Below are 136,035 nucleotides of genomic sequence, written 5' to 3'. Positions count from 1 at the left end.
ACTAAACTTAGTATGGTAATCATTTCACAATAAATGAAAGTTAAGTCATTCTGTTTGTACACCTTAATTTTATGCAGTTATAAGCCAATTATATAATAAAATTGGGGGAAATCTATCTTTACCACTTAACAAAAAAGATGTGAGGGAGAGAGAGTCAGAAAAAGAGAATGTGAGGGCCAGAAGTTTGAAGAGATGGAAGATGATAGTTATTGTAGAGCATGGGAAGGCTGTGTTACAAAAGAAACTAGCTAAGATTTGGGGGCATTTTGAATACCAATTTGTGGTCATGAATTTATGGAATATCACTTGTGAAACTTAATGTGCATATCATGTAGCCCAGAACTGGCACCGGTCTCATCATAGTTGTAATGGACCCAGCCCATTAGATCAGCATCTTTGATCAGAACTACTAATATACCAACCTCCACTTTGCTATGCCTTGGAGTTTAGTCTACTCTACCAAAGGCTCTTCACCTATTTATTTTGCTTAATATACACAGCTAATGCATGCTTATACATGATTGAGCAATATGACAAAAGGAACCAGGATCCTGGAGCTTTCATGTCAGCCCTGGACTATCTATGTGATATGGAAATAAACTCAGCCCTTCAGCCATCTGTCATTTCAGCCCTGTCCCCCACAGACAATTCTAACAACAACAAAATCTTTAATAATACACAACTAATAAAAATAACAGTTAACCAGAAAAATGCCCAGATTAAATCACAATCAAAATGATGATGAACATAGGTTTAAAACTGTTAAAATATATTGAAGTTAAAACAACTTAAGCATTTTAAATGAAATCAATGGGTTGGAAAAGGGTTTTACTAATTTTATATAAATCCATGTAATGATGATATTGGGGCTTCCCAGGTGGCTCAGTGGTAAAGAATCTGCCTGTAGTGCAGGAAATGCCAGAGATGCAGGTTCAATCCCTGGGTCGGGAAGATCCCCTGAAGGAGGAAACGGCAACCCACTCCAGTATTCTTGCATGGAGAATCCCATGGGCAGAGGAGCCTGGCAGGCTACAGTCCATAGAGTTGCAAAGAGTCGGACACGACTGAACACACATGCACTCAGTTCAGTTCAGTCGTTCAGTCGTGTCCAGGTCTTTGCGATCCCATGAATTGCAGCACACCAGGCCTCCCTGTCCATCACCAACTCCCAGAGTTTACCCAAACTCATGTCCATTGAGTCAGTGATGCCATCCAACCATCTCATCCTCTGTCGTCCCCTTCTCCTCCTGCCCTCAATCTTTCCCAGCATCATGGTCTTTTCAAATGAGTCAGCTCTTCCCATCAGGTGGCCAAAGTATTGGAGTTTCAACCTCAACATCAGTCCTTCCAATGAACACCCAGGACTGATCTCCTTTAGGATGGACTGGTTGGCTCTCCTTGAGAGTCCAAGGGACTCTCAAGAGTCTTCTCCAACACCACAGTTCAAAAGCATCAATTCTTCGGCATTCAGCTTTCTTCACAGTCCAACTCTCACATCTATACATGACTACTGGAAAAACCATAGCCTTGACTAGACAGACCTTTGCTGACAAAGTAATGTCTCTGCTTTTTAATATATGCTGACTAGTTAGACACTGTTTAGACATTAATGTTAATTATAAAACAAATTTATAAAATAATGATAAATGAAGAGTGCTATAACTGTGCAAATTACCTCAACATACCATTTATCCAACATTTACTGAATTTACTGTGCTAAGTAGTATACTAACCACTAGGAATATAATGAGTCTTTGACTTTCCTGGAGAAGCTCACAGACTAATGATAAAGACATAAACAAATGATATTTGATATACTTAGTTTCAATATTTTTTCTTAAATTAGTGAATAGATTTTATAGATTTAGCAGTGAACAAAATTTTTTTTTTTGTCTTCCAAGAAGAAATCCACTTTGGAGTGGGAAAAAGGCTAAATGTAATTTGGCTCACTGATCAGTAGAGGGTGATAGAATATCAGAATAACAGCCTAAAATGCTTTTATGGACCACGTTGTAGGCATTTTTCTAGAATTTATTCAATTAAACACTTTTCCCCAGACTCATTGACATACTTTGCTATGAATATACAAAGCATATAAAGTCATTCTGAATCAAATATATTATTATTTGGAAAAAATTTAGTGAAATAAATAACAATTTTCAGTTATGTTTTATTTCTCATTCTTTTTTATATTTTTTTCTTCCATGTCCTATAATATCATGAAAGCTCATCAACTGAAAAAATGTACTGCATCAGCTTTTTTTCCTCATAAGTGTTGAAAATAAATTCTGCCTTAGTATCTTTCCAAGAATGGTCAAGTTAATGAAACCCAATGCAATGGTCATATCAAGCCAGCTGTGGCTATTGACACAAGATAAATGATAAAGTCTTTGTATTATCTGTGAGTAACATCATTTTAAAGCATGAAATTTGATTCTTTTCGTGTAAGTCAGTTTCTTTGGCTATAATTCATATATGTAATATTAATGAGATCAAAACTTTTCAAAATACAACTATAGTAAAGCATTTTATACCAATGTGTTTTCTCTCCCAAAAGAAAAGTGTTCTTCATCAGAAAGTGTTTTGTTTAAAATTATTGTGGAAGTCCCTCTCTTGTTTAGATCTTTACAGAATTGCATTCTCCCTTTAGAAGGATATCAGTTGGCAGTTATTTATAGAGCACTCATTAGCTGCTCAATTTATGTACCATAACAAACTAACAAATTACCAAAAACTGGGTGGCTTAAACAACAGAAAATCACTCTCACATCCATACATGACTACTGGAAAAACCATAGCCTTGACTAGACGGAGCTTGGTTGACAAAGTAATGTCTCTGCTTTCTTGTCCATTGGGTCACAAAAGAGTCGGACATGACTAAGCGATTAAACAACATGACGTGTAAGAAAACCAATTCTTAGGAAATGTGCACCATACACTGAACTGAGAAAGCCCCAAATAATCACAAAGCAGTCATTTTCTGACCCACTCCTCAGAAGATACTACTGATGCCTAGTTGAGAACTGTAGCTGGGTGGAGGATGGGAACCAACTGTCAACTAAGTTCTGTCTGAACTTGCGTTATCTCAGAGACCGTCACATTTTTAAGATAGAATAGAAAATCAAGATCAGATAATGCTGAAACACAGATGATAAAAGGGAAGTATAGTCCCTTGCACCATTCTCATTATCAGAAGGGAGAAAATACACCAGGTTCTCTAGAGAACCCAAGTGTTTTGTAGCAGTGAGTTGTTTAAAAACATGTCTCACTGAGTAAATGGAGAAGATAATGTCCTTTGAAAGTTCCTAAAGTAATTGCAATAACAGGAAAACCTGCTTCTCATCACTCATTCTGTTACAGTGAGGGCCAGAACACTGACACAACTCAGCCAAGGCAGTTGTGGAAGGGCCACAATAACACAAGCACAGTGGTTGGTTGTTCCAGCTTATTCCAAGGAGAGACGTTAAACAGAAGAGAAACTGAAACAGCTATCTTTCAAACCTGCCTCCCCAAATACCACCCTCCCACCTGGCCATTAAGTAGATAGGGGATGGCAGTCTGTCAGCTTATGTTTCACTGATGAGAATACAGAAAACTAATATCCTGAGTTGCTAGATCTATACATGTTTTAAAAACAAGTGAGAAGATAGTAAGGTTAGATTTCTTAAGAAGATTAAAGACTTGACATAGAAACCAGGACAAATACTCCAATGGTTCCTGCAGGGAAACTCAGGATTTTCCTCAAGAAACAGGTCTCAGGGCTTCAGGTTCAGTACAGTAAATCCAGTGAAAACCTTTATCTTCTCTACCTCCCTACCTTTTGAGACTTAATGATAACACAGGAACAAACCTGGAGTGATACAGAGAACAGAAAAGTTGCTAGTGGATGAGGGGTTAAAACAAATATGTGGAAGATCGAAAAAGCCTAGAAGCCTGTGGTTAGATAAGAAAAAGTGGGTAGCACAGAATATGCAGGAAGGAAATGTCAGTGGAAGAGGGGTCACTCTCCATGGCAGAAACCCACAGACGCTTCAGGTGGAGTGGCAGGTACCTCGGGGACAGGAGGCAGGGGGGTGCTACACCAGAAGGACTGCTTGAAAATGTGTCTACTACATAGTACAAGACTGTGCCAGACACCTGCCTACACTCCCTCCCCTCTTCTACCATTCCTAAATGCATGGAATACCAACTAGCATTTGACTTCTGCCCCTAACCACCCAAAAAACATTTCTTATCTTGAAAAATTGAATAAAATGCGGCAAATTAGGAATGCTAAAGCTGATGCCAGGGCCACAAGTAAAGCTCTCCCCGTTCTTGCATTTTGGAGTGCCAAATCTCCCCCACAAAAGCTAAAAGACTCCAGCATTCTTAGCCTAAAATGAAGGCGACCAGTGGATAAGTCTATTTATAGAGGCAGCAGCTGGCTGCCTACCAAGAATTTGCGGTCCTCATTCCTTAGTGTGATACTTCCTCTGGGAAGACACTGCCCAGCCAGAGACTTCATTTTACAGACTCTTTTGGACTCAGGTGTAGTCCCCTAACTAGTGAATGTGGATAGGAGGGATGTGTGTCACTTCCAGGCCAGAGCTTTTCAGAAAGCAGGTGTACCTTTTCAGTTTCCTTTTCAGTTTAACCTTCTGCAACAGGAAGCAGAAGCCACCAGGACCCAAGGTGATGCTGGCAGCACCAATGGAAGAAGCCTGGGACTCTAAATCACCACAAGGAAGAAAGCCACCTTCCAATAAGAAAAACTTGCATTGGACTGTGTGACGATAAGAAACAAACATATATTGCACAAAGCAATAATGATTATTGGGTAATGCAATAATCAGTTAGCCCTTCTATATGCACAGAGCTATCCCATTGGAGTACACACCTATATACACAACAATGAGAAACTCCCCCAAGCTATCTAGAACAGTCCCATTTGTAAATATGATGGGCAACTTAAGACCACAAGATCACAAGAAAGAAAACAAACAACATTAAAGGAGAAAGACCAGGGGACTCCCCTGGCGTGCTACTGGTTGAGACTTTGCCTTCCAATGCAGGGGTTGTGGGTTTGATCCCTGGTTAGGAAGTTAAGATCCCACATGCCTTGCAGCCAAAAAACCAAAACATAAAAGCAATTATTATAACAAATTCAATAAAGGCTTAAAAATGGTCCACATCAAAAAATTTTACAAAAGAGAAAGACCAACATAAATAGTACTGCTCTCAACAGAAAAGCACAGACTATCTATGGAATAGACATAGAAACTTTAAAATTTTTAAATTAGCATCAGCAGAGAGATTTGAAAATTTACTGCTTCCAGAAAGTTAGAATTGAATGCTCCGACCTCTCATCCTGATCTCTCCCACACACCAGAATAAAAATCCAAAATGAGAAAGACTTCTTGGAAATTAAGCATATGATTGCTGAAGTTTTAAAAATCAGTAGAGACTTGAAAAACAAAGTTTAGGACCTCTCCTAGAACATAAAGCAAAAGACATAATGCAAGAAAACTTTAGAGAAAACATGAAACAAAATCCAGAAGGTCCAATATCCAGCAAATAGAAGTTCAAAAAAAAGGGAAGAATTAATATATATATTAATATGTATATTAGTATATATATTTGTCTAGAAGCAACAGATGATTAGTTCTCACCCAGTAAATGCAAGGAGGGCTTTCAGTCACTAAATGAACTTATTAGAATGTTTACTGAGCAATGTAAAGATGATACATACTAATATTCTCAGAAAAATTACAGATAGGCTGAGTAGCTTGGATTTGGATCAAAAATGGCAGTAGAAAAAAATATATTAATTAATTCTGCTAACTGTAATAGATGGTTTATTGGAACCCCTCATAGAGTTCTTCAAAAGGACTTAACAGATTTTATTTTAACAAGACATAGTAAAGAGGAAATGGTTCAAAAGATGTCATCAATCTTTTATTTAGCTAAGAACTGTGCTTCATTTACAGGAAATACAATTTCAAATTGGAACTTCCTTCTCAAGAAGTGGTATGAGGCTACAACATTGATTTAGCATACAAGCTTCAGTAAGGATAAAGTTTACACAATTCACCTGAAAATAAAATGCGTGTGGAATTTATCATATTAGTCAATGTAAGTCTCTATGGGTCACAATTGTAACTATAACAAACAACATAATGAAAAGTTGAATAAATCAGTCAAGTTCATAACCACTCTGATTTTTTAAAAATACAAATAAAATACAACTTTCCAAACAAATCCATTCAATAACCAAGGTTGCACTAGATTTCATTCTAATTTTTAAAAAACACTTAGATAATCACATAATATCAAATATTCACTACAGTGAATCCCACTTTGTTAAGAAAAAAATAATAGAAAACAAGTAGTCAAATTTTTAGCTCTTCACGGCATAGGCTGTATATAATTAAAGTTTTGCTTATATATATGTGTGTGTGTATAAGAAAAACTTTTATTTTTTAAGCAAAATTAAAGTTTTGAGCAAAATCAAAGTTTTGTTTATACATATATATGAATATGTTGACATATATATGCATATATGAAATTTTAATTATATATATATATATATCCGGCTTCCCAGGTGACACTAGCAGTAAAGAACCCGCCTGCTGATGCTGGAGACATAAGAGACTTGGGTTCAATCCCTCGGTCGGGAAGATCCCCTGGAGGAGGACAAGGCATCCCACTCCAGTATTCTTGCCTGAAGAATCCCATGGACAGACAGAGCCTGGCAGGTTATAGTCCGTAGGGTGCAAAGAGTCAGACACAACTGAGCACGCACATACATGTGTATATCCTCCAGTTAAAGAAAATCATAAGATCATAAGTATTCCTAGTAAAGGAGAGAAATGATTGCCAAGCAAAATGAATGAAAAAAGACCATCCAGACATAACATCATAAAACTTTAGAACAAGAAATATTGAGATTTTAAATTAATTAATTAATGGTTTTTATTTTGGTAAGAACACATAATACAAGATCTACCTTTTTAGCAAATTGTTAACTTACAGACACACTGTTGTAGAGCAGATCTCTAGAATTCATTCATCTTGCATAACTGAAACTTTATACCCATTGAACAGCAGCTCCCCATTTTCCCCTCCCTCTAGCCTCTGGTCACCACCATCCTACTCTCTGCTTCTATGAATTTAACTATTTTAGATACCTAATATAAGTGGAATCTTGCAGCATTTGTCATTTTGTGACTAGTTATTTCCCTTAGCATAATGTCCTCAAGATTCATTCATGTTGTTACATTTGGCAGAATTTCCTTCTTTTACTGCTGAATAATATTCCATTGTATTATTATATTTTTTAATCTATTAATGGACATTAAGGTCTTTCCACATCTTGCCTATCATGAATAAAGCTACAATGAACATGAGAAGAGAAGATTTTTAAAAGCCTTTAGAAAGGAAGAGGGCTTCCCTGGTGGCTCAGTGGTAAAGAATCCACCTGCAAAACAGGAGATGTGTGCGGGAGACACAGGTTCAATCTCTGTGTGGGGAAAATCCCTTGGAGAAGGAAATGGCAACCCACTCCAGTATTTTTGCCTGGAAAATCCCATGGACAGAGGAGCCTGGTGGGCTACAGTACATGAGGTCACAAAAGAGTCGGATATGACTTTGGGACTAAACAGCAACAAAAGAAAGGAAGAGGAAAAAAGTCACTAACCAAGGAACAATTATAAACTAACATCTAACTTCTTATCATTAAGTCCTGTGCTAGAAGATAGTGGAGCAATACCTTCATAGTTCTGGGGGTGGAGGGAAGTTTGAATACAAAAGTCCATGCTCTGCCAAACTATAAATCAATACAAAGGCATACTAAAGACATTTTCAGATTTACAAGTACTCAGAGATTTAATCTCCCATCTGTTTTTTATGATGCAGGTTTTTAGATATATATTCCAGAGAAATGAGGTGTAAACCAACAAATAGGAGGTGTAGAACATAAAAAAGAGTAGAATTAACCCAGGAGTCTAATGACAAGCAATTCCAGGGTGAGACTGTTTACAAAACAATCTAAATCATAGTAAGAAGTCAATGGGCCTCAAGCACAATGTCTTCAAGAAGAAAAGTGAAATATGGTCTTTGCAAAAGATAGAATGACCATGGAAATAGATGAAATCAGAAATATGGTAAAGAAAATATTTTTTTTAACAAGATAAAAGAAAAACTTTTGGGAATTCCAAGGGAGACAAAGAAAAATTGCATTTCTAAAAACTCATGATTCAAATATGGACTCAGATAAAATGTGGGAAAATTTTACACAATTTATGAAATTATAAAAGAATGATTGAATTTGGACACTAGAACATTCTTCTTCTAGGAGCCCAGATGTCATGATCTTGGACCTCTGAAAAAAAAAAAACAATTTGTGTACATTACTTGGTTCTGCAATGAACAATAATTAAGTAAGCATGATAATATAAACTGAAAAAAAGTTGAATTTTAACTTTCAGAATCAACCTATAAACAATACATTAGATCTTACTTGCAAAGCAGAATAGAGACATAGATGTAGAGAACAAACATATGGATACCAAGCAAGGAGGTGGGATGAATTGTGAGATGGGATTGACATATATACACTATTAATACTGTGTATAGAACAGATAACTAATGAGGATTTACTGTGTAGCACTGGGAACTTTACTCCTAAATGGGAAGGAAATCCAAAAAAGAGGGGATATATGTAAACATACAGCTGATTGACTTTAAAGTACAACAGAAACACATTATAAAATAACTATACCTATACTATATTAAAAATTAATAACAAAAATTTATTTTAAAATGCATGAAAGGTGGGTTAAATAAAAAATGAACTTAGCATTAACTTTATAAATGTAAAAACAGAAGTATAGTTGACAGAGTATGGCAGGTAGAAGAGCAGAAAGTTGAAAAAAAAGGAGTTACTAGTCTCGTCAAAGTAAATCCAGAATGTGACTGCTTCTCACCAATTCCATGAGCACTCCCTGCTCAGAACTCCCATCACCTCTGCCTGGGTTACTGCAATAGGTATTGTTGTTCAGTCACTCAGTCCTGTCCAACTCTTTGCAAACCCATAGACTACAGCATGCCAGGTTTCCCTATCCTACATCATCTCCCAGAGGTTTACTCAAACTCATGTCCATTGAATTGGTGATGCCATTCAACCATCTAATCCTCTGTCCCGCCTTTCTCCTCCTGCCCTCAATCTTTCCCAGCATCCAGGTCTTCTCCAATGAGTTGGCTCTTTCCATCAGGTGGCCAAATTATTGGAGCTTCAGCTTCAGCACCAGTCCTTCCAATGAACATTCAGGTCGATTTCCTGTAGGATGGACTGGTTTGATCTCCTTGCTGTCCAAGGGATTCTCAAGAGTCTTCTCCAACACCACAGTTCAAAAGGATCAATTCTTCAGCGCTCAGCCTTCTTTATGGCCCCACTGTTCATGACTACTAGAAAAAAACTATAGCTTTGACTAATATGGGCTTCCCTGATAGCTCAGTTGGTAAAGAATCCGCCTGCAATATAGGAGATGATTCCTAGGTTGGGAAAATCTGCTGGAGAAGGGATAGGCTACCCACTCCAATATTCTTGGGCTTCACTTGTGGCTCAGCTGGTAAATAATCAGCCTGCAATGCGGGAGACCTGGGTTTGATCCCTGGGTTGGAAAAATCCCCTGGAGAAGGGAAAGGCTACCCCCGCCAGTATTCTGGCCTAGAGAATGCCATGGCCTGTATAGTCCATGAGGTCACAAAGAGTCAGACACAACTGAGCGACTTTCATTTTCATTTTTCACTTTGACTATATGGACCTTTGTCAGCAAAGTGGTTTCTCTGCTTTTCAATATGCTATCTAGGTTTGTGACAGTTTTTCTTCCAAAGAGCAAGCATCTTTAAATTTCGTGGCTACAGTCAGCATCTGCAGTGATTTTCGAGCCTCCCCAACTAGTCTCCCTGCTTCCAACATCTTCCTATACTTATTCTCAACGTACAAGCTATACAAATTCTTCTAAATACAAGTCAGACCACGGTTACTTCTCTGCCCAAAGCCCTGCAATGGCTTCCCATTGCACCCAGAGTACAGTGAAGGTCCTTATATTGGTCCATATGGCCCTACATCATCTCATCCTCTGTCATCTCTCAGACCTCATTGTCTATCACCTTGTCCTTTACTCACTCCATTTCAGCTATGCTAGCCTCCATGCCAATCCTTGAATGTGCCAGGCACACTCCAGCTTTGGGGGGCTTTTGTTATTTCCTCTGCCCAGAATGCTCTTCCCTAAAATAATTCACTTGCAGAACTCCCTCCCTGCCTTTCAGTCTTTGCTCAAATGTCATGTGGTGCTGGTGGTAAAGAACTCACCTGCCAATGTAGACATAAGAAATACAGTTTGATCCCTGAGTTGGGAAGATTCCTTGGAGGAGGGCATGGTAACCCACTCTAGTATTCTTGCTTGGAGAACTCCACGGACAGAGGAGCCTGGAGACTATAGTCCATAGGGTTGTAAAGAGTCAGACATGAATGAAGTGACTTAGCACGTGCCCACACACACCTCTCAATGAGGCCAAATCTGAACACACTGTTTAAAATTGTTACTCCTACCTGTCTGACTACTGATCCCTTTTTACCTTCTTCTACTTATCTTTTTCATTGAACTTATTCCTCAGTTCTGTTCACTCGCTCAGTCGTGTCCAACCCTTTGCGACCCCTTGAATGCCAGGCCTGCCTGTCCATCACCAACTCCCAGAGTCCACCCAAACCCATGTCCATCGAGTCGGTGATGCCATCCAACCATCTCATCCTCTGTCATCTCCTTCTCCTCCTGCCCTCAATCTTTCCCAGCATCAGGGATTTTCAAATGAGTCAGCCCTCGCCATCAGGTGACCAAAGTATTGGAGTTTCAACCTCAACATCAGTCCTTCCAATGACACCAGGACTGACCTCCTTCAGAATGGACTGGTTGGATCTCCTTGGAGTCCAAGGGACTTTCAAGAGTCTTCTCCAACACCACAGTTCAAAAGCATCAATTCTTTGGCACTCAGCTTTCTTTCTAGTCCAACTCTCACATCCATACATGACTACTGGAAAAACCATAGCCTTGACTAGATGGACCTTTGTTGGCAAAGTAATGTCTCTGCTTTATAATATACTGTCTAGGTTGGTCATAACTTTCCTTCCAAGGAGTAAGCGTCTTTTAATTTCATGGCTGCAATCACCATCTGCAGTGATTTTGGAGCCCCCAAAAATAAAGTCAGCCACTGTTTCCACTGTTTCCCCATCTATTTCCCATGAAGTGATGGGACCAGATGCCATGATCTTCGTTTTCTGAATGTTGAGCTTTAAACCAATTTTTTCACTCTCCTCTTTCACTTTCATCAAGAGGCTCTTTAGTTCTTCTTCACTTTCTGTCATAAGGGTGGTGTCATCTGCATATCTGAGGTTCTTGATATTTCTCCTGGCAATCTGATTCCAACTTGTGCTTCTTCCAGCCCAGCGTTGCTCATGATGTACTCTGCATATAAGTTAAATAAACAGGGTGACAATATACAGCCTTGATGTACTCCTTTACCTATTTGGAACCAGTCTGTTGTTCCATGTCCAGTTCTACCTGTTGCTGCCTGACCTGCATACAGGTTTCTCAAGAGGCAGGTCAGGTGGCCTGGGATTCCCATCTCTTTCAGAGTTTTCCACAGTTTATTGTGATCCACACAGTCAAAGGCTCTGGCATAGTCAATAAAGCAGAGATAGATGGTTTTTTGGAATTCTCTTGCTTTTTCGATGATCCAATGGATGTTGGCAATTTGATCTCTGGTTCCTCTGTCTTTTCTAAAACCAGCTTGAACATCTGGAAGTTCATGAATCACATATTGCTGAAGCCTGGCTTGGAGAATTTTAAGCATTACTTTACTAGCGTGTGAAATGAGTGCAATGGTGTGGTAATATGAGCATTCTTTGGCATTGCCTTTATTTGGGATTGGAATGAAAACTGACCTTTTCCAGTCCCGTGGCCACTGCTGAGTTTTCCAAATTTGCTGGCATATTGAGTGCAGCACTTTCACAGCATCATCTTTCAGGATTTGAAATAGCTCAACTGGAATTCCATCACCTCTGCAAGCTTTGTTCATAGTGATGCTTCCGAAGGCCCACTTGACTTCACATTCCAGGATGTCTGGCTCTAGGTGAGTGATCACACCATCGTGATTATCTGGGTCGTGAAGATCTTTTTTGTACAGTTCTTCTGTGTATTCTTGCCACTTTTTCTTAATATCTTCTGCTTCTGTTAGGTCCATACCATTTCTGTCCTTTATTGAGCCCATCTTTGCATGAAATTTTCCCTTGGTATCTCTAATTTTCTTGAAGAGATCTCCAGTCTTTCCCATTCTTTTGTTTTCCTCTATTTCTTTGCATTGATCGCTGAAGAAGGCTTTCTTATCTCTTCTTGCTATTCTTTGGAACTCTGCATTCAAATGGGTATATCTTTCCTTTTCTGCTTTGCTTTTCGCTTCTCTTCTTTTCACAGCTATTTGTAAGGCCTCCCCAGACAGCCATTTTGCTTTTTTGCATTTCTTTTCTTGGGGATGGTCTTGATTCCTGTCTACTGTACAATGTCACATACATCCATCCATAGTTTAACAGGCACTCCGTCTATCAGATCTAGTCTGTTAAATCTATTTCTCACTTCCACTGTATAGTCATAAGGGATTTTATTTAGGTCATACCTGAATGGTCTAGTGGTTTTCTCCACTTTCTTCAATTTAAGTCTGAATTTGGCAATAAGGAGTTCATGATCTGAGTCACAGTCAGCTCCCGGTCTTGCTTTTGCTGACTGTATAGAGCTTCTCCATCTTTGGCTGCAAAGAATATAATCAATTTGATTTCGGTGTCGACCATCTGGTGATGTCCATGTGTAGAGTCTTCTCTTATGTTGTTGGAAGAGGGTGTTTGCTATGACCAGTGCCTTCTCTTGGCAAAACTCTATTAGCCTTTGCCCTGCTTCCTTCTGTACTCCAAGGCCAAATTTACATGTTACTTTAGGTGTTTCTTGACTTCCTACTTTTGCATCCATTCCCCTATAATGAAAAGGACATCTTTTTGGGGTGTTAGTTCTAGAAGGTCTTGTAGATCTTCACAGAACTCTTCAACTTCAGCTTCTTCAGCATTACTGGTCAGGCCATAGACTTGGATTACTGTGGTATTGAATGGTTTGCCTTGGAAACGAACAGAGATCATTCTGTTGTTTTTGAGATTGCATCCAAGTACTGAATTTCGGACTCTTTTGTTGACTATGATGGCTACTCCATTTCTTCTAAGGGATTCCTGCCCACAGTAGTAGATATAATGGTCATCTGAGTTAAATTCACCCATTCCAGTCTATCTTAGTTCAGTGATTCCTAGAATGTCGATGTTCACTCTTACCGTCTCCTGTTTGACCACTTCCAATTTGCCTTGATTCATGGACCTAACATTCCAGGTTCCTATGGAATATTGCTCTTTACACCATCGAACCCTGCTTCCATCACCAGTCCCATTCACAACTGGGTGTTGTTTTTGCTTTGGCTCCATCCCTTCATTCTTTCTGGAGTTATTTCTACACTGATCTCCAGTAGCATATTGGGCACCTTCCAACCTGGGGAGTTCATCTTTCAGTGTCCTATCTTTTTGTCTTTTCATACTGTTCATGGGGTTCTCAAGGCAAGAATACTGAAGTCATTTGCCATTCCCTTCTCCAGTGGACCGCATTCTGTCAGACCTCTCCACCACGACCTGGTCATCTTGGGTGGCCCCACACAGCATGGCTTAGTTTCATTGAGTTAGACAAGGCTGTGGTCCGTGTTTTCAGATTGACTAGTTTTCTGTGATTGTGGTTTCAGTCTGTCTGCCCTCTGATCCCCTCTCTCACTGCCTACCGTCTTACTTGGGTTTCTCTTACCTTGGACGTGGGGTATCTCTTCACGGCTGCTCCAGCAAAGCACAGCCGCTGCTCCTTACCTCTGATGTGGGTTAGCTCCTCTCGGACTTATCACTGGCTCCAGTATAATCTAAATGTCTCAACATCCAGCTCCTCAGTTGAATGTAAGTGCCAATGAGGCTGAGATCTTTGTTTGTTCACTGAGAACTTAGAATAGTGCCTGTCACCATAGTGGGTATCTAGTAAGTAATCGTGAAATGAGTAAATATAGCATAGGCATCATGAGATTATATGAGACTGATGGGACAAAAACCTAAAGCCTCAAGTGTATTATTCAGAAACATAAAAGCAACCAAAAATAAAGCTATAATAGTAACTATCAAAACCCAGAAGGGATAGATAAATTCTCATTTTTATTATGGATAGTGAATAGTCTTTTAAATGGAGAAACTAAGAAGTGGCAGCAACAGCATATAAATTGAAAGCCTGGAGACAATTACTAGAATACTAAAAAGAAAAGTTCCTAAGAAGTGGCTGCTACTTCTGTGTGTGTGTGTGTGTGTGTACAGTATAAACACAGAAACAAAGACTTGAAGGCTACATACCAGATAACTTGCCATTGTAACTTATCAGAAAGCAAAGGGATATATAATAAAATTAAAAGTAATAAAAGGGTAAAAATCAGTAATTATTTAAAATGATTTTAAACCTGTTACCAAATAAAGGAAAGTTATTTCCTCTGGAAAGTGAGATTGAGAAGTGGGGCAGACAGCTGTTGTTTTTCAGTATAAATTCTTCAATAATATTTTATTTTTATCATGTACATGTATTACTGTGATAAAACTGAAAGAGAAAATTAATTTTTTAAAAAAAGAAGGAAACAATAAACAGTTTTAGTTTCACACCAGCACATGGACAAATACCCAACAGATTCCCCAAACACCATCATGGCCAAGATGGGTGTTACCAATTGATCACCATGGTCAGAAAAAATAAAATGAGATGAAATAACACGAAACATTTGGTTTTAATCATTTTAAGTTTCTAATATATACATATATGGATTTCCAAATGTTCCTCTATTATCTCAAATAGTCTCTTCTTTGAAATAAAAGGCTTCCTCTCACATGCACCTGTCCATTACTAGAGAAATTACTCCAATACTTTAGCATTTGCCTTATTTTCTCCTTTCTGGATCATGTGGGTTGGCGTTGCCCCTTTGTGGGTTTGCCGAAAACAAAAGCAACAAGCCAAACCAAGTATCTGTTACTCAACAGCAGGAGATTTATTACTTTCACATAGAAGAATGTTAGAACAGAAATACTGTAACCATTAAACCAGGATGAGGCCCAGCGCAGTGGATGGTGTAACCTTAGACACCACGGCCTCAGGGAGCGACCTGCTTCTTCCCGCTCTCATAGAGCCCCAAAGACTTGCCCTGTTCCTCTACCTCACTCTCCCTATCCAATCTTCCTCTAGGAAGTCCTAGACTATAATTCTAAAATACATCATGAACCTTTTCCTACACATATTCCTATCTCTCAGTTGGGCTGCTATAATAATACTTTTAAAGTGAAAATAGTTACAAACACTTCATAATACTTACTGTGGGTCAGGCACTCCTCTGAGTACTTTACATATATTATATTAGCTCATTCGTTCCTCTCACATAAGGTTCCTCTCAACCTTACAACGCATTCCAGTACATTACCACTTTAGGATGAGGCAACATGCACAGAGAATAAGTGACTTGCCCAAAGTCACACATCTGCAAAGCAGAGAAGCCAGCAATCACTTCCTAACTCACACTCTGCATTCACACCTGTCATCCTCTGATCTCACGTCCACCGAGCAGCCTGTGTGATTGTCTGAAACACTTAACCCTTACCAGAATCAGAAACTCTCTTAAGTTGAGAACAGAGAAGAGTTTTATTCTTTTCTTCCCAAAAGCCTGATCAAACCAGCTTTGGAGGACAGATTCCTTCTTGGTACCTAGGAGAAATCCCTTGACTTTTTTTGGTGCTCTCAGTTAATACAAATTCTTCTTTTTAGTCACAAAATAGTCTCATTTCAATAATAAAAATACCCAGTCCAGTGTGTTCGTCAAAACCTGAATTTTATTACAGTCAGTGCTTCCTCCAACCATCCACCCAAACTGCTTAGTCTGGGGGCTTTGGTGGTGGTGAGGAATAGGGGGAGTCATCTCCTCTCTTCTTGCCCTTTTCCTTCTCATTCTCTCAGCAGGCCTTGGGCCAGCTAGGGGTGGAGGAGCCAGAAAAGAGACATAAGGAAATTTCTTATTTGACAGGTACAGATGCAACCTAGCGTTGGTATACTCTGGCTGCAACAGGTATTTAAAATTGACTCTTGCTCTCAGGGTTGTTTTTGTGAGCACCTTGGATATATCCCTGTGGGTTCTTCTGACCATAGCTTCCTTGAAGCAAGGCAAAGCCTCCATCTTAGCTGGATACTTCCAACCCCAGCCCAACCTCAGCCTCACCTTCTGCCTCTGAATCTGATGGCACAGTATAATTGTGTGTACTACTTTGTGGATATATGGCCAGAGACTGCTTACCTGTTTACCAAACATTTCCATTTTCCCCCTGGGCATACGATTGGACTGCATCTCCCGGCCTCCCCTGCAGTTAGATGCAACCAAGTGACTAAGTTCTAGCCAATAGAATGTTGGCAGAAAAAGACCTTCCAGGCCTGAAAGCCTTCCAAGTTTGAGTCAATTACAGTTGTGAACCTCACCTAGGAAACCTGGGTTGACAGGGGTTCTGCCACTTACTGACTGTGTAACCTTGAGAAAGTTGCTTAATCTCCCTGTGCCTCACTCTCTTCATCTGTAAAGTTTAAATAAGTGAATAAATGAAGGTGCTTAGGCTAGAACAATGACTAGTACATAGTAAGTGCTCAATAAATGCTGATATTATTGTAATAATGTAATTTTATTATTATAGAATAACTAAACAGCTCAGTTCAGTCACTCAGTTGTGTCTGACTCTTTGGGACCCCATGAATTGCAGCACGCCAGGCCTCCCTGTCCATCACCAATTCCCAGAGTTCACTCAAACTCACATCCATTGAGTCGGTGATGCCATCCAGCCATCTCATCCTCTGTCATCTCCTTTTCCTCCTGCCCCCAATCCCTCCCAGCATCAGGGTCTTTTCCAATGAGTCAACTCTTCGCTTGAGGTGGCCAAAGTACTGGAGTTTCAGCTTTAGCATCATTCCTGCCAAAGAACAACCAGGACTGATCTCCTTCAGAATGGACTGGTTGGATCTCCTTGCAGTCCAAGGGACTCTCAAGAGTCTTCTCCAACACCACAGTTCAAAAGCATCAATTCTTTGGTGCCCGGCTTTCTTCACAGTCCAACTCTCACATCCATACATGACTACTGGAAAAACCATAGCCTTGACTAGACAAACCTTTGTTGGCAAAGTAATGTCTCTGCTTTTGAATATCTAGGTTGGTCATAACTTTCCTTCCAAGAAGTAAGCGTCTTTTAATTTCATGGTTGCAATCACCATCTGCAGTGATTTTGGAGCCCCAAAAAAATAAAGTCTGACACTGTTTCCCCGTAATAACTAATAATATCCACAAATATATGGAATAAGAGACAGGTTCACCAGCCTTAAATTGATAGGGTAGAGAAAACAGACATTTTTCACATTATAAAGGAATTTTTAAAATCATAAGCAATAAACATGGATTTGACTATGTAAGAGGTAAGAAATAGCACAGAAATTTAGAATTAAAGCCTTAGAAAGCTCTGCCAATTAAAGATTAATCAGAAATGAAAGTAAAAGAACTCTGAACATATAACAAGGCCATTCAGATTTGATTGATATCCCAAAAATCAGTTTATATGCCACTTTTCAAGAGTACATCAGTGTGAAGTTAAAGCACATCTGTGTTTTTCAATACAAAAGCACCTCTAATCAGCAAAAACAGATGGGAGCCCTTCCCTCCTGCCCCTTTCCCTCTATACCACATAATCACAATATCCCCCTTCTACTGACAACTTCCATCTGGGAGTCAGCACCGTCATTCTTACTGTGCTGCTGCTGCTAAGTCGCTTCAGTCATATCTGACTCACTCTGTGCGACCCCATAGACGGAAGCCCACCAGGCTCCCCCGTCCCTGGGATTCTCAAGGCAAGAACACTGGAGTGGGTTGCCATTTCCTTCTCCTTTTACTGTAGCTGAGGCTTATCAAACTAGTGCACAGCTGATATATTTGACCCAAAACAGGGTTTCCACAACTGCAGGTGCTTGACTAGTTAAGATATATGTTAAGAAATCATCTGCTCTAAAGATAAAGCCAAAGTTTGAAGCAAATCACTGGATAATTTTGATAAAACTTGCTTTTAAATCAGTTGTTTGTGCATTCACCTCAGTTTCCTTTCTTTTGTGTTATTTTCTTTTATTTTTTATTGTCCACAGTATTATGTTGGGTTTGCTTGAGGGAGAGGTTGGTTTTGTTTTGTTTTATTTTGCTTGCTTCATAGTAAAACCATCTGGGTGAGATTTTAACACAATCTCCTTTGGCCAAACTGATTTGTCATGTATGCACCAGTCTTCTTGTTCCTACAATGCAACTTCCCATCTTCTCTTAGCTCGTATTTTGACTTGTGCCAAAGAAAGGAAATGATACTGCTTGTCTCAATGCATCTTAAAGCTTGTCTCCTCCCTCAAAAATAAAATAAGAGGGGCTTTTTGTAAAGATAGCTTTTAGGATTTAAAAGAGAATTTTAAAAGGGTAAAGATAAATATAACTTTAAAATATCAGACTAAATAGGCCCACTGCATATTCCTACCATAATTCTTTTCAGTTTGAAAGTGAAAAACCAGATAGGGAGTAAGGTTCTGCTTAGAACAATTTGTGCTATAAATAGATGCACTTTTCATGATGGATCTTCCTTATCCACATTCTTTGGAGGTACTCTGGAAAAACAATTGTTAAAGCCTTGAAAAGTATTTTTTTAATCTTAATGATATTGAAACCTGAATATTCCTTCTTAGATTGTACAAATAAAAGTTACACTTTCCAACTGGGAAATTATATTGGATCCCATTAGTCATGATAATGACAGTAGTTGTTTGGGGGCTATTCATTTGAAATATATTAACTACATGACATTTAATCTAGAAAGCCCCTGAGTTTAAGTGTTCAAAGAATATATAAGCTAAAATCTATGTCCAGTCCATCCACGGATGGGTGCTTCTTTTGTTGTTAAAGATAAAAATCTTCTGTGCTATTTTAAGAATCTCCTTGGTTAAAGATTTTGAACACAGTGAAAAATCTATACACCTCAGACACTTGGCTAACCAAGAAGGTCAGGTTAAGGTTGCAAGAGACATTTCTCCAACTCATCAGTCTGAGAACATAAATATACTTAAGTAATAAAGGAAACAACATTGAATATAAGTAACCTGCTGCTACTGCTGCTAAGTCACTTCAGTCATGTCCAACTCTGTGCGACCCCATAGATGGCAGCCCACCTGGCTCCCCTGTCCCTGGGATTCTCCAGGCAAGAACACTGGAGTGGGTTGCCATTTCCTTCTCCAATGCGTGAAAGTGAAAAGTGAAAGTGAAGTCACTCAGTCGTGTCCGACTCCAGCAACCCCATGGACTGCGGCCTACCAGGCTCCTCCATCCATGGGATTTTCCAGTCAAAAGTACTGGAGTGGGGTGCCATTGCCTTCTCCGACACTCATTATTACCATAATGCAAAATTCAAGGTGACCCATAGTGTACTTCACATTTTCATCACTAGCTTCAGTTAAAGTGAGTTGAATATATAAATTTCCAGAATATAGTATAAATATATTTATTTCCTACAAGAACATATGTTTTATATCAATCTTATTCCTTCCTTCCCTGCTGCTTAAAGTATCACCATCCTCTCTGTCAAGGAGGTTTATAACACCCTAGTCATTTTTTCACTTCTTTCCTTATTCCATCACCATACGCAACGAGTTGCCAGGTCCTACTGATTCTAGCTTTACAGTAACCTCTTGTGAGTCTTCTCTTCTCTAACGACTCTGCTAATATCCTAACTCAGAGCCTCATAAACTACTGTCTGCACTGCCGTAGTAACTAGCCTTCTATTGGCCCCTGCATTAGCCCCTCCCTACTCCAGTCTATCTTATATGTGCCTGTCAGCTTAATGTTCCTAATGAACAACTCTGATTTTTCATACCCTTGTTCAAATGCTTCACAATCTACAAAGTGAAGTGTAGACTACCCAGCCTAGCATTTAAAACCAGGTTCTGGCCACAGTCTGTGTTTTCAACCCGTTTTGTTTTGGTTTTTCCCGACTCCTTTTCAAAGCTACTTTTTTTTTTTTTTTTTTTTTTTTTTTTTTTTTTTTTTAATTTAATTTTATTTTTAAACTTTACATAACTGTATTAGATTTGCCAAATATCAAAATGAATCCGCCACAGGTATACATGTGTTCCCCTTCCTGAACCCTCCTCCCTCCTCCCTCCCCATTCCATCCCTCTGGGTCGTCCCAGTGCACCAGCCACAAGCATCCAGTATCGTGCATCGAACCTGGACTGGCAACTCATTTCATACATGATATTTACATGTTTCAATGCCATTCTCCCAAATCTTCCCACCCTCTCCCTCTCCCACAGAGTCCATAAGACTGTTCTATACATCAGTGTCTCTTTTGCTGTCTCGTACACAGGGTTATTGTTACCATCTTTGTGTTTCAGCTCAGACTTTTCTCCTCCCTAACTTTGTTCTTCCCTTCCTCTCTCCATTGGCTCCTCGGAAATGCCTTTCCTTCCTCCTCTGCATCTGCAGGTCCTACACTTCCTTCAAGGCTCAAGGTCTAGCTCATTGCCACATCCGCCACAAAGCCTTCCCTTAATGTCTCATCCGGAAGTAATTGCTTCCTCTGAGGTACACTGGTAGGTATGAAAATACCTCTTTCTCAACTTTGTTCTGTTTTAATTCCGCCTACTCTAAACTCCTTGAGAAGATCCAATTCTTATTTGCTTTTTTAATCCTTCATTTGAATGGTTGCACGTTGGTCAACTGAACAAATAAGAATTGAAGAAAAAATATATATATATACAATAAAAAGACATATTTAAGACAAGCACGAGTTTCACATAAAAGAAGACATGATCTAATGCATAGAAAAACACTAGACAATATTATAGCTAGATACCAATTTTAAAAAAAGAACATTGAAAAGGAATAAATATTTATATCTAGGGTTTCCCCAGTGATCCCCAATGGTTAAGAATCCACCTTGCACTGCAAGGGAATCAGTTCCATCCCTGATCTGAGAAGATCCCACATGCCATGGAGCAACTAAGCCCAGCACCACAACTACTGAGCCCAGGCACCACAACTAAAGAAGCATCCATAGAGCTTCCTAGAACTGGTGCTCTTCAACAAAAGAAGTCACTGCAAGGAGAAGCCTGCATACCACTACCAAGAGTAGTCCCTGCTCACCACAAGTAGAGAAAGCCTGAGCGCAGCAAGGAAGACCCACCACAGCCAAAAAACATAAAAATAAAAATTGTATCTAAGCAGTAATATACAGTAATCTTTGCTAAGAAATATCTCCTCAAAGTATTTATTCTACCTGATGCAAAATTTATGAAATGTTTTTAAAGGACAACCATGCCTAATTCTTCACTTCTATACTTTCTTTATTATTAATACCAACCAGCACTGCTGATTTGGCTGTAGGTATTTGGAATAACATTTGAAACATCATCAATTCATATTGAGACCAATAAGCACAAAATTGAATTGAACTGAATTGAAATACTATCAATCCGAATATAACCAAACCCAATGCCTGGTGATTTATTTCCTGAAAAATAGAATCAAAATCTGTTTTTGTTTTACTGTACACCTTTGAGATCACCTTTAAAACATCATCAAATTCCTTTTTTCCTCACATGCCCAGTAAAGAGCTTAGTACATAGAGAAACACTTGCTAAATATTGAATGAATGAATCTTCAAAATTAGAGTGCTAATATTATTTGTCAGCTACTAACTCTGAGTGATAATGCTATACTCAGAAGTCAAGTCAATAATAAGCTGGACAGAAAATAGCTGCTCTGTAAATATCTGCTGAGTTTAATTAAATTGGGAGTTTCCCTGGTAGCTCAGCTGGTAAAGAATCCGCCTGCAATGCAGGAGATCCTGATTCAATTCCTGGGTCAGGAAGATCCCCTGGAGAAGGAATATACTTCCCACTCCAGTATTTCTAGGCTTCCCTGGTGGCTCAGATGGTAAAGTATCCACCTGTAATGTGGGAGACCTGGGTTAGGAAGATCCCCTGGAGAAGGGAAAAGCTACCCATGCCAGTATTCCTGCCTGGAGAATTTCAAGGACAGAGCAGCCTGTCAGGTTACAGTCCATGGAGTTGCAAAGAGCTGGACACGACTGACTGACTTTCATGTAGTTACTCACTCACTTAATATAATTTTGGAGCTGGAGAGGGTCTAGAGATGATCTGCTTTCTGGTAATTGCTCTTTCCTCTATATGCCCCAGTGCTTTTTGCATAGTTTATTGAAGCACAGTATTAGCAAGTATTTATTTAGCTTTTCTCCATGTTAACTCCTTGAAGGCAAAGACCTTGGGATGACCCACCTTCTCCAGGTAGTCTGATGCTTGTCAGGTTGTAGGCACTCTGATACTTCCTGAGTGAATAAGAGTGAATCTAGACCTCTGACGCCCTACATGGCAGTGATTAGCCACAAGTGGCTATTTAAATTACCTATAATTAAATAACAGAGAAGGCAATGGCAACCCACTCCAGTACTCTTGCCTGGGAAATTCCATGGACAAAGGAGCCGGGTAGGCTGCAGTCCATGGGGTCGCTAAGAATTGGACACGACTGAAGCGACTTAGCAGCCGCAGCAGCATAATTAAATAAAATTTAAAATTCAGTTCCTTAATCTTCCCAGCCATATGTCAAGTGTTCAGTAACCACATGTGGTTAGTGACTACCATTACTGAATAGAACAGAGAAATTACCGTCATTGCAGAAAGTTCTATTGAACTATGCTGGTCCAGACTATTTCCCTCATTTTGCAGATCAAAATGAGCTCAGGGAAGTTAAACCATCAGAAGCAGAACTAGGATTAAAATCTGAAACTCCTAAATCACTGTTCATTGTTGTTAAGTCATAACTCTAATCGATTCTAATTTAGGGCCAGTGATACGGCAAGCATAGTCTTTAACTTATGATTGTCATAGAAGTTATTAGATTTTCCTATTGTAATTGATCAATTTGCAGGTTTTATAAGCAAAACTGTACCTTGAAGTTCTACATACCTCTGACATAAAGGAGAAAATAACACCAATTTTTAAAATGTTTTCTGCGTGCCTATCTAAAAAAAAAAAAACAATATTCTGGTCCTATGCCAATTTAATTAGAAAATGCATTGAATAGGTACTGGTTTAATGTTTGCTTTTTGGTTTCATTTCTTTTAAGCATTCCTCTTTGACTTACTAATTTATAAAAATTACTAGGATCTAAATCAAAAAATAAAGTTTGCTCAGATTTAAGATTCAAGGTTGATTTGGCTTGAATTTTTAGAAGACTTTCTCACCTGTTTTGAGAACATGAGTAATTTCTAAAATGTAGTAATTTCTAAAGAAAGAACCTTATTTTCTATAACTTCCATAATGTATTTGTTTGTGAAATTAGTATTTACTGTTCTCTGGAAAGAGAAAACTAGTTCTACCCAGTAGGAATAATTATAAACAGGTGAGGAAATAATCATTCATGTGGTTACCTTAACATTAGACTACAAAGGTGACAAGGAAAGGAAGGACAAAATGAAAATTTAAGGAGTCCCCAAATTCTATCATTTTAGGACACTTAAGCTTATCACACTCGCTCAGTTAAAGAACCCTTCTCAATCCATTCTAGTTATGTTCTGACTGGAAAAGAGCTATTGAACAAACATTGTAGTTTTTGGTAGAAAAGTGTATAATCTAGTGCTTGTTTTTAAAAGAACCACAAGGACAATTTGCTATCTTTCCATAGAAACTCAAAAAAAGGTAAAAAGAACTACTGATGAGATCAATTTTAGAATTAAAGGAGGCACTTCAGGAAGTAATATGGTTCTTTCATTGAAAGTTTTTATCCTTTCATCAGGCAGACTAGTAGTCAAGACAGTCAAATGTCAGTACTTAGGTATCAATAATGACCTTATTTCTCTCCTTTATCGAGCCCATCTTCGCATGAAATGTTCCCTTGGTATCTCTAATTTTCTTGAAGAGATCTCTAGTCTTTCCCATTCTGTTGTTTTCCTCTATTTCTTTGTATTGATCGCTGAGGAAGGCTTTCTTACCTCTTCTTGCTATTCTTTGGAACTCTGCATTCAGATGCTTATATTTTTCCTTTTCTCCTTTGCTTTTCACTTCTCTTCTTTTCACAGCTATTTGTAAGGCCTCCTCAGACAGCCATTTTGTTTTTTGCATTTCTTTTCAATGGGGATAGTCTTGATCCCTGTCTCCTGTACAATGTCACGAACCTGATTCCATAGTTCATCAGGCACTCTATCTATCAGATCTAGGCCCTGAAATCTATTTCTCACTTCCACTGTATAATCACAAGGTTTTGATTTAGGTCATACCTGAATGGTCTAATGGTTTTCCCTACTTTCTTCAATTTCAGTCTGAATTTGGCAATAAGGAGTTCATGATCTGAGCCACAGTTAGCTCCTGGTCTTGTTTTTGCTGATTGTATAGAGCTTCTCCATCTTTGGCTGCAAAGAATATAATCAATCTGATTTCAGTGTTGACCGTCTGGTGATGTCCATGTGTAGAGTCTTCTCTTGTGTTGTTGGAAGAGGGTGTTTGCTATGATCAGTGTGTTCTCTTGGCAAAATTCTATTAGCCTTTGCCCTGCTTCATTCTGTACTCCAAGGCCAAATTTGCCTGTCACTCCAGGTGTTTCCTGACTTCCTACTTTTGCATTCCAGTCCCCTATAATGAAAAGGACATCTTTTTTGGGTGTTAGTTCTAGAAGGTCTTGTAGGTTTTCATAGAACCATTCAACTTCAGCTTCTTCAGAGTTATTGGTTGGGGCATAGACTTGGATTACTGTGATATTGAATGGTTTGCCTTGGAAATGAACAGAGATCATTCTGTTGTTTTTGAGATTGCATCCAAGTGCTGCGTTTCAGACTCTTTTGTTGACCGTGATGGCTACTCCATTTCTTCTAAGGGATTCCTGCCCACAGTAGTAGATATAATGGTCATCTGAGCTAAATTCACCCATTCCAGTCCATTTTAGTTCACTGATTCCTAGAATGTCGACGTTCACTCTTGCCGTCTCCTGTTTGACCACTTCCAATTTGCCTTGATTCATGGACCTGACATTTCAGGTTCCTATGCAATATTGCTCTTTACAGCATCGGCCCTTGCTTCTATCACCAGTCCCATCCACAACTAGGTATTGTTTTTGCTTTGGCTCCGTCCCTTCATTCTTTCTGGAGTTATTTCTACACTGATCTCCAGTAGCATATTGGGCACCTACTGACCTGGGGAGTTCCTCTTTCAGTATCCTATCATTTTGCCTTTTCATACTGTTCATGGGGTTCTCAAGGCAAGAATACTGAAGTGGTTTGCCATTCCCTTCTCCAGTGGACCACATTCTGTCAGACCTTTCCAACATGACCCGCCCGTCTTGGGTGGTCCCACAGGGCATAGCTTAGTTTCATTGAGTTAGACAAGGCTGTGGTCCTACTGTGATTAGATTGACTAGTTTTCTGTGATTATGGTTTCAGTCTGTCAGCCCCCTGATGCCCTCTCACAACACCTACCATCTTACTTGGGTTTCTCTTTATATTTCATGCAAAGATGGGCTCGATAAAGGACAGAAATGGTATGGACCTAACAGAAGCAGAAGATATTAAGAAGAGGTGGCAAGAATACACAGAAGAACTGTACAAAAAAGATCTTCACGACCCAGATAATCACGATGGTGTGATCACTCACCTAGAGCCAGACATCCTGGAATGTGAAGTCAAGTGGGCCTTAGAAAGCATCACTACAAACAAAGCTAGTGGAGGTGATGGAATTCCAGGTGAGGTCTTTCAAATCCTGAAATGATGCTGTGAAAGTGCTGCACTCAATATGCCAGCAAATTTGGAAAACTCAGCAGTGGCCACAGGACTGGAAAAGGTCAGTTTTCATTCCAATCCCAAAGAAAGGCAATGACAAAGAATACTCAAACTACCACACAATTGCACTCATCTCACACGCTAGTAAAATAATGCTCAAAATTCTCCAAGCCAGGCTTCAGCAATATGTGAACTCTGAACTTCCAGATGTACAAGCTGGTTTTAGAAAAGGCAGAGGAACCAGAAATCAAGTTGCCAACATCTGCTGGATCATCAAAAAAGCAAGAGAGTTCCAGAAAAACATCTATTTCTGCTTGATTGACTATGACAAAGCCTTTGACTGTGTGGATCACAATAAACTGTGGAAAATTCTGAAAGAGATGGGAATACCAGACCACCTGACCTGCCTCTTGAGAAAACTATATGCAGGTAAGGAAGCAACAGTTAGAACTGGACATGGAACAAGAGACTGATTCCAAACAGGAAAAGGAGTCTGTCAAGGCTGTATATTGTCACCCTGCTTACTTAACTTCTATGCAGAGTACATCATGAGAAACGCTGGGCTGGAAGAAGCACAAGCTGGAATCAAGATTGCCGGGAGAAATATCAGTCACCTCAGATATGTAGATGACACCACCCTTATGGCAGAAAGTGAAGAGGAACTAAAAAACCTCTTGATGAAGGTGAAAAAGGAGAGTGAAAAAGTTGGCTTAAAACTCAACATTCAGAAAACGAAGATCATGGCATCTGGTCCCATCACTTCATGGGAAATAGATGGGGAAACAGTTGAAACAGTGGCTGACTTTATTTTTTTGGGCTCCAAAATCACTGCAGATGGTGACTGTAGCCATGAAATTAAAAGACGTTTACTCCTTGGAAGAAAAGTTACGACCAACCTAGACAGCATATTGAAAAGCAGAGACATTACTTTGCCAACAAAGGTCCATATAGTCAAGGCTATGGTTTTTCCAGTGGTCATGTATGGATGGGAGAGTTGAACTGTGAAGAAAGCTGAGCTCCGAAGAATTGATGCTTTTGAACTGTGATGTTGGAGAAAGCTCTTGAGAGTCCCTTGGACTGCAAGGAGATCCAACCAGTCCATTCTAAAGGAGATCAGCCCTGGGTGTTCTTTGGAAGGAATGATGCTAAAGCTGAAACTCCAGTACTTTGGCCACCTCACGTGAAGAGTTGACTCATTGGAAAAGACTCTGATGCTGGGAGGGATTGGGGTCAGGAGGAGAAGGGGACGACAGAGGATGAGATGGCTGGATGGCATTTCTGACTGATGGACGTGAGTTTGAGTGAACTACGGTAGATGGTGATGGACAGGGAGGCCTGACGTGCTGCGATTCATGGGGTTGCAAAGAGTTGGACACGACTGAGCGACTGAACTGAACTGAACTGAACTGAATGACCTTATTTAACCACAGAACCAAAAAAGGAGGATGTGTTTTTATTGCCATATTTTCTTTGAAGTTAAATTAAAACCATTTTGCTTGGCTGGGAATGTTATTATCCAAACTCCTGTGTCATACTCTCCTATAATCACTCCTCAATAATGCTAGCATAGTTTAGTTTTAGACAACAGAAAATTAAGGCAAGTATTTGATTTACCATATTTAGAATATATGCTTTTGCAAGCAACCCAGTATAGAAGTGCTTCCCCGAAATGGATAACATATAGAAAATAGATGTCATGAACTCTCAATGGTAATATAAATTCAGTCAGTTTAGTTCATTTCAGTTGCTCAGTCATGTCCGACTCTTTGCAACCCCATAAACCACAGCACGCCAGGCCTCCCTGTCCATCACCTACTCCCGGAGTCCACCCAAACCCATGTCCATTGAGTCAGTGATGCCATCCAACCATCTCATCCTCTGTTGTTCCCTTCTCCTCCTGCTCTCAATCTTTCCCAGCTTCAGGGTCTTTTCAAATGAGTCAGCTCTTTGCATGAGGTGGCCAAAGTATTGGAGTTGCAGCTTCAAAATCAGTCCTACCAATGAACACTCAGGACTGATCTCCTTTTGGATGGACTGGTTGGATCTCCTTGCAGGCCAAGGGACTTTCAAGAGTCTTCTCCAACACCACAGTTCAAAAGCATCAATTCTTCGGCACTCAGCTTTCTTTCTAGTCCAACTCTCACATCCATACATGACTACTGGAAAAACCATAGCCTTGACTAGACAGACCTTTGTGGACAAAGTAATGTCTCTGCTTTTTAATATGCTGTCTAGGTTGGTCATAACTTTCCTTCCAAGGAGTAAGGGTCTTTTAATTTCATGGCTGCAATACCATCTGCAGTGATTTTGGAGCCCAGAAAAATAAAGTCAGCCACTGTTTCCCCATCTATTACCCATGAAGTGATGGGACGGGATGCCACAATCTTAGTTTTCTGAATGTTGAGCTTTAATCAACTTTTTCACTCTCCTTTTTCACTTTCATCAAGAGGCTCTTTAGTTCTTCCCTTTCTGCCATAATGCAAAATTCAAGGTGAAGTTATTGATATTTCTCTTGGCAATCTTGATTCCAGCCTTATGCTTCTTCCAGCCCAGTGTTTCTCATGATGTACTCTGCATATAAGTTAGATAAGCAGGGTGACAATATACAGCCTTGACGTACTCCTTTTCCTATTTGGAACCAGTCTGTTGTTCCATGTCGTTCTGACTGTTGCTTCCTGACCTGCATACAGGTTTGTCAAGAGACAGGTCAGGTTGTTTGGTATTCTATAATTAAAAGATTTTATAAATGTATTTTAAACATAAAATTAGATCTTGTAACTTTATATAACTATAAAACAACATAATTTACAAATTAAGTGCATCATAATATGCTAAACTAATGTCTCAAATTAATGACAATAGTTGAATATTCATTCAGCAAACATTTATTTGAGGATCTACTCTGTTCCAGACACAGAGTATATAATACTAGCTAGTGCAACAAATGTATCCCAAATTTCAGTGGTTTTATAAATTAAATGTAGTGAAATAAGCCACTCACCCAAGGACAAATACGGTAAGAGCCCATTCACATGAGGTACCTAGAAGAGTCAAATTCATAGATACAGGAAGTAGAAAGGTGGTGGCCAGGGGCTGGGGGACAGGAACATGGGGAGATATTGTTTAATGGGTAAAGAGTTCCAGTTTGGGATGACAGGAAAGTTCTGTAGATGAATGGTGGTGATGGTTGTACAACAATGTGAACGTACTTCATATCACTGGACTGTACACTTTAAAATGATTAAGATGGTAAATGTTAGGTTATATGTATTTTACCACAATTTTTTAAAATAGTTTTTAAAAATCACACACACACACACAAATTAGATGTTAAATTCTCACACCTCACAAACCAATATCCTGGTCAGTGGGTTTGGGACAGTGAGTGAGGGACTCTGCTATAAGCTGCTAATAGAAATGCCCAGGCTGATAGAGGCTTTCTCATTTGCAACACTCGGCTTCCAAGGCTAGCTTAAATCAACATCCTGCTATCAGATGGGTTAAGAGTGAAAGAATCACATTCAAGAGATTTGTATGGACCAGGTCTGGAAGATGCACTCATTTCATTGGCTGGGAGTCAGTCTGCAGCAGTGTCTCATTGCAAAAGAGACTGGAAAATATTCAGGAAGAAGATAAAGCAAGTTTTGTGACGACCTAGCACTCTAGGCCATAGCCCCACCACTTGGTCATAAGATATCCATTTCATCCTTTTTCCCCAAATAGATAATCTCCAAGAGAGATAATTTCAAATCTCACCTGGTTACTTCATCAAATTCAAAGTACAGGATCTACAGGTAACCACACAGGCTTCTCCATCAGGTCTGGATGTAACTCCACATCATCTTGTGGCCTAGTGATTCTCACCCACAGGTGATTTTGCCCCCCAGGAAACATTAGGCAAGCTCTAAAGAAATTCTTGATTGTCACAACTGGGAAGGAGGAAGATGCTACTGGCATGTTGCGGGGAAAGGCCAGGGATGCTGCTAAAATTGTACAATACACAGCACCACTCCCACCCTACAACTGTCTGGTCCAACATGTCAATAGTGATGAGAAACTCACTGTGACCTATGGAATAATAAGATAATCTTCCCCAGTCACACCCTGAATATAATGATAGAACAAATGTATTGCAGTAAATACTTCCAGGTGGAAAAGGGCAGAAGGGGAGGCACTGGCCCATTGCAAAGATGAAATTCTGCATGGAGCCTTTGTGATGGCCCTGAACTGGCAGTGGGTAAAGCTCCTAGGTTAGACCATATTACTCTTTTCTACAAGGAGCCCACTTGCCCTTGTGCATTGTCCTCTGTGGTCACCGACTCTGGCCTCTGAAGTTTTTCTTCTAAGGCCACATGGGAAGCGGGTGTCCAGAATTATGACTGCCTTGTGGAAATTACAGCTTTTTTTTTTTTTTTAAACTTTACATAACTGTATTAGTTTTGCCAAATATAAAAATGAATCCGCCACATGTATACATGTGTTCCCCATCCTGAACCCTCCTCCCTCCTCCCTCCCCATTCCATCCCTCTGGGTCATCCCAGTGCACCAGCCCCAAGCATCCAGTATCGTGCTTCGAACCTGGACTGGCAACTCATTTCATACATGATATTTTACATGTTTCAATGCCATTCTCCCAAATCTTCCCACCCTCTCCCTCTCTCACAGAGTCCATAAGACTGTTCTATACATCAGTGTCTCTTTTACTGTCTTGTACACAGGGTTATTGTTACCATCTTTCTAAATTCCATATATATGCGTTAGTATACTGTATTGGTGTTTTTCTTTCTGGCTTACTTCACTCTGTATAATAGGCTCCAGTTTCATCCACCTCATTACAGCTTTTAATACAGGCTCATGATTTCTTTAGCAATACAATCCCTCAAAAATGGAAAGACTTTTCTGATCTGTTTTCATCCAGTCAGTTTCATAATGCCACTAACACTAAAGTTCTTTCCTAAAGATAATTTGTTATCCTAATTGATTTCCTTGCTTTTTCACCCCATGCTTCTCTTCCTCTCAACATGAGAGGCCATCAGACCTAAATGTGGAGGCCACACCCTAAGTCTAATCTTTGCTGCAGTGCTGAGTTTTAATGGGCCTTTGTTGCCCAAAAGCTTTTTTAGTCTCATTTCCTATTCTTTGAAGTACAGAGTAGTAGACTTTTCCAATCCCTTGGGTCTCCAAATGGCTGTACTCTCTATATTCCTTTTCAGTTATGCTTGCAAACCTGTTTATTATTGCATGAGCGTGTCTCGCTTTTCTAATATCTTGCTAAGTGCAGCCAGTAAACGTAACCTTTGCCCGTGTATGCTAAGTCGCTTCAGTTGTGTCCCACTCTTTGCGACCCCATGGACTATAAGCCTCCAGGCTTCTCTGTCCATGGGATTTTCCAGGCAAGAATACTGGAGAGGGTCGCCATTTCCTTCTCCAGGGGATCTTCCCAATCCAGAGATTGAATCCACATCTATGGCTCCTGCATAGCAGGCAGATTCTTTACGCTGAGCTCTGCCCAGCTGGTTCAAATATAACCTACAAACATTTCATTTTCCAACCTCTTCCAAAACTATGGACTTTGTAGTAACCTTATTTGCCTTCTGAATTATCACAGGCAACTCTTTCACCAAACGTTTTGCCATGGGTTTCCATTTTCCAGCTCCTAACCATAGTTTCCTTGTTGCCTACTGCCTATCTGACTAGTTTTAAACGACAGTGCTCTACTTCTGTAACAATATCTGAATTAAGGTAAAGCTAGCTGTTGTGGCAAACATACCTCAAAGGTCACAAAAGTTTGCTTCTTGGTCACATAACAGTTCAATGTTAGTGTTCCTCTTTAGGGGTGGAGGAGCAAGAGAAGAAATCTTTGCCATATAGTCACCTAGGGATGTAGGCTTATACAAGCTGTTATACAAGCCCTGTTATCTTCAACACATAACTTCAGAAGTTTCCTTTAACCTCAAATTCCAAATAGCAGATGCCAGAATAGAGGGAGAACCGTATGTGGGAGGCTTTATGGGCCAGACCTGGAATTGGTGCCATAACTTCTGATCACATTCCATTGGCTGATAGGATTAAGTAAAAGTAGAGTGTACATATTCCAGGAAGTGTTCTCAAGAGGGAGGGAGCATACCTTTATACCTTTCTTCCTTCTGAGCACACCTTTCTTCCTTCTATCTTCTTGCTGCCTGGAATTGAGAGGTGACTAGAGCTTGAGCAGCCATCTTAGACCATAGGGTGAAAACCACATGTTAAGGGCAATGGAGCAACAGAACTTGGGTTCCTGATGCTCATGGAGCTCTTCTACTTCTCATGGAGACACTTTTATCTCCTGTCTTTACTTAATTAAGAAAGAAATGTGCTTGTCACATTTAAGCATCTGTTGTTTTAAGTTTTCTTTTATTTGGAGCTGAACCTAACTTTAACTTACCTATTCTTTAACTGTTTGGTATGGTTACTTTTTCTCTTGCCCACTCCTTTTAGTTGGAGACTACTAATACTCCCTTCTCATAGTAGAGGATATTACAAGATCCGTCAAATCTCTGATACAAGTAGTCTTAGCACATGTCTAGCACCTTTATTGTTTTACCTGAGAAGTGAAGCACTTGAAAGTGTGAAAGTGTTAGCTGCTCAGCTGTGTCCAACTCTTTGTGGCCCCACAGACTGTAACCCAGCAGGCTCCTCTATCCATGGAATTCTCTAGGCAAGAATACTGGAGTGGGTAGACATTCCCTTCTCCAGGGGATCTTCCCCGACCCAGGGATCAAACATGGATCTCTTGCACTGCAGGCAGATTCTTTACCATCTGAGTCACCAGAAATGAAATTCATATCATTTCAAGAAACACTTATTGAACACCAACTAATGCCAGGTATCCAGCTAGACAGAAGAGATACAAAGATGATTAACAAACCATTCCTGCCTTTGAGAAAATTTATTATAGGCATTGGGGTAGATGCTTACCTCTGCTGCTTCATTGTTCATTCCATTATTCTATTTGAAGACGTTGAAAAGCTAAAAATTACATTCCTAAGACTCCTTTATCACTTGAATTCTAGGTGCAAATAACGTCTGCCAAATAGATGCACTTATGAAAAAAATAGGTGCAAGTGAATTGGAGGCTATCTTCCTGCTGCTGTGGCCACTTGCAAGCGAGGTATGATAACGTGTTCGCAGCATCCAGGCTCTTCACATGGGCTCCGCAGTGGTGGCAGCAATAGTGTGTCCTGCTGTCAGCTTCTCATTCCAGCTACACTGCAAATTAGTCAGAATTGGCTAGCCTAATGCTGTAGTAACAAGCAATTCCCCAAATCTCAGTGGCTAAATCCAATAAAAGTTTCTTTCTCACTGGCAAAAGCTAACTGCATGCAAAGCAAAGAAAACCATCAATAAAATGAGAAGGCAACCTATGGAATGGGAGAAACATTTGCAAATCACATATCTGATTTGGAGTCAATATCCAAAATATATGAAGAGCTCACACAACTCAATAGCAAATAACAAAATGAAACAAACAAACAAATAAATGGGCAGAGGAATCAAATAGATATTTTTCCAAAGAAGACATACAGATGGCCAACAGTTACACCGAAAGGTACTCAACATCACTAATCATCAGGGAAATGCAAATCAAAAGCACAATGAGATATCACCTCACACTTGGAATAGCTATTATAAGACAAGAGATAACAAGTGCTAACAAGGATGTGGAGAAAAGGGAACCTTTGTACACAGTTGATGGGAAGGTAAATTGATTCAGCTTTTATGGAAAACAATATGGAAGTTCCTCAAAAAAGTAAAAATAGATCTACCATATGATCCAGTGAACCCAGTTCTGGGTCTATATTTGAAGGAAAGAAAATCACCATCCTGAAGAGACATCTGCACCCACGTATTCATTGCAGCATTACGTATAATAGCCAACTCATGGAAACAAACTAAGTGTCCATCAATGGATGAAAACAGATAAAGAAAACAAAACAAAACAAAACAAAAAAACATGCTCAGTCCAACTCTTTGCAGTCCCATGGACTGTAGTCCACCAGGCTCTTCTGTCCATGGAATTTTCCAGGCAAGAATGCTGGAGTGGGGTTGCCATTTCCTACTCCTAGGGATCTTTCCAACCCAGGGATCGAACCCACATCTCTTGCATCTCCTGTATTGGCAGGCAGATTCTGCACCATTAGCACTGCCTGGGAAGCCATATGTCTTACACACACATACACACACACACATACATATATCTTTATGAATGTATATTCAGTCATATAAAAGAAAGACACTTTGCCTTTTGAAACAACATGGATGAACATCGAGGTGTGAATTCACTTATTCATCAAAAGTGAATAAGTCAAACAGCGAAAGACTTATATGTGGAACTTGAAAAAAAAACAAATCATAGATACAGAGAACAGATTGGTAGTTGACGGAAAAAAGGTTTGGAGGGCTGGGAAAAATGGATAAAGAGGGTCAGAGTGTACAAACTTCCACTTATAAATAAGTTCTGGGGATGTAGTGTGCAATATCATGACTATAGTTAATAATACTGTATTGTGTATTTGAAAGTTGCTAAGAAAGTAGATCTTATAAGTTCTCATTAAAAACACAAAAATTTATAACTATATGAGGTGATTGATGTTAATTAAATTTATGATGGTAATCATTTCACAATATATACCTCTATCAAATCATTATGTTGTACATCCTAAACTAATACAATGTTACATATTGCTTATATCGCAATAAAACTGAGGGACAAAAATTTATTGCAAATGCAGGCAGCTGTTCTCCAGGTGCTGACTTGGTGATTTGGGCTGCTTCAATACTGTGGCTGCTACATCTGAACACAAAGTTTCCTCCATGACAATTGTAGCAGGGCAGAGAAAGGCTAGCTGCTGCTGCTGCTGCTAAGTCACTTCAGTGGTGTCCGACTCTGTGCAACCCCATAGACGGCAGCCTACCAGGCTCCCCCATCCCTGGCATTCTCCAGGCAAGAACACTGGAGTGGGTTGCCATTTCCTTCTCCGATGCATGAAAGTGAAAAGTGAAAGTGAAGTCGCTCAGTCGTGTCTGACTCTTAGCAACCCCATGGACTGTAGCCTACCAGGCTCCTCTGTCCATGGGATTTCCCAGGCAAGAGTACTGGAGTGGGGTGCCATTGCCTTCTAGAGAATTGCTCAAAAGCTTGTCACTGTCTCATCCTGGAAATGATGTATTACTTCTCACATCTTATTGGCTAGAGCTAGTCACATGGCCCTACTGAACTGCAAGGAGATTGGGAAATGTAAACTCCCATATGCCCAAGAAGTAAAAAAGGACCAGGTAATAGTGGCATCTGATAATGTTTGCCACAAATGAATTCAATAGTCTGTCAACTTGTATTCCAGCAGCCCTTCCAAGGACTCTGAATTGCTTGACTGCTAGCTGTTTGTTTCAGGTTTCTACAGTGAACCCTGGCTGAACCAGGTGTGCACTGATATCTTTCTATCCCCTAAACTCCATCACTCTCCGCCCTTTGGTACCTTCCTCCATGCCTCAGGAGGCCATCTTCTACCAACTGCATCTTCCAGGTTTCTTTGCCCTCTCACTTCGGTTGGTTTTGGATCATGGGAAGTAAGCAGCAGGAGATCAGAACGCAGGAGATGAAAGACGTCAAGATATTTAACTTCCCTCCTTTCAACACTCCACCAGTCTGTGGTTTCCTTACTCTGCAGTTCTATAAAGAATCCCTTCATTAAAATTTCCTCATTTAAACACTTTAAGTATGATGTCTGTTTCTTGTCTGGACCTTGACTCACACACAGTGTTTAATAATCAAGTCTAAATAAGAATACTAGACTCCCTTCCTTCAGTTTTAGTGAAGCTGGAGATCTTTATATACTTCAAATTCTAGTATATCATTCCCATTTTTAAACTTCAGTGGCTCCCTATTATATCCCTGTCACCACACCCCACTCTAAGTTGCAGCCAGACTGAACTACTTTCAGTTCCTCCTGCAAAACAGTCTCTCTTCCTCTGAGCCTTTGCACATGCAGTACCTTCCTCCTGGAAACTGCTCTCCACCCCCACTCTCACCATTCTGACAGAAGCGCGAATGTCACTTACCCTAGAAAGTTTTCCACAACCCTACTATCCTAGTTAGATGTACTGTATTCCCACAGTCAGACACAACTTGACAACTGAACAACAACATTCCCACAGAAGACTTTATTCATACCTACTGTCATAGGAAGACAGATTCAATATTACATTGTACTGCAACAGCCTGCTTACTTACCTCCAAGAGACTCTAAGATTTGGAATAGAAACTGCATCTTAGATACCTAGGACTTAACAAATGTGCTTGGCACATACTAAGCACTTGACAAATGTTGGATAGTTCCAGAATGTCATTGAAAAAGTTTGAATCTTCCTCTCCTAGCTATTACTGTCTTCTCTCTTTTCATTCACTGGCAAAAATCAGGAAAAAAATTTGTCACTCATTCCTCATTGCTACCTACCATTCACTTCCCAGACTGCTACCCCAAAACTGGATTTGCTTCTTGGAGGTGTCAAGCCAAAAGACACAAAGAGAGGGAAGGATTTATTACTTGCAACAAGTAAGGAAAACGCTGGGGATCTTTCCTGAAGTGGTGTCTCCCTAATAGCAAATTTGAGGAAGTTTTAAGCTAAGGGTATATGCCTATTCATGAAGGAATAGACAGAGGAGAATTTAGTGTAGAACTGGGGCAAAGGTGATCAGAGTCCAAGCTTTAGTTGGTTGAAGTCAGAAAAAGTCTATTCATCATTCCTTAGGTTCTGATCAGTCTGGGGTCCCAGAATGTAGTTATTGCCCTCCACCTGGGTGTGGGGGGTGGGGGAGTGATGGGGGTGGCTTATATCCTGCCCAACTCAAAAATGTGTATTAGATTGTAACATATATCCCTTGAGGAGGAACCAGGACTCTCTTTTATTGCTGAACTATTGTTTCTTGACTGCTTTTCCTTTGTTCTTGCATTCCCTCACTTCCCTTAAGATCATTAATTACTGACATCTGTTCAAGGGCAAGTATAATCACCAGGCTTAGATCCCAAAATGACTTAGGCCAAAAAAGTCTTCTCTTATGTCCAGAAAACAATGCCTGGTTCTCTTTTTCCAGGGACTCCCTACCCTATCTGCTTATAAGACCATTTTAATCTTACTTTGCCATCACCTTTTATGGAGGCTTCACTTGCCTAGATTACCAATAACTTCCTAGAACTGCAGTTTAATAGCTTCTTTTCAGTCCAAATCCTCCAGGATTGCTCTGCAGCAATGCAGACTCCCCTCCTCCACTCCCCATAGATCATAGACCTACCTCCCTCTCCCTCTCTCTAATTAATCTGCTTGTACATCTGTATTATAAGCCGCTCTGTGCCTTGTTCATTTGTATCTCTAGTCCCCAGCACAGTGCCTGGCACACAGTAGGTCTTAATAAATATGAATATTTAAAACTTAAATAATTTAAAACTTAATATTTAAATTTAAATATTTAAAAGTTAAATAATTAAAACTCTTCTTTGGCTTCCAGGCCATTTATCTTCCTTGATCTCCTCTTTCTTTGTTCTCAGGTGCCTTCACAAGCTCCTCTTCCTCCATCTACCCATTAAATATTTTTCAGAGTAACTCATTTTTAATCCACTTTTGGGGTTTCAGCCATCAAGGCATACTCTAATTCCCAAATACATGATTTTGGCTTTAACCTTTCCGGTGATCTAAGGCTGCCCTTCTCTCCCTGATGTGTCACAGCTTAAAGACTCATTATCTCTTCCATTCCCAATCTGCCCTCTCCTGCTCCCATCTAGTTTTCCAAGTTACAAACTGCAAAATTCCCTTTAACTCTTCCCATTGCCTTTCCTTGTCCTGATGGCCAACCAGCTATATTCACCACCAACTCCCAACCCCAGACTCCTCAACTCTGCCCCTGGCTTTTTACCTTCATTTCCTCTGCCTGGAACACACCCTATTTCCACAGCCCACTTTGTCCCAAATTCTGTTCATTCTTTGAAATTCAGAACACTAGTTAATATCAATTACTTTAACTGCTTTCCCTTCCGATCTCGAGACAAACTGAGTCTTCATGCTAAACAAGCACACGTGGTAGGTTTTCTTTTTTAAGGACCGATTTATATATATATATATATATATATATATATATATATGTATACATATATATATATCTCAGTAAATCATAAAACAGTTGAGGTCAGGGTTTTTAATTGGTTTTTTGTTTTGTTGTTATTTTTTAAAATAAGTCATTGGGTCTTCATAGTGACCAACATTTTAGGTGATTAAAAATATTTTTATGTGAATGAATGCATGAATAAATGAGTGAACTGGAAACGAGGATCTTTTCAGTTGCAGCCGTTCAGAGAGATTACTGCGAAGGTTAATAATTTAGACTGAAAACAGGAATATTATGTAAGTAAGCAGGCAAGACACATGCAACAACATACACATGCCTATAGAGGGCAGGTAGTTGCTATGCATCTATGGACACTTTATTTTTAGGCTTTTCAATCTCGGTTTGGACAGACTACATTTTAGAAAGAAAGGTATTATTTTAATCTTTTCTGTACTCTTTTATCCTGGATGACAGGAATTACAGAATAAACAAGAGAAAACGTCTGTAGCAGTCTATGCCTGAGTGCTCAGCACATTTTAATCCTTTCTTTTCCTTCCTCATTTTATATGAGGAGGCTCGTGAATTTAGTTTTAGGATTTCAAATTGACGAAAAGAACGTCGTGGAGATTCTGATTCACTCTATTAATCCATGACTCTCAAACCCAAGGGGGAAAAAATATCGCTGAAGAGGGAGGGGGAGAAAGGAGGCGGAGCAAAATAAAGAAAGGCCGAGAGGAAGCTGTAGAAGGAAGTTCCTTTTTGGTAGGATTTGTTTTTTTTTTAACTCGAAAGAGGCGTGACACCCTAACTGCCGTCGCGGGTCAGTTTCCCTGCGAAGCGCCCGCCCGCCCCGAATTTCCTCGCCATCCCTCCCCACTTCCGCCCCGCGGTGCGCTGCCGGCCGCGGCCGCTGGGGGCGCCGCTGGGCCCGTGGCGCTGAGAAGGCGGCGGCAGCGGCGGTTCTCCCAGCTTCGCCTCTCCTCCCAGACGGGCGGCGGCGGCGGCGGCAAGCTGCACACGTAGAGGGCTCCCAGCGCTCAGCCGAGCTGCAGCACGACCACTCCCCGCGGGCGGGCGGGGTCCGCGCTGCGGCCTCCGCCGCGCTCGGACCCGAGTTGCCGCAAGAAGACGCGGCGGCAGCCGGACCTCGGCGCCCCCCGGCCGCGCCCCCGCGCGCAGCTCGCGGCCCGGGCCATGGGGCTGGGAGGGCCCGGGGCTCGACCGAGTTGAAGCGGCGGCGGCGGCCCGCGCGCCCCTTGGGGCCGCCCCCGCACCCCGCTCGCCGGCGTCTGGCTCTCATGATGATGAAGAAAAAGAAGTTTAAGTTTAAGGTGGACTTCGAGCTCGAGGAGCTCTCCTCGGTGCCCTTCGTCAACGGGGTCCTCTTCTGCAAGATGCGGCTGCTGGACGGCGGCAGCTTCACCGCCGAGTCCCCCAGGTAACGCGCCCGCTGCTCCGGAGCAGCTGGATGGGCAACATCTCTTGACGCAGCCCCTTAACTCCAGGAGGGCGGCTAGCCTCGTGAGCTTTTCTTTCTCTAGGGACCAGTCTGAGTGAATCGATCTGCATAAAGTGCTTCGCAAATGGGTTTTCGGCTGGGGTAGCCACCTGTGCTCATGATTCCAGATGGTTCCTGGTATCTGCTCTTCCCTCCTCAGTTCTCCAGGAATGGGAGCGATGGTCAGAAGGGAGAGGATGCTTCTGGTTTCTCTTCAGACCTTGCCATGTTTGTGAGATGCAGAGTGGAACTTGAGCTGTTGTTAGAACAAAAATAACCCAAACTGCTCGAGTTCCAGGAGCTCCGGCTCTAAGCAGAATCTGCCTGTACATTTATTTAGCTTTTCTCTTTATGCCTGTCGGTTGCTGAAGTGCTCGGGCGCCCAGGATGCCCAGGCCTGGTCAGACTTGAGTCAAGTGTTCCCTGGAGACAGGACAAGTCTGTGTCTCATCTCAGAGCTGCGTGTCCAGTTACGCCCTAACACTCACTGAATGACCTGTCTTGAAGTGGCCGCTAGTTGCTCTCAGTGTGGAGGACTTAGAACCAGAAGCACAGCCCAGACCTTGTTCTCATTTGGGGTTTTTCTGTTTTGGTTTGTTTTTTTTTGTTTTTTTTTTGTTTTTTTTTTTTTTTCCGTTTTATTGGTCTCATTTTGAAATGCGCCCCTGGGCCTCTCAGGGAGCGTTATTGGCAGATTACAGAATGAAGTCAGGAGTGGTAGTGTTCCTTGAGTCATGCCAGACTATTTGTAGATTGACAGATCTCCTGTAGGGTAAGTGTTCCTTAGGAAAAGAGAAAATTTGCGGAATTTAAAAAAGTGAACTTTTACGGAATAAGGCTTTTAGTTAATGCTTATTTTCTCATTAGTGCTGTACATGGACTTTATCCTAAAATATACTCTGTTTTCCTTTTGTCATCTGTATTAATTATGTAAAGGAAATAATGTTCATGGGTTGTGGAGTTGGGACGGCAATATTGAAGCCTGTGAAAGCCAGAAAATGTGATTGTTTTGTTGACTAAAGCAAGAGAGTTATGAAGCAATATTGATTCTCAGAATTTTTTTTTTTTAAAGATCAGCTGAGGAATTTTTTTAAGTGTGTGTATGTGTTAGTCACTCAGTTGTGCCCAACTCTGTGACCCCATGAACTGTAGCCCGCCAGGCTCTTCTGTCCTTGGAATTCTCCAGGCAAGAATACTGAAGTGAATTGCCATTTCCTTCTCCAGGGGATCTTCCAGACCCAGGGATCAAGCCCAGGTCTTCTGCATTGCAGGCAGATTCCTTGCTGTCTGAGCCATCAGGGAAGCCCCATTTTTTTTTAATTAAACTAATATGATGATACATCCGCTGCAGTCGTTTTTAACACACTGGTGAGAGAACAGTGTTCAGAGAAGGCAGTGGCACCCCACTCCAGTACTCTTGCCTGGAGAAGGAGGAGGAGGAGCCTGGTGGGCTGCAGTCCATGGGGTAGCGAAGAGTCAGACACAACTGAGCGACTTCACTTTCACTTTTCACCTTCATGCATTGGAGAAGGAAATGGCAACCCACTCCAGTGTTCTTGCCTGGAGAATTCCAGGGACAGGGGAGCCTGGTGAGCTGCCGTCTGTGTGGTCGCACAGAGTCGGATACGACTGAAGCGACTTAGCAGCAGTAGCAGCAGCAAGAGAACAGTGTTACTCAGAATGGTGGAATAAACATTGTACCAGCTCTTAAGGTTGAAAGCCAAAGCCAATTTTTGAACGTTTCTGTAGGTGCAAGTGACAGTCTTATTCTGTCCTGTGACACTCCCACCCCCGGCTCCTGGCAGTTAGACCAGCTCTCCTGGTCCAGTGGTGACACCTGGTGGTCAGGGTACTTCTCTACTCCCTGCTTTCTCCCTCATTGACTTGATTCATACCAATTATGAATCAGTTATCCGGGTATTGTAGGCAGTCGTTTATTTGGCAAATATGAATAGACTAAACCCTTTAAGTAGGCTTCCCAAGTGGCGTTAGTGGTAAAGAACCTGCCTGCCAATGCAGGAGACATAAGAGAAATAGGTTCTATACCTGTGTCAGGAAGATCCCCTGGAAGAGGGTGTGGCAGTCCACTCCAGAAGCCTTGCATGGGGAACCCCCATGGGCAGAGGAGCCTGGTGGGCTACAGTCCATAGGGTCACAAAGAGTCTGACACAACTGAAGCGATAGAGCAAGCACGCACGCAAACCTTTTAAATATATTATCTTCTCTCACTGCAAGCTTGTGAGGTAGGAATCCCCATTTTGTAGATGAATGAACTGAGATAACTTTCCCGAGGTCCCCACATCTGGGAAGTGAAATGCCAAAATTGGAATTCAGGTCTGTATAATTTCAAGCAGATTAATGTCAGATAAAGGACAAAGTTGTGTGCTGTGCTGAATAGGGAATTTCCCATTGTAGTTAATGAGCAAGGGGTGTGATTTGATTTGGAGTTAGCAAGATCGAAAAAGAAAAAGTAGAGTATCCTGTATGAAATTTATCCCTTTCTTTTCCAACTAAAATGTGACTATAATCAAAGTCAGTTAGATTAAAAATATGCTGTGTATAACCAACCAGGCAACACCCATGTAGTTTGAAAGGAAGCGATTTATAATAAGGAGCCTGTTCCTTATTAGGTAGAGGTAGTTGATATAAATCTAAGACCAAGAGTATGGAATGAGGCGGATCTGAACCTAAACCCTAGCTCCACCATGGCAGATCTATAAAATAGAAATCATCGCTGGCTTATGTGGGTGTTGTGAGAATTTAGTAAGATGATGCACCTAAAACAGCTACCACAATGCTCTGGCACCTAATTGACATTTAAAGAGAAGACAAGGAGCTTATCTAAGAGGGTTTGTTTCCATTACATGTTATACTTCTTTTCTCCTGGCGACTATGAAAATGTTGACTTGAAAAAGATTACCTCATTTTAGAAGAAAAAGAAAGAAAACCAGGAATACTTAAAGGATGTGAATTATTTAAAAATTGTGTAACTTTATTTGTGGATACCAGTCTAGGCAGTGTATCTTTAAATAAATGCTAGATTTTAATTGTTTAAAAAATTGCCTGTGCTTTGGCAAAAATCAAATATAGTTAACATCTAACATTTCTACAGTAGAAATATTCATTGAATTACGTAGAAAAGGGTTAACTTAGCAGACCCAAGACTGCTTTCCATAGAAAGGCCAGCTTACAGTGTTTTTGTTGGCTTCTGGGAACCTCAACAATCAATAGTTGCCTACACTGACATGAAACTTTAAAGTGGCTCATTGTGCCTGAACTACAGTGTGATTTGTGCTGAATACTTTCTGGGAGTCTGGGATTTTGGCCTGTGCTGGGCAGAGGGTGCCCAAATGACCAGCTCAGGGGAGGGGGGCAGGGGGGGACCCTTAGGTACTGCATCTCTAATGAGCTTCCTTGGTATACACATGTGTTGTCCCAGTTTGATACCTGAGAAGTTGGTTCTTGGTGACTCCACTGGGAGAGAGCTCTTGGAAGGTTGCACTTGGCTTCTCAGGGCTTTGTTCCATACACTTTTCTCCTTTACTGATTCTATTTGTATCTTTTTGCTATAGTTCATCTTAGACATGAGTATGACTATATGCTGAGTCCTGTGAATCCTCCTAATGGATCACTGAGCCTGGAGATGGTTGTGGGGACCTCCTGATGGATGCATGAACCTACATAAACTAATAATTCATTTTGTTAAAGAAAAGCTTTGGAGGTACACAGCAAATTATAAATATACTTGGTTTTCTGCAAACATTAAAGCTGTAGATCATTAATTGTTTACCAAATACTAATTTTGGTTTTAACAAGTTTCTAGCTGTCTGTCAGGGGCTATGAAAAGTACAACAGCTATAAAGGCCCATAAGGCAGTTACCTCTACTTAAGGAAATTAGATCATACACGTATAATTGCTTGACAGTAGGAGACAGTATCATTTAGTGCCTAATCAATGAGTCAGACAGTATGTGAATATTGTTGAAATTCTGAAGGTAAAGAGTTTATTTACAGCTGTAAAGGTTATGAAAACCACATCAGCTTTTCAATTGTGCATGCTGGGAGGATGAATTTGTGTTGAGGAAGTGTGGGGGGAGGACTGATTGAGCAAGTTGGCAATAGGAGTTGGTGATAGATCAGCCTGATTGCTCAGAGAGTTCACATTAAACTTCTAGCAGAATATAGAGACTTTGAGTGCCATTATAAAGAATTTACTTTCCACTGCTCATAGGATAAGAGTCGATCTAAGATTCTTACACTAAGTTGTAAAATGATTAAAGTGCTTTTAAGCTGGCTGTTGGGCTGATGTTCTTTGTATTCAAATAGGAATAGATTAGAAATGAGGAGACAAATTACAAGTCTATTAAAATAACCCAGGCAAAGTGATTAAGAAAATGAACGTGGAGGCTTTCATGTATTAATAAATCACTGATGAAACGATAATGCTATGGCAAATGACTTGATGACAAGACGTCAAAAAAGAAGTCAAGAAAAATTTTGTTTCATTTTGTTGAGGGGAATATATATATATATATATATATATATATATTATTAAGGAGGATTGAAGAGGTCAGTTTTATGTTTACCATACTACATTGAGTGACAGCCTGATAAGTAGTTGGAGATATTTTTAGTGTGGATTTCTTAGGTTCTGGTAAGCCTGCTTACTGAATTTTTCATCTAGAATTTCCTTACATGATTTTTCCCTTTTAAAGATTATTATTGTGCTCTGTGGAATAGAAGCAGGGAGGGAAGCTCAACGGGGAGGGAAATATATATATATATGTGTGTGTGTATGTATATATATATATATGTATATATAATTATAACTGATTCCTCGTTGTTACACAGCAGAAACCAACACAACATTGTAAAGCAATTATCCGCCAATAAAAAAAAAAGATTGTTATCGAAAATTATTCTTGAAAGGATCCAGCTTCTTAAAGAAGGTGTATCCAGTGAAGGGGCTTCCTAGGTGGCTCAGTGGTAAAGAACCCACTTGCCAATGCAGGAGACATAGGAGACCCAGGTTCAACCCCTGGATTGAGAATATCCCTGGAAGAAGGAAATGGCAACCTATCCAGTCCTCTTGCCTGGGAATTCCCATGGACAGAGGAGTCTGGTGGGCTACAGTCCACGGGGTCATAAAAAAGTTGGACACAACTTAGTGACTGAGCAACAACATCATCCAGTGAAGAGGTTAGGAAAAAATACAAAGGTTAAAAGATATTTATTTGTAATAAATGTTATTAAAATGATCAGCTATTTATATACTATAAAAATACATTGTATGATTATAGTGATCTAATAAACTGAAGCCAAATTATTGCCTAATAAAATATTTTTGGAGACCTTTCAAAAAGACAGAATATTACATTAAAATCTTTTCAGAACACTTAACTTTGTAAAAGCATTCAAATCACTTTTGAGGTTTACTGAGACTATCAGAACAGATTTAATTTCTGGTCTGCTTTAATAAAGAATATAATAAGAAAATTTTCCTGTATTTTTTAGGATTTCCAAGTTTGCTTTATTTTTTTCTTTTGTGTGTGTGTGTGCTCATAGCTAAATATTTTTCTAAGTTTCACATGAACTTGGGGCAGAAAACCACGTGAATCCAGGGAGTGTCTGGGAAGCTAATGAGCACATCTGTATCGGATCTTTTACTTTGTAAACAAACTGAAGGGGTTTTTTTCTGTTTGGCCAGAGTATATTTTCATGTTTTCAAGATTTTAGTTCTCTGCACATTATGTACTTCTTTTTAGTAAACTTTTCCCTTATTGCAAAAATAATACATACTCATGTGGAAAACTTAGAAAATAGAAGAGAAAAAGAACAAAAGTTGCATGTAAGTGAACCAACTAGAGATAATTACTATTATTAGTATTTTGATGTATAACCTAGGAGCCTTTATTGATCCACACACATACACATACACACACACACACATCCCCCACACACTTATCACATACTTTATTTTTAAAACCAAAGTGCAGTCATACCATTCTTACATTGTTCTCATTTAATGATTCTTCCCATATCATTAAATATTCAATTATTTATTTTTAATAGCTGTATACCATTCCATTGTATAAATGTGTGCAGTTTGCTGAACAAAGCCCTTTTTGAAAGTCTTTCTTCTTTGCTTTTTTTATATTAACATTTTTATAAACACACTAAATCAAGCATCTTTAAAGTCAAATTTTGCACACATCATTATTTTTTAAGGATTAGCACTTAGAAATGAAATTATTGAGTCAAAGAGCACTTTTAAGGCTTTTGATTTATATATCAATATATTACTAACTTGCCCTTTGGTACATTAAATTGAATTTAAGATGAAAGAATTACTAATAAGTAGCAAATGCAGAAAATAACCAGCGTTAGAAAATGCTCTTTGACCATATGGCACAAAATTATTTATACACTGACCAGAAATGAGATTATCTGTTCACTTTATAGCAGTAGCTAGAACTTTACTTATGTGTCAGGAACTTTTCTGGGCTTCTCTGGTGGCTCAGACGGTAAAAGAATCTGCCTGCAATGCAGGAGACCCAGGTTCAATCCCTGAGTTGGGAATATCCCCTGGAGAAGCGAATGGCAACGCACTCCAGTTGAGTCTAGGCACTCTTGCCTAGACTAGAATTCTGTGGACAGAGGAGCCTGGTGAGCTACAGTCCATGGGGTTGCAAAGAGTTGGACACAACTGAGTGACTAACACACACACACAAGAACTTTTCTAAGCCTTCACATCCTCAAAATAATCCTAGGAGGAAGGTACTATTATTATGTTATCACTATTACTACTGCTATTACTCTCGTTTTATTCCTAAGGAAACAGAAGCCAAAGAGGTGCTGAAAATGAACACAGCTAGTAAGTGGCCAAGCAAGGAGTCAGTCTGACTTCAGGGTATGCCGTTAGTCACAGAACTCTGCTGTCTCTCAATTTTTATGTTATGTGTTAAACATCTTATGTTTTAACAAACCAGTAATAATATATATAGTATGTTTTCTGAATGCTGCTGCTGCTGCTGAGTCACTTCAGTCGTGTCCGACTCTGTGCAGCCCAATGGACGGCAGCCCACCAGGCTCCCCCGTCCCTGGGATTCTCCAGGCAAGAACACTGGAGTGGGTTTCTGAATGCTAGTGTCAGAAAACTGGTTCCAGCGTGCCACACCTCTAAACAAGTCTTTAGACCTGGCCTGTTTAGATTTGCCCAAGGTTATTGTATGTGGAAGGTGAGAAACATAGTACTCAGGCACATACTGGGTTTTTTCCCAAGGTGTGACTTTTCACCCATAAGTCCTCAAAACTGTTTCATTAATGGATAGTTGTAAAATTGTTATTAATGCCATTTTACACTAGGAAGTTAATATTCACTATTGTATCACTGAGTCTTGCACACTAGGCAGTTTATAAATATTTATTGAAAGAATGCAGATATTTGAAGAAAAATCAATTGTAGCTTTGCTAAGAATGACAAATACACAGAAATTCCCAAATTATATATATATAGGGAAGTCATATGGGGAAATCACTGCAGATGGTGATTGCAGCCATGAAATTAAGACTTTTACTCCTTAGAAGGAAAGTTATGACCAACCTAGACAGCATATTAAAAAAGCAGAGACGTTACTTTGCCAACAAAGGTCCGTCTAGTCAAGGCTATGGTTTTTCCAGTGGTCATGTATGGATGTGAGAGTTGGACTAGAAAGAAAGTTGAGTGCCAAAGAATTGATGCTTTTGAACTGTGGTGTTGGAGAAGACTCTTGAGAGTCCCTTGGACTGCAAGGAGATCCAGCCAGTCCATCCTAAAGGAGATCAGTCCTGGGTGTTCATTGGAAGGAATGATGTTGAAGCTGAAACTCCAATATTTTGACCACCTGATGTGAAGAGTGGCCTCATTTGAAAGGCCTCATGTGAAGACTCCTTTGAAAAGACCTTGATGTTGGGGAAGATTGAAGGCAGGAGGAGAAGGGGACGACAGAGGATGAAATGGTTAGATGGTATCACCGACTCAATGGACATGAGTTTGGGTAAACTCCGGGAGTTGGTGATGGATAGGGAGGCCTGGCGTGCTGCGATTCATGGGGTCACAAAGAGTCAGACATGACTGAGCGACTAAACTGACTGAACTGATGGGGAAATAAATGCTGTTCTCTATATACAGCTTATAAGAATTAGTATTCACTTTGGGGTGTCAGCCTTTGAGGAATATTATCAGGTAGAGATCCAGGGAACTATATTAAGCAAGTTTCAGGAGAAAATGATGGTGTTCAAATACTAAGGAATGAGCGTGTATATTTATATATTTTACATTCCTACTTTTATTTATTACAAAATCCCTTTTATAGAGGTAAAATCCCTTTTGCCTCCTACTGGGTTAGGATATATATCAACTTCTGTAACACATATATTTGAAAGATAACAAGTGGCCTAAACAAGCTGATGTGGTGGCTCTGATCTGTCAAGTTACCAGGGGCCCTGACTCTTTATCTTGTTGCTCTTTCAGGTCCAGGGTATTGTTTTTTTTCCACAGGGACTAAGTTGGCTCACCCCACATCCGAATTCCAGCCACCAGGAAGGAGGAAAGGGGAAGGGGAGGTCTTTTTTGCTCATAGCCCATTGACCAGAACTTGAGCGGGAGAATACATCCAGCCCCAAGAAGGTTGAGAAATGTCATCTCTGCTGGGTGTCCATTTACCCAGCAGAAGATTCAGTTATGATAAAGAGAAGGGGAAGACAGTTATCAGGGGACAGTTAGCTTCTGCCATTCTTCTCTTTTAGAGAAGAAAAAAGTTGATCTGCAGGAAAGCAACCTAATTTGTTCAAGGTTACACATCAATTAAATGAAAAATATTTGAAAGACTGTCCCATAGAGAGAGAACAGACTTAACACTGGGTAGATGAGAGAAGAGAACCAAGGACCAGTGGGGAAATGTTAAAGATGGCATGTTTCTATTCAATATAATAACAGAAAAAATAATCTCCAACATTTAAAGGAATGCAGTAGTTAGTGAACAGGCTGCCTTGTCCATTTGTCAGGAATGTTATCCTTCATTAGAAGGATGGGTGACCCTAGGTGATTCTTACAGCTCTAACTCCAGGATTTCTATCATACAGGACCCCAAAAAGTTTGTTCAGGGTCCTGTATGATCTTATGGAAGAACCCAAAGGAACTTTTTGGCCAACCCAATATGGTGACTGCAGATGGTGACTGCAGCCATGAAATTAAAAGACGCTTACTCCTTGAAAGGAAAGTTATGACCAACCTAGATAGCATATTCAAAAGCAGAGACATTACTTTGCCAACAAAGGTCCGTCTAGTCAAGCCTATGGTTTTTCCAGTGGTCATGTATGGGTGTGAGAGTTGGACTGTGAAGAAAGCTGAGTGCCGAAGAATTGATGCTTTTGAACTGTGGTGTTGGAGAAGACTCTTGAGAGTCCCTTGGACTTCAAGGAGATCCAACCAGTCCATTCTGAAGGAGATTAGCCCTGGGATTTCTTTGGAAGGAATGATGCTAAAGCTGAAACTCCAGTACTTTGGCCATCTCATACGAAGAGTTGACTCATTGGAAAAAGAGTCTGATGCTGGGAGGGATTGGGGTCAGGAGGAGAAGGGGACGACAGAGGATGAGATGGCTGGATGGCATCACCAACTCGATGGACATGAGTTTGGGTGAACTCCGGGAGTTGATGATGGACAGGGAGGCCTGGTATGCTGCAATTCATGGGGTCGCAAAGAGTCGGACACGACTGAGTGACTGAACTGAACTGATGGGGCTTCCACACAAGTAGTGTGCTCACGAGACAGCCAGGGTTCAGTTAGGCAGTGGACTATTAAGTGAAGAGAATATAGGAGTTTGTTTAGCCCTGGAACTAGGGTTTCATGTGATGTGGTAGAATGAGTTGGGGAAGAGAGCATTCTGAAGATGTAGGGAGAAGAAAGTGACCAGGACTTGCACTATAGTCTTTCCCTGTGGGTTAGAGGAGTGAAAGGTATACACAGAACTCAATGGCCTTAAGATTTCCAGTATGGGTATAAAATAAATTAGGATTGTATCCAAGGACGAGGTAATACAGGACACATTCCCCATCTTCTCCTTCTAGGAGAGCAAGAATGAGGCCATGTTAGGTCATGCCTTTTACTACCTAGGAGTCCTTGCCTGCTTTTATTGTCTGTGTCTCTCTCTGACACCCTCCATATACAAATTTAGTCTTCATCCACACTAATCTTTTCACTCTCATTTCAGAGAACAAACTGTTCTTTCTTTTAGATGCCAAGTCATTTCCCTTTGATCCTATCTTCATCTAACTTCCTTTTTCCTCTCCCTCTCTGTACAATCCTGATCCAAATTTTATTGTTTTAATTTTAAATTTATTTTTAATTGGAGGATAATTGCTTTACAATGTGATGTTGGTATCTGCTATACAACAGTGTAAATCAGCCATAAGTATACATATATCCCTTTCCTCTTGAGTTGACCCATACTTTATGAAAGAATAACCTGCATTTGCCATCTCTTAAGTGTTCTTCTCCCCTCAACCCCACACTTTGAATTCTACTCCAGCTCTTAGCGGAAATCATCCTTGCTCATTTTATCAACCATGTCTAATATCTAGTCATTGTTTTCTCATTTGTGCCTTTGTGCTCTATTCTGAACTCTGTGATAATTAGCTATTTCTTAAAACTTGACTGTCTTGGTATCCAGGAACCTTTTTTTCTATTTTAACCTCCCATTTCTCTGATTCCTTCACTGAATTCTGTGAGGGCACTTCTACCCACCCTCCCTTTTTAAAAGCAAACTTTAAGAGCAGTGTTAGATTCACAGCAAAATTGAACGAAAGTACAGAGTTTCCTGGGTATCCCTTGCCTCCATGCATGCACACACATACACACATGCACACACATGCACACAGCCTTCCCTGCTGTAAACATCATACACCAGAGTGGTACATTTGCTACAATTGAAGAACCTGCATTGGCACATTATCATCACCCAAAGTCTATGGCTTGAATTAGGATTCACTCTTGGTGTATAGGGAGAAGGAAATGGCAATCCACTCCAGTATGCTTGCCTAGAGAATCCCGTGGACAGAGGATCCTGGTGGGCTGCTGTCCATGGGGTCACACAGAGTTGAACACAACTGAAGTGATTTAGTATGCATGCGTGCTTTGGAGAAGGAAATGGCAACCCACTCCAGTGTTCTCGCCTGGAGAGTCCCATGGACAAAGGAGCCTTGTGGGCTGCCATCTATGGGGTTGAACAGAGTCAGACACGACTGAAGTGACTTAGCAGAAGCAGCAGCAGCAGCTCGGTGTGTAGTTGGAGTCATATAGTAGGTAGCCATATTCAGATTCAGTAAGTAGACTTCTTTCATTTAGTAATACACATTCAAGATTCTTCCATGTCTTCATGACTTGATAGCTCATTTCTTTTTCCCAGTGAATAATATTCTGTTTTCTTGGCATACCATAATTTATCTATTCACCCACATGGTACCTAGAGTGGTCACATCTACAGAGACAAAGTAAAATGATGGTTGCTAGGGGCTGCGGGGAGGGATTTGGGAGTTTTTGTATAATGGATACGTATTTCAGTTTTACAAAATGAAAGGGGTTTTTAAATGTTTGGTGCACAACAGTATGAATGTGTTTGAAACTGTTGAACTTAAAAGTGGTTAAGAAAGTACATTTTGTTACATATTTTTCCACATTTTAAAAAATAAATATCTTACACCCTCGCCCCCCCATTTTTATTAGGCCAAGCTGATTAATTACATGTTGCTGCTGCTGCTGCTAAGTCCCTTCAGTTGTGTCCGACTCTGCGACCCCACAGATGACAGGCCATCAGGCTCCCCTGTGCCTGGGATTTTCCAGGCAAGAACACTGGAGTGGGTTGCCATTTCCTTCTCCAATGCATGAAAGTGAAAAGTGAAAGTGAAGTCGCTCAGTCGTGTCCAACTCCTAGCGACCCCATGGACTGCAGCCTACCAGACTCCTCTGTTCATGGGACTTTCCAGGCAAGAGTACTGGAGTGGGGTGCCATCACCTTCTCCGAATTACATGTTAGTACGTTCAAATAAGAGCTTTCCACAGTTGGTCATGTTCCACTCAGTCAAAGGCTTTAGCCTAGTAGTTTGACTGTGATTGACTGTGTGAAACATGACAAACTGTGGAAAGCTCTTAGAGAGATGAGAACACCAGACTCTCTTACCTGTCTCCTGAGAAACCTGTGTGTGGGTCAAGAAGCAACAGTTAGAACCCTGTATAGAACTGATCCGTTCAAGATCAAGAAAGGACTCTGCCAAGGGCTGTCTGCTATCACCCTGTTTGTTTAACCTATATGCTGAGAACATCATGAGAAATGCCAGGCTGGATGAATTACAAGCAGGAATCAAGATAGATGGGCGAAACATCAACAATCTCAGCTATGCAGATGACACCACTCTAATGGCAGAAATCGGAGAGGAACTGAAGAGCCTCTTGATGAGGGTGAAGGAGGAGAATGGAAGAGCCGGCTTAAGACTAAATATTGAAAAAAAACTAAGATCATGGTATCCAGCCCCATTACTGGCAAGGCAAATAGAAGAGGAAAAGTGGAAATAGTGACAGATTTCCTCTTCTCGGGCTACAAAGTCACTGCAGATGGTGACTGCAGCCTTGAAATCAGAAGACAATTGCTTCTTGGCAGGAAAGCGATAACAAACCTAGACAGTGTGTTGAAAAGCAGAGACATCACTCTGCTGGCAAAGGTCCATAGAGTCAAGGCTCTGGTCTTCCCAGTGGTCATGTACGGTTGTGAAAGCTGGACTGTAAAGAAGGCAGAACACCAAAGAATTGATGCCTTTGAACTGTGGTGCTGGAGAAGACTCCTGAAAGTCCCTAGACAGCAAGGAGATCAAACCAATCAATCTTAAGGGAGATCAACCCTGAATATTCACTGGAAGGATTGATGCTGAAGCTGAAGCTCCAGTATTTTGGTCATCTGATACGAACAGGCAACACATTGGAAAAGTCTCTGATGCTGGGAAAGATTGAGGGCATCAGAGGATGAGAAGGCTGGACAGCGTCACTGATGCAGTGAACATGAACTTGGGCAAACCTTGGGAGATGGTGAGGGACAGGAAGGCCTGGTGTGCTGCAGTCCATGGGGTCACAAAGAGCTAGACACAACTGGGCAACTGAACAACAAAAATATTCAAATAGTGGAGAAGGAAATGACAACCTACTCCAGTATTCTTGCCAGGATAATGCTATGGACAGAGGAGCCTGGCGGGCTCCAGTCCATGGGGTTGCAAGAGTTGGATGCAACTGAAACAACTGAGCACACATTCAAATTGAAAGTATTAAAAAGAAGGTTTTCTCTTTTAAAAAATTCGTAATTTAGGGAAACTGCACCCTGAATTTTCTGCAGTAGCATTGATGAGTATGTTCAGCCATTCTACAAACTAATATGATTTAACAAAATACAGACCTGGGCTTATGTAGTAATTTTTATCTAACAGTTTTAGGAAAGTCCCTCTTTTCCCCCCACTTGGATTTCTGCTTATTTAAGCCATTATTTTTGCTTGTAAGTCTTAAAGATATATCTTACTTGTTGCTCGTAGTATTTTACAAGAAAAAAATTTCTGTAAAATACTATGTATAATGCTTACTTTCATCTTTTGTGTTAGCACTTTTCATCATTTAAAATGATATATTCTTTATAATAATCATTACTGTAAACATAGGGGTAAAGTATAATTTTTACCATCCAGGAGTGTGAAGTTTAGTGGGAAATACTGATACATGCAATATAGAGCAAAATGACAAAGTCCAGAGTAGCAGTAAATAAAATTGTATGGCAGTTCAGAGGCAAAAGGGAGCTATTAATTCTTACTGAGAAGGTAGAGAAGACTGCTTAGAAGAGGTAGCATGTGAGCTGAGCTTTGAAAGATCAGTAGGATTTAACCAACAGGAGTGGGGGGAAAGGGATGAAAATGTCATTTTGACTCTTAATAATATTTTGACTTATGTTTATTATCAAAAACTGTTTTTAACAGTGATACATCAATACTGGGAGCTTCCCCAGTGGCTCCACAGTCAAGAATCCTCCTGCAGTGCAGGAGATACAGGAGACACAGGTTCAATCCCCGGGTTACGAAAATCCCCTGGAGAAAGGAATAGCTACCCATGCCAGTATTCTTGTCTGGAGAATCCCATGGACTGAGGAACCTGGTGGGCTACAGTCCACAGGGTTGCAAAGAGTTGGACACGACTGAAGGGACTCAGCACGCACGCGCATGCGTGCGCACACACACACACACACACAAAATACTGAATCTTCATCAAGAAAGCATTTTCTAGTGCAACTGCTTTAAAAAACACTGGTAATTCCTCAAATGTTAAACAGTTACCATATGATCTGACAGTTCCACTAATGTACCCCAAGAGAAATGAAAACATGTCAACACAAGTTTGTTCTGTAAAATACTATGTACAGTGAACCCTTGAACAACATGGGGCATGGAGGTTAGGAGTGCTTGCCCTGTGCACAATGAGGCCAAACTGAAACTCTGAGTTCAAAGCAGGAAAAGGTTTATTGCAGGGCCATGTAAGGGGGTGGGTGGCCTATGCCCCCAAACCACAAATTCCTCCAAAGGTTTCAGCAAAGCCTTTCTAAAGGTTCAGTAAGGGAAGGGCATGGTTAGTTGTTGCAAACTGGTATAGAAATCCTTTGTTCTTGAAGCTGTCCAGGTAGGTTGGGTTGCAATATTTTTGTAAACCTAGGACAAAACAAATTTTATTCTCTGTTCTGCAACTTTTTATCTCTGTGTGAATGGACTCTTAAAGATCAGTACCTGAGAATGGGCTATCCTGTATATTTTAGGTAACAGGCAACATTCTTTTTACAAAAGGTGCAGAGCCAGCATGACTAAGCACAGGCAACAAAGCACACGCGTTAAAGCAGAAGGAACAGATCTAATATGGAGTCAGATTTGGGTTTGTTTTTCCTGTTCCATGCAGAGTCTGCACAGCCAAAGACCAACCTATATTAGTCAGCTCTCCTTATCCTCTCTGTCCGCAGTTCTGCATTCTGAGATTCAGCCAGGCATAGATTGTGTCAGTCAGTTCAGTTCAGTCACTCAGTCGTGTCCGACTCTTTGCGACCCCATGAATTGCAGCACACCAGGCCTCCCTGTCCATCACCAACTCCTGGAATTCACCCAAACTCACGTCCATCGAGTCAGTGATGCCATCCAGCCATCTCATCCTCTGTCGTCCCCTTCTCCTGCCCCCAATCCCTCCCAGCATCAGTCTTTTCCAATGAGTCAACTCTTCGCATGAGGTGGCCAAAGTACTGGAGTTTCAGCTTTAGCATCATTCCTTCCAAAGAAATCCCAGGGCTGATCTCCTTCAGAATGGGCTGGTTGGATCTCCTTGCAGTCCAAGGGACTCTCAAGAGTCTTCTCCAACACCACACTTCAAAAGCATCAATTCTTTGGCGCTCAGCCTTCTTCACAGTCCAACTCTCACATCCCTACATGACCACAGGAAAAACCATAGAGTTACAGAAAACCTTTTTTTCTTGTGATGAGAACTTTTAAGACCTACTCTCGTAGTAGCTTTCCAGTATACAATACAGTATTATTAATTGTAGTCACTATGACCTCATGACTTATTTATTTTATAACTGAAAGTTTGTACATTTTGATCCCCTCACCAATTTTACCCACCCACATATCAGTGAGAGCATATACTATTTGAACATATGTCTCTGACTTATTTAACTTAGCATAATACCCTTGGGGTACATCCATGCTGTCAAAAGGCAATATTTCCATCTTATTTTTGGCTGACTAATATTCCATTGTGTGTGTGTGTGTGTTTCACATTTTTCTTTATCCATTAATTTATTGATGGACACAGGTTGTTTCTGTATTTTGTCCATTGTAAATAATCCAACAATGAACATGACAGGGGACTGTGTATGCAGATATCTTTTAGAATTAGTATTTCCTTTTTTCCCTCCTCCCTAGATAAATACCCTGAAATGGAATTGTTGGATCATATAGTAGTTCTGTTTTTTATTTTTTTAAGAACTCCTCACTGTTTTATATAGTGGTTGTACCAGTTTACACTCTCACCAGCAGTGCACAAGGGTTCTCTTTTCTCCACACGCTCATCAACACTTGTTATTTCTTGTCCTTTTTGATGATAGCTGCCGGGGTCCAGCCCCAGCAGGATCCAAGGGTACCCTCAGGATGAATGGCGTCACGAGAGAGATGGCACGGATCTTATAATGGACTGGAACCTGATGGTCCGGGGCTGAATGATAAGAAAATAAAGGAGAAAGAATAAAGAAGAAAGAAAAAGGCTGATATTCCTTGGTTTACACAGAAAGCCAATAAAGCCCCTGACACAGGACTTGCTCTGTTCACGGAGGCCTCAGGCACCCTCTCGATGGAACGAAGATGCAGAGCGCCTTCTCGATTGGGTCTTAGAACCCCGGACAAAAAAGTGAACTCAGAGAGCCTCTGCGCTCAAGGGAATCAGCCTGAAAAAAAAGATAAAGAAAGAAAGAAAGACACAGAGACCAGAGCTCTGGTGAAGTGGGATCCGCAGCTTTATTTTCAAAAGGGGCTTTTATACCCTGAGTTACACATTTCCAGAAGTAAAAGACGCAGAGTCATGCAGAGTCAGCTCATTACATCAGTTTTACCTTTATCGAAACCAGGACATTTTTTGTATAGCTTTTCATAAACAAGGGTCTTATGTTATGTACATTATCTTCTGGCTCTGTGGCCTATTAACATTTTGTGACTCCTTCCTGATAAAGGTTGGTCAACCAGAAAACTTGTTTTCCATTTATCTTTCCGATCTGCAGTCCCCTTCAGGAAACAAAGCTACATTCTTATGGAGCAAAGGTACAGTGGGTTACAACAAAGAAAGAACTTATTAACTCAAGGGTCTTATGTTGCTAATGCCAAGGCTACTGCTTGTTTTTCTTGCATACCAACTATATTAACTAATGCACTCCCAGGCACACATTGGGTAAGGGATAAGGAAACATGGTAGCAAACATTGGCTCAACAATGCAGTATTATTCTAATAAAGCTTTTTCATCACTCAAAGGTTATGGTTGGGATGTTGTGAACAATCATGTGTATTAGTTGCAAAAGTATGGATAAACCTGCCAAGCAAGCTGGAATGCCAACAGAGGGGTCTGAATTGAAATCTCCTTTCAAGCCCAGGAGACTTATTAACTAGAGCCCTAAGTTGATTTTCTTCAGAGAAAGGTGGTCGGGGGTAGCCCCCTGTTAATATCAGAAGAGTCAGTGAAAAGCATAAGATAGTAAACAGTAGACAGACAGATTTTGGTTTCGGGGTAGATGCTCGAGCAGGTCCAGGTAGTCCCTTGAGTCCTGATCCGCCTTGCCTGTCAGGTCTCCGCATGACCTTGTCATGGGTGGGATCTCCTGTGCTGGCTCCCGGCAGATAGGCATTCTAACATTGGTTTTGATTTGTAGTTCCCTTATGATTAGTGATGTTGAGCATTTTTTCATGAACCTAGATGTCTTCGGAAAAATGTCTGTTGAGATCCTCTGCCCACTTTTTAATTGGATTGTTTGGTTTTAATCAGATTGTGTGTGTGTGGTTTTTTTTTTTTTTTTTTTTTTTTTTTGGGGTACCAATTCATTACCAGATATGATTTGCAAATATTTTCTTTCTTCATTCAGGAGGTTGTCGTTTCATTTTGTTGATAGTTCCCTTTGCTGTGCAGAAGTTTTTTAGTTTGATGTAGTCCCATTTGCTTAGTTTTGCTTTCATTTCGTTTTGCTTTTGGTGTTAAATCAAAAAATCATGGGCAAGACCAATGACAAGGAGCTTACCATCTGTTTTCCTCAATAACGTTTAGGGTTTCATGTCTTACATTCAGTTTAATCCAATTAGAGTTAATTTTTGTGTATGGTGTAAGATAGTGGTCTGATTGCCTTCTTTTAAATGTGACTATCCAGTGCTTCCCTGGTAGCTCAGCTGGTAAAGAATCCAGCTGCAATGCAGGAGACCCCAGTTCAATTCCTGGGTCAGGAAGATCCCCTGGATAAGGGATAGGCTCCCCACTCCAATATTCTTGGGCTTCCCTGGTGGCTTGGACAGTAAAGCATCCTACTGCAATGCAGGAGACCTGGGTTCGATCCCTGAGTTGGGAAGATCCCCTGGAGGAGGGCATGGCAACCCCACTCCAGTATTCTTGCCTGGAGAATCCCATGGACAGAGGAGCCTGGCAGGCTACAGTCCACGGGTTCCAAAAAGTTGGACACGACTGAGCGACTAAGCACAGCAAATCCAGTGATAAACTTGGGAGACTAGTTTTATTGGAGTCATAGGAATAGATGCCAGGTTTTAAGGGATTCCCTGTGGCTTCCCTTGTGACTTCCCTTACATGGCTTCCATTGTGGCTCAGCTGGTAAAGAATCTGCCTGCAATGCGGGAGACCTGGGTTCGATCCCTAGGTTGGGAAGATCCCCTGGAGAAGAGAAAGGCTACCCACTCCAGTATTCTGGCCTGGAGAATTCCATGAATTGTAGTCTGTGGAGCGGCAAAGAGCAACTTTCACTTTCACTTTTGAGGGATTAGGGAGTGAGCAGGTGGTGAAGGCCTGGAAGCAGTGAGTGTAATTTTTTTTTTTTTGCGAAGTTTGTTAATGAAGAAAAGGAAAAAAGTGGAATTAGGTAAAGGAGGGGAAACAGGAACAAACAATTTTATGTTTTTATTTTTAGGATAGAGATTTGAAAATCACTATAGGTTGGGGCAAAAGAATAATGTAAAAGACAATAGGGGTACAAATATTAAAAACAAACCCAAGACTGAAAGTCTTTCTTTTGTCTTAAAGAAAAATATTTTTTTTCTGTCCTGAAACCTATTTACTGGTTTCGGAAGAAATTCTAGGGCTTTTAGTAATCAAATTCTATCTCCAAGCATTGTGGCTTAGAAACTAGCTTACATCCAAGATTTATTTTATCTTAATCAAGTGAGAAACTACCCATAGTTTTGATTTTGGACTTTACATGTTTGCTTCATTTCTTCATAGTGAGTCATCATTCACGTCGCTTTCGAGTGAACTTATTTAGTGACATTTCCTTTCTAGTTATAATTTTATATATTTCCTTGTTCATAGACTGCAGCCACATTTCTATAGCAGTTTCTGGGAATTCTCTGGTGCTTTAAGCATAAAGTTATTAACATTTTATCTTCTGTTATCTTTTGAGGCCAATTCAGAGTCCCTAAAGGTATTATTTTATTTTTACCTCTGGGTACCATCTGGTCATGAAGGTGGTCATGCCCCATTTTGGTCATTCCTTATGGTTGAGGAATGACTTCCAGTTCAAATAAATATCTTACTTGGTCTGTCCTGTGGATGTTATTGTTTACACTATGAACAAGGAAGAAGCAGTTTTAGAAATAACAGCCCCAGGAAGGTAGTTAGAAAAGATTGTTCATGGTCCTTTTCTAACAAAGGGATTGGTTCTAAAATTTTGCTTCTAGGCTAAATCAGTAAAGAATGTTTTATAAGCAATTATAAATTACCTTCATAATTTCTGTTAATGGAACAATAAGCAATCATTGTTAACAATGTAGATAATATGAATTTGTAATTATATGCAGTTGAGAATTGTAAACTCTCTCATTGTATAGTGTAAGGCTTCCTGAAGCAACCAGGAACTCAGTAATAACTACATTGTTAGTTAGCACTGGCTGCTTCCTAATTTGAGAAACTGTAAATTAGTACCAACTGATAGTAAGTCAAGAATCTGCTAAGGTAATCCTTAAAAACCAGCACACAAGACAATTGAGAGGCTGTGTAAAATATTTATGGCAGTTTCTCTAATTCAGCTACTCTGCCTCCACTGTGGTTTCCTTCTATGTGAGGAATGTTGTCAGACATGTCAAGTGACGCAATGTGATGCAGAAACATGAAGCTTACACTGGCTGTGATCAGAGTCATCAGGAAATGCAGCAGGTCTCTGCCACTCAAGAAATAGCCCACCATGTATTCTCAGTACAGTTCTTTCATATGCAACCTCCTTGTAATCTCATTTTTTCATTGCTGCACAGATCTCTCCCACTCTATCCCCCAGACCTCCCTTCAAGTAGAGTTAGCCAGAGTGTGTTGCTGTGCCTTTGATTTTAATTTACTTCATTTGAATGAGTTTTTCCTGATTATTGTATCAGTATATTAAGGATAACCAAGATAGCCAGAGTAGAGCCTTCAAAGTCCATTTTTAATATTATTTTGTACTATTTCATCACATAGGGGCTTTCCTGGTGACTCAGATGTTAAAGGATCTGCCTGCGATGCAGGAGACCCAGGTTCAATCCCTGGGTCGGGAAGATCCCTTCAAGAAGGGAATGGCTACCCACTCCCACTCCAGTATTTTTATCTGGAGAATTCAGTGGACAGAGGAGCCTGGTGGGCTACGGTTCTTGGGGTCACAAAGAGTCAGACGTGACTGAGTGACTTAACACTTTCACTTTTTTTTTCATTTTGTCACATACCAGCTGAGTCACTGGCCTATTTCCCTCTGGATCTCAAGAATGTAAACATTCTGCAGTTTTCTCCTCATCTATATCTCCAAATAGGTTTTGATGGCCAATGCATGTTCTTTGGAATTCGCTATTTAATATCACTGTACCAGAAAACCTCCTCTGATACTTTAGAGTTCCTTTCAATAAATACACTTATGAAAATATCAGCATACTTTTTTAACACACAGCAACACTTCGTTAAAGTCCTATTTCTCTTGCTCTCAGTATCTTTGATTTGCAAGGCAGCTCCAAACATGGATGTAATGTCCCAGGAGTTTATAGGAACAAGAGAATAATTTTTTCCAGGGCTCAGGAAATGCATCATAGAATAAGTTTTTGAGTGAAGTCTTGATTTGTTAACACTTTGTAGTTTACACAGATGTATATAAAGCGGTAAAGAATCTGCCTGCAGATTCAGAGCCAGTGATGCAGGAGACTCGTGTTCTATCGCTGAGTTGGGAATATCCCCTGGAGAAGGAAATAGTAACCCACTCCAGTATTCTTGCCTGGAAAATCCCATGTACAGAGGAACATGGTGGGCTATAATCCACCAAGAGTTAGACACGACTTAGTGACTACAGAACAACAACTATATGTGTGTGTGTGTGTGTAAATTACTATGTTTTTTGAGTCACTTAAACAATAGAAATCTATATTCTCACAGTTCTGGAGGCTGGATGTTCAAGATCAAGGTGTGGTCAAGTTTGGTCCTATTTTGCAGATCCCTGCCTTCTTGCGGTGTTCTCACATGGCTTCTCTCTATGTGCCTGCGTCCTTTGTGTTTATAAATTACCCCTTACTGTAAATTTTTATAGATTTTATAGATTCAGGCAACATGTTTGCCAATTTATATAATATATAAATATCTAGATAGGTATAATTTATACTAATATGTTTAGCTTAAATCAAAGCATTTCATAAAAGAGAAAACTTATGTAAAGGAAAGTAATTTGTGCAACATCATTCAGTGTTGAAATTAGACTTGAGCCTAGGTCCTCTGAGTCTAAAATTGGTTCCCTTTCCTATATTATGTGGATGAGGTTGGATCATAGGAAAAGGATAGAAAGCATTTAGGCAGGCATCCTAAAGGAATAGAACAGCATTAGGCAGGCATACATACACAGAGCTTGGATAGGGAGTAGTGTATAATTCAGTTAGGTGAAGTTAATGAAGGTGATCAGAGGGGGTCAAGTTTGAGAGGCACACTTGAGGAGGCAAGTTTGAGAGGTAGACCTTGGAGGGATGAATGCATAGTTGAAGATTTTGGCCTCTGGTCTTCAGACAAAAAGGAGCCATTCATTTCTTGATCTGGAAACTGGCTAATTGAATAAGTGACTGAAGAAACTGTATCTGTTATTTTCACATATGCCTTTAGACAATTCAGGAAGAGGAAAAAAAGTCCTCTTGTTCAAAGTAAAATGTTTTTTAGAGAACAGGTAACCTCTTAATTGGTTTCTGGCCTTTTTTTTATTTTGAAGATACAACTTTTAATTCTTTTCTTTCTTGTGCAATTCTTCATGTCTTAATCAGAAATGGTACCTGTGATAGTTTTTTGCTTTTTCTTTAGTTTAGTCCTTGAATGCCTGACAAAATATTTCTTTTTCCTTCATACACAGTACAGATTTTTGGCTCAATACAGAATCAGTAGTTCACATCGGCTTCTGAATTCTGTAGTTAGTCCCTTGTCCCTTTGTTTATAAGGGTTGTGGAGGACATATTTTCATTCTTATGTATATAACTTGATTTTAATTTTCGCTATCTCAAAGGACTTTTACCTGATGAAAATTGTGAAGTTTTGTGTTGTTTTCTTTTCTTTAAAATTTCCTAGACTATATGTATTCTTAAATTTTTAGTATAGGTCCTTCCTTAAATTAAGATTTTTTCCCCTATTATTTCATGTTTTTATTGTGCCATTTTCATCTGTACTGTCCTTTCTAGAAAGTAAAGAAATGCTGCTATGTAGTTACAGAAAAATAAACTATTTTTCATGTATGATAAGATATTTGTCAAAAATATTCATTTTCATTCTACATAGTACCTAGGTCACCACTTGTTTCTCAGTGAAAAAATTGAGGCCCCAGCAGGTTAAATGACTTGTTCAAAGTCAATATAGTTTATATTAGAAAAGGTCTTGCTACTTTATCTTTTTCTCTTTCCATTATGCCATCCAGCTTTCCTTTGGCTGGCTAATAAGCTGAAAAGTTATGAATAGAAAAGTATATGTTAGAGAATAGATCTGTAGTTGCTGGGGGTGGGAGGAGGGTGTGGATTAGGAAATTTGGATTAGCAGATGCAAATTATTATATTTAGAAATGGATAAACAAGTTCCTATTGTATAGCACAGTGAATTGTATTCAATAGCATGTAAAACCATAATGGAAAAGAATATGAAAAAGTAGATATATAACTGAATCACTTTGCTGTACACCAGAAACTAACACAACATTGAAAATCAACTATACTTCAGTTAAAAAAAGAAAGAAAACTATAGGTTAAACTGAGAGGTGACCTGGGTGCTAGTCATCTTTTTTTATGTTATTTTAATTGTATTCATTGTTTAAAAATATGATCCAAAAGTATGTAGAAAGAATGACCTGTGAGTTTATGTGAGGGAACTTAAAGAATACATGTCTCTGTAGATGAACATCAATTCATATTTTTGAGTTTAAACACTTTTTACTCATAAAAACAATTATTAGTCAATTATCATACTATAAAAATGGGACATAACTTTACATACTTTTTTAAAAATGAAATTTCTCATTAGGCCATCTGCCAGGTCACTGAATGGCAGTCTTTCTTGCATGAGCCTTCAGTTTTTTGTAATATGTAGAGCAGATTATTAACAAGCAAGTATTTGGCAAACATTTGACTACTATATATCAAATAGTACTGTTTCTTACATGAACTTTTTCTCTATAACAGTTCTGGCAGTGAACAGTGATCTGTTGACAAACTTGCCAGCATTAGAGCTTGGTCCTTTCTCTGCCCCTCCTCATGATGCAGGAGGAGCCTCATCTATTCAGGGCCACTCCCTCCAGCTATTGTTTGAATCCCATCCCCTCTGACTTTCTGGCACCATCTTTCATACCCTCTCAACTCTAACTTTTTCTCTTTACTGGTTCTGTCCTATAACACTAAGCATGTTAAAATGAAATCCTTGCTGCCACCCCAATTTTTTCCACTGTATTACTAAAATATTTGAAATCAATTGTCTGTGTTCCCTGTATCTACTTCCCATAGTCATCTGCCTTCACCTGCACCTTCACTGAACTGCACAGTATTATCAGTGACTTCATTGTTGCTTCTTTTTCATCTTCATCTTACCTGATCTCTCTGTCACATTTGATTTTGTTGAACTCTTCCTTCTTAAAAATCTTTTGGTAATAACATGATCTCCTTTGTTTCTCTCTGTTGACACTGGAGTTTTCTTTGCCTGTCCCCCCTTCTTCTCCTTGGAGAAGGCAATGGCACCCCACTCCAGTACTCTTGCCTGGAAAATCCCACAGACGGAGGAGCCTAGTAGGCTGCAGTCCATGGGTTCGCTAAGAGTCAGACACGACTGAGTGACTTCACTTTCCCTTTTCACTTTCCTGCATTGGAGAAGGAAATGGCAACCCACTCGAGTGTTCTTGCCTGGAGAATCCCAGGGATGGGGGAGCCTGGTGGGCTGCTGTCTATGGGGTCGCACAGAGTCAGACACGACTGAAGCTACTTAGCAGCAGCAGCAGCCTTCTTCTCTGTATCTTCTATATCAGTGTTCCACAGAGTTCCAGACTCGAGCATGGTGGCATATGGAAGTGTTCTGGTTCCCTGATGTAGAAGCTCTTTGAAAAAGGACCAGAAAACTATCCTTTTGAGTTTTTATGAAGCCTTCGTTGTTTAGTCCAGATTGTCTGAATCATTGGTCTATGGCTGTTGATTCAGCCTTAAAGCCTCTCTCCCCTCCACAGAAATCATGGGGTAGGACTGAAAGTTCCAATCCTCTATTCTCACGGTTGGTTCTCCTGGCTACCAGCCCCCACCTTAGGGCAAGATCTAAAAGTCACTTCATTCACATAGCAAAAGACACCTTTATTATCAACAATAAGGAAATTACAAGGGTTTGGGGAGCTGTAAGCCAGGAACAGTCGATGAAGACCAACTATATATGAGAAATATATTTTGGTTTTCTGAACAAATATATATTTCTGCTAAGTTATATGATCACAGGGACTCTCAGGCTCCTCAGTCTCAAGATATCCAAAACTGGATTGTCATTTCCCTCACTAACACTACTAGCAGAATGAATGAATGTATAATTGAGTGAATGAATGAAGAAAAAAATCTTGTGTTCAGTTTTTTCCACTGAATGATAGTACAGTACACCCAGCTCCTCAAGCCAAAAATACTTGTGGGGTAAGAGACATTCACTGATCCTTAGTGTTGTATGTTAAAGTCACAACTTTATAGACCTAATTTATCCTTGGAGTCTCAAAATGCTGTTTTTACCTCAGTTCATTTTTTCAGGAATCTGTATCTTTTACAAAATAGAAATCTCCATTACTGTGGAAGAAAATTCTCTATAAAATTTAACCATTATTTCTCTGTCTCTGGAAGGCAAATGTAAGTGGACTTGAACCACTTATATCCTTAATAGTAACAATTTCTAACATCTATTATTGAGGTCCAATATAAATCAGGCACTGTTCCAAATACCAAGTGTTCACTTGGTTTCCCAAAATTTCCATGAGGTATAAGTACTGTTAATCATCATAAAGGAGGAAATGGAAATGCAGAGTTTAAGGATTGTGTCAGGGTGATAACTGGCAAGAAGAACACATAGGATTTGAACCCAGTCAGACTGGCTCTGGAGGTAAGCCTTTAACGTCCATGCGGTAATGCTGTCTGGCAGAAGGCTTGCATTCTTCATGACCGTTTTTTACTACTGTTTTTAACAAGTTAAAAATGCTTTGCAATACCAAAGTATGGCAGAATTTTAGTATGTGCCTAGAGTACACATGTGCAAGTAATTCTTAGAATATTAAGTAATGCAGTTCTAAGTAGTCATAAAAAATGGATCCATAATGTTTATTTCATTTTATATTATTTGTATTTGTTTAAGACTTTTTAGATTTTCTTTGACTCTTTTGAAGCATAAACAATGGCCATAGCAACATTTATCTTATGTTAAGTAAGTCCCTTGTTTACATATTTCGCAATCAGCAGCTTTATCATTTTATCTTACAAATACTTGATTTTCCACAGTATCAACACAAATCATATTCTGTTGCTTTGTTTCTTGAAAATGGTTAAGCAACTATATAAGACTCATAGGAAGTTAATGAATCACATAGCGGAAAGCATTCACTAATGTGACTTTTGTCTCAGTTGTCAAGTAGTCTGAGTTTGTTTCCATGGTAACTCATCACTATAACAAACTGTCATTACTAACTTGGCTACTTTTTTTTGTTGTGTGGTCTGGACCATTTTCTGACAGCTGTGTGTGTGTTTATTAAAGATTATCACACAAAATAATTGAGTAATTGTTGAAGGCACACAAAAATTTTTTTGTTTGGAGAAATTGTTTGAAACTCCAAGGCTATTATTTTGACAGTATAGTATAAAATCTAAAAGATTATTTAAATTAATATATTCTATTTGAAATCCTATTAAGAAAGAGCATAGTCAGGGGTACCTTAGGCTTATAAATTTTAAAAATTCATTTACAATATTGACTCCTTTCAAATATATATTAATTATTGGAGAATCTGCCAGAAACAAAACAAGGATAAAGGAAATTAGGACCACATCCTGGGGGATGAAGACTGAATGGAATGATGGAGGAGGCCAACTCAGCCACTTTCTGCCCCCCTGGAGCATGGAGTGGCAGTGCTCCAGGAGAGAGAATGGTGGACGCTGAGGTATTCAGGGGACCAAGGCAGGCCAGGTCAGACAGGACACCAGGCTTTCACCTAGAGGCTGAGTTGGGGAAAGATTCCTGGAGGGGATAATGACTAGTCTAAGTGAGTTAGAATTAAACTGGGGAATGTGGTAGTTGAAAGGGAGAGTAGATGGTGGACTAGGTAAAGAAAACATCATGAACAAAGGCAAAGAAATGAGAAATAGTGTGAAGTAAGCGGGGAATGACAATCAGTATGAGATCAAAAGGGTCAAGCGGTAAGCCTAAGGGGTCTCATCATGGAGATTCCATGTTAAGGAGGTAGGGCTGAATCTGAAATGGTGAAACAGTGACAGAGTTTAAACAGAGGAAGGATGTCACCTTCTGTATTTTAGAAGGAGCTCTGTGGTAACATGCTGCTGCTGCTAAGTCGCTTCAGTCATGTCCGACTCTGTGCAACCCCGTAGATGGCAGCCCACCAGGCTCCCCTGTCCCTGGGATTCTCCAGGCAAGAACACTGGAGTGGGTTGCCATTTCCTTCTCCAATGCATGAAAGGGAAAAGGGAAAGTGAAGTCGCTCAGTCGTGTCCGACTCTTAGCGACCCCATGGGCTGCAGCCTACCAGGCTCCTCCGTCCATGGGATTTTCCAGGCAAGAGTACTGGAGTGGGGTGCCAGTGCATTCTCCTGTGGTAACATGAGGAAGGTAGATTTGAGTGGGGGCCATTTAGGAAAATGTTGCCATATTTCAGCAAAGAATTGTTGAGGGACAAAATTAGGGTAGTGGGACTAGACACAGGAAAGAGATTGATTTAGGAATAGTTGTGAAGTAATATAGACAGGAATTGGTAATTGAGACTGTTCGTTTGTGGCCCATGAATGACAATTATCTGTTTTGTCCACAAATGTTTATTGAGTGTTTACTGTGGTTGGCAGTATATTGTGCAGAGTATTATACGGTTCTTACTCTGCCTTCGTTTTTGGATTTCTCCTCCAATAAGGATTCTTTATTGTGCCTTGTTGTGAGTTAATTAATAGGTGAGTACACTTTCCATAGCCCATTTCATCCCAGCCTGGTCTCTTGGCTCATTATTAGACTTTCTTACTCTCACATGAGAACCTGACCCAGAGTCCTAGTTCATATGTCAGTCTGCCACTTGGGAGGTTATATTCATGCATCTGGGTAGTGTCTTAATCCTTAGAAAGTTAACATTCTTGCCTTGTACTTAACAGGAAACATTTCCTGTTTTTCCCCATTGATTATGCTATTAGCTATGGGCTTTTCATATATGGTCCTTACTGTATTCAGGTAAGTTTCTCGTCTAACTATTTTGTTAAAAGAGTCTTTATCATGAATGGATGTTGGATTTTGTGAAATACTTTTGTCTGCATCTATTGAGATGATCATTTTATTCCAATCCCAAAGAAAGGCAATGCCAAAGAATGTTCAAACTACTGCACATTACACTCATCTCATATGCTAGCAAAGTAATGCTCAAAATTCTCCAGGCCAGGCTTCAGCAATACATGAACTGTGAACTTCCAGATGTTCAAACTGGATTTAGAAAAGGCAGAGGAACCAGAGATCAAATTGCCAACATCTGTTGGATCATCAAAAAAGCAAGAGAGTTCCAGGAAAACATCTACTTCTGCTTTATTGACTATGCCAAAGCCTTTGACTGTGTGGATCACAACAAACTGGAAAATTCTTCAAGAGATGGGAATCCCAGACCACCTGACCTGCCTCCTGAGAAATCTGTATGCAGGTCAAGAAGCAACAGTTAGAACTGAACATGGAACAAGAGACTGGTTCCAAATCGGGAAAGGAGTACGTCAAGGCTGTATATTGTCGCCCTGCTTATTTAACTTATATGCAGAGTACATCATGAGAAATGCTGGGCTGGATGAAGCACAAGCTGGAATCAAGATTGCTGGGAGAAATATCAATAACCTCAGATATGCAGATGACACCACCCTTTGGCAGAAAGCGAAGAAGAACTAAAGAGCCTCTTGATGAAAGTGAAAGAGGAGAGTGAAAAAGTTGGCTTAAAACTCAACATTCAGAAAATTAAGATCATGGCATCCAGTCTCATCACTTCATGGCAAATATATGGGGAAACAGTGGAAACACTGACAGACTTTATTTTGAAGGGGGGCTCCAAAATCACTGCAGATGGTGACTGCAACCATGAAATTAAAAGATGCTTGCTCCTTGAAAGAAAAGCTATGACCAACCTTGACAGCTTAAAGCAGAGACATTACTTGGCCAACAAAGGTCCGTCTACTCAAAGCTATGGTTTTTCCAGTGGTCATGTATGGATGTGAGAGTTGGACTCTAAAGAAAGCTGAGCCCAGAAGAATTGATGCTTTTGAACTGTGGTGTTGGAGAAAACTCTTGAGAGTCCCTTGGACTGCAAGGAGATCCAACCAGTCCATCCTAAAGGAAATCAGTCCTGAATATTCATTGGAAGGACTGATGCTGATGCTGAAGCTCCAGTATTTTGGCCACCTAATGCGAAGAGCTGACTCATTTGAAAAGACACTGATGCTGGGAAAGATTGAAGGCAGGAGGAGAAGGGGATAACAGAGGATGAGATGGTTGGATGGCATCACTGACTCAATGGACATGAGTTTGAGTAAGCTCTGGGAGTTGGTGATGGACAGGGAAGCCTGGCATGCTGCAGACAATAGGGTTGCAAAGAGTCGGACACAACTGAGTGACTGAACTGAACTAAACTGAGATGATCATGTGGTTTTTATCTTTGATTCTGTTACTGTGGTATATATATCATGTTGATTTTGCATGTGTTGATCCTTTTAATATGTTGTTAAATTCAGTTTGCCAGTATTTTTATTGAGAATTTTTGTATCTATCTTTATCAGAGATATTGGTCCATAGTTTTATTTTCTTGTGGTGGTTTTATCTGGCTTTGGTATCAGGATGATGCTGCTTATAAAATGAGTTTCAAAGTGTTCCTTCTTTTCTGTTTTTTTGGGGAAAAGTTTAAGAAGGATTTGTATTATTCTTTGAGTGTTTAGTAGAATTTACCCCTGAAGCTAGCTGGTCCTGGGCTTTTTGGTTGTTGTTGGGAGGTTTTTGATTACTGACTCAATCTCATTTTGTATTGGTTTGTTCAGGTTTTCTTCTTGTTGTTTTGGTGATTTGTGTGTTTCTAGGAGTTTACAGATTTCCTCTGGGTGATCCTGTTACCATGTTAGTTTCCTGTATGTTCCTTTTTTAAAAACAGCATCCTATTCCTGTATGGTAGATGTACTTTCTTTCTCTCTGATATTCTTTTCTTCTTCCAGTGTAGACTTTGTTTTGTTCAAGTTGTTTTTTGTTTTGAGTTTTTTTTTCTTTGCTATTTATTGATCTCTGTCTTTCATATTAAGGGACTTGCCTTAAGTATCTGCTTATGTTTAACTTGGAGCACTAAAAGTTGAGTAAAAGCTTTGTGCATGTGGAGGGTGCTCATTGACTCTGCCTTTTGTCCTTCCTTCACTCTACTTCAAGATCAAGTTTAAATTCTTGCCCTTGGCTTTCCATGTTACCAGCTTAAGGTTCAGTGTACTTTGATTTGCTTAATCAGTGATTACTTGTCTGTCACTGCCATTTTTTTTTTTTCTTGTCTCCTGTCTGGTTTTCTTTGTCCTTGTATGATGGTGACTTAAAATTTTTTTGTTTTAATTTAGAAAGTTTTGGGGAGAGAGCTGAAGCTAATACAGGTACCCATACTGCCATCCTTGATTAAAAGTTTTTATTTAATTTTATCAGAAAAGTAAAGTAACAGGTGTTTTTTTAATATTATTTATGGTTCTTGATCATTCATCAGTGGTCTCAATGATAGGAACTACCAAGCCTTGAAGCTCAAAATATTCCTGAAGAGTCCAGGAGTACTGGGACTTGTTTATCTGTATACCTTAAGGGGGAAGCTCCAGAGACCATGGCTGATACCTTGATCAAGTCTTTAGGCTAAGAGATGTTTAGAGGAAAGCTTGTTATTCTCATTATTCACTGATTTTTCAAATTCACTTATTTTTGAGTATACAGGTTAGCTACTTCTCATCTTACTGGGGATGCCTCAGGTTGCCCGACAAATACCTTCAGACCTATCCTTTGCCAAGCAACTCTCATTCTGCCTGTGCTGTATGTAGATAAATTTATACAGATAAATTGCACACCTGCTGGATTTCTAGGGAAATTCCCCTAAGAACACATGCATTCTCTTCATAATTTCTTAAATCAGCTAAAGCTTCCTAATGGACAAACAAAAAAAAGCTAAAGTTACTACAGTTAAACCTATGATAAAATACACCCCCTCATCTCTGTTTATATATAACATGCACATACCACACACAAACACATAGTTGGCTTTTAAATTATATTTGTTTTTGCACTTCTTGTTTTTGGATGTCTGTGCATTGATAGAGAAATCTATAAAACCAAATTGATTGGTCCCAGTACAAATTCATTTTATTCACTAAGGCAGCTACAAGTTGACTCCCTGTCACATTCACCATCCTCAGCCTAACAAGTCACCCATCAGCTACTATCATCCTATAGAAGTCACCTCATTATTATTTTCCTAAGAAAATAAAAACCGTTTAACCTGAGCTCTCTTGCCTTTCCTTTCTGCTTTCTCCAGCTCTGTTTTTGCCCACTGCCTTTCTTTTCTTCTGAAGTTAGAGGATTAATTATCCTTCCTTTCTAAGAGAATGGTACAGGGAACAGCATGTACAGAGAGACCTGGAAACTTGAAAGGGCAGAGTTGTGAAAAAAATGGGCACATGGATTTTCGAATTAAATGAGCCTGGTTTGAATGCTAATGATGCTGCTTCCTACCTAAATGACCTAGAGTTAACATCTCTCCTTATGCACATTTCAGTTCAGTCACTCAGTCGTGTCCGACTCTTTGCAACCCCATGGACTGCAGCACTCCAGGCCTCCCTGTCATCACCAACTCCCAGAGCTTACCCAAACTCATATCTATTGAGTCAGTGATGCCATCCAACCATCTCATCCTCTGTTATCCCCTTCTCCTCCTGCCTTCAATCTTTCCCAGCATCAGTGTCTTTTCAAATGAGTCAGCTCTTCGCATCAGGTGGCCAAAGTACTGGAGCTTCAGCTTCAGCATCAGTCCTTCCAATGAATATTCAGGACTGATTTCCTTTAGGATGGACTGGTTGGATCTCCTTGCAGTCCAAGGGACTCTCAAGAGTCTTCTCCAACACCACAGTTCAAAAGCATCAGTTCTTCGGCGCTCAGCTTTCTTTATAATTCAACTCTCACATCCATGCATGACCACTGGAAAAACCATAGCTTTGACTAGACGGACCTTTGTTGGCCAATTAATGTCTTTGCTTTTTAATAAGCTGTCATAGCTTTTTAATAAGTTGGTCATAGCTTTTCTTTCAAGGAGCAAGCATCTTTTAATTTCATGGTTGCAGTCACCATCTGCAGTGATTTTGGTGCCCCCCCCAAAATAAAGTCTGTCAGTGTTTCCACTGTTTCCCCATCTATTTGCCATGAAGTGATGGGACCAAATGCCATGATCTTAATTTTCTGAATGTTGAGTTTTAAGCCAACTTTTTCACTCTCCTCTTTCACTTTCATCAAGAGGCTCTTTAGTTCTTCTTCACTTCCTTACCTATAAAGTGAGGATAGTGCCAGCTGCTGAGGTTGTTACTCCTGGGGTGGTTGTGAGATTAAATAACATGTGGTGAACTGTCCATAAATGGTATCTGCTGTTGCTCTTGTGACTGGAATAGAAGTAAAGCTGTGACAGTAGCTGTTTTAGAATAAGTATTTTTATATTTCTGTCTTTTACACTAACTAAACTCTAAGCCCAATCAGGTTAAAAAACAGTTATTCTGAGCTTCATATTTTAATCACCTAGCACATACTCATCACATCTAATATAAACAAATGTGTATTGTGTATTGAACGAATGGTGAAGCATCATTCTATATTGATTGAATTGATAAGTAAATTCACTATTTTTCAGTTGTCTGTGAATAATTAAAACTTTCTGAAGATTTTCAGATTACACAATTAGGAATTTGTTTTTTTCATATTTCACTGTTTCCAAATATTTACATTATGGACTTGCATGAAATAGTGTGTGTGTGTGTTTTAACATGTCATCCATACTGTCATAGTTAATTAACTGGTTCTTTTTTTTCCCCTCTCAGGGAGGTGGTGCAAGCAAACTGTGTTCACTGGAGAAAGAAGTTCTCATTTATGTGCAAAATGAGCGCCAGTGCCACCACGGGTGTCCTGGACCCTTGTATCTACAGAGTCTCTGTGAGGAAGGTATAAGAACAGCCTGTTCCTTCTCTCCTTTCAGAAACCGTGGTTGGTTCCATCGTCACTGACTCACTTTAGCTCTGCTTTACTGTTAGAACTGTTATATGTAATTTCACTTCATACCTGCAGCATAATTTACATTCTATGATAAATATGATGAGGAATCTGAAGAAATAAAATATTACCAAGATCTTTCATCTCATTATCATTATGCATATAATTAATAATCTTATTTCTGTTAGTTTAGGGGCCATAATAGGTCTTTGTCCTGCCATTCATTGTTTCTCTGCTTTATTAGGCACTGTTTTTTTAGGGACTTTACATATTTTGTGTCTAATAACAGCCCTGAAAATGTGTTATCTTTTCCGTTTTCAGGAAAACCAAGGCTCAAAGAGGTTGTTACTTGCACAAACTCACTTTGCTAATAAATGATAAATTAGGAACTCAAGCACAAATCTTTCTGATTTTAAACCCATGGTTTTTTTTAAATGTCATTTCTACTTACTAAGTTGAAGCATATTACCAATAATCTATAAAAATTGTAATCTCAGATTGTTTCAATGTAATACATTGTAAACTTAAAATAGAAGTGTATATCTCTCTCAGGTAATAGCCAAGGAATCCAGGGCTGGTAGAGCAGCTGTGCCATCCTCACTGTATGATGCCCATTTTTAGATCCAAGGAAGTTGCTCTAGTCTTGTTATCTCTCCACCAGTGAGAAAGAAGGAAAAGCAACGAGAGAACAAATGCATTCCTTTTTAGGGCATGACTCAAAAGTGCTCATACTGGTTAGAACTTAGTTACATGATCACACCGAACTAGAAGAAAAGCTGCGAATGTAGTCTCTACCCGAGTGACTGTCAGATTCCAACATTAAAGAAGGAAAGAACAGATACTGGTGAACCACTAGTATTCTCTTACCATGCTTGGTATATGGAAGTACTTACTGAACTTACTGTACCTTATCCTATCTAATTATTATGTAAAAGTGAGAACCCATAAAGAAAAATTAGTAAAGCCAACTGTATAAATACTATCTGAATTGCAAAACGTACTTTAATGTTTAACCAAATATCTGGGCACCCCATGACCCAGTCTAGTTGACGCATAAAATTAACTATACAGATTGTCACTCACTCAGTCGTGTCCAGCTCTTTGCGACCCCATAGACTGTAGCCCGCCAGGCTCCTCTGTCTGTGAAATTCTCTAGGCAAGAATACTGGAGTGGGTATCCATTCCCTTTTCCCGGGGATCTTCCCAATCCAGGGATCGAACCTGTACCCTCCCTCATTGCAGGCAGATTCTTTACTGTCTGAGCCACCAGGGAAGCCCTGAAAGTAAAAAACCGCTTTGTTAGTTTGCGAGGGCTGCTACAACAAAGTATCACAAACTGAGTGGATTAAAACAATTTATTTATTGTCTCACAGTTCTGGAGGCCAGAAGTCTAAAATCAAGATATCAGTAGGGCCATGCTCTCTCTGAAAGCAAGAAGGGAAGAAACTGTTCGATGCCTTCCTCTTAGTTTCTTAGTCTGAGGCTTTCCTTGACCTGGAGCTGTATCACTCCAGTTGCATGGCTGTCTTCTCCCTTTGAGTCTTTGTATCATCCACCTGCTGTGCGTGTCTGTGTTCAAATTTCCTGTTTTTTATTAGGACACCAGTCATATTGGATTAGGACTGCATTTTTAACTTGATTATCTGTGTAAAGCCTCCTCTATTTTCAAATAGGGTCATATTCTGAGGTTCTGCGCATTAAGATTTCAGTATTTCTTTGGGGAGAGCACAGTTAAATCCATAACAGACCCTAAAATTATAATAAACTTGGGCATTTATGCTTCTCAAATTAATGGACTAGCTTGTTACAGGCCACCCTTCCCTCTGAGAAGGGTGAACTTTTCCGAAAAACTATACAAAATATTAAAAATAGCTGCTTGAAGGCATTAGAAGCTGCCTTCAGCAAAGATTTAAGAGGTTTAGAATCAAAGACCAGGGAAGCATAAAGACATGAGCCTGACATTTGGCCTTGGTTTTACCCTCAGAGCAGTTGCTAATTTGTAAGCAGCAGCTAAGGAGCTGAGCCAAAAGCAGTGATGGAGAGGCTCAGAAGCTGAGCTAAGATTCTGGCAATTTTACAGGACTAAGGCAACAAAAATGGAGTCCAGAGCCCACTCACAGAAGGAGCCTTGGTAAATACCCTGAGTTTCTAGTTGGGACTCGGTAAGAGTTTCAGCCTAGAAAAATAATATAATGGCTGTAGATCAACCCTTACAAAAATTGACATTCAGCTTCCAATCAGCTTAGTCACTGCTTAAATGAAAGTGATAGGTTGACCTTTCTACTCGCCAGAAAAAAATGTGTATCTTCTCTAGAGGAGAATAACATTACTCTGAACCTAAAATTATTTCTTCAAGTTATCACACACAAAAAGTTACCAAGCATACAAAAAGACATGACTGCATGACCTAAATCAAAAGGAAAACAAGATGATAAAAACAAACCCATGGAAGATACAGATTTGGAGAAGATCTAATAACCTTTTTACAATAATTGTAATTAAGAGTATGGAAAATAAGAGAACTTGAAACTATTTTAAAACTTAAATTGAATTTTAGAACTGAAAAATACAGTAACTAAAATTTAAAACTAAGTAAATGAAACTAAATCTCAACAAATGTATTTAACAGCAGGTTTGTCACAACTGAAGAACACTTTGGAAAATAAGACAAAAGAAAATATCAGTAGGCAGTTTGGGATTGACTTGTACACACTGCTATATTTAAAATAAATAACCCAACAAGGACCTACTATTTTTAAAAAATGGAGAGACAACAAGAGATAGATAAGGAATTATATGGATAAGATGAAATTGGCCAAGTGTTGATAATTCTTAAAGCTAATTGATGGGTTCATGGGGATTTATTATACTACTTCTTCCACTTTTGTGTATGTTTGAAATTTTCCATAATAAAAGAGTTTTAAAAAATTATAAAGGGAGAAAGAAAATACAAGTGTGGGACACACAGAACAGGGTGTAAGACACAGAAAACAATATAAAGGTCTGACATATATATGACATATATGGAGCCCTGAAAAGAGAGGTGAGAGTTTGTGGAGATTGTGGCTGAGAATCTTCTAAAACTGATGAAAGATATTGAGCCACATGTTCAAAAGTCTTGTGAACCTCATGCAGGTTCACAAGAAACAAAAAACAAATCTAACATGTTTAAAGATAGACCACCAGCCTAGCTGGAACATGGAACACATGGAAGTGGAAGTTCTTGGTGATGAGATTGGAGGCACTGGATCAGGTAGGGCTTTATAGGAGTTTAGATTTTATTCCAATTGTATATTTGGAATAAATTTGTTTGTAATTTGAAATCAATTTGAGGATTTTAAAAAGGAGAGACATGATCTTCTAAGATGACTTTTGCTGCTGTGTGGAGGATGAATTGCAGAAGCCACTTAAGTGATTGGGATAGTTTGGATGAGGAATGCTTATGTTTTGGCATGGAGTTGTAACAGTGGAGGTGGTATGATTCAGGATGTATTTTGGAGGTAGCCCCCCTACTAATGGATTGGATATGGTGAATGTGGGAAACAAAATTGAGAATAACTCTTAGATCTTTTTCTTGAGCATATGGGTAGATGATTCTGCTGTTTATTGAAATAGCAAAGACATGCATTGGAGCAATTTGGGGGGCGCAGATAAATAGAGATCAGTAGACCTATTTTGACCACGTTAAACTTGAAGTGTCTATGAGACATCAGGGGCTTCCGCAGTGGCTTAGCAGGTAAAGAGCCTGCCTGCAATGTAGGAGCCCTGGGTTCAATCCCTGGGTCAGGAAGATCCCCTGGAGGAGGGCATAGCAACCCACTCCAGTGTTCTTGCTGGGAAAGTTCCATAGACAGAGGAGCCTGGCGGGCTATAGTTCATAATGGAGGGTCACAAAGAGTTGAAGGTGACTGAAGTGGCTGAGCACACATGAGACATCAAGTGGACATGTCATGTAGGCATTTAAAATACTAATATGGGACTCAGAGGAGAAGTTCAGACTAAAGATTTGAGTCGTCAGCATACAATTCTTATTTAAAGCCATAGACCTGAATGGGATAGGTCAGCGAGAAAGTGTAGATAGAGAAAACAAGAGGCCCTAGACCAAACACTTAGAAGTGGTATTAAATTACTTAGCAAGTACAAGAAAGGAACAAGAATTCATATATACCATTTCTCATATACTTTTGGCCAGATCTTAGTGACACTGCTATAGTACAAAAAGAAAGTGAAAAAATGTAGTCAGTTACTTTATTTTGGGTAGCCAAAGCCCAGCTAAAAATAGAGGATTCTATTATGATGGAGAGGGAAAGAATGTATATTTAGGATGCAGCTAGCATACTTTCTACAGAGGTTGAATAAAGGAGTTAGTAGGTCTTGCAAAAGACAGTGAGAAGTAGCCGGGGAGGTAGGAAGAAAAGTAGACAATTGTAGCACCTTGGAAATTTATAGAAAAAAAATCTTAGTAAGGAGGCAGAGAGCTATTTTGGAATTAAGTAAGATGAAGCCAAAGCCTTGGGCTTTAATAAAAATGGAATTCATTGGTAATCTTAAGAGCCACTGCAGAGGGACAAGGAGCAAAAACCCAATAGAGTTACTTTGAAGAGAGAGTGGGGTACAGCAAATTTTGGTAAGTCTTTTGGAAAATCTGGCTGTAGAAGGGAGCAAAGAAAAGAATTATCTAGTAGAGACTAAGATTATCTAGAAAAAGTTTGTTTTGCTCTGTTAAAGAAAGGCACTATTACAGATATGACAGTAACTTTATAATAAAGGAAAACTTGGTAATTCATAATGGAGTACACCTGGTGGCATGACTAAAGGGGCAGAGAAGGGGAGGGATAGCAAATATTCATGAGCAATAGAGTTTACCACAGATTAGCTCTCAACTTATTTAAATTCACCCCTTTAAAGATGGAAATGGTACATAATGCATTGTGCATCTTGGTTTATGAAAGAAAGATAAGAAGATAACTCCATTCAGCAAACACATGTACAGAGTATATACTGTGTAATAAGCAGTGTCTAAGCATTTTAAATCTTGTATCTGTGTGATGTCCCAAATTGAGAGATTTGGCAAATTAATGTAGTTTATATATTTTAAAGTAAAGTGTTAAGACATCTATATATATTTTTATTATTTTTCACTTTTGCCAGTTTTGTTCACATTAGATAAGAGTTAGACAAGGAAGTTTCTACTATATTACCATGGAACAATGTTATATGTTTTAGGTGGGAAAAAGTAAGGTATATGTATTATGTTAAGGTATATGTATTATGTATATGTATTATGTTATTATAATACATATACCTTATTTTATCTGAGTAAAGGGGGAATAAATATATATACACACACATATACATATACACATCTAAAAATTGCTAACAGTGGTTGTCTCTGGGGTGGGGATCTCCACTCTTGTTGAAATCTTTGTGCAATGTATTATTAATATGCTTAATTAAGTAAATAATTTAACCTTTCTTTGGTGATTCAGGTTATTGCAATGTGTCCAGAACACTTTTTGGGAGTTTCTTCTTCAGCAAATAGATTAAATGTTAGTTTGTCTTCTCACCATTTGTCTCCTTCAAATTTAAGTTAAATTCTAAATAAAAACTCTGGTTACTTGCCAGAGGAGGGTGGGGGGCCATCCAAATAATTGGATTTAAGATCATCAGAATTTTAGTTTATACTTGAAGTGAAAGTGTAGTTACTCAGTCATGTCCAGCTCTTTGTGACTCCAAGAACTGTAGCCCACTAGGCTTCTCTGTCCATGGAATTCTCTAGGCAAAAATACTGGAGTGGATTTGCCAACATATAAATAAATACCTACCTCAAAACTATTTGACATATATTTAATTTTAAATCATTAGTCGTATGATATCCTTATAGTGTTTTTTATCTTTGGCAGGAATTAAAAGGTGGAAAAGCTTATGCAAAGGTAAGTTGGTCTTCTTTAACTCTTTTGGAATTTGTAATATCCCTCATTGCTATTTATAAGCCTAAATATTAAATGGTTTGCTTTTCTAATTGCTGTTCAAGCATGGATGTTTTTAAATGAGCAATTTGGAGATTGAATAGTTGGATCCAACAATAAATTATAGGCATATTCTTTATAAATGCTGATTATGGGGTGTCATTAAGTTTAAACTTCCTTGCTAGAAGACAGTCTCTGGTTTGCATTAAACAATAGCAACTGTTAATTTGGTTTCCCCAGGAGGTAGTCTCATTCCCACCCAACCCCCAGTGGAATAGGACTCCCCACGCTGTGCGCGTTTAGCACTCTCTATACTGTCTTTTCCCTGGTGGCTCAGAGGATAAAGCGTCTGCCTGCAATGCAGGAGACCCGGGTTCGATCCCTGGGTGGGGAAGATCCCGTGGAGAAGGAAATGGCAACCCACTCCAATATTCCTGCCTGGAGAATCCCATGGACAGAGGAGCACGGCGGGCTACAGTCCATGGGGTCGCAAAGAGTCAGACACAACTGAGTGACTTCACTTCACTTCACTTCATACTGTCTTTTATACTTTTATATGGAATTACTAATGAATGTGCTCACTTTTTGCTAGATAGAAGGAATTAGTAATTAATAATACTACCAGAAACCCATATACTGTCTTTTATTTCTAAACCTTTTTATTTTCTAAACCACATACTCCTCTTTTTTTTTCTGGTCACACCATGATGCTTGTGGATTCTCAGTTCCCCCACCAAGGATTGAACCCAGGCCACAGCAGTGAAAGCCCAGAATCCTCACCATTAGGCGATCAGGGAACTCCCCACTCTCCTTTTGTATTTCCAGCCCCTGTGATGGTGTCTCCTTCAATCCAGTCATCTAAGCCAAGAACCAGGGCACTAGTTTCAACTGTCAAATTACCTAACTCCCTAAAACTGGTTGTTTGCAATGTCAATTCAGATGCTCTTTGCTACAAGTAACAGAAAAGTCCTCTCACATAGAGGCTTTTTTAATCTCACCAAACAGGCAGATAGGAGATAGAGCTTCCCCAGGATTCACTGACTAGAGAATATCAAGAACCCATGTTATTTTGTTTTATTTTTGTTTTTTTCTTACATTCTCTATGTGATGGCTTTGTCCTTGGCTCGTCCCTTCAAGATCAGGAGGTAGCTAGCTGCTCAGGTTTTAGTCAACATATTCACATGTAACAAAGCCCAGCTGCTTTCTCCATTTATGTCTTTTTTAAGTGAGAAAACTTCCTAGATGGCTGCCAGAGGATTTCCCCGTACCTATGATTGGCGACAGCTGGATCATATGCCCCTTCCTAAACTAGTCATGGGCAGTAGGAATGGATTGCCATGGTTAGCTTAGACTAATCACAATTGAACTATCATCTGGGGTTGGGTTGCTTTCCTTGTGCACATGGATGAGCTAAGAGTGGATACTTGAATAAAATCACAGCTTGCTAGCAAGGAATACCAAGGCATTAAATGGTGGGTAGGCCAAAAAAAAAAGAGTCCACTGTGATTGACAAATCTTCATTTCTCTCTTATAAAAAGCTTTTGAAACCATCTCTTCTCTCTAGTCCCAAGACCACTGCCTTAGATTATGCCTTCATTATTTCTTATTTAAAACACACATTGGCCTCCTATCTTTTGTTCTCTTCCTCTGTTGTCTCTCTCCAGTTCATTCTCTGTATTATTGCCAGGGGTATCCTTCTAAAATTCAACGATATCATATCCTTCCTCCACTTTTAGTCCTCCAGCAGCTCTCTATTGCCTGTAAGGACAACAAAATGAAAAGTCCTCGATCTAGCATATTAGACTTGTGTTGGTTTACAGATCTTCCATCTATACGTGCACCCACCCGCACACACTCACTCATCCTTATGCTTCAGACATACTGCCCTCAGAACGTTCCTGGGGCGTGCTGGGCTGTTTTAGCATTTGTGCCTTGTGACTTGGTGTTTTCCCTACCATGCACGTGCTTCTATCAACTCATGTATCATTAAACACTCAGTTTAGTCATCCCTCCCCACTGAGAAATGTTCTTTTTCACTCTCTTTCTTGTAATTGTGCCTTCCTTTATCCAGCACAAAATCTATCACAGTTATACCTAGAATGTATGTATCTATGCCATTTTAATGAGACAGTTATCTCAGTGAAACCAAAGAGAAAATCACAAGGAAATATGGACTCTCATATCTCATTAGAATGTAAGCTCTTTCAAGACAGTTGGGTTTTTTTTTAAGGCCGTGTTGTATGGCTTGTGGGGTTTTAGTTCCCCAACCAAGGATTGAACCTGTGCCTCCTGTAGTGGAAGCCCAGACCACTAGAGAAGTCCCAAGACAGTTCTTACCCGTGTTGTTCATGACTGGTTTTCAGTATCTAGAGTAAGGCCAGACACATAAAAAGTGTTCAGTAATCATTGACCTTGGTGTGCTTTTCTTCATGGAACTGACCAGATTCTTTTTTTTTAATTTGCTTTATGCTTAGTGACACCATAATACCAGCATTCTGGCAGTGGATGGTAAGCCTTAGGGCTGTTTTTTATTCAAAAATACATGTATAATTGCCTACCATGTGCTAAGCATTGTTCCTAGCACTACTCTTAAGTGTAAGAGATACAGCAGTAAACTAAAACAGATAAAAACCCCTGCCTTTGGGGAGCTTACATTCTGATGAGGGATTGAGTGAGGAGGACAGACTATACACTAATAGATACGAAATATGTACATACATGATGTGATGATAACTACTAAGAAGAATAACGCAGATGAAGTTAGAGGGTAGGGGAGGGAGGAGGCAGGCATGCTCTAGAATGGAAGAGTATGGAAGCCCCCTTTAGAGAGATGACATTTGAACATAGACCCTAATGGAGGGAGAAAGAGTGCTAAGAGAAGCTTTAAGAAAGAATGCATCAGGCAAAAGAACAGTGAGTACTAAAGACCTTGAGGTGGTCTTGACACTTTCAAGGAAAAGGATCTTGTGGCTGGAAGAGTAGATGAGGAGGTGAAGGGGAAATGACAAGGTGGCCGTGGACAGAGGAATCAAGACAGTCAATGCACATGTCTTTCAAGGAGTTTTGCTGTGAGGGGGAGCAGCAGAATAGTACAGTGGACTGGAGAGAGATGTGGGGTGAGGTTTTGTTTCCTTCTGTTCATTAAGATGGGAGAAAATCCAGCATGTTTGTGTGCTGATGGGAATGATCCAGTAGAGAGGGAAAAATCCCTGAAGCAATGAACTTGAGTAGGCAAGAGCAGAGTGCTTGACCTCAGATGGGAGCACAGCCAGCTCACTTAGGGTAAGTTATTACTTAAGTTATTACTTAAAGTAATAAACTGCTTTTATTTGTGAATGAAATAGGAGGCAAGACATCAGCAAAGAGTGTGGGTAGAAAAGATATTGGAGGTTCAAAGAGGAAGGATCATATGTGAAATGACAGAATGTGATAGGCATGATATGGCAGGGCATGTGGATGACGTGTGATCACACTGCCACAGGAGTCCTCACATGTTCATCTGGGTGTGGCTTCGCCCTGGACATCTCCTGGTTTTTCGCTGATCTCTTGGGCCAGAGTAATCACATGAAGATTAGGTAGAAGTTACTTGTGGCTTACCGTGTTTCTGACTCCTGCCTTTGGAGCTTGTGTCCTTCAACTGATCTCTTAAGTTCTTTCCTTCATTCTTTTTGTACCAATTAAAAACTGCTAAAATAGTGCTCCAGCCTACAAGTAAAATCTTCATCTTGAATGCCATTCATACATGCATTCATATGCACTTTAAAGTGTTAAAGCAGGCATTTTAAAATCACAGCAGGGGGCTTTGCTGGTGGCTTAGTGGTAAAGAATCTGCCTGCCAATGCAGGAGACATGGGTTCAGTCCTGGTCCAGGAAGATTCCACATGCCTTAGAGCAACTAAGCCCATGTGCTGTGCTCAGTCACTCAGCCGTGTTTGACTCTTTGCAACCCAATGGACTGTAGTCTGCCAGGCTCCTTTGTCTATGGGGATTCTCCAGGCAAGAATTCTGGAGTGGGTTGCCATGCCCTCCTCCAGGGGATCTTCACAACTTAGGGATTGAACCCAGGTCTCCTGCATTGCAGGCAAATTCTTTACCATCTGAGCCACCAGGGAAGCCCAACTAAGCCCATGCACCCCAACTATTGAGCCTTTGCTCTAGAGCCCAGGAGCCACAGCTGCTGAAGCCTGTGAACCTATAGCCTGGGCTCTACAATAAGAGAAGTCACCACAGTGAGAAGCCGCACACCACAACTAGAGAAAAGCCCATGCAGCAATGAAGACCCAGCACAGCCAAAAATAAAATTTATTTTTAAAAAAGAAAAAAGAATCCCAGGAACCTTTTAAAAAAACTCACAGCAGAATTTGAAATGTATAATACTTTTTATTATATATTCAGGGAGATGTGGTTAATTAATTATAAACTCAAAACACTTTTTGTTAATAAAAGACTATATACACTTAGTGATGTAGAATAGATTTAGTTTGTTCAAAAAATAATGATATAAGGGGGATAATTTTTTTTACCACTTGGGAATGAGAAATAAAGTTGAGCAACATCAGAGGAAAGACCAAACAGTAATCTTTGGTAGCTGCAGAAAATGGGGCCCAAACCTGAGTAGTAATAAGAGGAAGGAATGGGTTTGAGCCAAGCTTTTGGGTTAACAGCAGAGAAGGCTGGTGTGGGGAAGGAAAGAAGAAGGCTTCATTCATAAAGAGAGATTTAGCTCAAGGGAGACCAGTGAGGCAAATATTGTGTAAGGTGGTGAAGGAGTGGGAGCTTGTACGAAAGCAAGTGTGTGGTACACTTAGGTCATTTTGCTCTCAGGTGGAGAGTGAGAACGTAATAATCTGCAACTATCTGTAGTCACCAGTGGTTAACTGGGAATAGAGCCAAACCAGAACAGGGAGAGGCGAGTCTGATCAGTTTTCTCTGTGTGTGTGCAAGTGATCAAGGTTGGTCTGCTAGTATTTCCCATAATGCAGTGTGCTACTTGCAGTGATTTCCATTGTTTAATGTACATTTTTACATCAACAGTTATATGTTTTAATGGGTAGGGAAAAATATATGGAGTAAACAAATCTGTTATTTCAGAGATCATATTACTGAAGACAAGAGTTAAATAGGTAATGAAAGTGAAAGTCACTCAGTCCTGTCCAACTCTGTGACCCCCATGGATTGTACAGTCCGTGGAATTCTCCAGGCCAGAATACTGGCGTGGGTAGCCTTTCCCTTCTCCAGGGGATCTTCCCAAGCCAGGGATCAAACCCAGGTCTCCCGCATTGCAGGCGGATTCTTCACAAGCTCAGCCATACGTTTTTACAAAAAGTGAGCCAAGTTTTAAGACATATTAGGCAAAGAAAAACAGGTATTGTTAAGTTGGCAAAAACTGCAAATAACCGAAGTTTGAGACAACTTGGGTAGAACATGGGTTGATTGTCTTCTTTAAAGAGAATATGATAGAAGCCTACTAGACATTCTATTAATATAATTCTCTTTCTTTTCATAGCTGGGCTTTGCAGATCTAAACCTGGCAGAGTTTGCTGGATCAGGAAATACCACTCGTCGCTGTTTACTGGAAGGCTATGATACCAAAAATACAAGACAGGACAATTCCATTCTTAAAGTAAGCACATTTCCAGATTTACATGTTCAACAAATGAGATTCTCTGCCTTTAAATAATCATAGGTGTATATTGTCAGGCTTCTCAGGTGGCTCAGGGGTAAAGAACTCTCTGCGTTTGATTACCTGTGTTGGGAAGATCCCCAGGAGCAGGAAATGGCAACCCACTCCAGTATTTTTGCCTGGGAAATCCAATGGACAGAGGAACCAGGTGGGCTACAGCCCAGAGTCGCAAAGAGTTGGACATGACTTAGCGACTAAACAACAACAAACAATGTAAGGTCAAGATGGGAATCAGTACTAGGATCATAAGCTGGCCACACCACTAAAATACACAGCACCTAGGAGGAAAAAACAATCCAAATTACAGAAGCACTGAAAAGGAACAGATGTTCACCTTCATGATCCTAAGGTGTTTCTCTTTGGTGCTGAGAACGTTCAGGGAAGAATACATACAACCACTACAGCATGAGAGCTTACTGAGCAGAAGGAACATCATAAATGAATACCTTACAATGTTTCCAGCTCCCAAAAGGTGATTGCCAGCACAGCTGTGGTGGGCATATAGAAGTCACTGGGTTCTCTCACAAGTGAAGTGACAGGTGGAACTCACTTTGGACATCTGCCCTACTGTTTCCAAGTACCTTCAGAAGCTCTATACCCTGGGGATCCCAGAGGGAAGACACACTTCCGAGAGTTGGTGCCAGTATTAAATGAGACCAGTGGAGAAAATGTTTGGAAAGTACTTGGATCTAGTAAAACTCACTGGATAAAACTTTTGCTGTATTTTAGTTAGGTTTACCCTCTTATGGTAAGTTACCAAATGATAAGAAAGGAAAATAATCCTGAGTAAAACTAAATAGTCAGAAGTTAGCAGACAAAGAATTACCTATACCTGACAGTTTTCAAACTCACTTAGCCTGGCACATAATAGATTCTCAAATCATGACTGTTGTTAAGGTTATTGTTATTACCATTATCACTGGTATTTCCAGAAGAACATAATAAGATCCTATGGCTGATTTTTTTAATTAATTATTTATTTAAATTGGAGGCTAATTACTTGACCATTTTGTAGTGATTTTTGCCATACATTGACATGAATCAGCCATGAGTGTACATCTGTCCCCCATCCTGAACCCCACTCCCACCTCCCTCCCCATCCCATCCCTCAGGGTCATCCCAGTGCACAGCCCTGAGCTCCCTGTCTCATGCATCGAACCTGGACTGGTGATCTGTTTCACATATGGTAATATACATGTTTCAGTGCTATTCTCGCAAATCATCCCACCCTCTCCTTCTCCCACAGAGTCCAAAAGTCTGTTCTTTATATCTGTGTCTCTTTTGCTGTCTCGCATATAGGGTCATCATTACCATCTTTCTAAATTCCATATACATGCGTTAATATACTGTATTGGTATTTTTTTTTCTGACTTCACTCTGTATAATAGGCTCCAGTTTCATCCACCTCATTAGAACTGATTCAAATACATTCTTTTTAATAGCTGAGTAATATTCCATTGTGTATATGTACCACAACTTTCTTACCCATTCATCTGCCAATGGAAATCTAGCTGCAATGAACATTGGGGTACACGTGTCTCTTTCAATTCTGGTTTCCTCAGTGTGTATGCCCAGCAGTGGGATTGCTGAGTTGTATGGCAGTTCTATTTCCAATTTTTTAAGGAATCTCCACACTGTTCTCCATAGTGGCTGTACTAGTTTGCATTCCCATCAACAGTGTAAGAGGGTTCCCTTTTCTCCACACCCTCTCCAGCACTTATTGTTTGTAGACTTTTTGATAGCAGTATGGCTGCTTCTTAAAAGGCAGTCAGCAACTAGAGAATAGCATTTCAAAAAGCGTTAGCAAAACTTTAATTCTGGTCCAACAAAACAAAAAAATACCATTTCCAAATAATAGTACTCTAGGTATTCATTCCTTCATTCTTTTAGCTTTCAGCCAGAATTTGAGTAGCCAGAGGCTTAGGGAGCTTAAGGAACATAACTACAGCCATGTAGCAGGAGAGTGGATTGTGACATCAGGGCTCTTTGTTTGTTCTTAGATCTCTGGAGCCCTGTGTAAGCACTTCAGCTCTGCCCCACTGTTTCCTCCTCTGTAAAAGGGGAATTCCAGTAGTTGCCCCAGGGGCGCTCATCCTGAGGTCTGAAAGAGTTACTGTATGTGATTTTGCCAACACTCTTTAGTTGTATGAAATAGAAATCCCTTAGGTTAGCTCCTATAAAAGAGAGATTTAGGTCAAATGCAGGGACATTTCACAGAGCCCTAGGATGGGAAGTTACAACCAGACCTGAATTTCCAGGAACTGAAGGACCTTTCTAGGGACTATTCTTGGCTCTCTGCATTATAATTTCTGTCTGCAGACCAGCTTCCTGTGCTTACTCACAGCCTCCCTGCCCTCCTAAGAACGTCAGCTGCTAAGTGGCATTGGCTTGCTATGATGTCAGCAAAATGTGGGACGTGGAGGAGGCTGTTTTTAGAGAACTTGTCTGAAAGGTCTTGGCCTGGTACGTTTCCCAAAATGTGTTTGCAATAGTAGCCTCATGGTACGCTTCAGGACAGGGTGGATGTTCAACAAGATGCTAACTCCTCCTTTCCAGAAAGTGGCAAGAACATTAATTTAAGTCACTTAGTACCCTGAAAGAGAAGCTGATCCAGCTGGTAGTAGACAGGGACTTTGAATACTTTTAAATTTTCATAGCTTTATTGAGCTGTGATTCACTTGCCATACATTTCACCCAGTTAAAGTACACAATTGAATGGTTTTTAGTATATTCAAAGGTGTGTCCAACTATTGCCATAATCAGTTTTATAACATCTTCATTACCCCAAAAAAGAAACCTCGTATGTGCTCAACAGCAGTCATGTCCCACTTTACCCCAACTCTCTGCCCTTCCCCACAGCCCTCAGCAATCACTAACCTACTCTCTCTCTGGATTTGCCTATTCTGAACATTTCATATAAATGGGATTATAGAATAGGTAGTATTTTGTGTCTGGCTTCTTTGAACTTAACATCATGTTTTTCAAAGTTCATCCATGCTGTAGTATGTATCAGTACTGTGCTCCTTTTTATAGCTAAATAATACTCCACTGTACGGCTATACCATATTTTGTTTATCAGTTAATGGTCCTTCACTTTTTTAGCTGTTATGAACAGTGCTGCTATGGGCATTCATATACAAGTTTTAGTTTGGGCGTATGTTTTCTTTTCTCTTGGGCATACATTCAAGAGTATATATGCTTGGAGCAGAATTCTTGGGTCACATGGTAACTCTGCTTTTAACTTTTTGCAGAACTACCTGACTTTTTCAAGTGGCTGAAACATTTTACATTCCCATCAGCAGAGTATATGGGAGTCCAGATTTCTCCAAATATTGAGCCCTTTTATTCTTTAGCTTCTTAGAATGGGGAACTTCATAGATGACCCTGTGCATTTCATATTTCAGATGCTGCTAATAGGCATGTGGAGACTTGCATTAAGCATTTAGTCTTCAGGATAAACTTGTACAGAGATCCTCCAGAGGAAATGCCTTTACTCTTGGTGAAAAGCATTGAATAGCTTGGAGTGTCAGGAAGATCAGATATTTCTAAGCCTCACATAATGTACAAGCTTTACAAAATTACTGCTGCTGAATAAAATTTTTTAAAAAGTACATTAATGCATTCATTCTGGTGCAAAGCTAGAGCAAAGGCCAGAAGCATTCTTCTCTTAACAGGCTACCAACAGGCACCCCTAGAAGCATCATATGGCAAATGTGTTGGAGGAAAACATTCTAGACACTTAAACAACACAGGAATCTGGGAGGAAAGACATATAAAACAGACCAGAACAGCACAGAGGATAATTACTGGTGAAACCCTTGCCTTTTTTTTAAGAATTTTTTTTTACATGGATCATTTTTAAAATCTTTATTGAATTTGATACAGTATCATTTCTGTTTTATGTTTTGGTTTTTTGGCCGCAAAGTCTGTGGGATCCTAGCTCCCCAACTAGGGATTGAACCCTCATTCCTTGTATTGGAAGGTGAAGTCTTAGCCACTGGACCTCTAGGGAAGTTCGGTGAAGTCTATGCTTTTCATTTCTATCTTTTCCACTCTTATTTTTGCAGTTACAAAGTTTTGAATACTGAAAATTATTTTTAACCCATGTCTGTATAAAGCAGCAATTCAATATTGGATATAACCCAATTCAGTAATCATTTTATTTAATACTTTCTAAAACAGGAAATAGTGCATTAGGTACTGTGGAAGGTGCATAGATTAGCAGAATGTGGCTTTTCCTCTTGAGATTTTTATAATTATGGTATTTCTTTTTCTCATGTTTAGGTTTGGATTAGTATGCAACTGATGTCTGGTGACCCATGTTTCAAAACGTAAGTTGGTGCTCAGTAAATGAGTTATTTTCTGAAAGTATAACAGTCGTGTATTTATTTACATTTGCACATTCATATTTTGTAGTGTTCGTAGACTAATACCAGAGAAGGAATAGTTCCTCTTTTAGGAGACTGACCTGAGCCTCATAGAAGTTACTCTTACTTCTTACCAAACAAACTCTCCACTTTCTAAATTATAATTAAGCTATGAGTTTTTTGTCATCTTCAGGCTTTGGGTGAAATTATTACAAAGCAGAATTTTTAATCTGACCTCTGTGAACTTATCATTTCTTCAGTAAATACTTATTAGGTGCCATGTGCTAGGCCCTAATCTAGACACTAGACACACAGCAGTGAAAAAAAATAGATCAAGTCCCCAACATCTTAGAGCTTATAGTCTAAGAGGGAAAACAGACAATCAGTCAACAAGTAAATATATGATATAAAGATGGCAATGAGTATTTTGAAGAAATATAGAGCAGGGTAGGAGGGCCGTGGTGAGGAGAAGCGTTGCTGTTTTATATATTATCTACCTGATTAGGGTGATATTTGAGCAGAGCCCTGAGGGATGTGGGAAGCATGCCATGCACATATTTGGGGAAAGAGCATTTGAGACAGCAGTGACAAGGACAAAGGCCTTGAGACAGAAGTGTGTTTGGCAGGTTCAAGTAACTTCCAGGAGACCAGTATGTCTAGGACAGAGTGAATGAAGAATATGATGATAGGAGATGAGACCAGATGATAAAGGTCTTGTAAGCCATTATAAATAATCGTCTCATAGGCCACTTATAATCTGAGTGAGATAAAAGGCTACTGGAGTGTTTAAAACAGAGGAGTAAAATCATCAGACTTTTGGCTACTAGGTGGAGAATAGACAATTTGTGGGACCAGCAAAGGGGCCAAGGGTAGAAACAGGTACATGAGTTAGGAGGCTGTTTCAGAATTCAAGGCTTGGGGCCTGAGTAACTAGGAGAATGGTAGACACTTATTGAAATAAGAGTGCCTACAAGAGGAGCAAGTTGGGAGCTTGGATGTTGGACGTGTTAAGTGTGAGACCCCTATTTAACATCCAGCCAGGCTTTCTGAGTAGGCAGTTAGGTTTATCACTGCAGGGTCCAGTAGGGAGGCCCAGACTAGAGATATAATTCAGAAATCATCATATCATCAGTACATAAATACTAATTAAAGCCATGAGCTTCGATTAAATGACCTAGAGGAAATGAGTTTAGAGAAAGAAAAGGACCACAGACTTTAAGGTATGGGACTCTCCTGCCTGTTAGAGGCTGGGGAGGTAGGGAAGCACCAGCAAAGTAGCAGCCAGACAGACAGGAAGAAGGAGGCAATGGAGAGTACTGTCCTGAAACCAAGTGACGAGCATGTAGGAAAAAGGAGGGAATAATCGTCTGTGTCCCACACTACTGAAGTAGGTCAAGGAAGATGAGGGCTGAGAATTGATTACTGGTGACTCTGACAAGCACTGGTGGAGTGCGTTTAGACTACAACCACACTGGAGAGGTTAAAGAAAGTTTTGGAAGAGAAACACTGGAGATAGTATAAACAATTCTTATGAGGATTTTTGCTGCGAAAAAGGAAGAGAAAAATGGGGTCCTAAATAAAAGCACTGTGGAGTTAAGGGCAGGTTTCTGTTTGGTTTCTGTTTTAAAGATGGGAGATAGCGCAGCACACTTGTATCCTGACATGAATAGTCCAGTATCAAGGAGAACATGGTTCTGAAGAGAGAAGGGACAATTGCTAGAATAGTGTCCTTGGATTATCAAGAGGGATCAAAGCAGAGAATATGGCTACAGATGCAGATATATGAGAAGTGGAAATAGACAAAAGTAACTATCGAATTATTCCCAATTTCCTAATGATATAGGAAACAAGGTAATCATTGTTTACCTTGATGGGAAACAAGGATGGGAAAGATGGAGGTGGTGTTTGAGGAAAGAGGAAAATACATGTAAAAGTCTTTTCAGGGAGTAGGAGAGTGAACTCAATGGGAAAAGGCAGTAGGATGCCTGTTAGCAATCTTAAAAACACTTTATAATTAAAAATGAAAGCTAACCAGATAGCATTTAGATATCTGAGAAAAATATGTTTAGAAAAGTAAACAATTACTTCACTATGCATCAACTTCATGTTTTTAATATTAACATCCATATAGTTCTCTACTTATATCTAAAGATGAATAAAAATTATATATATATATATATATATAGGTTGGAAAGATCCCCTGGAGAAGAAAATGGCAACCGACTCCAGTATTTCTTGCCTGGAAATTTCCATGGACAGAGGAGCCTGGCAGGCTATAGTCCATGGGCTCGCAAAGAATCAGACACAGCTGAGCATACACACACCATGCTGTGCCATATATATTTTATAAAGATGAAAATATATACAGAGCGCATCAGGCAAAATGCCAGGCTGGATGAGTCACAAGGTGGAATCAAGATTGCTGTGAGAAATATCAATAATCTCAGATATGCAGGTGACACCACCCTTATGGCAGAAAGTGAAGAGGAACTCAAGAGCCCCTGATGAAGGTAAAAGAGGAAAGTGAAAAAGCTGGCTTAAAACTCAACATTCAAAAAGCTAAGATCATGGCATCCAGTCCCATCATTTCATGGTATATAGATGGGGAAACAATGGAACCAGTGACAGACTTTCTTTTCTTGGTCTCCAAAATCACTGCAGATGGTGACTGCAGCCATGAAATTAAAAGACACTTGCTTCTTAGAAGAAAAACTATGACGAACCTAGACAGCATATTTAAAAGCAGAGACATTACTTTACCAACTAAGGTCCGTATGGTCAATGCTTTTTCTAGTAGTCACGTATGGATGTGAGAGTTGGACCAGAAAGAATGCTGAGCACCAAAGAATTGATGCTTTTGAACTGTAGTGTTGGAGAAGACTCTTGAGAGTCCCTTGGACTGCAAGGAGATCAAAGCAGTCAATCCTAATGGAAATCAGTCCTGAATATTCATTGGAAGGACTGATGCTGAAGCTGAAGCTCCAATACTTTGGCCACCTGATGCAAAGAGCAGACTTGTTAGAAAGACTTGTTAGCAGACTCTGATGCTGGGAACGATTGAAGGCAGGAGGAGAAGGGACAACAGAGGATGAGATGGTTGGATGGCATCATCAATTCAATGGACATGAGTTTGAGCAAGCTCCAGGAGATGGTGAAGGACAGGGAAGTCTGGTGGGCTACAGTCCATGGGGTTGCAAAGAGTCAGACATGACTGAGCGACTGAACAGCAACAACAACACAAATCAGTTCTTGATTAAAATTATGAATTTTCCAATAATTTAACCTTCCTATGCTTTTTTTTCCCAAATGATAATTTCCTGGCTTCTTTCCTTATTTACTGCTCTTTGGGGACTAAACAATTTTTGGTTTCTTAGGTAACAATATGTTTTCCCAGTGTAATCAGTTTAGAGTGAAATGAGAAAAAGAGCAGCAAAATTTAGTAGAAGAAAATATATTCATTATTCTTTCTTAGAAGTTTTTAATGGCTGTTCCCTTTCTGGCCCTTTCTCTGCCATTCCACCTATTTGTGAAACTCAAGTACTGAAGAGGTCCAAAATAGATCATCTTATATTCTGTATTATCTCCACAAACGTAATTCTGGTAATCTAGAGTTTATAGAGAAAGACTTTCATGACTCACTAGAATAAACAAACTTTACCTAATCCTAAGATAGATAAAAGTATTTCTCAGAAGACTCAAACCCCTAATATATGTTTTCCCTTTGAGTATCTAAAATTGTGCACCTGTCTATGAAAAAGGAGCCACTGTAACACATCCATGTACTTCTTATATTGAATATGGATTGAATTGAAAAATGTTTGAACTCCTGATAAGAAAAGTGAATTATTTTTACCAGGTTGTATTTCAGTGTATATCAAATATGTAAAATGACAGTACTTCAGAGCTGAAACAAGTGTTGGAAATTGTCTGGTGACTTTTTTTCCCAGAATACCTATCCACAGAAATCCTTGGCACAAATATATTAGGAGTCCCCTATATACCATTTTCCTGTTGAGGGGAAAAAGATATAGTACCTTACTACCCCTGAAGTTGCTAAGAGAGCTTCATGAATCCACTTTTAAAAGTATGAGTATAATCCAAGTTCACTTTTTACCAACGAGGACCCTAAGGCACAGAGCAGTTGAGAAACTTGACTATTTGTCTGCAGGACAAAGATATAAGTAAGTTTGGGAGAGGATCATTGTGCTATTCTATCTGCTTTTGTCTGTCTTTGAATTTTTATAAGTTTTCAAAATCTACTAGAGAAATAAATGAATATACAGATCCTTAGCACTCTGAGTTAAATTCTAGTTTTTATATTTTATGAGCAGAAGATCTGTGACTTAGATCAAACAGTTTTTCAGAAACAAATTGTATACTAAAGCCAGTACGTGTGAAGAAGACAGCTGGTAAATCAACCTCTAACCACTTACTCTAAACTCCATTTTATAGTTCTCTGCTGCTGCTGCTAAGACACTTCTGTCATGTCCAACTCAGTGCGACCCCGTAGACGGCAGCCCACCAGGCTCCCCGTCCCTGGGATTCTCCAGGGAAGAACACTGGAGTGGGTTGCCATTTCCTTCTCCTATGCGTGAAAAGTGAAAGTGAAGTCGCTCAGTCGTATCCGACTCTTAGCGACCCCATGGACTGCAGCCTACCAGGCTCCTCCATCCATAGGATTTTCCAGGCAAGAGTACTGGAGTGGGGTGTCATTGCCTTCTCCTTTATAGTTCTCTGCTGCTTCTGCTAAGTCGCTTCAGTCGTGTCCGACTCTGTGCGACCCCATAGACGGCAGCCCACCAGGCTCCCCCATCCCTGGGATTCTCCAGGCAAGAACACTGGAGTGGGTTGCCATTTCCTTCTCCAATGCATGAAAGTGAAAAGTGAAAGTGAAGTCACTCAGTCGTGTCTGACTCTTAGCGACCCCATGGACTGTAGCCTTCCAGGCTCCTCCATCCATGGGATTTTCCAGGCAAAGAGTACTGGAGTGGGGTGCCATTGACAACTCATCAAATATCCACCAGCTTTCATAAAAGAATGAAACTGACTCTGAAAAGAAAGTCAACCACTAATGTTGATGAAAAAGATACTTGGAGAGAGAAGTTATGTACTGTATTGGCATTTAATGATTTGGTGGTAAAGCAGATCTAGGGACGATGTAACCCTCCTGAATAGCTTAGGGCTTTAGAGCGTTCATATTCTAGAAGGAAGGCAGTTTTCCATTTCTCAAAATGATTTAATGAATATTAGTCTCCCAATTTATTTCTTGAAAGAACTCTATGATGTGATATTATTAACTCTGTAATGTCAGGACATGTCAGAGATTAAGGAACTAAGTTGTCCATGGCCCCAGGATTCACTGATTCAGTACATGTGTATTGATTGCCTACCATGTGCTAACCTTTACCAAACTCAGTTAAGACTAACCCCTTGCTCTGAAGGATTCACTATTTATATGGGCGACAGCCACACAACATAGGATATTATTGAGGCATAGAGGATAGAGTCCTTAACTCTTCTTCTTTGAAAGCCAGGAAAGTCTTCACTGAGGGGATGACACTGAGCTAAGTTTTAAAGGATGAATAGGAAAACCATGAAGCAGGGGAGGGAGGTAGAGACATTTCAGGAAGAGAAAACAGCTTGCATAAGTTTATAGCATTGTTACAGGGCATGGAGAGAATATTTATGAAATACCAAGCAGGTAGTAGTGTCATTTTAGGAGATCATTTTTCACATACTTTTAACATTGTTGTTGTTGGTTGGTTGGTGAGTTGTGTCTGACTCTTCTGCAGTCCCTTGGACTATAGCCTACCAGGCTCCTCTGTCTATGGAATTTTCCAGGATCTTCCTGATCCAGGGATCAAACCTGCATCTCCCACATTGGCAGGTGGATTCTTTACCACTGAGCCACCAGGGAAGCCCAGTTACATTACTTGAAATTCAGACACAACTGAGCAACTAAGCACACAAAATAATCCCATTCCTTTCATTCTGAAATTGAACTACATTAAACAATTTTTGATAAGAGATACAAAAAACATTTTCAGAACAAAAGGGGTAATTTAGAATAAAAATGTGGCACATGATCAGCACTCAGTGATTATGGATTTAACACCACTGAGTTGTCTAGGGAGACTGAGATTTCAGATTCTAAATTTGCCTTAATGTCAGTCCCTATAGTTGATGAATTTTCACCATAATGCCTAGTTGCCCCAGTATTAAAGCAGTTGGTACAGATGGCTGAAATTATCAAGGGTTGGGGGTCTTCAGATTTTTTGAGACTGCAGAACAAGTGGTGCCAAGTTGAAGGAATAGCTCAAAATATTATGGTTGTGAAGTCCGGCTGGACAGGAAGGAGCAGAGCCAGAGGGAGACTGATGGAGAGGGAGAAGGGTGAGAGTGTTGAAGTGTTGGAAAGCAGGTCTAAGAGGTAGAGGGGTGGAGACACTGCAAGCTGGCCACCTATGAAAGGCAAAACAAAGGATCTGGCTTTAAAAAGATAAGAATTTAGATAGGCAGGCATGAGTCACCATCAATGATTAGTGACTGTGGCTATACACTCCATTCTTTGTATTTATTTTACATATTATATAGTTTTTCCCACAGATTATTATGATACTGAATATTATTCCCTTGCCATACAATAAATTCTTATTGCTCACCTATTTTGTGTGTATAATCATATGTATCTGTTAATCTCATACTCCTAATTTATCCCTCCCCTTCCCCTTTGATAACCATAAATTTGTTTTCTATGTCTCTGAGTCTGTTTTGTATATAGATTCATTTTGTTTTATTGTTTTAGATTCCACATAAAAGTGATATCATAATGTGTGTGTTTCTGTGTCTGTCTTCACTGAGTGTTTATATTCTCCAGGTTCATCCATGTTGCTACAAGTGGCAATATTTCATTTTTTTTGGTTGAGTGATATTCCATTGTATTTGTGTACCATATCTTCTTTAGCCAGTCATCTGTTGATGGGTACTTGTGTTGTTTCCATGTCTTGGCTAATGTAAATAAATAGTGCTGCTATGAACATTGGGGTGCTTATTATGTCAGAGAATGTTTTACCTATGTTCTCTTCTAGGAGTTTTATGACAGCATGTCTTACATTTAGGTCTTTAAAACATTTTGAGTTTATCTTTGTATGTGATGTGAGGGAGTGTTCTAATTTCATTGACTAACATATAGCTCCCCAGCATTCCCAAGACCACTTGTTGAAGGGTCTGTCTTTCCTCCATCATATATTCCTGCCCCCTTTGTCATAGGTGTAGGTGTATTGGTTTATTTCTGGGCTCTTTGTTCTTTCATTAACCTATATGTCTGTTTTTTTGCCAGTACCACACTGTTTTGATTAATGGAGCTTTGTAGTATGATCTAAAGTCTGGAAGTGTTACACTCCACCTTTGTTCTTTTTCCTTAGGATTGCTTTGGCAATTTTGACTCTTTGTGGTTCCATATAAATTTAAAGATTATTAATATTTGTTCTAGTTCTATGGAAAATATGATGGGTAATTTGATACAGATTGTTTTAAATCTGTAGATTGCTTTGGGTAGTATGGCCATTTTAACAATATTCTTCCAAACCAAGAGCATGGTATATCTTTCCATTTCTTTGAATCATCTTCAGTTTCCTTTATCAATGTTTTAGTTTTCAGTGAATAGTTCTTTCCTCGGTTAAGTTTATTTCTAGGTTTGTTTCTTTATTTTTTATCCATTTTTAAATTGGATTTTTTTTTTTAGTTTTTTATATTTCATTGTTAGTGTAAAACAGTGAGTTCTGTATATTAATCTTGTATCCTGCTATCTTCTTGAATTCATTTGTTAGTTCTAATAGTTTTTTTTGTGGAGACAGAGTCAAAACCTAAGATTCTAGTTTGGTGACTTTTGGATTGTGGTGGCATTCACAAAGAAAGGGAATATAAGAAGAAAACAGATTTGGGAAAAGAATATGAGTTTAATTGGACAAAAAATTGTAGGATAAATAGATATCCTAATAGAATATGCAGTTGTGGAATTTAGGAGACCCTGGAATAGGAATACTCTATCAATTAAATAGGTTTAATGCAAATCTTTCATGCAAAGATAGGCACAATAAAGGACAGAAATGGTATGGCCCGAACAGAAGCAGAAGATATTAAGAAGAGGTGGCAAGAATACACAGAAGAACTATACAAAAAAGATCTTCATAACCCAGATAACCACGATGATGTGATCAATGGACTAGAGCCAGACATCCTGAAATGCAAGTCAAGTGGGCCTCAGGAAGCATCACTATGAACAAAGCTAGTGGAGGTAAGGGAATTCCAGTTGAGCTATTTCAAATCCTGAAAGAGTATGCTGTTAAAGTGCTGCACTCAGTATGCCAGCAAATTTGGAAGACTCAGCAGTGGCCACAGGACTGGAAAAGGTCAGTTTTCATTCCAATCCTAAAGAAAGGGAATGCCAAAGAATGTTCAAACTACCACACAATTGCACTCATCTCACATGCTAGCAAAATAATGCTCAAAATTCTCCAAGCCAGGCTTCAACAGTACGTGAACCATGAACTTCCAGATGTTCAAGCTGGATTTAGAAAAGACAGAGGAACCAGAGATCAAATTACCAACAACCGTTGGATCATCGAAAAAGCAAGAGAGTTCCAGAAAAACATCTACTTCTGCTTTATTGACTATGACAAATCCTTTGACTCTGTGGATCACAACAAACTGGAAAGTTCTTAAAGAGATGGGAATACCAGACCACCTTACCTGCCTCCTGAGAAATCTGTATGCAGGTCAAGAAGCAACACTTAGAACTGAACACAGAACAACAGACTATTTCCAAATTGGGAAAGGAGTACGTCAAGGCTATGTATTGTCACCCTGCTTATTTAACTTCTATGCAGAGTACATCATGCAAAATGCCAGGCTGGATGAATCACAAGCTGGAATCAAGATTACTGGGGAAAATATCAATAACCTCAGATACGCAGATGACACAACCCTTATGGCGGAAAGAGAAGAAGAACTAAAGAGCTTCTTGATTAAAGTGAAGGAGGAGAGTAAAAAAGTTGGCTTAAAACTCAACATTCAGAAAACTTAAGAACATGGCATCTGGTCCCATCACTTCATGGCAAATAGACAGGGAAACAAAACAGTGAAAGACTTTATTTTTTGGGCTCCAAAATCACTGTAGATGGTGACTGCAGCCATGAAATTAAAGGACACTTTTTCCTTGGAAGAAAAGCTATGATCAACCTAGATAGCATATTCAAAAGCAGAGACATTACTTTGCCAACAAAGGTCCATCTAGTCAAAGCTATGGGTTTTTCCAGTATTCATGTTTGGATGTGAGAGTTGGACCAGAAAGAAGGCTGAGCACTGAAGAATTGATGCTTTTGAACTGTGATGTTGGAGAAGATTCTTGAGAGTCCCTTGGACTGCAAAGAGATCCAACCAGTCCATCCTAAAGGAAATCAGTCCTGAATATTCATTGGAAGGACTGATGCTGAAGCTGAAGCTCCAATACTTTGGCCACCTGATGTGAAGAACTGGCTCATTTGAAAAGACCCTGATGCTGGGAAAGATTGAGGGCAGGAGGAGAAGTTGGATGGTATCACCGACTCGATGGACATGAGTTTGAGCAATCTCTGGAGCTGGTGATGGACAGGGAAGCCTGGCGTGCTGCAGTCCATGGGGTCGCAAAGAGTTGGACATGACTGAGCAACTGAAGTGAACTGAATGCAAATCTTAAATGTCTGTATCCCCAAGGACCTAAATAGCGTGAGAATTCCTGTGACACAGTAAGGTATTTAAGTTGCCACTTAATGGGTCAGCTTCATGATCCCCCTTCACCCACCTTCCTATTGTATTTCAGACTATCCCTATCACCAAGGGATAGTCTCTAGAGAGATGTGATTTTCCTCTAGATATCAGCCTCAAAAGATTAAGAATGTTTTCTTTACCAAAAAAAAAAAAAAAAATTGTGCCTAGAAGTCAGTCTCGCCCCTCCCTGCTTCACAGCTTCTATATGGAGACAGGAGCCTTGAGTGAATGAATGAAACTATATTCATCGCCTACTCCCGAAGAATCCAGCCCCCAAAATCAGTTCTAAACAACTAGGCTCTTTATTGACTCTCCCTCAAGCAGGTGGCCTGTGTACACAGAAGCAGATGGAAGATAAAACCATAGATAATTTAAGTAGATGGAGCCAACAAGAGATCTTAGCGTCAGAGGCATGAGGTATCCCCTGCAGCCTCAGCTACAGACGGGCTTGTGCCGCCACCTCCAGGGCACAGACACATCCCTGCCTGGCCTGAGAATCGAGCTGACAGTTGGAGTCCCTGCACCACACTCCTGGGAATACACCTCCTCTCTTTTCTCTGTGGAGGCAGTGTCCTTTCTGGTCTTACTTCTTTTGTTGTGTAAAAAACTTTTTTCCCTCATGAATTTTAATCAAGTTTTGAGGAATGCTCATACATTATTTTGTTAATTTTTGTCACTTTCATCCTCAAAGAGGCGACATTACCAGGCACCCTTACTGAGGCTGTGCACTGACTGCATAATCCATCCCTTAACAACATTTCAAACTTTCACATTCACCATCCGTCAAGTTCTGATCCTTGGGAATGTTTGTTTGCAGGCCTCCTTCTACATCAATGTGTATACCAATTGCTGGTGAATCTGAATCTCTGGAAGAAGACAGAAAAGGTGGAGAGACTCTCAAAATTCATCTTGGGATAGCAGGTATGGATGTGTCACTTACTCATTTTCTAGTTTGTGAGTAGTGGTACTACCCTAAAAGATTCCCAAAGCCCCTCCCAGATTTGTAATTCTGTGAGTATATATGACTTGAAATGAGCCAATAAGTATTAGCAGAGTTTTAATCATGCAATTTTTCTTTAAGCCAGTGCTTCATTTTGTCCAAAGGGTATGTCATGCTTTGATGAATTAAAAGCTCAACGTTGCAGTGACGCTCCCGGCCCCACCACTGTGTGCTTCTGCTGCCCACAGATCCAATAGGACACTACGGGGGTGTCCACATTCCCATAGCTTCTGCCAGTCACCTTTCAGGTGGTGCTTCTCTTCCATGAATCACGTGTCCTCTGTCAGTGGTTCCCAAATATTAGTGCACGTCAGAATCACCTAGCGGGCTTGTTAAACCATAGATTGCTGACACTGCAGCCAGAGTTTCTGATTAAGTAAATCCAGATTGGAGCCTGAAAACTGCATGGCTAAGTTCCCAGGTGATGCTGCTGCTGGGATCACTTCTCCAGACAAACTCATAGTCAGAGGCTGCCCCCCAAGTGTAAAGCAGGTAAGGGGAATGTCAAGTTGGCTGGGGAAAAAGCACTCATGAGCTTCCTTTTTTATCCCGTGCCATGTGACCAGGGTTATTATTTGAAAGAAGAAGAAGAAAGGTGTAGTGATACAATTAATGTTTTCAGCACTCCTTAGATTGCAAAGATAAGGTTTGTTATACGTAATGAGGATTATGATATTGCCTGATTTGAGATCAGGGAATTCTTTGTGACTTTTAATTCTCCTGTTAGCTCCTTCTGTTCAGTATTTAAACATTCGGAATTCTTTCTCATATTGGAAACCAGTCATCAGCCCTATATCATTCTCCATCGCCTGTTCCTCCTTGGGCTCATATCTCCTCCTCCCTCCACGCCCACCATCTTTCTCTCACACTTTCCATAGCCAAATTTCTAGGAATAATGTACTGCCCACTTATTCCTAAACACATAGGATTCTGACTTCTGCATTCTGCCCTCTCTTGATGATGTCTCCAAGGATATGACTGTCAAATCTTGTGGGCATTTTTTATGTTCTCATTTGAATAAATTGGCCATTTATTCTTTCTGGAAACTGTCTCTTCCTTTAGCTCCCGCTTCTCTTCTCTAACTTCTCAGAGGCTTCTTTATCTTCTTCCTCCTTCCTCTTAAAATATTGATGCTCACCAGGATTTGGTTTTCTCCATTCACCCCGCCCTGGGCAATGTCATCTGTACCTTCAATTTAACTATCATGTAAATATGAGTAAGTGTGTTTGATTTACAAATTTGTGTTGCCTCCAAAACTTCATCCTGACTCCAGGCACATGTTTCCAAATGCTTTTTGGAAACATCCACTTCATGTCACATTAGACCAAACCCCATCTGTCTAACTTTTTTCTCAGCAAGCCTCTAAGCTCCTCATGATCAGGTCTTAATTTATCTTTGGGTCAACAGCGTAATGGCCAGGGACACAGTAGAGATCTGTGACCAGTGAACGGGTGTCCTCAGGGTTCTGAAATTCCACATGCCTGGCACACCTTCCTGACTCTTCCGCCTGTGTTTTGTGTCGCAGTTATCCTGGCGCACACGTCTAGTTAGTGATGAAGTACTGTTATTTGTGCCTGCTCAGCATCTCTCAGCTGAATTATTATGAAAATCTTCACTCCTTCACCTTCTATTCATCCTGCTGCCAAAGTGATCTTCCCAAAATGTCAATCTAGTGAAGTCACACCCTTGCTCAAAGCCATTGGATTATTTCCTTCCTTAAACTCATAGAGATAAGTCCTTCATTATCAGGTATCTGCTCATCTCTCTTTCCTTCAATCATAGTTGGGTATATGCCAGCTTTACAGAACTATTTGCCTTTCTACAGACAAGGCATGCTTTTTCCCACCTAATCTAGCCAAGAAATTCCTATATATTGTTAAAAACCTGGAGTTAATCTCCAACAGAGGTCTTTCCCCCATTACCACATAGTGTTCAATGTGTTTGTCCTTTGGAGCTCTTGATAGCTTCTTTTTGATGCTTGTATTTTGGTACTTGCCACATGAAGCATATATTTTATTTATTTTGTACCCTTATATCTTGTACAGTATTGGGCATTGACCTGGTAAGAGCTTAATAAATATTTATTGAATGAACATATGTTGAAAACCAGTAAATGGATGAATTAAGATCTGAGCTAGCCCTAGGAGTAAAGTGTATAATTCTTGATATGAACCAACTCTTTTCATTCAGAATTTGCTGTACTGGGGCTTAGGACCACTGTCAAGCAGGACTAGGGATGCTGGTTTGCATCTGTACCTTACAGTCTGTCCAGAAATGAAAAACCCTTTGCAGCAGGTCCAGGTCACTGCAGTAGCTTACTTACTTGGCAGCATTTGTTGGCCCATCTGTGTTCAATATCATTTATAGAGCTGTTGTTATAATTGTTATGTTACTCATTTGGGTTTTATTTTGCCTGTAAGTGAAAAACAGTTCTAGTTTTCAAATATTTCACCCTAATGAAAATGGCCACAGTTCTGCATTCTGTAGAAGAAGCCTAGTTCTGAAAATACACAGTTGGCATCTGGAATATGCACATTATTAGGGAAATAGCAGAAGTGGGTTTGACACAGCCTTTTTTGTACATTTACTTTGAAACTGAATACTATAATCAATTTCTGCAGAACCTTATTCTCAGTGGTATATCACATGCTGTGTTGTTTTATACCACAGACATTTGTACAAATTACAGCCTAGCACTGGCATCTCTAATGCAAAAGTCACAAAGTACTCTTTAGCCTCCTGTCGTGATAGATTTGGGAAGCAAGATTTCCTTAAACACCACACAAAAACCTGGCAATTCTATGAGAATTTAGAAGAATCCATCTGACTCCCTTTTTAAAAAATATTTATTCTTTATTTATTTGGCTGTGCCAGATCTTAGTTGTGGCATGTGGGATCTAGTTCCCTGACCAAGGATCAAACCTGGGCCCCCTGCATTAGGAGCATGGAGTCTCAGCCACTGGACCACCAGGAGTCATTTGACTCCTTTTTATCAGAGAAATACTAAATATAAAGAAATAGTTTTATTTTAAGATAGAATGCTATTAAATCTTATGAAAGGTACCATAGCACTTTGGTAAACTGAGGTATTTAAGTTCTTTGTAAAGTATTTCTTGCAACACAGTTATTTACATTGTACTGATTTAAAGGAATTTCACTCTTGATAATGAATTTAGCAGCTTCTGAAATCTATAGATTGGGCTTCCCTGGAGGCTCAGTGTCAAAGAATCCACCTGCAATACAGGAGACCCGGATTTGATCCCTGCATCGGGAAGATCCAGTGGAGAAGGAAATGGTAATCCCACTCCAGTATTCTTGCCTGGAGAATCCTCTGGACAAAGGAGCCTGGCAGGCTACAGCCCATAGGGTCACAAAAGAGTTGGACATGACTTAGCGACTAAACAACAACAAAATTCATAGATTAGAATCCATATCGACCATTGACTTGTTGACAATAAGAGTAACATCATGTTATGACATATTGCAGATCTCTCAGCAAAGAGTGCCTCTGTTCCAGATGAACTTGGTGCCTGTGGACATTCTAGAACATCAAGCTATGCAAGCCAGCAATCGAAAGTATCAGGTAGAGGCTAAGAGCGGTGCAGGGAGGGCAGTTTGGTTGCAGTGTATTTGATACTAGTGTTAACCACCAGAGTGATTTTCTCTGACAGGGTATAGCTCCTGCCACTCCCGGTCATCTAGTTTCTCTGAGCTCTGCCACAGAAGAAATACCTCAGTGGGAAGTACATCAACAGGAATTGAAAGTATTCTAGAGCCGTGTGATGAAGTTGAGCAAAAGACAGCTGAACCAAGTCTTGATGTAGCAGATAAAGAAGATACAGCTTTAGAAATACTCAACAGGTATCATTTTGGACTCACTTTAAATGGGGGGGGGGGACCTTAATTTTAATGACATACTAAAGGGAGGAATTTTTTTTTTAATTATTTTCAAAGATGCCCAGTGAAGCAAGATTCTGTAGAATCTCAACTGAAGCGAGTTGATGATACCAGAGTGGATGCAGATGATATTGTGGAGAAAATATTACAAAGTCAAGACTTCAGCCTAGATTCCAGTGCAGAAGGTATGTAGATAGCCATTAAGTATATGTAAATATGGACTTGCCAGGTGGCGCTAGTGGTAAAGAACCTGCTTGCCAGTGCAGGAGATGTAAGAGATGTGGGTTCGATTCCTGGGTTGGTTAGGAAGATCCCCTGGAGGAGGGCACGGCATTCCACTCCAGTATTCTTGCCTGGAAAAATCCCATGGGCAGAGGAGCCTGGCAGGCCTATGGCCCATAGGGTCGCAAAGAGTGCCTCAGACATAACTGAGGTAACTTAGCACACATATATAGATATATGTGATTCAGGTTTGAATAATCCATGTGGTCAGTAGTGAATAGGCTGTACATCATGATACTGAGTGTTGCATATCTGTAAAATAAACTTCACACCCGTTAAAAATCTGAAGATAACTGTATACCTTGGGCTTCCCGGGTGGCTCAGTGATAAAGAATCCACCTGTCAAGTAGAAGACATGACTTGGGTCAGGAAGATCCTCCGGAGGGGAAAACGGCAACCCACTCCAGTGTTCTTTCCTGGGAAATCCCGTGGACAGAGAGGCGTGGCAGGCTACAGTCCATGGAGGGTCGCAAAGAGTCAGACACAACTTTGTGACTAAACAACAACTTTATAATTTATTTGCTAATGGTATTAAATTTGGGAAAGAATTAACTTTAAAAATATCAATTTTTAAGAAAGCTTTTATTGTACTTTTTTAATTATGCATCAATGTCTGCTTTATAATAGATATCTTCATCTACTTTGTCATAACGGGGCATAAGTACCTCAGGTCACTGCTGCAGTTTGGGAGGTTGGGTGGTAGTCTCTCATTCCCTCCTTAGCATTTTCACTGAAGCTGAAAATTTACATGCCACCGATTTGAAAAGTATAATTATTCATGCTGGTGTGACTAGAGAGCAGTTAACAATGGACTTAGTTTCATGATGTAACTGGTTGTGAAGAGAAATAATTAAACCCCACTTGAGGAAATTTATAGGAACAGCTGTCTTCTTTACTCAGCCCTAAGAAAAATAGCTTACAGAAAGTTAATGAGAAGTAACTACTAGGATTTCTTTTAAACTGCTTGTTTTAAAACATGGGTGAAGGCAATGGCACCCCACTCCAGTACTCTTGCCTGGAAAATCCCATGGATGGAGGAGCCTGGTAGGCTGTAGTCCATGGGGTCGCTAAGAGTCGGACACGACTGAGCGACTTCACGTTCACTTTTCACTTTCATGCATCGGAGAAGGAAATGGCAACCCACTCCAGTGTTCTTGCCTGGAGAATCCCAGGGATGGGGGAGCCTGGTGGGCTGTTGTCTATGGGGTCACACAGAGTCGGACACGACTGAAGTGACTTAGCAGTAGCAGTAGTTCTTGTTTTAAGTTTTTATTTCTTTAACAAAACTGAAATGTAAAATGTTAATTTATTGTAATATGAATATTATCTGACAGTCATCTAATAATTGTATGTATAACAAATATTGTCAATGTGTCTTGCAGAAGAAGGACTGAGGTTATTTGTGGGTCCTGGAGGAAGAACCACCTTCGGTAGTCGTCATCTTCCAAACAGGTATGTAGACCAAAGAGCATCTTACTAAAGAGTAGAATGACTTTTTCTTTTAAATGCTCATGAGTGGAAGATGAAAGTTACAAAGTTTGTATCAGATTGAGTCTAGAAAGCAAAGTATCAGTAGTTCCATGAGAAAAATTACAGCTCTTAGTGTAGCTTAGTTTTCCATATCCTGAGTATGTTTCCTTATCCTGAGTATGTATAAAATACAGTTTCCATTTTGTAAGTTTATTTGTTGATTTCCTTAGATGTGTTTTTGGAATGTATTAGTACAGAACTGGTAGAGTATTGGGAGAATAAAATAAGTGAGCAGTTACCAGGGAGTATGTGGAAGACAAATATTCCTGGTGGTAGGAACAAATAGAAATAACTTACAGGCATAATAATTATAATATATAACTATATAATAGTGAATATATAATAATTATAGGTGGTACTTACTGAGCATTTATTAGTTATGTGCTGAGCACCATATATATATTTCATTCAAGTCTTACCTCTTTCAATGCTCAAAAAAATACTATTATTAGTTTTTTAAAAGAGGGGAAAAAAGATAAAAAGAGGTTAAGGTAATTTACCCAAAGAAAGCCTTAAAGCTAGTAAGTGGTAAAACCAGGACTCACACCCATGTCTCTTTTGAGTAATTGTACTTAATCATTTTACCTTACTGGCTCCTGATTAATATAACCTATGTAAAGATGGAATTCTCCAAGCAAGAACACTGGAGTGGGTAGCCATTCCCTTCTCCAGGGGATCTTCCAGACCCAGGGATCAAACTTGCATCTCCTGCACTGGCAGCAGGTTCTTTACCAACTGCACAACCTGTGAAGTCCAACCACTGGACCACCAGGGAATTCCTAGTTTGGGCGTTTTAAGTATCACCTGCCCTGGACTCCTTGCTTGGTACCTTGCGAAAAATGCTGTGCTTTCCTTCAGCACGCACACACAAACCTTATCCTAGACCAAGAAACAATAGAAGGAACATGCATGTTTATTCCATTGTAACATAAGGCCAAGGCACCAAGTGCATCAAAAATAGCAAAAAAAGAAAATCTGTTGATGAGGCCTTTAAGTATTTCTAAATACTTTTATTCACAAAGCTTGCAAATTTTAAGTCTTTTAGTATTCTCCATATTTCATTAATAGAGGTCAGATAGTACCTGGCATATTAGGGCAAAGGCTAAGCTGCTGTAATAAAGAGACTCCAAAATAAAATGGCCAGCCTGGAGGGACAAATTTGACCCAGAAGTGATTGATTGATGCAGGTACCTCTGTTTTGTCCTTTACCATCCTCCTTAACCTGTGTTGTCAAAATTGCTACTCGTCCAAGGCCCAAGCAATTTCCCTTTAAGTAAGTGAGGAAGAAGTTGGCATGTCTCCATTCATGTTCCCTGGGGGAAACTTAGTCACAAGGCCACACTTACAGACAAAAGAGTTTAGGAAATGTGCTCTCAAGCCAAGCAACCTGTACCTGGCTAAAACCATGGAAAGGGGGAGAGTAGATGTGGGAGACAACCAGCGGTCTGACAAACCAAGCTTGTAAAGAAATAATCCCTCTTCAAGATCATTTTCCCCTTCAATCTGCATTTACATAGATATAATTTACAATATGGACCACTTACAAAGATATTTGCGTTTGACTAAAATAAATTTTGCACTTCCAGGTTAAGTATGTAAAGACACCACCACACTACTAATGCTACTAGAAACTGTCATGGGTTAACTCAACGCAAGATTTGAACCACCAGAGTCAATATATTTCGGATTTATATATAAACATGTTTGCCACAGTATGTTGACACAGTAAGAATTTGGAAACATTTCTAGATTACATGGGAATAAGTATGAGGTGATCAGGGGCCAGACTAATCCCAGTGCAGCAGTTAATAAACATTTAAGACTTAAAGTACTTTCTCTGTGATACCTATAAGCCTTGTGGATATCAAATCAAGTAGAAAATGTCTAATGCACTGTCTCTTTGGGGACAAGGTTAACTGGAACAATCTCAAACACTGCAGCTCACAAGTTTCAAGTTTTGTTTTGTCTTTTCCCTATTTTTAGGGTGGGGTCTGGAGCTTATGAACAAGTTGTGATCAAACGCTAGAAGTCAAGCTGGTGAACTGAAGCTTCCCTGTGGGTTTAAGATGTGGGCAGTTGAGCTATTAAGGCACTTTATTCCAGCACTTAGAGCAAATGAACCTATTAAAAAAATGAAGCATGTTCGTCTATCAAGAGGAAAGCCAACACTGATTTCTTCTCTGAAGGTGCCCACCACTCTTTCTCACCTACCAACAGGGAACATCAGAATGGCAGTACCAGAGCAGTGTGCCACGTGTGGTTATAGGAACACGGCCTCTGTGGTCACTGCACATAATAATGAAAAGCCTGCTTTTTCTGTAAAAACACCCAGTGGGAAAAAAACACTATACATCTGAGTATAGTTTTAGTGTTTAAGTGTCAAACCTGTGATAGTGTTCAACAGATTTGGCTCTAGCTTTTAAATTTTGTGTTTGCGAGACAAAAAGTGAAAATAATTTAAACTATAAACTCTGCCAAGAATAGATATAATTCCTGGGAAGGAAATCTTCCATATTATACTCCCTACAGTATTGTACTAAATTTATTCACTCTTCTTGATGCAATAATTGATATAAAATGTGGGTGCTTGTGCTTTGGGAAAGTGTTATACTACAGTTTAAATATGTAAAATGCTTAATTCTAAACGAATCAGTCATAAATTGAAAAACAAGTGTGTGTTATTTAAGTCTGAGATACATGAATGAGTATAATGCTAATATTATGCAGTATGTGTCATTACTTGTTAATATTAGATGAGCTGCAGAATTCCCATTAGTGCTATATGAAAGACTAAGAGAAGTATAAGATTCAGTATGTTAAGCTTCCATAAGATGCCCTAACGTAAGAGCTCTGTTAACTAACAATAATATCTGCTGGGTTTAGGAGTCAAATATTAGAACAACAGGAGGAAAATTGAGATGCTGTCAGAAACAAAACTGCCTTTTCTCTGAAGATTCAAGCTTACATGAAACTGAAAATTATTCCAAGGAGGTAATGGATAAAGAACAAGGGATAGCCGCTTGACCTTACTGACATGGACCCATTTTGTTTTCTTTGCTGCATCAGAAATCAGTTATTTTGAGGCAAGAATAGAATACAACATACATCAGGTAGAAGTAAGAATATCTGATCTGGATCCAGTTAAATAGCACAGCAGATAAACCTCAAGAGTTTTTCTGGTCTTACATGACAGTTTCTGTGTGGAAAGATCTCAGTTTTCTTGGACTCAGTTAGTCACTGAAAAAGAATGTTGCTCCTATGGAACCAGTAATTCCTAGTCCTTAACTTTGAAACCAGGTCCAAGAAATATAGTGTGTTAGAGTTACTTTGGTCTAGTATTTCCATGTTGGCAAAATAAGGGAAAAAATATTATTTTTAAAGGAAATTTATTTTAGTATCCAAATTTAGAGGTTTGAAAGTTTTTGAATAATTCAGGTTAGGGTTTTTAATATTTCAGTGATTGGGTATTCCAAATTAATTCAGTACTACTTTTATAAATAGGTGCTGATTTTTTTTTTAAGAGATAACACCCTATTTTGGGATATTTTGAATGTTGAAAGATAGAATTTTCTGACTTATTAGTTAAACTTTCTTGTTAAGATTTGAAGAAAAACACTGACCTGAACATTTTAGTCTAACCAAGGAAAATACTACCTTAAGTGTAAAGACTTGCTGTCTATGAATAAACAGGTGAATTGATCCATTCATTATATATTATGGGAAGAAGAAAATCAAAGTTTTTAAAAAAGATGTGAAGATATTGTTTAGAGAGATATTTAGTATGACGTCTTAAAAACTATTTTTCTATTTTCAAAGCATTAGTTCTATATTTTTTATTGGCATCTCTACAGATGATTTTGCAGTTTTGAAAGTGATTATGAAAACTAGATTGTAAGTTAGGTTCCATGATGACGTTCCTCAGATACATAAGCGATGCCATGGTTAGGACACTGCCCCCATCTTACTCATCCTTGACTGCCCTTGGCCCAATATAAGACTGGCTGTTGGTAGTTAAGATGATAGAGAATTATTTTTAAAAAACAAAATGTGGAGAGATTTTGAAAATAGTGCCTTTGAGCAGTCACCAGATACATCTTGATTAATGTAGTAGTAAATATAACCAATATTTTAATAAGTAGAAATACTAGGAAGAAAAAAGATGACAGTGTCCACTGTAGTCAGTGAAAGTCTGGATTTATTTTATTCTCTTTTGTGTTTTGTCAGCATACTTTGCAACTAGATTTCTTTAGAGTCCTTGAAAATATTTGTTGAAGGACCTATGTGTCTTACTTTCTAGTTTTTCTTAAACTATTGTACTATTGATATCTTAACCATGTAGCTATTCAAAAAAACCTGCTTATTAAATACCAAGTCCACTTTTGGTTCCGTTTTGAGTTTAGAAAATAAATTTGAAAACTTAATAAATTTTTAACTTAAATATTACAAATTTTATTTTTTTAATATTAAAATCTAATATTTATATCACCTAGTCTTGGAGAATTTGCAGATGTAGAACATTTTTTTTTTCCTAATCTTACCCTCGTAAAAAGGATTCATGATTTAAAGCTAAGTATTTCTGATCAGATAATGAAGTGTCTTAAATACCTTGGGGGGGGCACTTCCTGTGACTTGTGCTGGTGACCGAGATTAGAGAGGATGTGAAGGGTTCAAAAGGGCAGAGGAGGCCCTGGGCCATTAATTTACACACTGACTGTCGACTCCCTTGGCAATGGTGGTGGTGAAGCTTTCTGTATACAGACAACTGATTCAGATTGGTTACTTAGAATCTGAGAAAGTCTTGACCAAAAATCCTTAAGTCCACCAACCCATTCCAGCAAAATACTATCAGAGTAGTGCTGTCCAAACTAGATTCTTCTGTATGTGCTTTTTGTTTTTTTAAGTAAAAACCATGAGCCACAGGTGTCTACCACTTAGCCCATTTGTTGCTAGAAGGGAAAATAATCTTCTAGCTTCCAGTCAAAACATATTCAGTTGTCAATGAGTTTTGATATATTAAAACATCCAGCAGTATTTTTAGAATTTTAAAATTTCCATGCTAACAGACTACTTCAAAGTTCATGCTAATAGTAGTATTAAATACTTCACTGAAGTTCTCTGAAATGTTACACTTCCATTATATATGATAATGTGCTGAAAGAGACTGGGCTCATATGACAGGATTGCATTTTAACAGATCTTTAACTGGGACAGTTCAGAAATTATGCTTGGTCGCTTCTCTTGGATGGTACGTCATGTTAATATAACCTATACTATAGTTGAAATTGAGTTATGCCATTACTCATACGTTGGCTTAGGTACTGTACATAGTCTTAATAGCTGAGATGTTAAAGAATATGAAGTCTAAAAATACAAAGGATGAAACAGGCCTTTATTAACCTGTTTTAAGACTGCTTTGGATATAAAGGCCTTACTCCCTTATATATGACTTTTTAGAAGATAATATATATACACAGTATATTTTAAATGGTCATGTGGGTGATCTCCAACTACTCTCCATGTGACAAAATTTGCAACATTTTTAATTTATGTGGACAACAAACTCCACATTCACAAGTGTTTATGTTCATCCTATGTATATAACAAAGAATTCTCTTACTGATACTATACTCATTGACCAAATCCCACATACAGGAAGACATTTAGGGTATATTCAGTTTGGTTTTTTTGGAGATATGTCTTACTTTGGGGATCACCTTCCTCTTATACATTTACTTGGTCCTCTGGAAGTTGATCGAGTTGTGGGTAATCATGTAAATGCTTATGAATAAAATTTTATTGAAGTGATTCCATTAGTATTCTAATCTCTAATACATGGAAAATGACCTTCATATTTATATTTTTTGTTAATTTTCCAACTATTAATCCAGGAAGTGTTTTCCTTTTTTTTTATCAAAACTAATTTTTTATTGTAAAATATGAGTAATGTAAAGGTGAATCTTACACATGTTCAATAAAAATCATATCTTAAAGTTTAGAATGTTGTTATCCTTTAAAATTTCAGTTAAGATTCTGTCAGAAATCTACCAGATTCTTGGCAACAAAAGAAAACCAAAGGGAAAGGACCAGTGTATAACTTCTCCCTATGGGCTTCCCTTTATTTATGATCAAGTAGTATACCAGGTTTACAGACTTCTCTACAGTCCTGTGAGCATGGACTTTGGAATCAGACAGACCTGAATTTGAATTCAAACTCCCCTCGGAACCTGTTTTCTAATCCAGCATGGAGATAATACCACCAAATCTTTCTGGTTATGATGAAGAACATAAAAGCTAATGTTAGGAATATGCCACTTAGTAGGCACTTAAAGAGTTTGATCAAGCCAAAAATTTGTCTTTGTGTAGCATCTACAAAAACATCTTAATTCTAGTGTTAAGACAGAAGATGGTCAATAAGTGTGGCACTATTTGAGGTTAAAATCATGGCTTTAAATGATATTCATAGTCACCACACCTTTGTACAGACTGTTCTTTTTGACTAAAATGTCCTCACAGAGAGGGAAAACGTCAACATATTCTCTCTGCAATAATCAAATTATAACAGAATTTAAAGTTAATAAAGAACTATGGTTCACTATGAGTTTGAACCCAGATCCATGTAGACGGTCATGAATTCCCGGGATGGTGCAGATTATGAAAGGTTACATAAGTTAAGGAGAAAGTACCTTGCTTGCTGGCAGAAGTGGGGTGGGCTGTGGCCACTCTAGGTGAAACCCTCAAACCTCCTCCTCAGTACACAGGATCATTGCAGGTGACTTTGTGCCAGATCACAGCAGAACCTGGCAGGAGCCTGTCATCTGTCCCCTCAGACTCTTTTTTCAATATAGTTGATGTACAGTTTAAAATTACAGGTATACAGCATCAGATCAGATCAGATCACTCAGTCGTGTCCGACTCTTTGCGACCCCATGAATCGCAGCACACCAGGCCTCCCTGTCCATCACCAACTCCCAGAGTTCACTCAGACTTATGTCCATCGAGTCAGTGATACCATCCAGCCATCTCATCCTCTGTCGTCCACTTCTCCTGCCCCCAATCCCTCCCAGCATCAGAGTCTTTTCCAGTGAGTCAACTCTTCGCATGAGGTGGCCAAAGTACTGGAGTTTCAGCTTTAGCATCATTCCTTCCAAAGAAATCCCAGGGCTGATCTCCTTCAGAATGGACTGGTTGGATCTCCTTGCAGTCCAAGGGATTCTCAAGAGTCTTCTCCAACACCACAGTTCAAAAGCATCAATTCTTCGGCACTCAGCCTTCTTCACAGTCCAACTCTCACATCCATACATGACCACAGGAAAAACCATAGCCTTGACTAGACAAACCTTTGTTGGCAACGTAATGTCTCTGCTTTTGAATATGCTATCTAGGTTGGTCATAACTTTCCTTCCAAGGAGTAAGCATCTTTTAATTTCATGGCTGCAGTCACCATCTGTAGTGATTTTGGAGCCCAGAAAAATAAAGTCTAGTGACTCACAATTTTTAAAGCTTATACTCCATTTATAGTTACAAAATATTGGCTATATTCCCTTTGTTGTATAATATATCCTTATATCTTATTTTATACTTAATAATTTGAAAATTTTAATCCTGAACCACCCCCCCTGGGGGGAGGGGGCTTCCCTGATGGTCCAGTGGCTGGGACTCAGAGCTCCCAAAGTAGGGGTCCCAGGTTTGATCCCTGGTCAGGAAACTGGATCCCACATGCCACAACTAAAGATCCCACATGCCACAGCAAGGACCAAGGATCCCCAGTGCTGCAGCTGAGATGTAGCACAGCCAAATAAATATTTAAAAAACAATAATTTCCTACCCCTGTCCTGCCCCTCCCTTCTTTCCCCTCCACTCTGGTAACTACTATTTGGTTTTTTGTAAGTGTATATAAATTCTCTATATCTGTAAATTTCTTTGTTACATTCACTAGTTTATTTTTTAGATTCATAATATGCAGTATTTATCACCCTCTTATTTCACTTAATACCCTCCAAGTCCATCTATGTTGTTGCAAATGGCAAAATCTTGTTTTTATGGCTGAGTAGTGTTTCACTGGAGAAGGCAATGGCACCCCACTCCAGTACTCTTGCCTGGAAAATCCCATGGACAGAGGAGCCTGGTAGGCTGCAGTCCATGGGGTCGCTAAGAGTCAGACACGACTGAGCAACTTCACTTTCACTTTTCACTTTCATGCACTGGAGAAGGAAATGGCAACCCACTCCAGTGTTCTTGCCTGGAGAATCCCAGGGACGGGGGAGCCTGGTGGGCTGCCCTCTATGGGGTCACACAGAGTCAGACACGACTGAAGTGACTTAGCAGCAGCAGTGTTCCACTGAATGTATATATACCACATCTTTATCCATTTATCTGTTGATCTTGTAAATAATGCTATGAAAATCAGGGTTCATATCTTTTCAAATTAGTTTTTTCTTTTCAGGTATATATCCAAGAGTGGAATTGCTGGGTCATATGGTAGTTTTTAATTTTTTGAGAAACTGCCATATTTTTTCTCACTGTGACTGCACATAATTTACATTCCCACCAATAGGGTACAAGGGTTCCCTCTTCTCAATATTCTCACCAGCATTTGTTATTTGAGTTCTTAATGATACCATTCTGACTGGTGTGAGGTGGTTATCTCACTGTGGTTTTGATTTGTATTTCTCTGATGATTAACAACGTTGAGCATCTTTTCATGTGCCTCTTGGCCATCTGTATGTCTTCTTTAAAAAATATTCAGATCTTCTACCCATTTTTTAATCAGGTTGTCTTTTTATGTTGAATTGTATGAGCTCTTTACGTATGTTGGCTATTAACTTATCAGTCATATAATTTGTAAATATTTTCTCCCATTCCATAGGTTGTCTTTTTGTTATTGATCATTTCTTTGCTGAACATAGTAAGTTTTAAGTTTCACTAGGTTCCATTTGTTTATTTTTGCTTTTATTTCTGTTGCCTTGGTAGACTGGCCTAAGAAAACATTGCTATGAGTGTGTCAGACAATGTTTTGTCTGTGTTCTTTTCTAGAAGTTTTATGGCATCATGTCCTAAATTTAGGTATTTAAACCATTTTGAGTTTATCTTTGTATATGCTGTGAGGGAATGTTCTAATTTCATTGAACATTCATTGTAATTTCATATACATAGCATATATATAGCTGTCCAGCTTTCACAGCACCACTTGTTGAAGAGATTTTCTCCATTATATATTCTTATCTCCTTTGTCATAGGTTAATTGAGCATAGTTATGTGGATTTATTACTGGGCACCCTACTCTGTTCCATTAATCTGTGTATCTGTTTTTATGCCAATACCACACTGTTTTGATTCTGTAGCTTTGTAGTACAGCCTGATTTCTGAGGGTTATGCCTCCAGCTTTGCTGTTTTTCCTCAGCATTGCTTTGGCAATTCTGGGTCTTTTTTTTTCCATACAGATTTTTAAAGTTTTGTTCTAGTTCTGTGAACAACGTCCTTGGTATCTTGCCAGGAACTGCACTGGATCTGTAGATTGCCTTGGGTAGTGTTGTCATTTTAGCAGTATTAATTCTTCCAATCTGTTTGTGTCCTGCCCCTTCAGATGTTCTTGCCCATGTCTCAAGCATGGGGTTCCTGGGCCCAGCCTTCTTATGACTTTCTCCATCTTTCCTCAACACCTAGTTTTTTCTCCCTTCCTCCTTACATCCTCCCCGTTCTTTTACCTTATTTTACCTTTTCCTTCCTGTACATATATAGCCTATACCTGGTTGCAGCAAATGTAAGGGAATGAAACCTTTCTTTTCCTTTGCATCATATGCAATCTTTGGTGGAGCTAACCCATCCCACATTACACAAGATGTAACACAAATTTAGGAAACATAAACAGAAAAGGCTTAAATTTAGACACTCCATGAATCAGTGATCTCTATTCCATAGGGACCATGTAATAACAAAATGCAAAAACCATTCTGTAAGAATTAGTTTAGACCCCACCCCTATGCATTACAGCTCAGCTAAGTGGAGATGTCTCTTCAACCATTTCTCTTAAGAAACTGACTCCACTGCTAGATCTTGAAACCATTTCAGCAGTGGTTTTCCTGAATATGCATAGCAAAAGCTTCAAACATCTACAGAAAATGGGCATAACTAGAATTCTTTTTTGCATTTATAGGGAGTCCTCAAAGCAAATGAATGCATTTACTCTTAAGTGGGAAAAGTATGCCACCTTCTGGTATTGAACTTAAGTGATTCTGTTCAAAACTGCCTCTCCCACATGAGCCTGTGTCTGGCTCTTCTTTCCCCTATATTCCTATATTCTTTGAAATTAAGACCAAAGGAAAAACATTTTATATGTTCTCAGTACTAAATTTAAAAATTTCAAGCACTTTTTTAAAGTATTGCATACTCTGCTTAAACAAGGCAAAACTGTTTTTAGTATGGAATTAACCAAAGATTCAGTAAGTTCAATGAAATGATTCCTCCTAGAAAAGACTGGGAGGTCAGCATGATAAAGGGATACCAGAGGGACAAGGCTGGACAAAGACATGGCAGCAGGAAAACATAGCCGATTCAACGAAGGCAAAATCTCTGAGTGTGGGATGAGGTGTGGAAATAGGAAGCAATGCACTTCCAGGAAAGAACAGGATGACCAGAGTTTGACTAGTTTCAGGTCTGGTCACAGCATATAATACAGGATGAAATGGAGTAGGGAGCAATGCTGGCACAGAGTACATACAGTTTAATAGGAACTTAGAACCCAACAGGTAAACGGGTAGAGGCCATTGACAATTAAGACAGGTGTATAACTAGGCTAATGGTGGCATCAAAAACTAGTTGCAAAAGAGGTGAAATTAACATTTACTGTACAAACTTGACTTCCAGCTCCTACCAGCTGGCTTGCTAGATCTTACCAATACTCTTAAATATTCCCTACTTCTGGATATTCCCAAAGATGTGCACCACATTCAGTGATAAACCATGTTGACCACAGTTAACACCTGCATGCTCCATGAAGGCATAATCTAGTAAGACTCCGTCTGCCATGGCACCTCTGGCAGCGCCCAGTCCCTGGCCTCCACCCTCCAGCTGCTTAGCTCAGTCTCCACAGTACCAGCTATAATGAGGTAATTTTGTTGGTACCCAAACTCTAATCAAAGAAATTACTTTCATTTGGAATAACTTCCTGACAGAAATGAGCCCCAGAGGCTTGAGAGCAGTTGAAAGAGACCTGAACTGCTGGGTATGCTGTAGACAGGGGGGTTAGGAAGGAAAGAGGGGTGAGGAGGCGAGAAGCTAAGGGAAGGGTGCTGAGCCTGGGGCTGTGTGGAATGTCTTCAGACACTGAAGGGGTTCAGTTTCACATCTCAACTGCACTACAAGGGAGTGCTGTGAGCTGTGCAGAAATCCTTACAGGGGTTTTGGACTTGCCCAGACCATGCACACAGGAATTACAGGCAAATTTCACTCAGAACAAGGGCCGGTAAGTTCCAGCTAATACCGAGTAGCATAAATTTCAATCTGACCTGCTGGGTGGGCCATGACGGTGGCAGTGCTGGTCACTTTCCAAGAAAATCCACAAATAAAACTCTTCCTCCTACAGAGGAACCTTCTTCATGGTCATACAGTGTACTTTAATTCCGTGGAGCAAAGTTTGCTATTCTTAAGGCCTTTATAGTTACAAAAGTGTGACCCATTCAAATGGTTTTCCTAGGAGAAAAAAAAAAGCTGCCCCCCTAAAAGGCCACTAGTCTTTGCAAAACTGGAATTTACTTGTACTTTATTAGGAACAAAAAACTTTTAATAGTTTTCTAGGGAGTGAAATGGAAGGGCTGGGCGCAAACTGTTGAGGGATTTCTTCTTTACACCTTTATGAGCAGTCTGGGTTTCAGAATGAACTTGCAGTACTATTTCCACTTTATTAAAAAGCATATGTAGTCATTAAAAAGAATGGGATAAAAATAGATGAAAATGAATGTTATATTACTAATGACAAAGCTGCATCAAAATGTAGAATACCATTTATATGAAATAATTGATATCAGAATAGATATTTTATCCACTGGACTTCTGTAAAGAATAGTGGACTGTCTTAGAAAAGCAATGAATTTGAGAGGAAGTGGGTTCCCAGCGATGTTTCCAAAGGCAGGCATTAAAGAAAAATTTTCAAGTTTATAAAGTTTAAAGTCAATAAAGTTTAGGGAATACCCTAGTGGTCCAGTGGTTAGAGCTCTGTGCTCTCACTGCTGAGGTCCTAGGTTCTATTCCTGGTCAGGGAACCAAGATCCCACAAGCTATGCAGCATAGCCAAAAAAAAAAAAATTGTATGAAGTTTACTTTAAATTCCATCAATGAAAAGATTTTTAAATTATGTAAAACACTTCACCAAATTGCCTACTAATATGCAGCCCACAAATCGGAAGGGGAGGGAGCAAGACATGATTGTGAAATTTCAAATACGATTATATCACTTCTCAGAAACCACCTAGCAAATTATCCTTGAAGTCAGGAAAAGCCACAGGCCTTCCAGCACTGCACCCTGGGAAGCTGGTTTCCAGTGAGCTGAGGGCTGCCCTTGGGCATGACTGTAAAGCGAGCAGGAGGCAAGAATAACAGAGGAGTGGCTGGGGGAGACTATACTGCATCTCAGCAGGTACCCACACTCCATGGGTATCACACTTAGAACCTGGTGAGGTACCATGCAACTCATCATGTATACAGATACGAGTAGGGTTGCCAGTGCTGTTTTCTTTAAATCAGACATTTAATTATTTCGTCTCAGAAAGACAGGTAGAATTATTGTGTTCACTTTTCCAGTCAGCTCATGCAGTTGCACATTGCAACACTGAAAGTTACTCTATCCCCAGAGGAGCATTTGCTGACCCCCAACTTAGAACCATTCAACATGCAAATAAAGGCTTGTATCAAGATAGGGAGGTAAAGACAAATCAAGAAGGCGGCAGGTACAGGAGCCACGGAGAAGTGAGGGAGCCACGGGGAACATCACCCACAGTAGTCATGGGCATTTAAACACTTCTGGGAGGTGATTAAGCCTGAGCAAAGTAGATTTTTGGAGTCTTGGCTAGAAGATCTTGGCTCTAACAGAAGAGCAATGAGAAGGAAACAGTAGAAAGCTGCATACGCCTAGAAAGGTGAGGACAGAGGGCCCTTTGGGCAGGGTTGGGGTACAAAAGTCTAGATTGCATGCCTCTAGGAGTAAAATCAGTGTTAAGTACACAGAGGGGATCTGATAGAACAGTCTGATTAATACTGTTCTCTCCCAGAATCCCTTTTTTTTACTCACCATCCCCCACCAAATCCATTTTCCATCTACTTAATTATTAGCCCTTCTAAACTCAGCTTGAGAATTACAGCCTTCCCCCTCCTCCCCAAGGAAGCCCTTCCCAGGTACCCAGTCTGCCTAGCCACAGCTTGTTTCAGGACATTCCAGCTGTGGCAGGTTGCCACAATGTCCTTTGTCCCCCTAGTTCCTTGGCAGAAGCCTACAACATGGGCACATGGCATCCCAAAATAAAAGGCTCCACTTCCCAGCATCCCTTGCTGTAAGGCCTGACCATCTGGCCAAGAATCAGGAGCAGTGCAAAAAACCTTACCAGACAGCTGGCACATGCCCTCTGTCCCTTCCCTTTTCTTTTTCACTGGTTTGGAACTTGCCAAGTGGTAGCTAAAACTCAAACAACCATCTCTGTCCCCAGGGTGCACATGAAGTACAGTGGAATGGCAAGATGGACATACGCTTGCATAGGGGTCCGTGTGTGGTACAGCAGTCTCTTGGTTGGCTAACCTCTGCACTGCCATGCTTTAGGAAAAAATGTCTCATTTAGACAACGTTTTTTCTTATTACGTGCATGTCCGATTTTGTGACCCCATGGACTACATCCCGCCAGACTCCTCTGTCCAGGGAATTCTCCAGGCAAAGATACTAGAGTGGGTAGCCATTCCCTTCTCCAGGGGATCTTCCCAACTCAGGAGTCAAACCTGGGTTCCCTGCATTGCAGGCAGATTCTTGACCATCTGAGCCACCAGGGAAGCCCAATACAAGAAACTATATTTCTCTTTCTCCTACTGCTACTACCACCCCAACTCCAGCCAGTAAGCTCCAGAGAGCGAAACTCAAAAACCATGGGCAAATATTTTGACTGTTGAGGTTTTGTTCTCTCAAATGCCTGCATGCCTGTTGTATACGTGTTTTAGGCTAAGTATCACAGGTTAGAATTAAGCCCAAAGGAGGGAGAGATTTTAAAGCTACTCTACCCCCTGGAAAAAGGTTTTAAACACTACTAGATAATTCAGTTTTCTTTAAAACTCTTTAATATCAACATTCAACACACACACACCAAAAGCCATAAAAGTTAGGTGATTTTAAAATGAAAAGCTACCTCAATTATGACTGCACAATGTTTAAATTCTAAATGAGCCCAATTATTGCGAAGATCCTGAATTTCAGGACGTAAGGATGGCTCAAAAGTCACTACAATCGTTCAAGTCAACCTTCACCGCAGAACCATCACAGTTCAGTTCAATCACGTCACCAAGGAACTCTCGCAGCTTCTCTACATTACCGCATAAGTGCCCCAGCCTGGGATAAGCAATGATTCTTTGCAGGGGTACGTACAACTTATCTTCAATGCAGAAAGGTTGGGGAGCTATCTCCATGGCTTTGTCATCTTCAGTGAGTGCTGGAACTGGAAGGTCTGAGGTGAATTTTCCTGTCTGGTTGCCAGGCTCCAACTCATGCTGTCTCAAACTCACTTGGTATTTCTGTTTCAATCTGCTCACTTCTCGGTACACTAGATAAATCACCACACGTCTACGGTAATTTATTTGCTGTAAACTTGGGTATGAGGTTGTATAAACCTGAAGGAGCAAAAAAAAAAAAAAGATATGGAATAGAAGAAAAATTTTCAAAACCACCAGTAACTTTTTAGCACATTAGAATTAACTGTATATATAATTAAGCATATGAACATGTCAAACCTTACCTATTGTGAATGTCCCAGTTATGAGGGTCAAAAATTCCTGGCATATAGACACATTCTTCAACATATTCTTTACCATACACATCTCCTCAAACAAAATGGGTCTGACAAGCTTCAAGACTCAATTTCAAGTCATGTCCTAAATCAAGCTACACAGAAACTGCTGCTGTTTTTCCTCTTTCCTAACAGACTACAAAGATGGGGGTGGAGTGCACATTTGCTGGAGAAGTATTTCCAAGACACCAGCAGATCATCCTGTAACATGCTTTGGGAGATCATGGGGCATGGGATTCTCCTCAAAAGAATGTCATTCACACTTCTCTCTAGTGGGGACTCATCTCACCATCCCAGTAAATGAACTTGCTCTGAGAATACAAAGAACACTCACAACTTGATAAACATGTTCACCATGATGCTCCAAAACAGCCAGTTCAGCTGCTTCTGCTTTTTTCCGAAAGACCCCTATCTGGGTACAATAGCCAACATCCTCAGCTCCTGTGGGTGGTTCCCCCACACCAGTAAACTCCACCGAGTAATTGTAGCGACTGGCCACATCTAAAGCCCTAAAAGTCAAAACAAAGAGAAAAGATGATTTTCTAAACTAAAACAACCATTTCTAGTTGGGACAGAACATAAAAATTACAAGTTAAAATAAACTGCAATTCCTACAACATCACATGAGGCCATATCACTGGGTTTGCTTATTTCTGCAAAGAGCATTAAGGCAATGACAGTGTCAGTTTCCCAGTAACCATAAGAATATGGAACAGCGTGCAGGGACAAGGAAACCAGAAGGGCTATAACCCAGCTCCTATTTGGGTTTGCAGTCTTGCCAGAACATGACCATCTGTCACGCCATTCTGGGAGATAACTCCTGATACCTTCACATGAAAGGTAGCAGTGCCCACACACACTTTCGACACTCGACAGAGAAAATAAATGCCCAAATATGGTAGTTCCTTAATGATTATATGCCAAGTTGCATTCTGGGAATCAATTTTATTGGAGTAAAGTAAGAAATAACTTATTATGGTAACCGTAGATACTAAGATTTCATATGGTTTAAAACTCCAGTGTAGTCACACACAAAAAAGACACTTAAGAACTCACCAGGTCTGAAACTGCATTCTGCTCCACTCAAATTTGTGATCTGAATCTCTAAAGACTGCACATGGAAACAGGGAATTGAATTCAGAGTTTGGTGTGCTGATGACAATCATGGCTGGACACATGTACCCAAAGACAACTTCAGGAAACTTCGCCAGATCTTCTGAATCAAAATGTTCTATTCTGAAGTGGTCAGTGAGAAAGATATAATGAAACCCAGCTTCACTTGCAAGTAGCTCCCTAACTGATTTAGCACAACAATGTCTAACCATGGACCTCTCAGACCAGATAAGAGAAACATGGTTTGATGTTTTTCACAATAGCCAAAAGGCAATTAAAAATAAACAAATGATGCATAAGCAAACTGATATATACAATGGAATATTCAATCTTAAAAATGACATTCAGACCCAGGCTACACATAGATGACACTGATCACTGCACCTTGCTCTTCAACCAATGTTCTAATGTTCTCCGTCAGTCATTTCAAGCATTAGGCACCTACTGTGTGCCAGGCAATAGAAAATACAAAAGAAATAAAAACACTGCTCTAGAGAACACGTTACTAAACACTGGAAATCTGGGCACAATAGTAGGCAAACTGACCCTAGAATAAGATACTTAACTATTATTAAAGGTCATTTAGAGACATATTTTGGTTTGTGAATACCATTTCCCATTAAAGGGAACCAGAAATGGCAGATGAGGAAGGAAAGGTAGACAACCAGTCTGGTACATCTTGTTATAACAGGAAGTAAGTGCTCAAAAAAACAAAAACCAGACATATCACAAGGACACAGATGCCAGCTTGAAAGGATCCCTCCACTGCTGTTGACCAATCATGGGAAGATCTGAGTAACAAAATAAAGTAAGTCACAATCCATTAAAAAAAAACAACACAGGAATTCATGAGTTCACACTGATGATGGTTAACTGAGGTGGGAGGGCTCCTGACTAGTAAATACAGAGAACTGCTGAAACCACAAAAAACATTTACCACCATATAATATAGGCAAGTTTAGGGGGGAAATATGGATGAGTAACAAGATACGTGCATGGCGTGCAGTCTCCACGCTGCTCATTTGGGGCTGGAAGGCAGTAATTATACAGCTAAGCAAGCACAAACACACCTTGACTGGAGAGAGCAAAATTAACCTCCCCAGGGACAAACACACATTAGTGCCTCCAGATGGAACGACCTGAGGACCAAATACAGAGCTCTACTGTATTCCAGGAATCTAATCATTAAGAGCCAAAACGGAAAAATACTCCTATTAAAAATAAAGAGAACCATGGAACTGCCTGGTGGTCCAGTGGTTAGGACTCGGTGCTTGCACTCCTATTGCCTGGGTTCAGTCCCTGGTCAGGAAACTAAAATCCTGCAAGCCATGAGGCACCACCAATAACACAAAGGGAACTGGCTGTTTAATACTGAATTTATTAGGGGCAAAGAGTAAAACCTACACTTACACAGTTCAGAAAAAAAAATGTGTGAAGGGAAAGGGAGACTGAGGGAAACAACAAGAGAGCACATATACATAAGATAAAGAAAACACGGAAAATGTTCACCTGTGAATCAGGATAAAGGAGATGGGTGTTCGTGGTACTATATACATTTTCTATCTTAACCTATAAACTTGAAATCACCTCCAAACAAAAAGCTGGAAAAAGCCAGAGAAAACCCAGTCCCAACTGACAAGCAATTTTCTCCACAAATAACTCAGATTATGACAAATATTTAGGATACTAACTTTACTGAGACTGATTAATTCACATTTTTCAAATGAATGTATATAGTAAGAACCAGTTTCATACTTACAATTCAATACATGCTGCCAAGTCAAATCCGAGCAAACGACAGTCTTTCTCTAAAACAGAGCCATGATACAAGGTAATCACTAAATCCAGCTCTCGGGGATCCAGATGATCCCCTACACATGGGGACAGCCTTGACCTGCAAAGAATTATTGCAGAAGAAACACTTGAACACATATAATCTATTTAGAATATCTTACCAGCTACAGAAACTCTGACCCCTGATAAATTATCTCTTGCCTACACTGGTTAAGGCTGACATAGCCCATTTCCATGAATTGCTGTATTAAGCACAAGGTCCTAGGGTAACTTCCTCTCTCATGAGGCATTAAATGGCCGAAGAGAACAAGATTTTTATATTTGATATTGCTCTCATTATTAATACTTATGGTTCTCTCTCCTCATGCTGGATCAGTGATTTTTCAATTTTTTGTTCTTTATAAGAAAAACATTCTTAAAAGGAACTGTAGAAGTCATATATGAGCAAGCAACTCATTCAAACTGAAGGAGGCCTTGGGCCTCTGCCCCAGTGCTGTGGCAATTTAAATCCTCTGCTATGTTATCTTGGTGCTCAGCATTGGACTTTGCCATTTGAAACTGAATTTGCAGTGCTTTGATGGCCTTAATTACTGAATTGAGGCTATACTTTCTACATAGGTAAACAGAACTTCTAGATATTATTCACAACATAGAACCAATTAGTGTCATGGTAAAGGCATTATTTGGTGAGCCTGCAGCTCTCATAGTGCCTTCTTTTAAACAAGTTGTATAGAGCTGGTGTAAGTAAATGCTTCATCTGGGAATTCCCTGGCAATCCATTGGTTAGGACTCCAAACTTTCACTGCCAAGGGCTTGGATTCAATCCCTGGGCGGGAAACTGCTGCTGCTGCTAAATCGCTTCAGTCGTGTCCAACTCTGTGCGACCCCATAGACGGCAGCCCACCAGGCTCCCCCGTCCCTGGGATTCTCCAGGCAAGAACACTGGAGTGGGTTGCCATTTCCTTCTCCAATGCATGAGAGTGAAAAGTGAAAGTGAAGTCGCTCAGTCATGTCCGACTCCCAGCGACCCCATGGACTGCAGCCTACCAGGCTCCTCCGTCCATGGGATTTTCCAGGCAAGAGTACTGGAGTGGGGTGCCATTGCCTTCTCCCGGCAGAAAACTAAGATCCCATAATTGTATGGCATGGCCAAGAAAAAAAAATACTTCATCTAACTATAATTAATAGTGCCACTAGTTTTAGATTAATGCATACTTATTTTAGAGAATTCAGTATTACCCATTCCACTTAAGTCTCCCCTCATTGATATCTACTCCAACAAGCTCTTCAATGCACTTTTGGTATTTTAAGATCGCTAAGAGGCAAACATCACCACACCCCAAGTCTGCAACCTGCAGAAGAGAAAGAATGTTATTTCAAAGACATTATAGCCAGAAATCACATATGATCAAGCATTTTTTTTCCAGAAAGAGCTGGGTATCATCAAAATTACATAATATCTTTTTGATAGAAAAATTACATATCTTTTTGGTAGAAAAATAAAAAGGAAACTAACCTGATACATTGAAAACCTAGGGGGAAAAATAGGTCCTGTTAACTTCCCAAGACCTACTACAGTGTTTGGACAATAAACTGATTCATGGACTTCCCTGGTGGTCCAGTGGTTAAGAATCTGCCTGCCAATGCAGGGGACACAGATTTGATCCCTGGTCTGGGAAGATTCCACATGCTGCAGGGCAACTAAGCCCATGCACCACAACTACTAAACCTGCACTACAGAGCCTGTGTTCTGCAACAAGAGAAGCCACCCCAATGAGAAGCCCGCACAGATGTGAAGACCCAGCACAAGCAAAACTAAATAATTAGAAATAAATAAACTAATTCCGTTTTCAAGGTAAACCCTAGGAGCCTGGCATAGGAACAGCACCTATGATAGGCAAGTGTTCCAAGAGGGGTCTGTGCCTCTGAGAAGCTTCAAGATGTAAAAAAGGATACTGACCAAACGGACTAGGATACGGTCTAATCTGTTAATCTAGTCCCCTTAATTTATATTCACATAATTCTTAAGATTTTTATTATATCTGACTTTCTTAATCACACAATAGTCTTCATTAACCACAGAGAGTTATCTATATACTTCTGAACTCTACTTTATGAAAAGGGCAAATGAAGATAACTCATGACAAACACTTAAAAGCACCTACACCCAAAAAGATACACTACCTGAGTTGCACCCATGGTTATTCACTAATTTTCCTCGTTGAGGCAGGCACATTTATGGAATGGTGGGAGAAGGGGAACACAGAAATGAAAAAGGAAAATCTTAACTACAGAAAGCATATCACAGAAGCACTGAGCTGCACTAATTTTTAAATAGTATACTATATATTATATAATAGTATAAAGAAAGAATGGAGCCGAAACTATACTAAATATATACGAGCCCTATCACTAACTGTAAACCACCTAGCAGAGAGAAGTCTGTAGAGGTTAATTTAATTCATGAAAGAAGCTACCATTTTCTTAAGAAGTTGACCATCCTTTAGCCTGTAACTAGCCCTACAGACTTCAGATGTTCACTGGGCTAGCCAGTTTCCCTAGTCCTATGAAATCCAAACACTGGACTTCCCTGGTGGTCCAGTGACTAAGACTCCACACTCCCAAATGTAGGGAACCCGGATTCGGTACCTGATCAGAGAACTCAATCCAATATGCCACAACTAAGACCTGGCACAGCCAAATCTATAAATCAAATATTTTTAAAAAAAAAGAACTGGCACAGAAGGGAAGTGTTACCAAGAGAGAATCCAGTGCCAGCACTAATCACATACCTCTGCTACAAAGGGAAAGCGGATGGATGCCAAGTGCTCCTTGCCTTCCCCCACCATTATTATCTAGTTAAAAAGAACCACAGTATCTCTGTCCACAAGCCTTGTCTACCTGATGTGCGGACTAAATGCTCTAGAAATGTGAACCACATGAAGATCACATCCAGTGGTAAAATGTCAAGATCTCCTTCACATCTGAAACTTGCAATGTTGAATTTTACCTGAGCTCTGTGCTCCTATCCCCCATGCTTTGTATTTCCACAAAGAGTTTTCAGAAGGTACCATCTTGCCCACACTCACAGATGTTGCCTAGTGTTCCCATTCTTTGCTTAGAATGATTACCTTGACTACTTGTCCCCAGATTCTCTCCTCCCTCCAGGCCCCTGAACATTGGACTACATTTAGCCAAGGACTGCTCCCAGGTAATAGGCTGGTTTCAAGGTTCACACCTTCCACTATCCAATTACACCACTCTTTTATCCTACTTCTCCTCACCCTCCTCTCTATAAAAGAAAATTCCTTTTTGCCCATGAAGACAGATGCTCTCCCTATTGCAAACCCTTTCCCTCCTTGCAAAAGTCCTTTTGTATAGCCTCTGCTTACTCGCTAGGTCCTTATTAAGATATTTTTATTTGACAAAGCATTACAGAAGGCATTATTAGCAAATATCTGGAAAGAGAAATACCTACCTTCTTGGGTTGATGTTGCTCCACTAAATTTTTAACGAATTGGTAACGTTGTTTGTATAATGGAGGATTAAATTTAATTACCTTCTTGCTGGGAACTTCTTCAACGTTTCCATCAACCACACTATTGCACTGAAAGTTTATAAATAACAACAACAACAAAAAAAAAGGTAAGTGTTCTAATCATGTATGACTTCAGGAATTAAATAAGAGAAAAGTTTTATTTCCCCCAACCACTTCATAGAATACACAGGCCCTTGAATCACCTCAAATCCTAAGATTAGGTGGCACTGTACTTCCTCCACACTTCATTTCATTTAAGCCTCCTTTCATGTCTTTTAAATTATCATCTGACTTTAATGCCCCCTATAACTCAGGGTCAGTTGAAGGGAAAATTACTTATGAATTCATTTAATAAAACAATCATAAGTCTCCTAGCCACACTTAACTGTAAGGCCTGGGGTCCAGCTAGTGCATATATGCTAAGTTGTGTCCAACTCTAGCCCACCAGGCTCCTCTGTCCATGGAATTCTTCAGGCAAGAATACTGGAGTAGGCTGCCACTTCTTTCTCCAGGCAATCTTTCGGACCTAGTGATTGAACCTGTGTATCCTGCATTGGCAGGCAGATTCTTTATCACTGAAACACCAGGGAAGCCCTGGGGTCCAGGTGGTCAGGAGGCTAGAAACTGTCTGTAACTGACAAAGACTCTCCTTAACCAAATTGAAGTTAGACTGTGCCCTCTTTTGACTACACGTTCCTGAACCCTGTCCTGTCTTTGGCTGGCCTACCACAGTTTTAGCAGGTATCCTGCTAAGTCACCCACACTTGATATCTGATCACACACTTCATCCGCCACCTCAATATGTGATCACACTGGCCCACCTTCAGAATCCTATCAAACAGGTTTAGCAAAAACCCCATACCCTTGATAGGGTTCTCCTCTCTTTTCCATCCACTGATTCCCTTACTCTGCTCACATGCTATATATCCCCAGGTGTCTATTACATAGAGTTGGCCCCCACATCTCTCCCCTAAAGCAATGCTCTTATTGCAATAGTCCTAAGTAGTTTTCCTATTACAAATGTCAAAATTTCCTTGACATGACTCCCAGTACAAAATAATGTCATGATTAATCCATAACTACTGTTACTGTTGTTCCTAAATTATTGTTGGTGTTTTTTAGTCACTAAGTCATGTCTGACTCTTTGCAATCCCATGGACTATAGCATGTCAGGCTCCCTGTCCTTCATTAACTCCTAGAGTTTGCTCAAATTCAAAATCATATCCACTGAGTCAGTGATGTTTTCTGACCATCTCATCCTCTGCTGCACCTTTCTTCTTTTGCCTTCGATCTTGCCTTCAATCTTTCCCAACAACAGGGTCTTTTTCAATGAGTCGGCTCTATCAGGTGGCCAAAGTATTGGAGTTTCAGCTTCAGCATTAGTCCTTCCAATGAATATTCAGGACTGATTTCCTTTGGGATTGACTGCTCTGATCTCCTGACAGGTCAAGGGATTCTCAAGAGTCTTCTGCAGCACCACAATTCAAAAGCCTCAGTTCTTTGGTATTTGGCCTTGTTTCTGATCCAATTCTCACATCTGTACATGACTACTGGAAAAAACGTAGCTTTGACTATTCGGACCTTTGTCAGCAAAGTGATGTCTCTGCTTTTTAATATGCTGTCTAGGTTTGTCATAGCTTTTCTTCCAAGAAGCAAGCATCTTTTAGTTTTATGGCTGCAGTCACCATCTGCAGTAATTTTGGAGCCCAAGAAAATAAAATTCTGTCACTGCTTCCACTTTTTCCCCTTCTATTTGCCATGAAGTGATGGGACCAGATGCCATGATCACAGTTTTTTGAATGTTGAGTTTCAAGCCAACTTTTTCACTCCCCTCTTTCACCCTCATCAAGAGGATCTTTAGTTCCTCTTCTCTCTCTGCCATTAGAGTGGTATCATCTGTATATCTGAGACTGTTGATATTTCTCCCACTGATCTTGATTCCAGCTTCTGATTTATCCAGGCAGGTATTTCACCTGATGTACTCTGTATAGAACTTAAATAAGCAAGGTATAACAATATACAGTCTTGTCATACTCCTTTCTCAATTTTGAACCAATCAGTTGTTCCATGTCCAGTTCTAACTATTGCTTCTTGACTTGTGTATAGTCTTATAAAGGAATCCAAAATGCACTAGAGCATTGCTGTTCAAAAAATATGCAAATATGCAACCTTCTCATAGCCTATCTTTAATAGTTTTAAGGTATAATTAACTAATATATCTGAAATATTTCAAGATAAAATCAGAAATGCCTTATCTGTATTTGAATGTCAAAAAAAGGTACCTTTAAAAAGATTCACATACCCAAGTTATTCCAAACATATTTCCATTTTTTCCAATAATGAAATATTTTTAATTAATTTTAAAGTCTACTACAGTTCCATTCTTCAGTTGTTAAAGCCACATCTTAAGTACTCAATAACCACGTGAATTACAACCATTTTACAAAAAGGACGTGGGCATCCGCGAATTTTAGTGTGCACGCGGTGTCCTAGAACCTACATCCCAGGGTTGGCGAGGGAGGAATGTACCCCACAGTGCATCACGGGGATGACTCCAGAGTCACACAGCAGGGCACGAGGGGAAGCCTCACCTCCATGTTGTCTTCCGCCACTGTTTTCAAGTTTCGTTGAAACAAAAGTGCAGCTGTCTCCTTCAACCCCTAGGAATCAGCAATGACCAGGCTGTAAATACAGGGTATCAGTTTTTGTAGAGGAAAAGCTGGGCTTAGTAGCCGCTGCCTAGATCATTGGGAAGGAAGAGAGCGAGGTTTCTCCCTTCTCTTTACGTTTAATCCACATTAAAGTATCATTTAACCCAAAGAATGTATCCAGAAAGCACAGCTTCAGACAATAGCAAAGAAAGTACGGCTGCCTAAGTAACCTTCCGCTCCACCAAACACACTCAATAACACCCATTCTTTCCTTTTACTATCAGTTTGATTAAAACTAACAATTCTATCAGTTGTGACTATTTCATTAAAGCCCTCAACGTCACTCAAATTGCTTTCAGCCACTGTTTCACACGTGGTCAAAATGTAATTTTTAAAGAGAAAAGTGTCCTAAGTGAAAGTTACTCAGTCGTATCCGACTCTCTGCCACCCACCCGATGGACTACAGTCCATGGAATTCTCCAGGCCAGAATACTGGAGTGGGTAGCCTTTCCCTTCTCCAGGGGATCTTCCCAACCCAGGGATTGAACCAAGGTCTCCCGCATTGCAGGCGGATTCTTTACCAGCTGAGACACAAGGAAAGCATATACGCTCCAGCACATATACAATTCACTACTGGCCTTGAATTTTACATTTTTAGTTCTCTATTGCACATCTGCCTCTATCAACTAGAACTCAGTCTAAAATGTAGACACATCGATCTCCTAACTTGAGTTATTCTCTAAATCGTTAACTGGGAAACCCTCCTCAAGAGAGCTCAAGACAGCATGAATGGATGCAACTATTACCTTTCTGTAAGAAGCACCTCCGCGCGCGGCCAACCAGCGGACATTGCGGAGAAGAGCGGATGCCTCAAAGCGGCGGCCGCATTTATCTCCGGGCCCGGCCCTAGACACTGGCGCACGCGCGGTCTCAACCACGTGATTTTACCCGCCCCCCGCCACACCTGCTCCGCCCACACTTGCGCCGCGGGCACAGCCCCGGGGACTCCCTACTCCTCCGCCCGAGGTGTCCGGAGCCGAGCTCCGGATTCAGCTCCTTTCCTCTAGGCTCTTGGCTCCAAGACATGGGGTTTGTGTCTTTTAACGGCCTCTGTGGCTCATTTCCCAGAGCCATGTCTTAAGTCTCCATCCGCACATTGGCGGGGGGACCACGGTCCCTGCCACGTCCCCCCTTCGCGAGCAGCTGCGACCCGCCCCAGCCGGCCAGGATCCGCGACTGTTGGCCCGAGGCGGCACCTCGCTCGGCGTGTCCGGGGCCGCGAGCAGGACGCCGGGCTCCGACGGCTGTTGGCTTCGTGGCTCCCCCCGTGCGCGGCAAAGAGCCGAAAACGGTCCAGGCCAATGGAAGGTGCCAAGAGGAGCGACCGGGCTGAGCGCGAGCCGAGCAGCCTCTCGCGTCCGAATCGGCTAACACTCCCATCCCTAGAACAATCCACACGGACCTTAAAGGGGACCGTGGGCTGCCTAAAAGCTCTGTGGGTAACATCTGAACTCAGAAAAGCCTTGACACCTTAGTCCGCAAACCTCCAACTGGTAACTACCGCATGCTGGGGACACAAGTATCTGACCTCTTAGAAAAGTTACTTTATCGTCTGCCCTTCCCTTGCAGAGATTAAACCTAACACCTCAAAAGTTATTTCTTTCTAATATGTGAGAGAAGAACTTAAAGAGGAGAGGAGACACGAAGCTGCCTTTGCGGTTGGGAGAGGAATTTAGTCCTATTTTAAGAGACTCTATCTGGTTTTACTAATGAATTAATAACCCACTAAGTGAAGTGAAGTCGCTCAGTCATGTCCGACACTTTGCGACCCCGTGGACTGTAGCCCACCAGGCTCCTCCGTCCGTGGGACTCTCCAGGCAAGAAGACTGGAGTGGGTTGCCATTTCCTTCTCCAGGAGATCTTCCCGACCCAGGGATCGAACCCAGGTCTCCTGCATTGCAGGCAGACGGTTTAACCTCTGAGCCACCATTGAGATCAGATCAGTCGCTCAGTCGTGTCCGACTCTGCGACCCCATGAATCGCAGCACGCCAGGCCTCCCTGTCCATCACAAACTCCCGGAGTTCACTCAGACTCAAGTCCATGGAGTCAGTGATGCCATACAGCCATCTCATCCTCTGCCGTCCCCTTCTCCTCCTGCCCCCAATCCCTCCCAGCATCAGAGTCTTTTCCAATGAGTCAATTCTTCGCATGAGGTGGCCAAAGTACTGGAGTTTCAGCTTCAGCATCATTCCTACCCAAAGAAATCCCAGGGCTGATCTCCTTCAGAATGGACTGGTTGGATCTCCTTGCAGTCCAAGGGACTCTCAAGAGTCTTCTCCAACATCACAGTTCAAAAGCATCAATTCTTCGGCACTCAGCCTTCTTCACAGTCCAACTCTCACATCCATACATGACCACAGGAAAAACCATAACCTTGACTAGACGAACCTTTGTTGGCAAAGTAATGTCTCTGCTTTTCAATATGCTATCTAGGTTGGTCATAACTTTCCTTCCAAGGAGCAAGTGTCTTTTAATTTCATGGCTGCAGTCACCATCTGCAGTGATTTTGGAGCCCAAAAAAATAAAGTCTGACACTGTTTCCACTGTTTCCCCATCTATTTCCCATGAAGTGATGGGACCGGATGCCATGATCTTCATTTTCTGAATGTTGAGCTTTAAGCCAACTTTTTCACTCTCCACTTTCACTTTCATCAAGAGGCTTTTGAGTTCCTCTTCACTTTCTGCCATAAGGGTGGTGTCATCTGCATATCTGAGGTTATTGCTATTTCTCCTGGCAATCTTCATTCCAGCTTGTGTTTCTTCCAGTCCAGCGTTTCTCATGATGTACTCTGCACATAAGTTAAATAAACAGGGTGACAATATACAGCCTTGATGTACTCCTTTTCCTATTTGGAACCAGTCTGTTGTTCCATGTCCAGTTCTAACTGTTGCTTCCTGACCTGCATACAAATTTCTCAAGAAGCAGATCAGGTGGTCTGGTATTCCCATCTCTTTTAGAATTTTCCACAGTTTATTGTGATCTACACAGTCAAAGGCTTTGGCATAGTCAATAAAGCAGAAGTAGATGTTTTTCTGGAACTCTCTTGCTTTTTCCATGATCCAGCGGATGTTGGCAATTTGATCTCTGGTTCCTCTGCCTTTTCTAAAACCAGCTTGAACATCAGGAAGTTCATGGTTCACATACTGCTGAAGTCTGGCTTGGAGAATTTTGAGCATTACTTTACCAGCGTGTGAGATGAGTGCAATTGTGCGGTAGTTTGAGCATTCTTTGGCATTGCCTTTCTTTGGAATTGGAATGAAAACTGACCTTTTCCAGTCCTGTGGCCACTGCTGAGTTTTCCAAATTTGCTGGCATATTGAGTGCAGCACTTTCACAGCATCATCTTTCATCATAAATAATATATTGGGAAATAACATATTTTCAAACACTCAACACCTACTATATGCAAAGCACAGTGCTGACCTTTTTGGGGTATCACAAAGATACATTGCACAGTTTTTATTTTGACATTTTGAGGGTTCTAGTCTTGTAGGGAAAAGTTTGTAACTTAAGGTAAGCTTCAGCAGGTTCCTGTTGGCTCTAGGAAACAAAAGTTTTAACCAACAGCCTTGCTTGAAGGAGCATATACCCTATTGCAGAATATATAATCTAAACAGGATCTTTAAGCATGAGTAAGTTAATTCCACTTCTGTGTATTTTTAAATCAATTAAATAAGGAGGCTGTTGGACTGAGGTGGCTCTAATGCCCTGAGAAGCCTGTATAAACAAAACTGAAGCATGCAAATGCCTCAGTGTTAAGAAATCGAAACCTAGGGACTTCCCTGGCCATTCAGTATGTAAGACTTTGAGCTCCCAATGCAGACAGCATGGATTCCATCCCTGGTGTGGGAAGTTAAAGTCCTACACATGCCTGGCTAGCCCACAGTAGGGGAGAGTAATGGAAACCTAAGGACAACCAATCGTAAGCAAGTAGGCTTTCCCAAATAAGGCATCAGCTTAAGCTTGTGAAAGCAAAAAACAAAATGGAATAGATATTGCTAAGAAAGCTCTCTAAAATGGAGCCAGAAGACCGCTGAAGAAGTGTGACTCATGCATGTGTGAGCCTAGGTAGAGTCTGAACTTAACACCACTTACTCTTTTAATTCAAGCATCCAGACCATCTGCCCAATACTTATTGAACCTCTACCCTGAAAGAACGCTTGACAGGATATCTCTTAAAGACAAATATTTCCTTTTTTGTGTCCAGTTAGTCATAATTTTTGGCAGGCAACTTTAACAACCTTGTGGCTTTTGCATTTATAAACCCTTGACTTTCTCTTCCCCAAAATACTGGGTTTTACCCAAATCTGTGTCTCCTGAGTTGCAATTCCTAAGACCCCAAATAAAGTCTTCTTATTGCACCCTTCTGCATTTCTTTGTCGACAAGTGGTACCCAGTCAAGTAATTTCCTTGCTTTGCTTTGGCATCTTTCCTATAAAAGCCTTTCCTCTAGTTCCTGACAGTGATTAGGAGCTACCAGATTTTAATTGATGTTTGCTGAAATTCTTTTTTATTGTTTCATCAAAATCTTAAATTCCAACATGCCTCAGTTTATCTATTAACTTTATGTACCCAAAAGAATTGAAAGCAGAGACTGGAATGAATATTTTTACACCAATGTTCACAGCAGCATTATTCAAAATACAAAAGGTAGAAACAACCCAAATGCCTGTCAATGGATAAATGAATAAACAAAAGTGCATATACATCCTTTACAAGGAATGATTCTGACATGTTACTACATAGATGAATCTGGAAAACATTATGCTAAGTAATATAGGGTGGTCACAGAAGGACAAATATTGTATTGTGGGTGGGGAAGGAAAAATAATCTTCAGTAGAACTGGATTTGTGGATACTGGATTCTAGTCCTGTTCATTGCCTTTGAGGTTTTGTTGTTGTTCAGTCACCCAGTCGTGTCCAACTCTTTGCCATGCCATGGACTGCAGCACACCAGGCCTCCCTGTCCCTCACCTTCTCCTGGAGTTTGCCCAAGTTCATGCTCACTGGATCAGTGATGCTGTCCAGCCATCTTATCCTCTGATGCCCTTTTCTCCTTCTGCCCTTGATCTTTCCCAGCATCAGGGACTTTTCTAATGAGTTGTCTGTTCACAAGATGACAAAAATACTGGAGCTTCAGCTTTTGCATCAATCCTTCCAGTGAATATTGATCCCTTAAGATTGATTGGTTTGATTTCCCTGCTGTCCAAGGGACTTTTAGGAATCTTCTCCAGCACCACAGTTAAAAGGCATCAATTCTTTGGCGTTGTGCCTTCTTTACAGTCCAGTTCTCACAACTGTACATGACCACTGGAAAGACCATAGCCTTGACTATACAGACCTTTGTCAGCAGAGTAATGTCTCTGCTTTTCAGTACACTGTCTAGGTTTGTCATTGCTTTCCTGCCAAGAGATTTCGTTATCTACCTGCAAATTAGACTGAATCCTGAATTCTTCTAGTTTTCACCAATATCTGTCACTAAACTAACATTTCCACATTTTTCCCACTCTTGTCACTTGAAATCATAAAGACAAAAACTGCCATTTTCTCAAAGACCTAAAAGCTCAAGCTGGATGACTTGACATAAACTTCAGAGAAATTGCCACAACATCTCACATCCAGACCAACTTTGTGCGTTTTGCTCTGTGGCCCACTCAGAAATTTCACTAGAACACCTGACATCAACCAGAGATAACAGGAAAATCTATCAGATTACTGCTGCCTCTCCTTACTCTGAAGATGTTTCAAGCCCACCATCTAGAAATCTTGACTAACTGCTCCCTAGACTCAAAATTTTTGTTTATATTCTCTTCTAACCATTAACTGTGTTTTTCTTCTGTTTCTGTGGCAATGCCTCTTATTGAATACATGATTGCTTGTACCATTGCTTGTGACTTTGGAAGCCAGCCTGCATCACTGCCTCCTGACATTAGATAGCACGCTTTAATTTAACTGACCTATTCTCAGGATAAAGAGGTTAATTCAATGAGAAATGGAGCAATGTACCAAATCAGCTTCTGGGGATGTTTCAAAGGCAGGAACTTCTCTGGGAAGGTGCAAACACAGGATAGCAGAAATGGCTCCCCAAAATGTGCCTCTTTGACATAAGGACTGTTTTTAGCTGATTGTTTAAAGAAATAGCAGACAAAGACTTCCCTGGTGGTCCAGGGGACCTATGTTCCATCTCTGGTCAAGGAACTAATCCCACGTGCCTAAATGAAGAGTGTGCATGCTGCAACTAAAGATCCCACATGCCATAACCAAAGACCCCGTGTGCTGCAAGTAAAGATCCCACATGCCAAAACTAAGACCGGCACAACCAAATAAGTAAATATTTTAAAAAGAAAGAAAAGGCTGGTCCTTTTAAAAAATTAAAATTAAAAAAATAAAGAAACAGCAGATGCCGAAGAATCTCTGAAAACACAGACATTACCCTTTTGAAATGGAAATATATGTTTATAAAGGAAATCTCCTTTTATTAAAGTATCTCCCTGTTATCTGGCAGAGAAAGATGACTAAATCGCTTGAAATCTTACTGGAGAAAGAAGATACTGATTTAAATTTATAAAACAAATATTACCCCTTTTACCATGCTTTTCCTGGTGGCCTCCCATAACTGGCCTCTTCTCACCACCACCCCAATATCTTTCCTTTATCTTTACTGAAGATGTTATGTAAGATGGTAGCTTGGGCCTTCTCAGAGAGTAACTCATTCTTCCTAGATATATGTTAATAAGCTTCTATCTGTTTTTCTCTTGTTAATCCATCTTTTATTACAAGGAATCTCAGGCAAGAACTCAAAAAGGTAAGGGAAAAGTTATTTTTCCTCCTCTTTGG

General features: G+C 40.0%; 2 protein-coding genes across 6 annotated transcripts; one reads left to right on the top strand and one right to left on the bottom strand.

Moving 5' to 3' along the window:
* Positions 1-39,104: 39,104 nt before the first annotated feature.
* EEIG2 (EEIG family member 2) lies at positions 39,105-111,006 on the top strand. 2 transcript variants are annotated; one of them, XM_055584907.1, is made up of 11 exons: positions 39,105-39,597; positions 72,305-72,425; positions 78,377-78,406; positions 83,949-84,065; positions 88,410-88,456; positions 99,117-99,220; positions 102,787-102,882; positions 102,971-103,160; positions 103,254-103,381; positions 104,861-104,930; positions 106,992-111,006. In XM_055584907.1, exons 1-11 carry the CDS (start codon positions 39,458-39,460, stop codon positions 107,032-107,034), a joined length of 1,086 nt encoding a protein of 361 aa, XP_055440882.1. In that variant the 5' UTR covers positions 39,105-39,457; the 3' UTR covers positions 107,035-111,006. The 2 variants fall into 2 exon arrangements, with proteins under 2 accessions (XP_055440882.1, XP_055440883.1); XM_055584908.1 differs by lacking the exon at positions 39,105-39,597 and adding an exon at positions 40,302-40,429.
* Positions 111,007-119,295: 8,289 nt separating this feature from the next.
* HENMT1 (HEN methyltransferase 1) lies at positions 119,296-130,066 on the bottom strand. 4 transcript variants are annotated; one of them, XM_055584906.1, is made up of 8 exons: positions 129,943-130,066; positions 129,077-129,145; positions 126,426-126,554; positions 124,187-124,299; positions 122,913-123,047; positions 121,097-121,276; positions 120,375-120,549; positions 119,296-119,864 (listed from the first exon to the last, which is right to left on the bottom strand). In XM_055584906.1, the coding sequence occupies exons 2-8, from the start codon at positions 129,080-129,082 to the stop codon at positions 119,469-119,471; spliced, it is 1,134 nt and encodes a 377-aa protein (XP_055440881.1). In that variant the 5' UTR covers positions 129,083-129,145; positions 129,943-130,066; the 3' UTR covers positions 119,296-119,468. The 4 variants fall into 4 exon arrangements, with proteins under 4 accessions (XP_055440881.1, XP_055440877.1, XP_055440879.1 ...); XM_055584902.1 differs by having other exon boundaries at positions 129,077-129,167; positions 129,943-130,065; XM_055584904.1 differs by having other exon boundaries at positions 126,507-126,554; positions 129,077-129,167; positions 129,943-130,065.
* Positions 130,067-136,035: the final 5,969 nt, after the last annotated feature.

Source organism: Bubalus kerabau, chromosome 6 (assembly GCF_029407905.1).
Source record: "Bubalus kerabau isolate K-KA32 ecotype Philippines breed swamp buffalo chromosome 6, PCC_UOA_SB_1v2, whole genome shotgun sequence".
Lineage (NCBI taxonomy): Eukaryota > Metazoa > Chordata > Mammalia > Artiodactyla > Bovidae > Bubalus > Bubalus kerabau.
This window is presented reverse-complemented; position numbering and strand designations above follow the sequence as displayed.

Bases quoted from the DNA above. Each gene is read 5' to 3' on its own strand.
- EEIG2 (XM_055584907.1), top strand. From the start codon at position 39,458: ATGATGATGAAGAAAAAGAAGTTTAAGTTTAAGGTGGACTTCGAGCTC. The intron at 102,883-102,970 runs GTAGAGGCTAAG...TTTCTCTGACAG, and splicing joins CCAGCAATCGAAAGTATCAG to GGTATAGCTCCTGCCACTCC. The intron at 103,161-103,253 runs GTATCATTTTGG...TTATTTTCAAAG, and splicing joins GCTTTAGAAATACTCAACAG to ATGCCCAGTGAAGCAAGATT.
- HENMT1 (XM_055584906.1), bottom strand. The intron at 124,300-126,425 runs GTAGGTATTTCT...TCTCTTCTGCAG, and splicing joins AGCAACATCAACCCAAGAAG to GTTGCAGACTTGGGGTGTGG. The intron at 119,865-120,374 runs GTGAGTGTTCTT...TTGCTCCTTCAG, and splicing joins GTGAACATGTTTATCAAGTT to GTTTATACAACCTCATACCC.